This window comes from Heteronotia binoei, chromosome 10 (assembly GCF_032191835.1).
Source record: "Heteronotia binoei isolate CCM8104 ecotype False Entrance Well chromosome 10, APGP_CSIRO_Hbin_v1, whole genome shotgun sequence".
In the NCBI taxonomy this organism is placed as follows: domain Eukaryota; kingdom Metazoa; phylum Chordata; class Lepidosauria; order Squamata; family Gekkonidae; genus Heteronotia; species Heteronotia binoei.
Genome location: NC_083232.1, coordinates 4,557,444 through 4,691,008, shown reverse-complemented (window position 1 = coordinate 4,691,008; position 133,565 = coordinate 4,557,444). Strand labels below are relative to the sequence as shown.

The following is a 133,565-nucleotide window of genomic DNA, read 5'->3' as shown; positions in this document are numbered from 1 at the left end:
CTGGAGGGGAATTTGTGGAGAAGCTGGAGCCTGAGATCTTCTCGGAAGGGAGGACAAGAAGGGGAACACAAACCCTTTTGTATCAGAAGAGAAAAGAACTGGAAAGGCCAAGCCAAAAGCTGCTGCAGAAGAGACCATCTGGAATCAATTCCATCTTCATTAAGGGACAGAGCAGCAATTGAGGGTCTCGTAAACTCAACCGACTCCACCCATGCAGGGCGTGATGTCATGGGGGAGGGCTCAGCTCGCCCGTAAAACTCCGGTGGCCTGTCCACAATCCCTCCTGGTCCAACGCCAAACAAAGACCTCTTCTGGAGCTCTTCCCTTGACAAATAGGAACAAATGTTATGAGCAGATGCCAGCCTCCAGGTAGCAACTGGAGATCTCCTGCTATTACCTTTGACCTCCAGCCAATCAAGATCAGTTCACCTGGAGAAAATGGCAGCTTTGGAGAGGGGGGGGACAGTGTGACATTATACCCTGCTGAGGCCCAAACACTGGTCTTCACAGGCTTCACCCCCATAATCACTAGGTATTTTTTCAACCCAGAGCTGGCCACAACCCTATATGAGCCAGTCCATTAGAGAACGGGGGTCAGCTGATATTGCAGAGGGACAGTAATAAGATTGTTCCAAGAGAGGAGATTTGAGGAAGACAGGAAATGAAAGTAGCCTGAGAACAAGAGGGACTGGCTGTTGAAGTACTAGCAAAGGCCCATCAGTGGCTATAAGTTACAGGATATAGATGGAATTCTCTGTCTGAGGCAAGTGATGATCTGTATTCTTGGTGCTTGAGGGTGCAACTGTGGGAGGGCTTCTGGAGTTCTGGCCCCACTGGTGGACCTCCTGATGGCACTTGGGGTTTTTTTGGCCACTGTGTGACACAGAGTGTTGGACTGGATGGGCCATTGGCCTGATCCAACATGGCTTTTCTTATGTTCTTAAATATTTATGTTCTTATGGATGCTGCGGACAGTAGGAATATGCATGCTGAGAGGCCGTGCATATGTTCCAGCTAATGGAACTGCAAGTAAATGACAGCTAATGGCTGACTGGTGAACTGCTCCTAACTGTCAAAAGAGGGTGGTATTTAGGCAGCTGGAGAAAGTAGTTATAGAGCTGAAGGAATTGGAGAGTGACTGCAAAAGAGAGTGCTAGTCTTTGTGATGCTCTCTAGTGTGTGTACAGGGACACAAAACAGAATCTGATTCAGAACCCATGTAGGGAGGCTTTGAACAGTAGAGACTCTGAGGGAAGGCTGTTCCCAGGAGTTAAGAACAGTCTCTGTATTTGTAAAACCAAGAAGTACTTCATGAGAAGGAAAACAATTTCCTGTATTAAGCTTAGTGTCTGGAGTGCTGTGGGTGGGGGGGGAGTCTGGAAGATCAGGCTTTGGCAAAGGGTTTTAAGGTGGCAAAGGGTTTTACAAAAATCTGTAATCTTTCATTGAAATCTGCCTCCGTTCCTGAGGACTGGAAGGTAGCAAATGTCACTCCCATCTTAAAAACGGTTCCAGAGGAGATCCGGGAAATTACAAGACAGTCAGTCTGACTTCAATACCTGGAAAGTTGGTAGAAAGCATTATCAAGGACAGAATGAGTAGGCACATTGATGGACATGGGTTATTGAGGAAGACTCAGCATGGGTTCTGTAAGGGAAGATCTTGCCTCACTAACCTGTTACATTTCTTTGAGGGGGTGAACAAACATGTGGACAAAGGAGACCCGATAGATGTTGTTTACCTTGACTTCCAGAAAGCTTTTGATAAAGTTCCTCATCAAAGGCTCCTTAGAAAGCTTGAGAGTCATGGAGTAAAAGGACAGGTCCTCTTGTGGATCAAAAACTGGCTGAGTAATAGGAAGCAGAGAGTGAGTATAAATGGGCAGTCTTCGCAGTGGAGGACGGTAAGCAGTGGGGTGCCGCAAGGCTCGGTACTGGGTCCCATGCTCTTTAACTTGTTCATAAATGATTTAGAGTTGGGAGTGAGCAGTGAAGTGGCCAAGTTTGCAGACGACACTAAATTGTTCAGGGTGGTGAGAACCAGAGAGGATTGTGAGGAACTCCAAAGGGATCTGTTGAGGCTGGGCGAATGGGCATCAATGTGGCAGATGAGGTTCAATGTGGCCAAGTGCAAAGTAATGCACATTGGGGCCAAGAATCCCAGCTATTGCTTTTAGCGGAAATGTATGCACTTCTGCTAGTTTAGCTTCGATTGGACTATTCTTTGGCTTTTAGCTTTTGCAGGCGACCGTGGGAATTCTTTTTTTGTTAAGTGAGAGAATGGAAGAAACCCCTTTGAAATAATACCTTTCAGGCAGTAGCACCAATTGACCTGGAAATCACTGACGCGAAGTCACAGGAAAAGAGGCCCAAAGACAGGCTGAGCAGCTGGATTTGCCCAAAGGAGCAGAGATATTTTCAAGATTTTAATTTGAATCAGTGGGAGGGGGGTACATTTTGTAGCATCCCCAAAAAAGAAATTAGTATCTGGAAGGGATGATTTGGAAAAGAGAAGCAGCCCAGTTAAAAGGTAGAACCGTCAACCTGTTCCCCACCTGCAGCATTTTTGGCGAAAACCACATGCACTCCGTGGGGGCCAGCTTTGAAACCGGTCCCCCTTGCTTTCCCTTTAATTAGATCCGTAAGCAGCGACATTATTTAACTTCAAGCCGTGAAAACTCGAACTGCCTGTTTCTATTCACTAAACCCCCTATTCAGAGAATGGGCCGTTTAAATTCCCAGAGGGTTTTTTTTTTTTGTAGAAAAAGCCCAGCAGGCACTCATTTGCATGTTAGGCCACACCCTCCGACATCACCATTGTTTTGGACAGGGCTTTTTTTTGTAGAAAAAGCCCAGCGGGAACTCATCTGCATGTTAGGCCACAACCTCTGATGGCATCATTGTTTTGCACAGGGCTTTTTTATTTTTTAAAAAACCAACCCTGCAGGAACTCGTCTGCATTTTAGGCCACACACCCTGATGCCAAGCCAGCCAGACCTGCGTTCCTGTGCATTCTTGCTCAAAAAAAGCCCTCTTCATTCCTATCCTGTTAGCGGGGGGGGGGGAGGCAGGGAGGGTGTAGAAAAAGCCTAGCAAGAACTCATCTGCATATTAGGGCACACACCCCTGATGCCAATCCAGCTGTGTGTTCCTGCTCAAAAATAGTCCTGCTGTTAGCAACTTTAATGTGCATTCCAGTTAAGGTTGCCAACGCCCAGGTGGGGCCTGGAGATCTCCCAGGATTGCAGCAGACTTCCAGTTGTAATTTGTTCACCTGGATGAAATGGCTGCTTTGGAGGGAAGACTCTGCGGCATTATACCTTGCAGAGGTCCCCCCAAACCCTGCCCTCATTAGACTCCGCCCCCATCCCCAAACCTTTAGGAATTTCCCAACCAGGAGTTGGCTGTTCTAATACCGATGTATGCACACATTATAACTCTGGCATGCACAGCTCTGGAGAGCCAGTTTGGTGTAGTGGTTAAGTGTGCAGACTCTTATCTGGAAGAACCGGGTTTGATTCCCCACTCCTCCACTTGCAGCAGCTGGAATGGCCTTGGGTCAGCCATAGCTCTAATAGAGAGCCAGTTTGGTGTAGTGGTTAAGTGTGCGGACTCTTATCTGGGAGAACCGGTTTTGATTCCCCACTCCTCCGCTTGCAGCTGCTGGAATGGCCTTGGGTCAGCCATAGCTCTAATAGAGAGCCAATTGGGTGTAGTGGTTAAGTGCATGGACTCTTATCTGGGAGAACCAGGTTTGATTCCCCACTCCGCCACTTGCACCTGCTGGAATGGCCTTGGGTCAGCCATAGCTCTGGCAGAGGTTGCCCTTGAAAGGGCAGCTGCTGTGAGAGCCCTCTTCAGCCCCACCCACCTCACAGGGTGTCCGTTGCGTGGGAGAGAGGTAAAGGAGATTGTGAGCTGCTCTGAGACTCTTTGGAGTGGAGGGCGGGATATAAATCCAATATCTTCATCTACTTCACAGGGTGTCTGTTGTGGGGGAGGAAGGGACAGGAGATTGTGAGCCACTCTGAGACTCTTTGGAGTGGAGGGAGGGATATAAATCCAGTATCTTCATCTACCTCTGTCGTGGGGGGAGAAGGTAAAGGAGATTGTGAGCCCCTCTGAGAGTCTTCGGAGTGGAGGGCAGGATATAAATCCAATATCTTCATCTACCTCACAGGGTGTCTGTTGTGGGGGAGGAAGGGAAAGGAGATTGTGAGCTGCTCTGAGACTCTTTGGAGTGGAGGGCAGGATATAAATCCAATATCTTCATCTACCTCACAGGGTGTCTGTTGTGGAGGAGGAAGGGAAAGGAGATTGTGAGCCGCTCTGAGACTCTTCGGCGTTGAGGGCGGGATATAAATCCAATATCTTCATCTACCTCACAGGGTGTTTGTTGTGGGGGAGGAAGGGAAAGGAGATTGTGAGCCGCTCTGAGACTCTTCGGAGTGAAGGGCGGAATATAAATCCAATATCATCATCATCTTCTCTTCTCTGGAACTTTGGGGGGAGACAGTTGTTTGGGGGAGATGCTTGTCAGTTTTTTAAAAATGCAACAGGCGAGGAGAGTGTTAAATACTCCACCCTTTGTGGTTGCCAATTCTGGGTTGAGAAATTCCAGGAGATTGCGGGCGGGGGCTTGGGTGGGCAGGGCTTGGAGAAGAGGAATTTTGAGATCTGCCGCTTCCCACCTGCATCCAGAACTCCTTCTTTTTCAGCTTTCAGCAATTGCATTCTGGAGGAGTCAACAAATTCCTTTTCCGGCAAACTTTTCTTTTCCTTCCACAAAAGCGGCAGGGGATGATGGCTGGCAGTTGGGTTGCCAGCCTCCAGGTAGGGCCTGGAGATGTCCCAGAATTGCAACCGATCTCCAGACGGGATTATAGCCCACGGATGTCCCTCCCCACCCCAAACCTTACTCTGTCTAGGCTCTGCCTCCAGAATCTCCAGGAGTTCCCCAAACCAGAGTCGGTAACCCTACAATAATTCAGTGAGAAAAATAGGCAGGAGTCTTTTGTAAGAAAATTGGCGGCAGAGCCTATTAGCATAAGTCATTAGCTTCAGCCACCCCCCACCAGCCGAAAGCAATCTGATGCAAGAAAGGAGAGCCCCGGGCGAGCGAGGCCTGCTTGGGCTGGCTAGAGATCCAGCCAGCCCAAGCAGGCCTTGCTCACCTGGGGCTCTCCTGCCTCACCCCCACCCCCGTCAAGAGGCCAGCAAGTCACCTGCTGCCCAAAATCACATAAGTAGTGGAGAAAGGGCGGTGTGGGCTTCCCCAGGGGTTAATGAGGGCTGCTGGGGGTGTGGGAGAGCCCCTGGTGGCTGGCTGGCTGCCCGCTCTCCTAATCCAGGGATTGTTATGCAGCTGCACCTACTATTCAAGGGACAAGGTAGGTGGGGAGGAAGAGGGGGAACCCTCAGAAAGGTTCAGGAGCTGTGTTCCTGTGAGCTCCTGCGTAGGCTTCCCAATCCCCAGGTCCCAGAGGGGGATCCCCCGGTTTTACAGGTCCATCAATGGCTATTAGCCACAGTGTGTGTGTATATATAAAATTTTTTGCCACTGTGTGACACAGAGTGTTGGACTGGATGGGCCGTTGGCCTGATCCAACATGGCTTCTCTTATGTTCTTATGTGACACAGAGTGTTGGACTGGATGGGCCATTGGCCTGATCCAACAGGGCTTCTCTTATGTTCTTATGTGACACAGAGTTGGACTGGAGGGGCCACTGGCCTGATCCAACATGGCTTCTCTTATGTTCTTATGTGTCACAGAGTGTTGGACTGGATGGGCCATTGGCCTGATCCAACAGGGCTTCTCTTATGTTCTTATGTGACACAGAGTGTTGGACTGGATGGGCCATTGGCCTGATCCAACAGGACTTCTCTTATGTTCTTATGTGACACAGTGTTGGACTGGATGGGCCACTGGCCTGATCCAACATGGCTTCTCTTATGTTCTTATGTGACACAGAGTGTTGGACTGGATGGGCCACTGGCCTGATCCAACATGGCTTCTCTTATGTTCTTATGTGACACAGAGTGTTGGACTGGAGGGGCCACTGGCCTGATCCAACATGGCTTCTCTTATGTACTTATGTGTCACAGAGTGTTGGACTGGATGGGCCATTGGCCTGATCCAACAGGGCTTCTCTTATGTTCTTATGTGACACAGAGTGTTGGACTGGGTGGGCCAATGGCCTGATCCAACATGGCTTCTCTTATGTTCTTATGTGACACAGAGTGTTGGACTGGAGGGGCCACTGGCCTGATCCAACATGGCTTCTCTTATGTTCTTATGTGTCACAGAGTGTTGGACTGGATGGGCCATTGGCCTGATCCAACAGGGCTTCTCTTATGTTCTTATGTGACACAGAGTGTTGGACTGGAGGGGCCACTGGCCTGATCTAACAGGGCTTCTCTTATGTTCTTATGTGACCAGAGTGGTGGAGTGGATGAGCCATTGGTCTGATGCAACAGGGCTTCTCTTATGTTCTTATGTACAGGCTTCCCCCCTCCCCCAGCCAGCTGGCCGGCGGGGGAAGCCCCGCCCCCAGAGCCATCATGCACCTCTATGAACAATTCCCATAGGGAATGATGGGGAATTGATCCGCGGGTATCGGGGGCTCTGGGGCTCTGGAAGGGCTGTTTTTTGAGATAGAGGCACCAAATTTTCAGTATAGCATCTAGTGCCTCCCCCCAAAATACCTCCCAAGTTTCAAAAAGATTGGACCAGGGGGTCAAATTCTATGAGCCCCAAAAGAAGGTGCCCCTATCCTTCATGATTTGCTATGGAAGGAAGGCATTTAAAAATTTGTGCAGTCCCTTTAAATGTGATGGCCAGAACTCTCTTAAAGTTCAATTATGCTTGTCACACCCTTGCTCTCAGCTCCACCCCCGATGTCTCCTGGCTCCACCCCCAAAGACTCCTGGCTCCACCCCCAAAGTCCCCAGATATTTCTTAAATTGGACTTGGCAATCCTACTCCTGCGGCATCTGAGGCCTGAAAACAGGAGAGCCAAGAGCTCACGGGGAAGGCTGTGAGTTTCTAAAGGGCAGTCCCCAGTCTTTACCTCTCTGTATGTTTCCTATCCGCAGTCTTTGGCCCTGGTTCACGGAGAGGGAGGGAGGGAAAACCCAGGGTGTGTGGGGGGGTGGGTGGGGACTGCTGTCCCCAGAAGCCTGCGGCTGGCTTCCTTTGCTTGCTTTTTAAATTTAACTTCCAGATGAAAGGCCTCCAGAAGGAACAGGAAACCCCCAAACGTTTTCTTTTGAGACGCAGGCAAACATGACGTTTGGACAAGGGTAGCTGAGCAATGGCTCTCCATCTCACCCCCCCCCACCACCTCCCCAAAACCAGGCCTGGAACGGGATGAAGAGAAACCGGGCAGCCGTCAGCAGCCTCCGTCTTGTTTGTCCTCCCCCCCCCCCTTTATGAATCAGAGGCCTGTGTGGACTGGTTTGGACAAGAAGAGGGGACATTTTGCGGAGAAGGGCGCGCGCGGGAGAAAAGGCCACCGAAGCCGGTTATTAGCTGCGAACATTTGGCCTGGCCGCCCTTGCTATTCCTGGCCTTGTTAGCTCGTCTTTATATGACTCGGTCCTCTCTCTTTTTTTTTCGGTAATAAATAAACTTCTTGTTTGCGAAGGCGAGGCGGGGGGACCCAGCCAACCTTCCTCTTCGAAACGCGGGCGTGTATCGGCCTCATCGTCCGAGCAAAAAGCCCTGCCAGGAGGCTCCCTGTTAAGGTTGCCAGCCTCCAGGGGAGGCCCAGAGATCTCCCGGAATTCCAACTGATATCCAGGTGACAGATCCGTTCCTATGAAGGAAATGGCCACTGTGGAGCGTGGACTCTACAGCAACGGTAGCTCTCCAGATGTTATTTTTTTTGCCTACAACTCCCATCAGCCCCAGCCATCGGCCATGCTGGCTGGGGTTGATGGGAGTTGTAGGCAAAAAAACATCTGGAGAGCTACTGTTGGACACCCCTGCTCTATATCATTATACCTTGCTGGGGCCCCTCCCCTCCCCAAAGTCCACAATCCTCAAGTTCCACCCCCAAAATCTCCAGGAATTTCCCAGCCCAGAGCTGGCAGCCTTACGAAAGAGAGAAAATAGAATGGTGGATTAGATGCGGGGGGGGGGGGGGGGGTTTGAGCAGGAACGCAGTTTGGGCTGGCTTGGTGTCAGGAGGTGTGGCCTAATATGCACATAAGTTCCTGCTGGGCGTTTTCTACAAAAAAGCCAGGTATGAAACAATGGTGACGTCAGGAGGTGTGGCCTAATATGCAAATTAGTTCATGTTGGGCTTTTTCTACAAAAAAAGCCCCGTGTGCAACAACGGTGATGTCAGAGGGTGTGACCTAATATGCAAATGAGTACCTGCTGGGCCTTTTTTTTTAAAAAAGGCCCTGTGCGAAACAACTGTGCTGTCAGGGGTGTGGCCTAATATGCAAATGAGTACCTGCTGGGCCTTTTCTTTTTAAAAAAGCCAGGTGTGAAGCAATGGTGATGTCAGGGGTGTGTGGCCTGATATGCAAATGAGATCCGGGTGGGCTTTTTCTACCAAAAAACCCTGTGTGAAACAGTGATGGCATCGGGGGGGTGACCTAATATGCAAATGAGTACTTGCTGGGCTTTTCCTTCAAAAAAGCCCTGTATTAAACAATGGTGCCATCAGGGGGTGTGGCCTAATAGGCAAATTAATTCCTGCTGGGTTTTTTCTACAGAAAAGGCCCTGGAAAAATCTATTCGTTTTGGAGGCCCACCGGAGAAGGTTCTTTTGAAGTGGCGTTCTTGTTCTGCGCACCGATCTGATGGGCATCGGCAACTTTTCCTGTCACCTCTCTTTCCATGCAAAATTGCTACCGAGTTTTACTCAAGGCCAAATTCAAGGAGAAAACCCCTGCTGGAGCAGAACGCTCCTGGATTTTAAAGGAAGCCGGCAGCGTTCTGATAAGGCTAGTGACTGTTCCCAGGGGCATTTCATGCCCCCGCCCAAAGTCTTGGTTCATCTCCTACCTCCCAGGAAAAAAAACAAATCCTTTGCCTTGTTTCTTTCCAAACCACTGGCTGCCCTTCCCATAATGGAATGACCACAGTGCCCCACCGTAGCCTAGCTGCGGTCTCTGCTGCCTCGCTTTCCCATGCCAGAGGAACCTAGGATGATTTATATTTTTGTGCTCCTAGACAAATATCTCGGGACTGTGTTTGCATTTCCCTTCCCTGCCAAAGACTGTGCAGATGGTTTTAATGTGTGTTCTTCACATGTAGGCCAAACTTGGGCAAAGGACAGATGCTGGGTGGGCAGGAGGGAATGGCAGAGGACAAAGCAAATCAAGACAGAGCCATCCTTGCCCCTGGATTCGCGTAGAATCGTAGAGTTGGAAGGGACCTCTAGGGTCATCTAGTCCAACCCCCCGCACAACGCTGGAAACTCAAGAAGAAGATGATATTGGATTTATATCCCGCCCTCCACTCCGAAGAGTCTCAGAGCAGCTCACAATCTCCTTTACCTTCCTCCCCCACAACAGACACCCTGTGAGGTAGAAGAAGATACTGGATTTATATCCCGTCCTCCACTCCAAAGAGTCTCAGAGCGGCTCACAATCTCCTTTCCCTTCCTCCCCCACAACAGACACCCTGTGAGGTAGATGAAGATATTGGATTTATATCCTGCCCTCCACTCTGAAGAGTCTCAGAGCGGCTCAAAATCTCCTTTCCCTTCCTCCCCCACAACAGACACCCTGTGAGGTAGATGAAGATATTGGATTTATATCCCGCCCTCCACTCCAAAGAGTCTCAGAGCGGCTCACAATCTCCTTGACCTTCCTCCCCATCCCCCACAACAGACACCCTGTAAGGTAGATGGAGATATTGGATTTATATCCCGCCCTCCACTCCAAAGAGTCTCAGAGCGGCTCACAATCTCCTTCCCCACAACAGACACCCTGTGAGGTGGGTGGGGCTGAGAGGGCTCTCACAGCAGCTGCCCTTTCAAGGACAACCTCTGCCAGAGCTCTGGCTGACGCAAGGCCATTCCAGCAGGTGCAAGTGGAGGAGTGGGGAATCAAACCCGGTTCTCCCAGATAAGAGTCCACATACTTAACCACTACACCAAACTGGCTCTCTGCATACTTAACCACTGTACTTAACCACTACACCAAACTGGATTCACAAATCTCTCCCCCTCCTCCCCCAATACCTCTCCTCAGGTAGACTTCTGTCTCTTTTCATTCAAACTTCTGTCAAAGGGCTGCTTATCTCCTGGTGGTCGAAAGATGATAACCCTGTGACAACATTTACTAAGAATTAATACTATAACTTTCTACCATAAATTCACTTCCAGCAAAGTACATGTAAAGTATACATGAGCCAGCAAAAAGCCTGGGGAAAAGATTATGGTATATCACTGACTTTAGAGCAATGGAAGACTATATGGAAGTCCTCTCTTTATAATACCTACTCCTTAAATCTAAAACTTCAAAACTATAAACTCTTCCCAAGGTGGTATCTAACACCTAAAAAGCTCTTATTGTAGAGGGCGATATTCCTTTTACCCCAGAATCAATCCAGTAAGAAAAGAATTGGCAACTCTATGACTCATGGCAGCTAAACTTCTGATAGCTCAGCACTGGAAGCGAGATGTGTCTCCTACAAAACAACAATGGATGTCTAAAGTATGGGAAATAGCGGCATTAGATAAACTAACCATACAGATAAGGGTAAATGACTTAGCGCAGAAAGAAAACAATTTTATTGAGAAATGGTTCCCATTTTTTAATTACATCAACTTAGAGGTAGAATTTGAAAAATGTGTTCCAAAAAAGTACAAAAACTTCTCGTATTGCTGAAGCTTTTTATATATCTAATATAGTATCGTGAAAGATAATATATCTGAAATATGAATTGTAAATGCAAAACTATGAATTAATAGAAGACTGTAAGAGTGCTCTTATTAATACTGGTTTATGTAGATTACATGTATTTATTTTTTGTGCACATTGGGGCCAAGAATCCCAGCTACAAATACAAATTGATGGGTTGTAAACTGGCAGAGACTGACCAAGAGAGATCTTGGGGTCGTGGTAGATAACTCACTGAAAATGTCAAGACAGTGTGCGATTGCAATAAAAAAGGCCAACGCCATGCTGGGAATTATTAGGAAGGGAATTGAAAACCAATCAGCCAGTATCATAATGCCCCTGTATGAATCGATGGTGCGGTCTCATTTGGAGTACTGTGTACAATTCTGGTCGCCGCACCTCAAAAAGGATATTATAGCATTGGAAAAAGTCCAGAAAAGGGCAACTAGAATGATTAAAGGTTTGGAACACTTTCCCTATGAAGAAAGGTTAAAATTCTTGGGCCTCTTCACCTTGGAGAAACGTCGACTGTGGGGTGACGTGATAGAGGTTTACAAGATGATGCATGGGATGGAGAAAGTAGTCCTTTTCTCCTTTTCTCACAATACAAGAACTCGTGGGCATTCAATGAAATTGCTGAGCAGTCAGGTTAGAACGGATAAAAGGAAGTCCTTCTTCACCCAAAGGGTGATTAACATGTGGAATTCACTGCCGAAGGAGGTGGTGGCGGCTACAAGCATAGCCAGCTTCAAGAGGGGATTGGATAAAAATATGGAGCAGAGGTCCATCAGTGGCTATTAGCCACTGTGAGTGTGTGTGTGTATGTGTGTATTTTGGCCACTGTGTGATACAGAGCATTGGACTGGATGGGCCATTGACCTGATCCAACATGGCTTCTCTTCTGTTCTTATGTGACACAGAGTGTTGGACTGGATGGGCCATTGACCTGATCCAACATGGCCTCGCTTATGTTCTTAGGTGACACAGAGTGTTGAACTGGATGGGCCATTGACCTGATCCAACATGGCCTCTCTTATGTTCTTAGGTGACACAGAGTGTTGAACTGGATGGGCCATTGGCCTGATCCAACAGGGCTTCTCTCATGTTCTTACGTGACACAGAATGTTGGACTGGATGGGCCGTTGGCCTGATCCAACATTCCTTCTCTTATGTTCTTATGTGACACAGAGTGTTGGACTGGATGGGCCATTGGCCGGATCCAACATGGCTTCTCTTATGTTCTTATGTGACATAGAGTGTTGGACTGGATGGGCCATTGGCCTGATCCAACAGGGCTTCTCTTATGTGACACAGAGTGTTGGACTGGATGGGCCATTGGCCTGATCCAACATGGCTTCTCTTATGTTCTTATGTGACACAGAGTGCTGGACTGGATGGGCCATTGGCCTGATCCAACATGGCTTCTCTTATGTTCTTAAGTGACACAGAGTGTTGGACTGGAAAGGCCATTGGCCTGATCCAACATGGCTTCTCTTTTGTTCTTATGTTCTTGCGTAAAATTAAACTGGGATCGAAGATCTATGAATATACTTCACAAAAGGGAACTTGCTCAAGTGCCTCAAGGTCTGACCCGATGTGGGCAGTTATCTTCCCTACAGTCCATCCCTGAATTTCCATGACACCCCCTTAACTTTCTGTATTTCTCTTCTAGATGGCTTTTGTGCAACTGAGTGGGATAACCTCATCTGCTGGCCGGAAAGCATCCCGGGGAAGTTGGTGGCGATGCCCTGCCCAGAGTATATCTATGACTTCAACCATCAAGGTAAGTCTCTTGTTGTCGGGGCCCAAAGTTGGTGCAGTTCGATCACCTGATCTTGGGGGATTGAGGACAAGAACAAAGTAGGAGTCAAGTTGCGCCTTTAAGACCAACAAAGTTGTATTCGGAATGTAAGCTTTCGTGTGCACGCAGACTTCTTCAGACAAGGGGAGGGGGAGTACGGTGAGCTGAAATGCATACAGTTAGTGGGTTAAGAGTGTAAACCGATACGAAAGTGAGGATCAGACGGCGACACAATGTAATAAATTGAGAGGCCATTCGGTCTGGAGAGCATTTGAACGAGAAACCGATAAAAGGTAATAAGAGTTGCTTGTTAATTGCTCTTGCTACAAGTCTAGGTAAAATAAAAGGACGCGTGTTTCCTAGCGATGTTCTTGTCCACCTAATTTACTTTTTAACATGCAGTACGAGTGAGAGGCCAGGGAGGAGAAAGAAATCCTGAAGGTAACGTGGCAAGTCGGGGCTGCGTTCTTTGATCGTAACACTCAGCTCAGACTAAAATGCCCACTGCAAACTTCCTAAAGTGCTCATTCTAGCATTACAAACTTCAGTACCATCACTTACGACTAATATCCTTGTGGTTTTTGATGGGGTTGTTCCTGATAACTTGTCCAGTAGTATCTTAAAGAGCAACTAGATTTCAAGGGTAGAAGCTTTTGGAAGTCCAAGCTCACCTTGCCAGATACCAAGATTAGCTTATTGAAAGCTTCTCCTGTGGAAATCTCATTGGTCATTAAGGGGCAACTGGATTCGAATCCGGCTCTTCTACTGCAAATTATCCTTGTTGTGCCCCTGAAACTATTGTCCTGAAACTTGTTTTCTTAGTCTTCATCTTACCTTAGTCTTCATCTTACCTTCACTTTCCTTTTCTATCACCTTGACCATCTTTTGGACAACATGTTTGTTCTCGATCCCCCCAATGAATGTAATTGGCTACGGCGACTCATGTGATTTCCTCAGGGGTGCTTCCACGCTGTCTTTGGAATCCTGACAGAAGCAGAAAGGCTCTTAGCAAGTGGCGGGATGGCATCACTTTGTTCCCCTTAGCCTCTCCTATCTCTGAAGACCTCTTTCTCTCTTTGCCAGGTCACGCCTATCGGCGGTGTGACGTGAACGGGAGCTGGGCATTGGTGCCCAGCCGCAACCTCACTTGGGCCAACTACAGCGAGTGTGCCAAATTCCTCAACACCAACAGGACAGAGAGGGTAAGCCAAAGTCAGATGTGCCTTGTGACCCGTGTCTTCTTCGATAACTGGTAGGGATGGTGGCTCTTCCACTGAGCTACGGGCCTTCCTCCTTATGGTGGTGAATCTCAGCCTTGGGATCCATATTCGTTCCCAAAACGTCTCCTAAAGCGAATTTGGAAAGTGGGAAAATGGAAGGATGCTGGGAAAGAAGAAAAATAATTCTTACGGCCTGTTAAACATCTGCTTGTCATTACAAGGAGAACTGAACTGAGATAGATTCTTATCCTTCTGGGATGGAGAAAGAGAAAGAAGTCCTTTTCTCCCTTTCTCACAACACAAGAACTCGTGGGCATTCAATGAAATTGCTGAGCAGTCAGGTTAAAACGGATAAAAGGAAGTCCTTCTTCACCCAAAGGGTGATTAACATGTGGAATTCACTGCCACAGGAGGTGGTGGCGGCTGCAAGCATAGCCAGCTTTAAGAAGGGATTGGATAAAAATATGGAGCAGAGGTCCATCAGTGGCTATTAGCCACAGTGTGTACGTGTGTGTGTATATATATATGTGTGTGTGTGTGTGTGTGTGTATACACACACACATATATTGGCCACTGTGTGATACAGAGTGTTGGACTGGGTGGGCCATTGGCCTGATCCAACATGGCTTCTCTTATGTTCTTATATGGAGCAGAGGTCCATCAGTGGCTATTAGCCATGGGGTTTAGATGGGCCATGGGGTATAGACTATGTCTGGGGCAGTGATGCTCTGTGTTCTTGGTACTGTGGGGAGGCAAAAGTGGGAGCACTTTTGGTGTCCTGGCCCCACTGATGGACCTCCTGATGGCACCTGGGTTTTTTTGACCACTGTGTGACACAGAGTGTTGGACTGGAGGGGCCATTGGCCTCATCCCACATGGCTTTTGTTATGTGACACAAAGTGTTGGACTGGATGGTCCACTGGCCTGATCCAACATGGCTTTTCTTATGTGACTCAGAGTGTTGGACTGGAGGGGCCACTGGCCTGATCCAACATGGCTTCTCTTATGTTCTTATGTGACACAGAGTGTTGGACTGGAGGGGCCACTGGCCTGATCCAACAGGGCTTCTTATGTTCTTATGTGACTCAGAGTGTTGGACTGGAGGGGCCACTGGCCTGATCCAACATGGCTTCTCTTATGTTCTTATGTGATGCAGAGTGTTGGACTGGATGGGCCACTGGCCTGATCCAAAAGGGCTTCTCTTATGTTCTTATTAGAAGCCTGTTTTATTTTTCACTTTTTAATTCGTTTAGGAATTTACTCTCAAGCTTCTCCTTCTCAAACTCTAGTTAGGGGTTGTGGCCCAGTGGAAGAGTGTAAACTGATACAAACTTTTGAAACTTGGAGGGTGTTTTTAGGAGAGGCCCTGAGTATAATGGAGTTGATCCATGAGTATCTGGGACTCTGAGTGAGCTGCTTTTTGAGGTAGAGGCACCTAATTTGCAGCATAGTATCTGATGCCTCTCCGCAAAACACCCTCCAAGTTTCAAAAGGATTGGACAAGGGGGTCCGATTCTGTAAGCCTCCAAAGAAGGTGCCCCTATCCTTCATTATTTCCAATGGAGGAAACACATTTAAAAGGTGTGCGGCCCCTTTAAATGCGATGGCCAGAACTCCCTTTGGATTTCAATCCGTTCTTGTCACACCTTTGGTCCTGGCTCCGCCCCCAATGTCTCCTGACTTCACCCCCAAATTCCGCAGACATTTCTTGAATCGGACCTGGTAGAAGGTGGCCTTACGTGTATTTGCGTGTCCCTTCTCTTTCCCCTTCTCCTTCTTTGCTTCTTTGCTTGCCAGATTAGCAGTTTGTGTTGCTAGATCCCGGGCTCATGTGAAAGTTTCCATATCTGTCCCCAGTAGGGTTGCCAATCCCCAGGTGGGGGCAGGGGATCTCCCGGTTTGGAGGCCCTCCCCCCGCTTCAGGGTCGTCAGAAAGCAGGGGGAGGGGGGGGAAATGTCTGCTGGGTACTCTTTTATTCCCTAGGGAGATTTATTCCCATAGAAAATCATGGAGAATTGATCCACGGGTATCTGGGGCTCTGGAAGGGCTGTTTTTTGGGGTAGAGGCACCAAATTTTCAGTATAGCATCTAGTGCATCTCCCCAAAATATCCCCCAAGTTTCAAAAAGATTGAACCCGGGGGTCCAATGCTATGAGCCCCAAAAGAAGGTACCCCTATCCTTCATTATTTCCTATGGAAGGAAGGCATTGAAAAGGTGTGCCGTCCCTTTCAATTTGATGGCCAGAACTCCCTTTGGAGTTCAATGATGCTTGTCACAGCCTTGATCTTGGCTCCGCCCCTAATGTCTCCTGGTTCCACTCCCAAAGTCTCCTGGCTCCACCCCCAAAGTCCCCAGATATTTCTTGAATTGGATTTGGCAACCCTAGTCCCCAGCAACCCCCCCCCCCCAAAAAAAAACACCTCCTCCTTCTTCTCTCCTCCCTCGCTTCAGTATTGGCATCGAAGGTTTAAGCTGTACAGACTTCACGCTGTGGTGATGAGATGAGTCAGATCTTTGAGGTGCTAAACCCGCTCCGAAAAGAAGGCTTTTCGTGCAGCTGGTTCGGATACCTGCCTTCCCTGCAGGAAAATGCACGGCCTCCCTCCCTCCCTGCTCATGAGCTGCTCCAACCCAACCGCGGCTGTTACAGTGCTGTTTATTTAGTTTCGGAATAGATTAAGGTTGGCCGGCGTAGGATTCCAGCGGTGGATGCAGCCAGGAAAACATTCTCAGGAATTGGGGATTCTGATGTAATACGCCTGAGGTTAGCATTCCAGAAAAGCATGCCTCTCCTGCCCAGATTGAAGACCAGAGATGTCCTGGGCATTGCTGAAATTTTGCAAGAGGAAGGGGAGGCGGGAGGAGGAGTTTGAAGGCATTGCTGAAAGGGTGGAAGGAAGGGGAGGGGCCGTGGCTCAGTGGTAGAGCATCTGCTTGGCAAGCAGAAGGTCCCAGGTTCAATCCCCGGCATCTCCAACTCAAAAGGGTCCAGGCAAATAGGCATGAAAAACCTTAGCTTGAGACCCTGGAGAGCCGCTGCCAATCAGGGGAGGGACGGTGGCTCAGTGGTAAAGCATCTGCTTGGTAAGCAGAAAGGTCCCAGGTACAATCCCTGACATCTCCAACTAAAAAGGATCCAGGCAAGTAGGCGTGAAAAACCTCAGCTTGAGACCCTGGAGAGCCATGAATGGGGCTGTGGCTCAGTGGTAGAGCATCTGCTTGGTAAGCAGAAAGTCCCAGGTTCAATCCCCGGCATCTCCAACTAAAAAGGGTCCAGGCAAGTAAGCGTGAAAAACCTCAGCTTGAGACCCTGGAGAGCCATGAATGGGGCTGTGGCTCAGTGGTCGAGCATCTGCTTGGTAAGCAGGAGGTCCCAGGTTCAATCCCTGGCATCTCCAACTAAAAAGGGGCCAGGCAGATAGGCGTGAAAAACCTCAGGAGACCCTGGAGAGCTATGAATGGGGCTGTGGCTCAGTGGTAGAGCATCTGCTTGGGAAGCAGAAGGTCCCAGGTTCAATCCCCGGCATCTCCAACTAAAAAGGGGCCAGGCAAATAGGCGTGAAAAACCTCAGCTTGAGACCCTGGAGAGCCATGAATGGGGCTGTGGCTCAGTGGCAGAGCATCTGCTTGGCAAGCAGAAGGTCCCAGGTTCAATCCCCGGCATCTCCAACTAAAAAGGGTCCAGGCAAGTAAGCGTGAAAAACCTCAGCTTGAGACCCTGGAGAGCCATGAATGGGGCTGTGGCTCAGTGGTCGAGCATCTGCTTGGTAAGCAGGAGGTCCCAGGTTCAATCCCTGGCATCTCCAACTAAAAAGGGGCCAGGCAAATAGGCGTGAAAAACCTCAGGAGACCCTGGAGAGCTATGAATGGGGCTGTGGCTCAGTGGTAGAGCATCTGCTTGGGAAGCAGAAGGTCCCAGGTTCAATCCCCGGCATCTCCAACTAAAAAGGGGCCAGGCAAATAGGCGTGAAAAACCTCAGCTTGAGACCCTGGAGAGCCATGAATGGGGCTGTGGCTCAGTGGCAGAGCATCTGCTTGGCAAGCAGAAGGTCCCAGGTTCAATCCCCGGCATGTCCACTGGATAAAAAAGAAAAAAAACCATGTAGGAGGTGGTGGGATAAGTTCCAATGGGAATGCTGAAGAGGTAGTATAATATAATGAGTTCGATGCATGGAAGACGCGTGAGGTGGTAGTGAACGTCAGCTCTTTATTGGGTACAGCATAAGGTAGACTCCACTTAAAGACTGAGGAACTGGGCCAACTATATGCAACTCAGGGTTTCCATGCAAGCATGCTATTGAGGCATTCAAACCACCAGGGAGACCGTGATTGGTGCATGGATCCTGCTGCCCATTGTTCCCAAGTCCCCAAGCTCCGTTCATATGGCTCCTTTGAGCCTGGCAGGAACATAAGAACATGATGTGGCTAATAGCCACTGATGGACCTCTGCTCCATATTTTTATCCAATCCCCTCTTGAAGCTGGCTATGCTTGTAGCCACCACCACCTCCTGTGGCAGTGAATTCCATGTGTTAATCACCCTTTGGGTGAAGAAGGACTTCCTTTTATCCGTTTTAACCCGACTGCTCAGCAATTTCATCGAATGCCCACGAGTTCTTATACTGTGAGAAAGGGAGCAAAGGACTTCTTTCTCTACTTTCTCCATCGCATGCATAATCTTGCCAACCTCTATATATACACAGTGGTGTGACACAAAGTGTTGGACTGGAAGGGCCATTGGCCTGATCCAACATGGCTTCTCTTATGTTCTTATGTGACACAGAGTGTTGGACTGGATGGGCCATTGGCCTGATCCAACAGGGCTTCTCTTATGTTCTTATGTGACACAGAGTGTTGGACTGGATGGTCCATTGGCCTGATCCAACATGGCTTCTCTTATGTTCTTATGTGACACAGAGTGTTGGACTGGATGGGCCTTTGGCCTGATCCAACATGGCTTTTCTTATGTTCTTATGTGACACAGAGTGTTGAACTGGTTGGACCACTGGCCTGATCCAACGTGGCTTCTCTTATGTTCTTATGTGACACAGAGTGTTGGACTGGATGGACCACTGGCCTGATCCAACAGGGCTTCTCTTATGTTCTTATGTGACACAGTGTTGCACTGGATGGGCCACTGGCCTGATCCAACATGGCTTCTCTTATGTTCTTATGTGACACAGAGTGTTGGACTGGATGGACCACTGGCCTGATCCAACAGGGCTTCTCTTATGTTCTTATGTGACACAGTGTTGCACTGGATGGGCCATTGGCCTGATCCAACATGGCTTCTCTTATGTTCTTATGAGTTACCCAGCTTGTTGGGGGGAAAACGTAGATGACTGGGGAAGGCAATGGCAGACCACCCCATAAAAAAGTCTGTCGTGAAAACGTGAAAGCAACGTCACCCCAGAGTCGGAACCGACTGGTGCTAGCACAGGGGACTTTTCCTTTATTTTCCGTTCCTGCCCTGAGCCCTACTGTACAGGGTGGGACAGCTCAAAAATTGAACGTATAAACCGAAAACAGATCCTACTGAAGAGCCCCCTGCTAATCTGAGTAGACAATACTGACACTGATGGACCAAAGGGTCTGATTCCTATAGGCACCATGTTGAGGAGTCCTAAGTACTCTTTGGTGAAAGTTCAGGACATGGTTTCCCAGAATTCCACCATGTTTGCCTGAATTCTTTCCTTGGCCGCTTTGCTTCTGCACTCCTGTCATGATCCTTGGCCTAGTGAGGCCTGCAGGCCCCAGGGGAACCTGCTGAGGAGTTACTGGAAAAAGCCTACTTCTCCCAGGATCCCCTCTGTCCCTCTGATTGGGCAGCAAGGGGTTTGGAGGGAAACAGACCCAGAGAGGGGTGGGGCCTGGGAAGAGAATATATAAAGACGAAGCCCAGGAAGTGGGTGTTCTTTCCCTGGAAGGCTTAGCTGGAGACAGGCTGTAGCCTGGAGAGCTGGAAGCAGGGAAAAGGCCCTTACCCAAGAGGGTAAGTGTTAGTATTAGTTTAGGGACTGTACCGATAGATGCGTTAAGGCATTTGATTATTTTTCCCTTCACCCTTTTTCCTGTTTTATGCACCTTGTTTGTTATATTGCGCTGACCTTTTAAATAAACCTTTTTTCCCCTTGTTGTTAACTCTGCCTGGTCCTCACTCCCATTATTTGGCCTAAGCTAAGAGAGGCCTGGAAGGGCTTGGGAAGGTAGTCTGGGCCTTCTCAAGGGAGACCCTTAACCCAGAGTGAGGGCAGCAGTTGGTAAGACCCTCCCCCCGAGTCATGACAACTCCTGTGAAATGAGTTCTAGTTTCCTGACTCTTCCCAACATGGTCTCACCCTCCACCCCCCCCCCCCAATGTTTCCCACAGGAAGTCTTCGACCGACTCTATATAATTTACACCGTTGGATATTCCATTTCGTTGGGTTCCTTGACAATTGCAGTCCTTATCCTTGGCTACTTCAGGTAAGCAGTTTCCTTTCAGAATCTAGAAGGGGACTTGTCCGTGTACTTGATTATATTCAACTTTTTGTTGGCTTAGCTATTTTGGTCGGGTGGTTTGCTTAGCTTGCAAAAAAAAATACAAATTCTGTTTAAATAAAATCCCGACCGCTATTGGAAAAGACGCGACCAATCGGCTAACTGACAACGGTGGTGTCAGTGCCATCAAGTCACAAGGGGCTTAGGGTTATCCTGTAGGGTTTTCAAGTCAAAAGATTAACAGAGGTGGTTTGCCATCACCTACCTCTGTGTGGTGACCCTGGGTGGTCTCCCATCCAAGTACTAACCAGGGCTGAAACTGCTAAGCTTCTGAGGTCTGAGGAGACTCAGCTAGCCTGGCTCATCCATGTGAAGGCAAAAGACGTACAGAGATGGTTTGCCATCACCTACCTCTTCAGAGGAACCCTGGATTTCTTTGATGGTCTCCCATCCAAGCACTGACCAGGGCTGAAGCTGCTAAGCTTCTGAGGTCTGAGGAGACTCAGCTAGCCAGCCTCATCCAGGTCAAGGCAAAAGACATACAGAGATGGTTTGCCATCACCTACCTCTGTGTGGTGACCCTCGGTGGTCTCCCATCCAAGTACTGACCAGGGCTGCAGCTGCTAAGCTTCTGAGGTCTGAGGAGACTCAGCCAGCCTCATCCAGGTCAAGGCTAAAGACATACAAAGATGGTTTGCCATCACCTGCCTCTTCAGAGGAACCCTGGATTTCTTTGATGGTCTCCCATTCAAGGACTGACCAGGGCTGAAGCTGCTAAGCTTCTGAGGTCTGAGGAGACTCAGCTAACCTGGCTCATCCAGGTGAAGGCAAAAGACGTACAGAGATGGTTTGCCATCACCTACCTCTTCAGAGGAACCCTGGATTTCTTTGATGGTCTCCCATTCAAGGACTGACCATGGCCAATCCTTCTAAATTTCTGAGATCTGATGAGACTGGCTTTACCTGAGCCATCAGAGTCAAGGCAAAAGACCTACAGAGGTGATTTGCCATTTCCTGCCTCTCCCTAGCAACCCTGGACTTCCTTGGTGGTCTCCCATCCAACTACTATCCAGGGCTGACTCTGCTTGGCTTCCAAGATCTCATGAGATCGGGTTAGCCTGGGCCATCCAGGTCAAGACAAGATGTCCAGAGGTGGTTGGCCATTGCCTGCCTCTGCATAGCAACACTTGACTTCCTTGGTGGTCTCCCATCCAAGTCCTAACCAGGGCTGTCTGGCCCTGCATAGCTTCTGAGATCTGATGAGACGAGGTTAGCCTGGGCCATCCAAGTCAAGTCAGATCATGTTTTCCATGATCTTTTTCTGGAAGCCTCTTTTAAGTTGCCTTTTTCCTCGTGCATGTTTCTTTCATCCACTCCCACTCACCTCCACCTCAGTTTTCTATTATTAGACTGTCATCATTTTCAAGCCATTCCCTCTTCTCCACCCTGAAGAGCAGTGGGTTTTGGGGGGGGGGAGGGAGGGGGGGTTACCTGTTTTAAAAAGCATTAAAATATTGATATATGAATATGCCATTGTAATGCTAGGTTTAGCAGGCTCTCCAGATTCCCAGCTCTCTTTCTTAAAAAGGAAAGGAAGTCTCTACTTCTTTTCCTTGTGGAGATATAAGGGAAAAGGCCTATCTCTGCAAGGGAGTGGAGGGGATAGAGACTGGCTTTGTAAAAATGAAACCTGAAGACAAATAACTGGGTTCTTGATGATATCAAGCCGGAGCTCTCCCTAGAAGTAAAAATGATTAAACTGAGATGATGGTACTTCTGTCGCATTATGAGAAGACACGAGACACTGGAAGAGGCAAGAACGGTAAGGAACGTGGAAGGCAGTAGGAAAATGAGGAAAACCCAACATGAGAGGATCAAGTCAATTGAGGAAGCCGCAGCCCTCAGCTTCCAAGACCCAAGCAAGGCTGTCAACGATGGCTCACCAGAAGCAACAACAGCACTACATGCACACACACACACACACAAGTAAAGTGCGCAGAAAAACCCCTAGTCCCACACACAGGTCTGCAAAACTCTGCACTGTTTTTCTGCCGCATCATACATAGATCAAGATGGCTTGTGATCAGTGGTCCCTCTAAGCTGAGTTTGCGTGAGCTAGCCCACAGTTTTTTTAGCCTCTGGCTCACACAATTTTGTCTTAGCTCAAGAAAAATGGCCCCAGAGCAAACTCGTTAATGCCGCGGCTCACAACTGTACGATTTTCAAAAAGTTTTATTATTTTCAAAAGGAGTAAGGGGAAGGGATAGGGGAGATAGAAAGCACAATACATTTGGGCCTTCTTCTGCACAAAAATACTTTCAAAAAAAAATACAAGCTTGCTTCTACAGTGTTTTCTTTACCTGAATTGTTCCGTATTATTATGTCTATACTAAAGCTCATCCACATTTTAAAAATTTATAGTTTAAATCCTTTGTTAAAGTTATCAATTGATTTGACAATTCCGGTGAAGGCAACTTAATAACATAAAATACAGGAAAGAAAGACGAAGAAGAAGAAGAAAGGGAGAAATAAGTTCACACCGGAGCTCACTTAAGAGTCTTGAATATCCAACCAGGCATAAAATTTCATCCAGTATTTTTTTGCTTCTTCTTTTGATCTCCCAGCCAACAGCTGGGATAAAAAGTCCAGCTCTGCTGTTTCCAGAATTTTTCCCACCAAGTCCATTTTCATTGGAATTTGATGAAATTTCCATCTCTGCGCCACAACTTTAATGCCAGTAGCTCATGAACTAGATTTTGCACACAGGACTCCATAGCTTATAGCAGGGGTGGCCAACGGTAGCTCCCCAGATGTTTTTTGCCTACAACTCCCATCATCAGCCCCAGCCATTGGCCACGCTGGCTGGGGCTGATGGGAGTTGTAGGCAAAACACATCTGGAGAGCTACCATTGGCCACCCCTGGCCTACAACTCCCATTAGCCCCAGCCAGCGTGGCCAATGGCTGGGGCTGATGATGGGAGTTGTAGGCAAAACACAACTGGAGAGCTACCGTTGGCCACCTGTGGCCTACAACTCCCATTAGCCCCAGCCAGCATGGCCAATGGCTGGGGCTGATGGGAGTTGTAGGCAAAAGACATCTGGAGAGCAACCCTTGGCCACCCCTGGCCTACAACTCCCATTAGCCCCAGCCAGCATGGCCAATGGCTGGGGCTGATGGGAGTTGTAGTCAAAAGACATCTGGAGAGCAACCTTGGCCACCCCTGGCCTACAACTCCCATTAGCCCCAGCCAGCATGGCCAATGGCTGGGGCTGATGGGAGTTGTAGGCAAAAGACATCTGGAGAGCAACCCTTGGCCACCCCTGGCCTACAACTCCCATTAGCCCCAGCCAGCATGGCCAATGGCTGGGGCTGATGGAAGTTGTAGGCCAAAGACAACTGGAGAGCTACCCCTGGCTTAGAGGGAGCATCGGTTGCCGCGTTAGTCTGCCTACAGCAACAGAAAAGAGCCAGAATCCAGGAACACCCTCAAGACTAACAGAATTTGTGGCGGGAGATGAGCCGTCGCGAGTCACTGCTCCCTTCGGCAGAGCCATCTCCGGAAGTGAGCAGTGACTCAGGAAAGGGCCTCCCCTGCCACAGGTTTTGTTAGTCTTGAAGGTGCTCTCGGACTGTGGCTCTTTTCTGCCACACCATACTGAAGATAGGGAATTTACTGGCTGAAGGGGTGGGTGGATGACTCCGGCTGGAATGGTCTGCTCTGGAGTGATCCGCGCAGAGCAAAGGGGGAAGCGTGCTGACTCTTGAAGTCCTCCTCGATTTCCACGCTCAGGTATCTCCCCTGACCTGTGTCCTTTCTTTTTCCTCTCGCAGGCGTTTGCACTGCACACGGAATTACATCCACATCCACCTCTTTGTCTCCTTCATGCTCCGAGCCATCAGCATCTTCGTGAAGGACGCCGTCCTGTACTCCGGTTCAGCCCTGGAGGAGATGGAGCGCATCTCAGAAGAAGACCTCAAGTTCATCACCGAGGCCCCCTTGGCAGAAAAGTCTCCATTTGTGAGTAGTCGTCAGACCTCAGGAACGATAGTGCGCGCTAGGAGAAAGAAGGGAATGAGAAGATGTCATTTGTGAGCCTGTTGAAGTGGGGGGGAGGGGAGTGAATGGCTGGAGCTCGGTTGTTTCTTTCATCAACCAAAGGTGAAATTCGTGAATGTTTGCATCTAAGCCAAAGGTGGCCAAACTGTGACTCGGGAACCACTTGTGGCTCTTTCCAGCATATTGAGTGGCTCTCAAAAACCCTACCCCATCAGCCAGCTTGGAGAAGGTATTTGTCTCTTTAAATCACTTCTCCCAGCCAAGCCGGCTGGTGGTTTGGAGGATGCATTTAAAGTTAAAGTTTGGTGAGCCAGTCTGGAGAGCCAGTTTGGTGTAGTGGTTAAGTGCGTGGACTCTTATCTGGGAGAACCGGGTTTCATTCCCCACTCCTCCCCTTGCAGCTGCTGGAATGGCCTTGGGTCAGCCAGAGCTCTAATAGAGAGCCAGTTGGGTGTAGTGGTTAAGTGTGTGGACTCTTATCTGGGAGAACCGGGTTTGATTCCCCACTCCTCCACTTGCACCTGCTAGCATGGCCTTGGGTCAGCCATAGCTCTGGCAGAGGTTGTCCTTGAAAGGGCAGCGGCTGTGAGAGCCCTCTCAGCCCCACCCACCTCACAGGGTATCTGTTGTGGGTGGGGGAGAAGATTGTGAGGTGCTCTGAGACTCTTGAGTGGAGGGCAGAATATAAATCCAATATCTTCATCTACCCCACAAGGTGTCTGTTGGGGGTGGGGAGGTAAAGGAGATTGTGAGCCGCTCTGAGACTCTTCGGAGTGGAGGGCGGGATATAAATCCAATATCTTTATCTACCTCACAGGGTGTCTGTTGTGGGGGAGGAAGGTAAAGGAGATTGTGAGGCATTCTGAGACTCTTTGGAGTGGAGGGCGGGATATAAATCCAATATCATCTTCTTCTTCTTCTTCTTCTTTCTTTTCACCTCTCCTTCCCCCCCTCTATTTGCCTTCCTTCCTTCCCTCCTCTCTCCCTCCCTCCCTCCCTTCTGTCCGTCCGTCCGTCCGTCTTTGTGGCTCTCAAGCATCTGATGCTTATTCTGTGTGGCTCTTACATTAAGCAAGTTTGGCATCCCTGATCTACGCCATCACACAACAAAAAAGGTGGGGGGATTGTTCTGAATTGTCTATTCAGGCAAACCCCAGGATTGTGCCAAAGAACAGTAGAAATGAGCTGGGATGCGGTTATTGAAATCAGTCTAACAAGCAATAGACTTGAAAGGAGAGTTTGATAAATGCCATTCATTGGTTGCTTACAGACACCTTAGAAACCAACTAGAAAAACATGTCCAAACACACACATCTCCAACTAAAAAGAGTCCAATCAAATAGGCGTAAAAAACCTCCGCTTGAGACCCTGGAGAGCCACTGCCAGTCTGAGAAGACAATACTGACTTTGATGAACCGAGGGTCTGATCCAGTAGAAGGCAGCTTCATAGGTTCATATATGTTGGGGAGGGACGGTGGCTCAGTGGTAGAGCATCTGCTTGGTTAGCAGAAGGTCCCAGGTTCAATCCCAGGCACCTCCAACTAAAAAGGGTCCAGGCAGGTAGGTGTGAAAAACCTCAGCTTGAGACCCTGGAGAGCCCCTGCCAGTCTGAGAAGACAATACTGACTTTGATGGACCAAGGGTCTGATTCAGTATAAGGCAGCTTCATAGGTTCATATGTTCATTTGCCTGCCCTTATCTCGTACTCACCCCACCCTCTGGCATCCTTAGAACGGCTCAGAAAGCTACCACTTTTGAAGCGGTAGCGATTTCTGAGCCGCACGCCAGTTGCCTCTTTGGCATCTGGATGCGGAAGCACGCCGGCGAGGTGGATTGGCGGTGTAAACCCACCATTCTGCTCGAGGTGCTCACCAATATTCTTTAAAAAAAAAAACCTGCCCAGAGCCCATGTGCACATATGAGCATGACCACTACAAATGTATAGAAACCCAAACCGTGCCAAGGGAATGGTGAGCTACAGCTGTCGGACTGCACCAAGGTGCCCCATGGGCAGAATGGGGGCGCCTTGCACTGGAGGTTGTGGATGGTTTAGGATGCTTCTTTTTGAGCCTGCTCAGTTTAGGATGCCTCCCATTTGCCCCAAACTGCCCATCTGTAAGCAGCCATTCTGTCCCCTGATTTTGCTTCTTTCAAGGTTCTGTTTTGGAGAGCCAGTTTGGTGTAGTGGTTAAGCGTGCGGACTCTTATCTGGGAGAACCGGGTTTGATTCCCCACTCCTCCACTTGCAGCTGCTGGAATGGCCTTAGGTCAGCCATAGCTCTGGCAGAGGTTGTCCTTGAAAGGGCAGCTGCTGTGAGAGCTCTCTCCAGCCCCAACCACTTCACAGGGTGTCAGTTGTGTGGGGGGGGGGGAGGAAGGTAAAGGAGATTGTGAGCCCCCCTGAGACTCTTCGGAGTGGAGGGTGGGATATAAATCCAATATCTTTATCTACCTCACAGGGTATCTATTGTGGGGGGGGGGAGGTCAAGGAGATTGTGAACCGCTCTGAGACTCTTCGGAGTGGAGGGCGGGATATAAATCCAATATCTTCATCTACCTCACAGGGTGTCTATTGTGGGGGGGGGGAAGGTAAAGGAGATTGTGAACCGCTCTGAGACTCTTCAGAGTGGAGGGCGGGATATAAATCCAATATCTTCATCTACCTCACAGGTTGTCTGTTGTGGGGGGGTGGGAGGTAAAGGAGATTGTGAACTGCTCTGAGACTCTTCGGAGTGGAGGGCGGGATATAAATCCAATATCTTCATCTACCTCACAGGGTGTCTGTTGTGGGGGAGGAAGATAATGGAAATTGTGAGCCCCTCTGAGACTCTTCGGAGTGGAGGGCGGGATATAAATCCAATATACCGTATTTTTCGGTCCATAAGGCGCTCCGGACCATAGGACGCACCTTCCTCCTGGGGGGCAATCCGCTGCCTCCGCCTCCAATCCCGGCGCTTCCCCCGCGCCTGCCTGCCTGGCTCCAGCTCTGCTTCCAGCAAGCGCTGGGATCGCTCCACGCTGCCCCCACCGCAAACCCAGCGCTTCGCAAGCGATGGCTGCGGAGGGGGCAGCGTGCTTCCTCCGTGCCTGTCTGCCTGGCTCCAGCTCTGACGCTTACAGCAAGCACCAGGATTGCTCCCTCCGCCCTCCGATCCCGGCGCTTGCTTTAAGCATCAGAGCTGGAGCCAGGCAGACAGGCACGGAGGAAGCATGCTGCCCCCTCCGCAGCTGGAGCTCGCGAAGCGCTGGGTTTGCGGTGGGGGCAGCGTGGAGCAATCCCAGCACTTGCTGGAAGCAGAGCTGGAGCCAGGCAGGCAGGCGCGGGGGAAGTGCCGGGATCGGAGGTGGAGGCAGTGGATTGCCCCCCCCCCCGGAGGAATGTATGTCCTATCGTCCCTTCGCTCCATAAGACGCACACACTTTCCCCCACACTTTTTTGGGGGGAAAAAGTGAGTCTTATGGTCCAAAAAATACGGTAATCTTCTTCTTCTTGCTCACTTCTAATAGTCCATTTGGAATATTTATGCATTTTGCATTTGAGGAGACAAGCAAACAGCATGCGTTTGGACCCATCTTGACTTGTTTATTGGCTGCACTGATGGATTTCATTTATTATTGATTTATTTTAGAACATCTTCGCCCAATCTCATCAGCAGAGTTGACCCTCATTAGTACTTAAAGAGCGCCCCCCCCCCCAAGATTGACCAAGGTGGCTACACAGAGTCAGGCAAGGGCCAACCCCCTGTGTTCTGTTGCCTTGAATATCCTACAGCAGGGGTGACCAACGGTAGCTCTCCAGTTGTTTTTTTGCCTACAACTTCCATCAGCCCCAGCCACTGGCCATGCTGGCTGGGGCTGATGGGAGTTGTAGGCAAAAAACATGTCAATCACTCTATTTCAGGGGTGGCCAACGGTAGCTCTCCAGATCTGGAGATGGCTGGGGCTGATGGGAGTTGTAGGCAAAAAACATCTGGAGAGCTACCGTTGGCCACCTCTGTCCTACAGAGTTGCCATCAGTCAGCTGTTATTGCATGGCAAAAAAAGGAAAAAAATGCACAGTGGCAATTTGGTCTGAACCACTAGATGGCACTGTGCCCCACTGTCACCCCCCCCCCCCTTCTCCTCCGCATCCACAGCAAGCTTTCCAACTGAGATAGATATTCCCTTGGTTGTCAGTCATTTTGGACTGTCCAGCTCAGTCACTTGGATATTAGTTTTGATTCCTTTTCAATACTCAAAGGGCTGCTGAGCAGAATCCCGGGCAGGAGAGGTGCTGTGAAAATGGCAGCCCTCTGCCTCGTCTGACAGGTTGCTAATGGAGGTCTCTGAACCCAAGAGCTGCCTTTGAAGAACCGTGTCGGTGCTTTCAGTAGGTTCATCCAAATGGCCCCTGGGAATTGGGCCCCGTGGATTTGAGCCTACGTTTGCTGCTCTGCCTCGCGCCTTCCTCGAATGCACAAAATAGCCGAACAAAAATGTAAAATGGAATCCTGTCGTTCTAGTTGGATCGATGACGGGTTATACCGAGAAAAAGCGGCCCCGTGGTGCAGAGTGGTAAAGCAGCAGTATTGCGGGACTGTGATCTGAACTCTCCTCTCACGACCTGAGTTCGATCCTGGCTTCACCCGGTTCGGGTAGCCGGCTCGAGGTTGACTCCGCCTTCCAGCCTTCCAAGGTCGGTCAAATGAGTCCCCAGCTTCCTGGGGAGGAAGTGTAAAAGACTGGGGAAGGCAATGGCAAACCACCCCGTAAAAAGTCTGCCGTGAAAACGTTGTGAAAGGAACATCACCCCTGAGTCAGAAACGACTGGTTCTTGCACAGGGCACCTCTTCTTTCCATACTGCAAAAAACCCTGACAAGGAGGGCTCTGGCTAGCTAAGTCTCTTCAGAACTCAGAAGCTAAGTAGGATCAGCCCTGGTTAGTATTTAGGTGGGAGACCACCTAGGAAATCCAGGGTTGCTGACCCAGAAGTAGGCAATAGCAAGCCCTGTTTCTCTCAGCTGACCTGGCTGGCCCAGACTAGCCCAGTCTCATCAGATCTCACAAGCGAAGCAGTTTTGGCTGTGGATAGTACTTGGATAGGTGGCCTGTTGAAGAAATCTAGCAACCGTTAAAGTTACCTCAGAGCAAGAGTCATTTAAAAGTTTGTGGACTTTGCCTGAATCAGCAAAGCCCAACATATCTGCTAAAATATCTTTCATATATATACAACAAATATCATCATAAAGAGGACAGTTCAATGATATGTGGGAAATAGTTTCGATACACTTGGGAGTACAAAGACAATGTCTATTGGAGTACTTAATCCTGTTAAATCTACCAAATAAGATAGCAGATGGTAATGCATTACATCTCGTTAACGAGAACGCACGCCATTGCTGAGGAGCTTGCAGAGAGGAGAAATATGACGCTAATTTCCCTAGGTTGCTACATGTCTTCAACAGGCCATGGAAATCCGACAGAGAATGGTTCTGGAATGACCATATTTTATTTGTTTTAATCATTTAATTTGGCTAAACTTGACTCATATATATTTTACTTATTTTATGTATACTAGCTTCCCTACGTCCTCTGTTATCTAGGATTTTTATATTATTTAGATTGCTATATTAACTGCTAAATCTGTTTTATGCCAATAAGGGCTGCTGTACTGTGCTGTACTGTACTTGGATAGGTGATCACCTAGGACAGGGGTGGCCAACGGTTGCTCTCCAGATGGTTTTTTTGCCTACAACTCCCATCAGCTCCAGCCAGCATGGCCAATGGCTGGGGCTGATGGGAGTTGTAGGCAAAAAAAATCTGGAGAGCTACCGGATTCGTTACAAAGTGCTGGTTATCTCCTTTAAAGCCCTATATGCCCGAGGACCTGCCTACCTTAGGGACCGTCTCTTCCCGTACGAACCCCAGAGAGCACTGAGGTCAGCAGGGAAGAACCTGCTGACTATTCCCGGGCCAAAAGAGGTAAAACTCCAGAGAACCCGCACTCGGGCCTTCTCTGTTATGGCTCCACGCCTATGGAACCAGCTTCCGGAAGAAATGCGGGCCCTGCGGGACTTTGAACAGTTCCGCAGGGCCTGCGAGACGATCCTTTTCCAAATGGCCTTCACTGACTAAAGAGAGAGACTGCTGAGTAAGCCCACCATCTGTATAATAGCACCAACATATTAATATTAATTTTATCGCTTTAGAATTTTAATAGAATTTTAATTAAACTGTTAAATTAGTATTGTTAAACACTGTACAATGGAAGTATTGATTTGTGTTGTTAGCCACCCTGAGCCTGCTTTGGTGGGGAGGGCGGGATATAAATAAAATTGATGATGATGATGATACCGTTGGCCACCCCTGACCTAGAAAGTCCAGATGGTCTAGGCAGAGGCAGGCAATGGGAGACCCTCTCTGAATGTCTCTTGCTTCAAAAACCCTACAAGGTCACCATAATTAGGCTGCAACTCAATGGCACTTTCCACTACTATACTACATCCCAGCCCTATTTGAAGTCTCCATTCCCTTTCCTCCCTTTGACAACTTTTAAGAGTTCATGGCGTGGCGCAGAGTGGTAAAGCTGCAGTACTGCAGTCGGAGCCCTCTGCTCATGACCTGAGTTCGATCCCAGCGGAAGCTGGTTCAGGTAGGCGGCTCCAGGTTGACTCAGCCTTCCATCCTTCCGAGGTCGGTCAAATGAGGACCCAGCTTGCTGGGGGGAAAGTGTAGACTCTTCCTCTGAGACTCTTCGGAGTGGAGGGCGGGATATAAATCCAATATCTTCATCTACCTCACAGGGTGTCTGTTGTGGGGGAGGAAGGGAAAGGAGATTGTGAGCCGCTCTGAGACTCTTCGGAGTGGAGGGCGGGATATAAATCCAGTATTTTCATCTACCTCACAGGGTGTCTGTTGTGGAGGGGGGGAAGGTAAAGGAGATTGTGAGTTCCTCTGAGACTCTTCGGAGTGGAGGGCGGGATATAAATCCAATATCTTCATCTACCTCACAGGGTGTCTGTTGTGGGGGAGGAAGGGAAAGGAGATTGTGAGCCGCTCTGAGACTCTTAAGTGGAGGGCGGAATATAAATCCAATTTTCGTTGTCTTCTTTTCACATGAGACTAGCCACAACTGGAAGTGTTTGTTTGAACTGATGGAGTGGGATATAAAAAGGATGGGTCCTGCCAGCTTTCCTGGTGGCACAAGAAGGTGGAAAAGACTTCATTGGCGACTGAAAAGGCAATATTTCAGGGATCTATGAGGATGAAAGTCATACTAGGAAGGAGGGGAGTCTGGAGAGAGCAAGTGGCAAGACAGGAAGGATCAAACCCAAATCCTGTAAATAATAAGTGAAGATGTCTCCTGTCATATTGTGCTTTTAACTTCTCCTTTTCTGACCTTTCTCAGGTGGGCTGCAAGGTGGTCGTCACCTTGTTCCTTTACTTCCTGGCCACCAACTACTACTGGATCCTGGTGGAAGGCCTCTACCTCCACAGCCTGATCTTCATGGCGTTCTTCTCCGAGAAGAAGTACCTTTGGGGGTTCACCTTATTTGGCTGGGGTGAGTCTTCCCTTCTGTATCTCCTTGCCTTTTCCTTTCTTTGTCCCATAAAAGCTCTCTAACTCGATGCCTTGAGAGGTAGAAGAATCTAAAGTTTCATTTCTAAACTCGATTTCTTTCCAGAAGACAAAAGGAATAAAAAACCAAATGGCAACATCCAAGGTTGTATTAGGATTTTGATCTGAGAGAAGGAAGGGGCCCACGCTGCTTGGATTCAAATCATTGGAATTCACCAGACTCCGCAGAATAAAAAGGCATTTCAAATTAAAATGTAGAGGGCATGCCAATAAAATATGAAAGACCGAATCTACTTCACCAAAGAGCAAAAGCAAATTCTATCCGAGTAGGGAAGATACAAAAAGCATTTGTCTCCTTTTCTGTCTGATAGTCTTTTTTTTTTTTTGGGGGGGGGGGGGACACAGGCTGGGGTTGATTTTAATGGTGATGCAGAAATAAGGGAATACATGAGAAGAAGTAGAGAGACTTTCATATATATATATATATATATATATATATATATATATATATATATACCTGCACACACACACACATACTGGCCACTGTGTGACACAGAATTGGACTGGATGGGCCATTGGCCTGATCCAACATGGCCTCTCTTATGTTCTTATGTGACACAGAGTGTTGGACTGGATGGGCCACTGGCCTGATCCAACATGGCCTCTTTTATGTTCTTATGTGACACAGAGTGTTGGACTGGATGGGCCACTGGCCTGATCCAACATGGCTTCTCTTATGTTCTTATGTGACACAGAGTGTTGGACTGGATGGGCCATTGGGCTGATCCAACATGGCTTCTCTTATGTGACACAGAGAGTTGGACTGGATGGGCCATTGGCCTGATCCATCATGGCTTCTCTTATGTTCTTATGTGATGCAGAGTGTTGGACTGGATGGGCCATTGGCCTGATCCAACATGGCTTCTCTTATGTGACACAGAGGGTTGAACTGGATGGGCCATTGGCCTGATCCAACATGGTTTCTCTTATGTTCTTATGTGACACAGAGTGTTGGACTGGATGGGCCATTGGCCTGATCCATCAGGGCTTCTCTTATGTTCTTATGTGACACAGAGTGTTGGACTGGATGGGCCACTGGCCTGATCCAACATGGCCTCTCTTATGTTCTTATGTGACACAGAGTGTTGGACTGGATGGGCCACTGGCCTGATCCAACATGGCTTCTCTTATGTTCTTATGTGACACAGAGTGTTGGACTGGATGGGCCATTGGCCTGATCCAACATGGCTTCTCTTATGTTCTTATGTGACACAGAGTGTTGGACTGGATGGGCCATTGGCCTGATCCATCATGGCTTCTCTTATGTTCTTATGTGATGCAGAGTGTTGGACTGGATGGGCCATTGGCCTGATCCAACATGGCTTCTCTTATGTGACACAGAGGGTTGAACTGGATGGGCCATTGGCCTGATCCAACATGGTTTCTCTTATGTTCTTATGTGACACAGAGTGTTGGACTGGATGGGCCATTGGCCTGATCCATCATGGCTTCTCTTATGTTCTTATGTGACACAGAGTGTTGGACTGGATGGGCCATTGGCCTGATCCAACAGGGCTTCTCTTATGTTCTTATGTGACACAGAGTGTTGGACTGGATGGGCCACTGGCCTGATCCAACATGACCTCTCTTATGTTCTTATGTGACACAGAGCGTTGGACTGGAAGTGGGCATTGTGAGCAGAGTGGACATGATTTGGAAGGATCATGCCTCTGGTTGCCCATCTGCCAGTAGGACTGGAGATCTCCTGGGATTACATCTGATAAGAGAGATCAGTTCCCCTGGAGAAAATGGCTGAGCAGTCGGGTTAGAATGGATAAAAAGAAGTCCTTTTCACCCAAAGGGTGATTAACACATGGAATTCACTGACACAGGAGGTGGTGAGGGCTGCCAGCATAGACAGCTTCAAGAAGGGATTGGATAATCATATGGAGCAGAGATCCATCAGTGGCTGTTAGCCACAGCATATTTTTGGAATTCTCTGTCTGGGGCAGTGATGCTCTGTATTCTTGGTGCTTGTGGGGGGGCAACAGTGGGAGGGCTTCTAGTGTCCTGGCCCCACTGATGGACCTCTTGATGGCATCTGTTTTTTTTTGTCCCCTGTATGACACAGAGTGTTGGACTGGATGGACCATTGGCCTGATCCAACAGGGCTTCTCTTACATTCTCACGGCAGTTTGGGAGGGCGGACTCTGTGGCCTCAGATCCCATTCTGAACTCCTTCCCCTCCCCACATTCCATTTTTCCCAGGCAGCCCCCCCCCATATCCCCAGGAATGTCCCACATTGGAGTTGGCAGCCCTAAATAAAACTCCCAGTGCTGTAGGCATTGGACTTGTTGACGCTGTGTGACAGATTGGTCTCGATCGCATTGTGCCTTCATCCCTTTCCTGTCCCCTGTTCCTCCTCTGGCCCCAGATGCCCTGAAGGGCTATTTCAAGTGGACCAGGGTTACCTTGAGTGTCTGGAGGCACGCAATAATGGAAACCTGCAATTTACTGTGGCACTTGGGTATGCTGGAAAACAGGATGTGGCCGTGGTGGGCAGGTCATTAGCGAGAGTCTGTTTACATGCAAAAGAAGGAGAGGGAGAGCGCTGGAAATAGCCCTGACTTTTCAAAAATGGAGGATGTATACAATGGCTTTCATTGTGTTGTTTTATATATGTAACATCCTTCGCCATATGTATAGGACCAAGTCCTATGAAGAAAGGTTGAAGGAGCCGGGCATGTTTAGCCTGGAGAGAAGGCAGCTGAGAGGTGATAGGATCACCATCTTCAAGGACTCGAAGGGCTGTCCTCGAGGATGGGGTGGAATTGTTTTCTGTGGCCCCAGAAGGCAGGCCCAGAACCAGTGGGTTGAAATTGAATCAAAAGAGTTTCCGGCTCAACATTAGGAAGAATTTCTTGACCGTTAGAAGGATTCCTCAGTGGAACAGGCTTCCTCGGGAGGTGGTGGGCTCTCCTTCCTTGGAGGTTTTGAAACGGAGGCTAGATGGCCATCTGACAGCAATGAGGATCCTGTGAATTTAGGGGGAGGTTTTTGTGAATTTCCTGCATTGTGCAGGGGGTTGAACTAGATGATTCTGGAGGTCCCTTCCAAATCTATGATTCTGCTATTAGAATTAGGCAATAATGTGTCCTAGATAGACAATTTGGCGTAGTGGTTAAGTGTGCGGACTCTTATGTGGGAAAACCGGGTTTGATTCCCCACTCTTCCACATGTGCCTTGTGATGGGACCTTGAGACAGTCATAAGTTCTCACAGAGCTGTTCTCTCAAACAAGAAGTTCTCAGTCCGAGCTCTCTCAGCCCACCTACAGGGTGCCTGTTGTGGGGAGGGGAAGGGGGTAAGCCGCTCTGAGACTCCTTTGGGTAGTGAAGGGCAGGGCAGGGGATAAATCCAATCTCTAATTCTTCTACATTTGGGAGGTCATTAATCCATAGGGTCACCAAAAGTCAGAAGAAACTTGATGACATTTGACCCCGCACATGTGCAGCGATGTCAAAGGAGTTAACCGTTGCAGGTCTGGCAGAGAAAAGGGTTGGGTTATTGAAGGGCAATCAAAGTCCACATGAGGGAAACTGAGTCAAGAATCCAGACCTAGAGTTTAGAGCCAAGGGAGTCATTGCCAAGGGGTTGTCCGAGAGGCATAGTCAAGCAATCCAAGGGTTGCTCATGAGCAGAAGTCAAGCAGAGCCAAAAAGCATAGTCAGAAGCTGGTTCAAGGGTCACACAGGCAATGCAAGATACAAGGCTGTGGTCCCACAGTCAGTAGTAGATTGACTTGTTGCTTCCACACCTAACAGCTTTCCTTGGCTGGTTTTTATAGACTTGTGGCTAAGGGTCCAATTTGCAGCCCGCTGCTTGGGAGCAAGTCCACATCTATTTAAGCAGCTGGCATTGGGGCCAGTAGGTGAGCACTCTGCCCTCTCTCCTGTCGTTCTTCTTGCAGCCTTCATCTGCAGCACTCAAAGGATATGGGGGATGCTGGTGGGCTGGGAATGATCCATGTAGTTTCACCTGGGCTGGAGACATTGGTGGCTCTGCACCAGCTGTTGGTGGTGAATCCTGGTCAGCCTGCAATTCATCCTCCTGCTTGCTGGCTTCTGCTGACCCAGAGCCGGCTACACTTGGCTCCTCTTCTTTTGAGGAGCCCTCACCAAGACCCATGGCTATAACATTGACCAAGATTTGAGATGGGAGAAGAGAGCTCCATCAAGAGCCGTCCCTAGAACAGAACAAAGGAACAAAATGAGGAGATCTGAGGCACAGCCAAGAGGCTCTGGACATGAGCTACCAGCAGCCTTTTCCTATGACCAGAGTATCTGGGAACCTGGAACTAACCAAAGAACAGGCTTCCCTGGGAGGTGGTGGGCTCTCCTTCCTTGGAGGTTTTGAAACAGAGGCTAGATGGCCATCTGACAGCAATGAAGATCCTGTGAATTTAGGGGGGGAGGTATTTGTGAGTTTCCTGCATTGTGCAGGGGGTTGGGACTAGATGACTTTGAAGGTCCCCTCCAACTCTAGGATTCTAGGATTAGGAAGAACTTCCTGACCGTTAGAGCTGTTCCTCAATAGAACAGACTTTCTCCTTGGGAGGTAGTGGGCTCTCCTTCCTTGGAGGTTTTTAAGCAGAGGCTAGATGGTCATCTGACAGCTATGAGGATCCTGTGAATTTAGGGGGGAGGTGTTTGTGAGTTTCCTGCATTGTGCAGGGGGTTGGACTAGGTGACCCTAGAGGACCCTTCCAACTCTATGATTCTAGGATTAGGAAGAACTTCCGGACCATTAGAGCGGTTCCTCAGTAGAACAGGCTTCCTACTTGGGAGGTGGTGGGCTCTCCTTCCTTGGAGGTTTTTAAGCAGAGGCTAGATGGTCATCTGACAGCTATGAGGATCCTGTGAATTTAGGGGGGAGGTGTTTGTGAGTTTCCTGCATTGTGCAGGGGGTTGGACTAGGTGACCCTAGAGGACCCTTCCAACTCTATGATTCTAGGATTAGGAAGAACTTCCTGACCATTAGAGCGGTTCCTCAGTAGAACAGGCTTCCTACTTGGGAGGTGGTGGGCTCTCCTTCCTTGGAGGTTTTTAAACAAAGGCTAGATGGTGATCTGACAGCAATGAGGATCCTGTGAATTTCAGGGGAGGTCTTTGTGAGTTTCCTGCATTGTTCAGACTAGTTGACCCTGAAGGTCCCTTTCAGCTCTAGGATTCTAATCTCAATGGGTTTCTGATGAGTTTGGCTTCCATGGCAGGGCATGTGAGGTCAGATTCCAGACCGACTCAGAGGAATGGCTGAAGTGCATCTTTAGAGCTGTAAAACCTGTGTGCACAAAGAGCCAACAGAGAAATGTGGCTTCCATGGCTCATTCCAGGTGGCAGTGAGAGGGAGGGAGCAGAGCTTTGCAAGACCTCAGTCGACGGCAAGCCCTGCGCCAGCTGCTGCTGAGATGACCTGGCCTTATAGGACCTGCATTGTACACACTGTGTGTAAGAATTGGAGATGCACAGCGCATACAATGTGGATACTATAAAAGTCAATGCCGGCGTGGCCACCCATGCGTGTCTGTGAGCGTAACTGCTGAATATAATAATTACAGAATTATCCTGGAAAACATTTGCTTGTCCTGACATGGATGGCCCAAGCTAGCCTGAGCTCATCAGATCTCTGAAGCTGAGCAGGGTCGGCCCTGGTTAGAACTTGGATGGGTGACCACCAAGGAAGTTCAGGGTTCCCATGCGGAGGCAGGCAATTGCAAACTGCTTCTCTTCTTCTCTTCACCTGGATGGCTCAGGCTAGCCCAGACTCATTGGATCTCTGAAGCTAAGCAGGGTTGGTCCTGGTTGGAACTTGGATGGGTGACCACCAAGGAGGTTCAGGGTTCCCATGCGGAGGCAGGCAATTGCACACTGCTTCTCTTCTTCTCTTCACCTGGATGGCTCAGGCTAGCCCCGTCTCATTGGATCTCTGAAGCTAAGCAGGGTTGGTCCTGGTTGGAACTTGGATGGGTGACCACCAAGGAGGTTCAGGGTTCCCATGCAAAGGCAGGCAATTGCACACTGCTTCTCTTCTTCTCTTCACCTGGATGGCTCAGGCTAGCCCCGTCTCATTGGATCTCTGATGCTAAGCAGGGTCGGCCCTGGTTGGAACTTGGATGGGTGACCACCAAGGAGGTTCAGGGTTCCCATGCAGAGGCAGGCAATTGCAAACTGCTTCTCTTCTTCTCTTCACCTGGATGGGTCAGGCTAGCCCCGTCTCATTGGATCTCTGATGCTAAGCAGGGTCGGCCCTGGTTGGAACTTGGATGGGTGACCACCAAGGAGGTTCAGGGTTCCCATGCGGAGGCAAGCAATTGCAAACTGCTTCTGTTCTTCTCTTCACCTGGATGGCTCAGGCTAGCCCAGTCTCATTGGATCTCTGAAGCTAAGCAGGTTCGGCCCTGGTTGGAACTTAGATGGGTGACCACCAAGGAGGTCCAGGGTTGCTATGCGGAAGCAGACAATGGCAAACCACCTCTGAACATCTCTTGCCTTGAGAGCCCTACAGCAGGGGTGGCCAACGGTAGCTCTCCAGATGGTTTTTTTTGCCTACAACTCCCATCAGCCCCAGCCATTGGCCATGCTGGCTGGGGCTGATGGGAGTTGTAGGCAAAAAACATGTCAATCACTCTGTTTCAGGGGTGGCCAACGGTAGCTCTCCAGATCTGCAGCTGGTTGGGGCTGATGGGGGTTGTAGGAAAAAACATCTGGAGAGCTACCGTTGGCCACCCCTGCCCTATGGGGTCACATAAGTCAGCTGAAACGTGGTTTGCACTTTCCAGAACCACCAACTTTCTCAAGGCTGGAATACCATTTGGATAATGCCATAACGCGGGTATTTCCCGTGCTCCGCACTGCTTTTCCCAGTGGAGAGCCACATCTGTTTCTGCCACGAGCGTGATCAGCCACACGACAGGGTCACTCAGTTCTGTCGATCTCTCTAGTGCTTCTCATACCGCTGTTGCCTTAGGCAGAAACTAAAATTAAAAATAAAAGGCCTTGAACATATGAACATATGAAGCTGCCTTATACTGAATCAGACCCTTGGTCCATCAAAGTCAGTATTGTCTTCTCAGACTGGCAGCGGCTCTCCAGGGTCTCAAGCTGAGGTTTTTCACACCTATTTGCCTGGACCCTTTTTTGGAGATGCCGGGGATTGAACCTGGGACCTTCTGCTTCCCAAGCAGATGCTCTACCACTGAGCCACCGTCCCTTGCTTCGTATGATCTCCCTGGTATTTAATTATTGCTGCTATAAATTTTGCCACCCCGGAGGGTGACGAGGTCATTTGTATCCGATGGTAGCCGTGTCACCTCTGCTCTTGTATTAAGCAATTCTGTATTTTTTGAAGTATTTTAAAGCAGCTTGTTGAATATAGCACATTCCATAATCTTATGCTCAACGGTTTCCGCTTTGTCGTGTGAACATCTGCATAAGAACATAAGAACATAAGAGAAGCCATGTTGGATCAGGCCAGCGGCCCATCAAGTCCAACACTCTGTGTCACACAGTGGCAAAAAATGTTATATACACACATACACTGTGGCTAATAGCCACTGATGGACCCGTGCTCCATATTTTTATCTAAACCTATCTTGAAGGTGGCTATACTTGTGGCCACCACCACCTCCTGTGGCAGTGAATTCCACATGTTAATCACCCTTTGGGTGAAGAAGTACTTCCTTTTATCCGTCTTAACCTGTCTGCTCAGCAATTTCATCGAATGCCCACGAGTTCTTGTATTGTGAGAAAGGGAGAAAAGTACTTCTTTCTCTACTTTCTCTACTTTCTCCATTCCATGCATTATCTTGTAAACCTCTATCATGTCACCCCGCAGTCGACGTTTCTCCAAGCTAAAGAGTCCCAAGCGTTTCAACCTTTCTTCATAGGGAAAGTGCTCCAGCCCTTTAATCATTCTAGTTGCCCTTCTCTGCACCTTCTCTAAAGCTATAATATAATATGCATGTTCTATTTGCATAGGGTGCTTTATTATATCCACCCTCCATGACCGTCAAGAGAAGGGCGTTCATTTTTTTGCCAAAGTAAGAGCTCTTCTGAGCCTTGGTGCTGTCAAATGAAGAGGAAAATAAACTTCCGTCAGTCGCTTCAGGAGGGCAAGCTCTCGATAAAGTGTTGAACGTTGAACTACGTGCCCCGATAGGTGTACTAGTAGCAGCCAGCTTCCTGACGCACATTTTAATTTAAGAACATAAGAGAAGCCATGTGGGATCAGGCCAATGGCCCATCTAGTCCAACACTCTGTGTCACATAAGAACATAAGAGAAGCCCTGTTGGATCAGGCCAGTGGCCCCACCAGTCCAACACTCTGTGTCACATAAGAACATAAGAGAAGCCATGTTGGATCAGGCCAATGGCCCCTCCAGTCCAACACTCTGTGTCACATAAGAACATAAGAGAAGCCATGTTGGATCAGGCCAATGGCCCATCTAGTCCAACACTCTGTGTCACATAAGAGAAGCCATGTTGGATCAGGCCAATGGCCCATCCAGTCCAACACTCTGTGTCACATAAGAACATAAGAGAAGCCATGTTGGATCAGGCCAATGGTCCATCTAGTCCAACACTCTGTGTCACATAAGAACATAAGAGAAGCCATGTTGGATCAGGCCAATGGCCCATCTAGTCCAACACTCTGTGTCACACAATGGCAAAAAAAATTATATATACACACACACTGTGGCTAATAGCCACTGATGGACCTGTGCTCCATATTTTTATCTAACCCCCTCTTGAAGCTGTCTATGCTTGTGGCCGCCACCACCTCCTGTGGCAGTGAATTCCACATGTTAATCACCCTTTGGGTGAAGAAGTACTTCCTTTTATCCATTTTAAGCTGTCTGCTCAGCAATTTCATCGAATGCCCATGAGTTCTTGTATTGTAAGAAAGGGAGAAAAGTACTTCTTTCTCTACTTTCTCCATCCCATGCATAATCTTGTAAAGCTCTATCATGTCACCCCGCAGTCGACGTTTCTCCAAGCTAAAGAGTCCCAAGCGTTTCAACCTTTCTTCATAGGGAAAGTGTTCCAGCCCTTTAATCAATCTAGTTGCCCTTTTCTGGACTTTCTCCTATGCTATAATATCCTTTTTGAGGTGCGGCGACCAGAACTGCACAGAACTAATTTGGCTGATTATAACTTTGGTCTCTGTCTCCTCAACCACACCATTTGTTATTCCTAGATATTTTCATTTTCTTTTCTTTATTTACTTATTACTTTAAATTTCTATCCCGCCCTCTCCGCAAGCGGACTCAGGGCGGCTAACAACAGACATTTTAACAATTTGACCGATAAAAACTACAATTTAAAATTATTTCAAACACTTAAACATTAAAACATTCCATTGCAATTTTGGTGCTGTATCACTATGATATAATTTAACATAAATATAAATGTCAATGGTGATCACGGTACTCTGTAATGGCGGAGAGTGGCAGCGCTCTCCCAAATTAGGTTAGAGCTCAAAGGCCTGTCGAAACAGTTCGGTCTTACAGGCCCTGCAGAAAGCGGAAAGATCCCACAGGGCCCTTGTGGCCTCTGGGAGAGTATTCCACAATTCTGGCGCTGCCACCGAGAAGGCCCTAGCTCGCGTCTGCCGCAACCTAGCCTCCCTTGGTCCCTTGATAACAGATTTTTTCCAAAAGTAGATCCCATTGGCTGTTGTGTTTGTCTGTCTGGATAAGTCCAAGTAGAATAAGTCCTCCGTCAGGGTCACTCAGTTTGCTTCTTGATTCCATATGAGGCACAGTCCTTGACTTTTGGGGTTACCTAGGATTTTGAGTTAATTTTCTAATGTTGTTCAGAGGTAGCTGGTATAGATACCTGCAGTGTATCATATTTCATGGTTCTGGCACTCGCCCCATACGGGTGGAATCAGCTCCCTGTGGAGATATGGGCCCTAGCGGATTTGTTACCTTTCCATCGGGCCTGTAAAACGGAGCTGTTCCGCCAGGCGTTTGGTTGAGGCAAGTGGGCGTCCTTGTTGCCTATACCAGGGGGGGCCAACCGTAGCTCTCCAGATGTTTTTTGCCTACAACTCCCATCAGCCCCAGCCGGCATGGCCAATGGCTGGGGCTGATAGGAGTTGTAGGCAAAAAACATCTGGAGAGCTACCGTTGGCCACCCCTGGCCTATACCATCGGCTATAACATCAGCTATCCTTTGTTATATAGTACCGTGTCGTATTGCTGTTGTAATTGATTGGTTTTATTGTACGTGGCTGGTTTTATCTGGACGCAATCCGCCCAGAGCCCATCAGGGAAAGGGCAGAATATAAATGTACCAAAATAAATTTTTTAAAAAAATACATGTGATCGCAGCAGTCTGTGACCAAATGGTTGAAGGGCAGCTCTTAAATCTTTTTGAAATAAATAGGTACAGCTACTCCGATGCCACTAGAGGGAAGGCAATAATTCAGGGGCTTTGGACCCAAATCGTTTAAAACTTTAGAGATCTGGTATCGAACAGCAAAACCGCTGCATTTCATCTTACGGGAAATGGGGAAGAGGAATCAAGATGTCTGCCCTAAAAAAAAGCAGGATGGGGTAAAGTTCCATTTGGGAGCCATTTTAATATGTAACCGATGTATATTTAATATGCAACAGATGCGTATGCGGTTTTTTTCTTGCGGGATTTGAATTCAGACGATCCGTCGACCATAGAGGGTGCTGTCCAGGGTCCTGAATTGGGTGGGTGGGTGGAAGATGGAGTCGATGCCAAAACACAACTTCTCAGGCCAAAGCATCGACTTGTGGAGATTGTTGAGGACATCCCCTTGAAAAAAATTATAAATTACATTTCTGTTTTGGCTGTAAAATTATAGGTCATTTGCTGATTTTGGCCATTCAGGGGAAGGTGGAAAAGTAGGGGGGGGGGGATGAGGTAAACATGAAACCAGAAAAAAAAAGCCCGACGGTCTTCAATAAAATGGAGATTTCCTGCCCTTCTTCCTTTCCGGGACTTCTACCTCCTCCCCCCAATGTAACTATAACACGATGCTGCTAAAATACAGATTTTCATTCTCACATCTGCTTTTTTGTTTCTTGCAGGACTCCCAGTGGTCTTTGTCACAATCTGGGCCACGCTAAGAGCCACGTTAGCAGACACAGAGTAAGTCTGAGAGAGTCATTTACTTTCTTCTTTTTTAAAAAAAAAAAGACCCTCCATTTTGGTTATGGTATTGCCTTTTTATCCCTAATCATTTCTTTAAAAAAAATCTTACCACAGTATAAAAATCTGCCTCCTTTGTGAGGAGAAACCCTCCCATTTGGGGGCGGTGGCTTATCATATCATATCATCAATTTTATTTATATCCTGCCCTCCCCGCCAAAGCAGGCTCAGGGCGGCTAACAACACAATCAATACATCAGTTTTACAAGGTATTTAAACAAAACTAACTAAAGGGAGGGACGGTGGCTCAGTGGCAGAGCATCTGCTTGGAAAGCAGAAGGTCCCAGGTTCAATCCCCGGCATCTCCAGAAAAGGGTCCTGGCAAATAGGTGTGAAAAACCTCAGCTTGAGACCCTGGAGAGCCATGAATGGGGCTGTGGCTCAATGGTAGAGCATCTGCTTGGTAAGCAGAAGGTCCCAGGTTCAATCCCTGGCATCTCCAACTAAAAAGGGTCCAGACAAGTAGACGTGAAAAACCTCCGCTTGAGACCCTGGAGAGCCATGAATGGGGCTGTGGCTCAGTGGCAGAGCATCTGCTTGGTAAGCAGGAGGTCCCAGGTTCAATCCCCGGCATCTCCAACTAAAAAGGGTCCAGGCAAGTAGGCGTGAAAAACCTCCGCTTGAGACCCTGGAGAGCCATGAATGGGGCTGTGGCTCAGTGGCAGAGCATCTGCTTGGGAAGCAGAAGGTCCCAGGTTCAATCCCCGGCATCTCCAACTAAAAAGGGTCCAGGCAAATAGGTGTGAAAAACCTCCGCTTGAGACCCTGGAGAGCCGCTGCCAGTCTGAGAAGACAAGACTGACTTTGATGGACCAAGGGTCTGATTGAGTATAAGGCAGCTTCATATGTTCATATATGTTCAACTAACGCATTAATTAAAATTCCACTAAACTCTAAAATCAATAAAATTAATATACTGGTGCTATTATACAATTTCATTAGCAGTTTCCCCTTAGTTGGTGAAGGCCAATCGAAAAAGGGTGGTTTTGTAGGCCCTGCGGAACTGTTCAAATTCCCGCAGGGCCCGCATTTCCTCCAGAACTGGTTCCATAGGCGTGGAGCCATAACAGAGAAAGCCCGATCACGGGTGCTCTGAAGCTTTACCTCTCTCGGCCCGGGGATAGTCAGCAAGTTTTTCCCAGCTGACCCCAGCGCTCTCTGGGGTTCATATGGGGAAAGACGGTCCCTCAGGTAGGCAGGTCCTCGGCCATATAGGGCTTTAAAGGTGATAACCAGCACTTTGTAATGAATCTGGTATATAACTGGCAGCCAGTGCAGTTCACGCAGCCCCGGCTGGATGTGCTCCCACTTTGGGAGCCCCAACAGCAGTCTAGCAGCCGCGTTCTGCACCAGCTGCAGCTTCCGGGTTCGGCACAGAGGCAGCCCCATGTAGAGGGCATTACAGTAATCCAGTCTCGAGGTGACCGTCGCATGAATCACTGTTGCTTATAATCCTGGCCTTTTGCAATGATGCTATTTAAAAGTATGTCCTTTGTATACTGTGATTTTAAGACCTGCTATAATTAATAATTTGGAACAGAATCCTGGCCTGCATTACCAGGTTGTGGTGAGGATAAAATGGAGGACAGGAGAACTATACCTGCCAGCCGGGCGTGGGGGAAAGTGCTTATGGAATCAGACTGGGGGGGGTCCCAAATTTCAGTCCTTACCCGGCCATTGGGTGATCTGGGGGAGGGTTGCCAATCCCCAGGTGGGGGCAGGGGATCCCCTGGTTTGGAGGCCCTATCCCCTCTTCAGGGTTATCAGAAAGCAGGAAGAAGGTTGGAAGTCCTCTGGGCACTCCATTATATCCTGTGGAGGAAAAGGAAAGGGCCCCTGTGCAAGCACCAGTCGTTTCCGACTCTGGGGTGACGTTGCTTTCACATCGTTTTCACGGCAGACTTTTTACGGGGTGGTTTGCCATTGCCTTCCCCAGTCATCTACGCTTTCCCCCCAGCAAGCTGGGTACTCATTTGACTGACCTTGGAAGGATGGAAGGCTGAGTCAACCTGGAGCCGGCTACTTGAACGCAGCTTCTGCCGGGATCGAACTCAGGTCGTGAGCAGAGGGCTCCGACTGCAGTACTGCAGCTTTATCACTCTGCGCCACAGGGCTCTTAAGGTAAAGGTAGTCTTCTGTGTAAGCACCAGTCGTTTCCAACTCTGGGGTGACGTCGCTTTCACGGTGTTTTCACGGCAGACTTTTTACGGGGTGGTTTGCCATTGCCTTCCCCAGTCATCTTTGCTATCCTCCCAGCAAGCTGGGGACTCATTTGACCGACCGCGGAAGGATGGAAGGCTGAGTCGACCTGGAGCTGGCTACCTGAAAACCCAGCTTCCGCTGGGGATCAAACTCAGGTCGTGAGCAGGGCTTAGGACTGCATTACTGCAGCTTTCACACTCTGCCCCGCTGGTATAATGGAAGATTGATTCAGGGTATCTGGTGCTCCAGAGGAGGCTGTTTTTTGAGGTAGAGGCACCAAATTTTCAGCTTAGCATCTGTTGCCTCTCAAAGTTTCAAAAAGATTGGAGCAGGGGGTCCAATTCTATAAGCCCCCCCCAAAAAAGTGCCCCCATATTCCCAATAAAGGAGCATGATCCCTTTAATTGTGATAGCCAGCACTCCCTTTGGAGTTCAGCTGTGCTTGTCACAACCTTTCTCCTGGCTCCACCCCCAAAGTCCCCAGATATCTCCTGAGTTGGACCTGGCAACCCTGATCCTGGGCCAGATGATCCCACCTCGTAGGGTTGTTGTGAGCAGAAGATGATGTCGAGGAGAACCACAGGTGCCTCCCTCAGCTCCTGGAAGAAAGGGCAGGTTAAAAATCCAATGGGAGCAGGTTAAAAATCCAATGCGCAGAGTGGTAAAGCTGCAGTCCTGCAGTCCCAAGCTCTGCTCATGACCTGAGTTCGATCCTGGCGGAAGCTGGGTTCAGGTAGCCGGCTCCAGGTTGACTCAGCCTTCCATCCTTCTGAGGTCAGGAAAAGGAGTATCCAGTTGCTGAGGGGAAAGCGTAGATGACTGGGGAAGGCAATGGCAAACCACCCCGTAAAAAAGTCTGCCGTGAAAACATTGTGAAAGCAACGTCACCCCAGAGTCGGAAACGACTGGTGCTTGCACAGGGGACCTTTCTTTTCCTTTCCATGCTAGGTGCGAAGAGCCCCGTGGCGCAGAGTGGTAAAGCTGCAGTACTGCAGTCCCAAGCTCTGCTTATGACCTGAGTTCGATCCTGGCGGAAGCTGGGTTCAGGTAGCCAGCTCCAAAAAGAAGGCATTACTTTCTCAGACATTTTCCCCATCTTAAAGATGCACTTAACCCATTGCTTTGTGCAGCTGCTTCAGACCAACACGCCTGCCCACTTGGATCTATCTAAATCAGAGATCTAACTATAAAACAGAAAATAATTTTACTTTATGGATGCTCTCTCTGCAGATGCTGGGATTTAAGTGCCGGCTATTTCAAGTGGTTCGTTCAAGTGCCAATCCTAATAACTGTGATGGTGAGTAGAAGATTTGAATTGGCGGGGGGGGGAGGGAGGCTGGGGTAGAACAAGGAGGGAGATGAGAACTTTCACTCTCAGAAAAATTAAAGACAAACTGAGGGGCATATAAGTGTGTGGGAAGATATCCGGATCCTCCCCAAACACCAAAATGTATGTGCAACAGGAATGGAACAGGCTTCCTCGGGAGGTGGTGGGCTCTCCTTCCTTGGATGCTAGATGGCCATCTGACAGCAATGAAGATTCTGTGAATTTAGGGGGAGGTGTTTGTGAGTTTCCTACATTGTGCAGGGGGTTGGACTAGATGACCCTGGAGGTCCCTTCCAACTCTTTGATTCTAGGATTAGGAAGAACTTCCTGACCATTAGAGCGGTTCCTCAGTGGGACAGGCTTCCTCAGGAGGTGGTGGGCTCTCCTTCCTTGGAGGCTTTGAAACAGGAGCTAGATGGCCATCTGACAGCAAGGCTGATTCTGTGAACTTGGGCAGACCATGAGAGGGAGGGGAGGGAGGGCTGCATCAGTGCTCAGTGCTCAAAGCCCCGGGGTGGCCAAACTTGCTTAACATAAGAGCCACGTAGAATAAAGAGGGCCGTGGCGCAGAGTGGTAAAGCTGCAGTACTGCATTCGGAGCCCTCTGCTCATGACCTGAGTTCGATCCTGGCGGAAGCTGGGTTCAGGTAGCTGGCTCCAGGTTGACTCAGCCTTCCATCCTTCCGAGGTCAGTCAAAGGAGTCCCCAGCTTGCTGGGGGGAAAGCGTAGAGGACTGGGGAAGGCAATGGCAAACCACCCCGTCAAAAGTCTGCTGTGAAAACGTTGTGAAAGCAATGTCATTCCAGAATCGAAAACGACTGGTGCTTGCACAGGGGACGACCTTGACCTTGACCTTTTTACATAGAATAAACATCAGATGTTTGAGAGCCACAAGACCTAAATGTTAGATGTTTGAGAGCTGCAAATAGATGGGAGAGGGAGAGGCGGAAAGAAAGCAACTTTAACTTTAAATGCATTCTCTAAGCTACTGGCTGCTTGGCTTGGAGAAGTGATTTAAAGAGACAAGTGCCTCTTTGGTGGTGGGGGCCTCAAGAGCCACAGTCTGACCACCCCTGTCATAGCCCTTTCAGACACGCCCAGTGAAATGAGGTCAGGCAGCAATCTTTATCCAAGCCAGTTTGGCCAGGGATCCTGGAGCAGTTTTTATTTTTGCCATCTTCTGGGCCTGGAGCAGGGGTCATTGAGCATGTGGGTAGGGCGGTGGTATTTCCTGCATCGTGTAGGGTTTCCTGCATTGTGTAGGGATGCATGGGATGGAGAAAGTAGACAAAGAAGTCCTTTTCTCCCTTTCTCACAATACAAGAACTCGTGGGCATTCGATGAAATTGCTGAGCAGTCGGGTTAGAACGGATAAAAGGAAGTCCTTCTTCACCCAAAGGGTGATTAACAGGTGGAATTCACTGCCACAGGAGGTGGTGGCGGCCACAAGCATAGCCACCTTCAAGAGGGGTTTAGATAAAAATATGGAGCAGAGGTCCATCAGTGGCTATTAGCCAGAGTGTGTGTATATATATATATATAAAAAAAAATTTGGCCACTGTGTGACACAGAGTGTTCGACTGGATGGGCCACTGGCCTGATCCAACATGGCTTCTCTTATGTTCTTATGTGACACAGAGTGTTGGACTGGATGGGCCATTGGCCTGATCCAACATGGCTTCTCTTATGTTCTTATGTGACACAGAGTGTTGGACTGGAGGGGCCACTGGCCTGATCCAACATGGCTTCTCTTATGTTCTTATGAGATACAGAGTGTTGGACTGGAGGGGCCATTGGCCTGATCCAACATGGCTTCTCTTATGTTCTTATGAGATACAGAGTGTTGGACTGGAGGGGCCATTGGCCTGATCCAACATGGCTTCTCTTATGTTCTTATGTGACACAGAGTGTTGGACTGGAGGGGCCATTGGCCTGATCCAACATGGCTTCTCTTATGTTCTTATGAGATACAGAGTGTTGGACTGGAGGGGCCATTGGCCTGATCCAACAGGGCTTCTCTTATGTTCTTAGGGGGTTGGGCTAGATGACCCTTGGGGGGCCCCTTCCAACTCTATGATTTTATGCTGAGTGCCATACAATTGAAACAACTCTCTGGTAGTGGCAAGCCCTTCAATGATTTCTTTTTTTACAGAAAAATCTGGATGTGAATGCCTGTCGGGGCTTTTTTCATGGAAAAAGCCCAGCAGGGACTTATTTGCATATCAGACCAAAACTGGGCCTCTAAAATGGATAGATCTTTCCAGGTTTTTTCTATAGAAAAAAACCCATCAGGAACTTATTTGTATATTATACCACGCCCCCTGGTATCACTATTGTTTCATACAAGGCTTTTTTGTAGAAAAAAAGAGAGCCAGGTGGAGAGCCAGTTTAGTGGAGTGGTTAAGTGTGCAGACTCTTATCTGGGAGAACCGGGTTTGATTCCCCACTCCTCCACTTGCAGTTGCTGGAATGGTCTTGGGTCAGTCATAGCTCTAATAGAGAGCCAGTTTGGTATAGTGGTTAAGTGTGCGGACTCTTATCTGGGAGAACCAGGTTTGATTCCCCACTCCTCCACTCGTACCTGCTAACATGGCCTTGGGTCAGCCATAGCTATCACAGAGGTTGTCCTTGAAAGGGCAGCTGCTGTGAGAGCCCTCTCAGCCCCACCCACCTCACAGGGTGTCTGTTGTGGGGGGAGAAGACATAGGAGATTGTAAGCCGCTCTGAGTCTCTGATTCAGAGAGAAGGGCGGGGTATAAATCTGCAATCCTCCTCCTTCTAAATATCGTCTATGCGTACTATGCAGGTTATTACAAAAATTACTATTAGGTAATTACTATGAGGCGTGATCCACGACAAGCACCAGAAAAGGTTAATTGACCAGATCCGGTCCCATTGATCATCGCCAAGAGCTATCCCGCAATCACGTTGCCATTTCGATTGACATGGTAAACGTTGAACGCTATCCCGGGAAATCAATATGACATAGGATTTAGAAATTATGCCTTTGAGAACTTCTCAAGCTAGAGTTGGCAACCCTATCGAGCTTTGCAGATTTGTCCGTCAAACAGTGGCAGTTGTTTAGGTCCTGCTGGGTTATTTTTCTTTTCTTTCTGCCACTAAATTAAAGCACTTAAACAAACAGCTGCTTCTTAATATTCTTAGGGTTTGTAGAATCTTTCGGGCTCAAGTGCCGTGTTCTACTGGAGAAAGTTTTCCTTCCAGACGTTTCGTTCTCGGCTGCGGAGAACATCCTCAGTGGCGTTGCAGCCGGAGCAGGCGCTCTGACCTTCTTGGCTGCTGTGCATTGAGTGGGGCCAGGGCTGCTGGAGAGCTGCTATTTCTAGGCTGGAGGGGGTGTGATGAAAGGGCAATTGGTTTGTGGATGTGCCCATTGCCCTTTCATCACACCCCCTCCAGCCTATAAATAGCAGCTCTCCAGCAGCCCTGGCCCCACTCAATGCACAGCAGCCAAGAAGGTCAGAGCGACTGCTCCGGCTGCAACGCCACTGAGGATGTTCTCCGCAGCCGAGAATGAAACGTCTGGAAGGAAAACTTTCTCCAGTAGAACACGGCACTTGAGCCCGAAAGGTTCTACAACCCCTAATGATGTTACCAGCCGTAAAAACCTGAAATCTTAATATTCTGTTTCAAAAGCTGCCGTCGTGATCGGGCGGACTGCTTTTTATTGGCCGCGATCTTTCCTCGGATGCTCTCGGTTCCCTCCACCGCCTCGAGATCCTTGTGGTTACGAGGTGCGGCGTAAAGAATTTCAGTCCATTAAGTCAAAAGACAAAAAAAAAAAACCCAGTGCCCGTTTTGGCTAGTCTCGGAGAGCCAGACGTGGACGGTCTTTCGTAACGTTGAGTCCCGAGTCCTGTAAATTCTTTTGCTGGTAGCTCAGGATATGTTTAAAAAAAAAAAAGATCAAGAAGTAAAGACCACACAATGACAATTGGAAATGAGAGAGAGAGAGAGAAATTACGATTGGAAAGCATGGCAGGGTCAGCGCAATTGAACTGCCAACGGGCCTTGAGATTTACACTCCAATTAACAGCAAGACAATGACTTGGATGGAGATCCTGCTGTTCGGCAGAGAAAATTCCCATGCGGTGGCTGGCAAGGAAGTTTGTCCTCCTGGAACTGCTTACGGGCCAACAGCATCGAGGCGCGTTCCCTGTTTAGTCTCGGGGGCCGGTTCGGAATTGCACGCCACTCGCTTAATTCCCCAACCAGCCTGTTTGTCTTTTTCAATCGTTCCTTGTTGATTTTGCTCTGGCTGAGATGCACCAAAACTCTCCCGACAGGCTGGTGGCTTTGAATTTGCCTTCTGGTGTGTTCCGGGATTTGGCTGGTGCTAGGGTTGCCAATCCCCAGGTGGGGGCAGAAAGCGGGGGGGGGGGGGGAGAGAAATGTCTGCTGGGAACTCTATTATTCCCTATGGAGATTTATTCCCATAGAAAATCATGGAGAATTGATCCGCTGGTATCTGGGGCTCTGGGGGGGGCTGTTTTTGGGGGTAGAGGCACCAAATTTTCAGTATAGCATCTAGTGCCTCTCCCTAAAATACCCCCCAAGTTTCAAAAAGTTTGGACCAGGGGGTCCAATTCTATGAGCCCCAAAAGAAGGTGCCCCTATCCTTCATTATTTCCTATGGAAGGAAGGAATTGAACTCCCTTTGGAGTTCAATGATGCTTGTCACAGCCTTGATCTAGGCTCCACCCCTAATGTCTCCTGGCTGCACCCCCAAAGTCTCCTGGCTCCACCCCCAAAGTCCCCAGATATTTCTTGAATTGGACTTGGCAACCCTAGCTGGTGCTACGGAGGCAAAAGGGGGGGGGGGGAGAGGGGTTCTTTTGCATTTTAACTGGGAAAATTGGGATCGAAATTTCTCGGAGAGAACACTGGGGTGATGTTTGGAATCAACTGTGCAAGACTGCAAACTGATGTAAGATGTGGCCATTGAAGAATTTAGGGCAGGGGTGTCAAACTCATTTTGTTATGAGGGCCACATCTGACATAAATGAGACCTCGCCGGGCGGGCCATGCGTGTACCTATTTAAGATTAGGTAGCAGAGATACAAATTTTCACAAAGGACACAGACAAACGCAACTAAAGATAACTTAAAACAGGCTTAAAACTTGACCACTTATTGGTCTCGCGGGTGCTTTCCTTGTATTTCTCCCATGGGATCCAGAAAATCGGGCAAAGGAAGCTCTGGGGCTCTTTCCTTCCTTCCCCAGGGGACCGGAGAGGGAAGAGCCTCAGCCAATAGAAGGAAAAGAGGCTTGGCTCAATAGCTCTGCTGTGTGATTGAGAGAGCCTGGCAAAGCGAGCTCTGCCTCCTCCCTTCCTCCCCAAGGGAGGAGCCTCAGCCAATGGAGAAAAATAGAGGTTTTGCTCTGTAGCTCCTGTGCGATTGAGCAAGCCTTGCAAAGCAAGCTGTGATGCAGAAGGAAGCAAAAGAAAGGGAGGAGGAAGCAGATGACAGCCAGTTGCTCAGGGGCCTGATAGGAGCCCTCCGGGGGCCTGATTCAGCCCTTTGGCCGTAATGTGAGACCTCTGATTGTAGAATACCAAAGCGGGATTTGCACCTGTGGTAGGGGGTGGTGAAAATCAAGTGGTTTCCTTAGTAGCGTTGGTGCTGAGTTGTCAAAGAGGGACATAAAGACATCTCTTTCCCTAACCCCCTTTCCACCTCTCTTCCAGGCAAACTTTATTCTTTTTATCAATATTATCAGAGTCCTAGCCACAAAACTCCGGGAAACAAACGCCGGGAGATGTGATACGAGACAACAATACAGGTAAGACAGCCGGGCCTCTTCTCCATTCCCCAAGGGGGTGGTGCTAGGAGAAGGGGGGGGTATGAAGGTTCTGAACGAGGAAAAGGGGCTGTCGGTTTTTCCACAAAGTGCAGACGTTCCATACCAAACACCGGCAGCATCTAGTCCTCTGCCTCACAGTATTTGTTCAGCATCTGCAACCTATCTTTGGGGGTGTGGTGGGGCGAGAAGAAGCCCCAAGAGTATAGTAAGCAATGATGGCGAAGATTCCAACCGTGATTGGCCACTGCAGCCACCCAGGAGAAAGTAATTTAAGTGTTTTAACAATTTATTAATAACATATGGTTACAATATTTAATTGTCTTTTTCTATACTAACCCATATGATATTTCCACCCCCCCTCCCTCCAATATTTGACTTCCCCGAAGTTATTAATTTAAGTTCAGTTATAAAGGTACCACTAATCTACCAAAGTTCAATATTTTTATTTTCTCATTAAAACTAAAAAAAATTGTCCAATATCTTTTTACGTTCCACTCTTTCTCCATATATCCTTTAAATTTCTTTCCACTCCTTTTTGAATATATCTAAGTCATAGTCTCTTAAAGTTTTAGTTAATTGGTCCATCTCACTCCACGATAAAACTTGCACAATCCCATCCCATTTCTCTGGTATTTTTCCTTGTTTCCCCAGCTGCGCATGCAATGTCCTAGCAGCTGAGAGCAAGTACCAAATTAAAGTCCTATCTTCCTTTGGAAATTTTTCTAATTGTAATCCAAGCAAAAAAGTCTCATTGAGAAAGTAATTTTCAAACTGTGACGGGAGTCAGGGTTTTATGAGGACCATTATACTTAAAGAAGTATCTTAAGGTCGATGCTGAGCCGATCTAATTTAGTACGCCTTCCAGCGATGTCAGGGGCGTGTGGCATATGCAAGTTGTGCTAATGAGCTCCGGCATCTCTTTTTCTGCAAAACCACCCCCCTCCCCCCGCTGTACTACAACCATTAAAACGAAGCAGTTTGAAGTTCTTCCAAAAAACCCCCAAAGCCATTTCTGTTGAGGGTGAGATCCCAAGCACTAAGATGTGATGCACCAGCGCTGGCCATCCCTTCCTTTAGGGTTGCTTGAAAAAAAACCCACTAGGGACATGGCATTTTTGGAATCCCAACACCTCGGCCTTCGCTGCTCTGATGCGGTCGTGTTGGCAAGTGGTGTTTGCATTTGTCAAATTGGCCTCGTTTGTTTAGAAGGGGGGGGGGAGAGATGGAGGGAAGTGACTTGAAAACCTTGGAAGGAAAATGTTTAATTTAAAGCAGTGGGAATGAGGCAGGACTTGGCCTCAGGGAATGCCAAGGTTTGTTTTCCGACCTCATCCAGGCCTATCATTTACCTATTGATTTATTTCACGCCGTCGGATTCTTGTCATTAATTATGGCTTGGAGGCCCCCTCCGTTCCTGGGGAGATGGTTTTTCCGAGCCCCGACCCCGAGGAAGCGGCCCTTGCCGGCGAAGGGAAAGCTGGAAGGCCCACGGGTTGGCGGGTGCCCCCTCGGTAATTGCCTCCCCGTCGTACCACCAGAACCCTTGGCAGAGAACGGCCTCCCCTCCCTTTCCCCTCCTCTCTGTCAGCCTCATTTCCAGTCAGCGCTTGTACCCTCAGGGAACACCATTTTCTTAGTAGAACCAGATGTTCCCATGTGCTCAGCTCCATTCCCTTTCGGCGAGCCTGTGGTGTTCGGAGGCATCTCTTTCATCCCCTCAAGAGCTCAGAGTGGCAAACTCGGGGAGGGGGGGGGGGCTCCCACATACTTTGTCCTGGGCAGAGGTTAGACCGTTGTCAATCCCCAGTTGGGGACAGGGGATCCCCTGGTTTTGAGGCCCTCCTCCTGCCTGAGGGTCATCAGAAAGCGGGGTGGGGTGGGGAAATGTCTGCTGGGCACTCCATTATTCCCTGTGGAGACCGATTCCCATAGAGTATGATGGAGAATTGACCTGCAGGTATCTGGGGCTCTGAGGGGGGGCTGTTTTTTAGGTAGAGGCACCAAATTTGCCACACAGCATCCAGTGCCTCTCCTCAAAACACCCTCCGAGGTTTAAAAAGATTGGACAAGGGGGGGTCCAGTTCTGTGATTCCAAAAAAAGAAGGTAGCTCTATCTTTCGTTATTTCCAACAGGGAAGAAATTTAAAAGGTATGCGGTCCCCTTAAATGTGATAGCCAGAACCCATGTTCCCACTAAGCTGCAGAGTCTTGTGAGCAAAAATTCTACTGGTATTGAAGTTACGAGGTGCTGCCAATAAAGTTGTGAGCTCCTGCATAAATTATTGTGCTCTGAGGTTATCCTTCCTGAGCTAAGACAAAAATGTCTGGGCTGGAGGCTAAAAATCTGTGAGCTAGCTCACGCTCGCTCAGCTTAGAGGGGACACTGGTCCCATCCAGTGTTCCCTCTAAGCTGCAGAGTCTTGTGAATTCGTGTGCTCTGGGGTCATCCTTCCTGAGCTAAGACAAAAATGTGTGAGCTGGAGGCTAAAAATCTGTGAGCTAGCTCACGCTCGCTCAGCTTAGAGGGGACACTGGCCAGAACTCTCTTTGGAGTTCAATTATACTTGGCACAACTGGCTCTACCCCCCCTGGCTTCACCCCCAAAGTCCCCAGATATTTCTTAAATTGGCAACCCTAGCAGAGGTATTTATTTCCATTCATCATTAGCACAGTTCACATGAATCCCCAAAGGCTCGGAACCAGGCATTGAAGCAGGATTTATCCTTTTCCCCCTTCCCAAGCTGGTGAAAAAGAAATGAGATAATGTTTTCCAAAATTAGGGAGCCAGGATGGTGCTACGCTCTTGGCCTAACCTACCTCACAAGGTTGTTGTGAAGAAGCCGTGCTGTTGAGGAGTTGAGATGAATTCAGAACCCCCTAACTTTTTCTGCTTTCCTTTTTACTCTCTCCCGTAGGAAGCTCCTGAAATCCACCCTGGTCCTCATGCCTTTGTTCGGAGTTCACTATATAGTTTTCATGGCCGTGCCATACACAGAAGTGACAGGGATCCTCTGGCAAATCCAGATGCACTATGAAATACTCTTCAATTCTTTCCAGGTACGGGAACCCCTCTGTACCTCTGTTGGGAGGATCGTTGCCCTGGTTCAAAACCAGAGAACCAACATAAGTACATAAGAGAAGCCCTGTTGGATCAGGCCAATGGCCTATCCAGTCCAACACTCTGTGTCACATAAGAACATAAGAGAAGCCATGTTGGATCAGGCCAATGGCCCATCCAGTCCAACACTCTGTGTCACATAAGAACACAAGAGAAGTCATGTTGGATCAGGCCAATGGCCCATCCAGTCCAACACTCTGTGTCACATAAGAACACAAGAGAAGCCATGTTGGATCAGGCCAATGGCCCATCCAGTCCAACATTCTGTGTCACATAAGGACATAAGAGAAGCCATGTTGGATCAGTCCAGTGGCCCATCCAGTCCAACATTCTGTGTCACATAAGAACACAAGAGACGCCACATTGGATCAGGCCAGTGGCCCATCCAGTCCAACACTCTGTGTCACATAAGAACACAAGAGACGCCATGTTGGATCAGGCCAATGGCCCATCCAGTCCAACACTCTGTGTCACATAAGAGAAGCCCTGTTGGATCAGGAAAATGGCCCATCCAGTCCAACACTCTGCGTCACATAAGAGCATAAGAGAAGCCATGTTGGATCTTGCCAGTGGCCCATCCAGTCCAACACTCTGGATCACACAGTGGCCAAAAGACCCAGGTACCATCAGGAGGTCCAACAGTGTGGCCAGGACACTAGAAGGCCACTGTCCACCCCCCCCCCCCAAGCACCAAGAATACAGAACATCACTGCCCCAGACAGAGAGCTCCAACAATATGCTGTGGCTAATAGCCACTGATAGACTTCTACTCCATATAAGACCATAAGAGAAGCCGTGTTGGATCAGGCCAATGGCCCATCCAGTTCAACACTCTTTGTCACACAGTGGCCATAAAACCCAAGTGTCATCAAGAGGTCCACCAGTGGGGCCAGGACACTAGAAGTCCTTCCACTATTGTCCCACCCCCACCCCTCAAGCACCAAGAATACAGAACATCACTACCCCAGACAGAGAGTTCCATCTATACCCTGTGGCTAATAGCCACTCATGGACCTCTGCTCCATGTATTTATCCAATCCCCTCTTGAAGCTGGCTATGCTTGCAGCCGCCACCACCTCTTGTGGCAGTGAATTCCATGCAGTAATCACCCTTTTGGGTGAAGAAGAACTTCCTTTTAATGAAGAGACGGTCTTCCTTGCTACCAAAGCCTTGACCCCGCTCCCTTGTTTCTGTGCCTTTTATTTTTATTTATTTGTTTTAGATTTATATCCCACCCTCTCTGCAAGCGGACGCAGGGCAGCTAACAGTCAACCCAAACTGTTACGATGCTAAGATCACTCAAACAAAGCAATAATGAAATCATTAAAATATAAATAGTGTGGTGCTATGCATTACGACATTCTTTGCTTTTTGTAACGAGCTCTCACTGATTTATTTGAAGGAAAGCTTGATTTTAGTCACCTTCCTCCCACCTTCGGAGCCCCATCACTTTTTTTCTGCTCTCAGGGGTGATTGTTCCACAATCGTGGGGCTGCCACTGAAAAGACCCCGTCTCGTGTACATACCAGATGTGTCTTTTTCATTGGTGGCTTAGTCAAGAGGGCCTCTCCCCATGATCTTAATTCCTGGGCCAGAACAGATGAGAGAAGACTGTCCTTCGGATCCTCCAGTCCCGAGCTCTCTGGAGCAGGGATGTCAAACTCAATTTTTATGAGGGCCGGATCTGACATAAATGAAACCTTGTTGAGCCAGACCATAATAGTAATAATAATACTTTTTATTTATATCCCGCCCTCCCCGCCAAAGCAGGCTCGGGGCGGCTCACAACATATTAATTCGATATAATACAATAAAATCATATAATTCGATAAATGCTACATTATAAAGCCATCGTTTAAATCAACATTCCAATTAAAATTAACATTTACGGTGCTAAATTTCAGGTTTTTAATAAATTGATGGCGGAATACAACAGCAGCGAATCTATCGTTAACTCAGCATTCAGCGAAGGCCCTCTTAAAAAGAGTAGTCTTGCAGGCCCTGTGGAATTGCTCAAGACTCCGCAGGGCCCGCACTTCGTCCGGAAGTTGATTCCACAGGTGTGGAGCTGCGATAGAGAAGGCCCGTTCCCTTGTGTTCTTCAATTTGGCCTCCCTCAGCCCAGGGATGTTCAGCTGGTTCTTTCCCACTGACCTCAGTGCCCTTTGTGGTTCATATACGGAGAGACGGTCCCTCAGGTAGGCAGGCCCTCGACCATATAGGGCTTTAAAGGTGATAACCAGCACTTTGTACCGAACCCGGTATGCAACCAGCAGCCAGTGCAACTTGCACAGCCCCAGCTGTATGTGCTCCCTTTTCGGGAGCCCTAACAACAGCCTAGCCGCTGCGTTCTGCACCAGCTGTAGCTTCCGGGTTCGGCACAAAGGCAGCCCCATGTAGAGGGCATTACAGTAATCCAGTCTTGAGGTGACCGTTGCATGGATCACTTTTGCTAGGTCCTGGCGCTCGAGGAAGGGGGCCAACTGCCTCGCCCGTCTAAGATGAAAAACGCAGACTTGGCAGTGGCCGCTATCTGGGCCTCCATTAATGAAGGCTCAAGTAGGACCCCCAAGCTCTTGACCCGGTGTGCTGCTTTCAGTGACACACCATCAAAAACTGGGAGAGGAATTTCTCCTCCCAGAGCGCCACAACCCAAGCAAAGGACCTCCATCTTCGTTGGATTCAGCTTCAACCCACTCAGCCTGAGCCAACCTGCCACGGCTTGCAGCGCCAGCTCCAGGTTTTTTGGGACGCAGTCAGGCTGGCCGTCCATTAGTAGATAGAGCTGGGTCATCCACATATTGATGACACCCCAGCCCATACCTCCAGGCAATCTGGGCAAGGGGGCGCATGTAGATGTTAAATAACATTGGAGAGAGAACTTCTCCCTGCAGCACCCCACAATCTAGCGAGTGCCTCTGGGACAGCTCTCCCCCAATTGCCACCCTTTATCCCCGTCTATCAAGGAAGAAGGAAAGCCACTGTAAGGCCAACCCCCTGATCCCTGCGTTGGCGAGCCGACAGGTCAGTAACCCATGATCGCGGCCGACAGGTCTAACATCAGCATTGCCACGCCGCCTCGGTCCAGATGCCGCTGGAGATCATCCACCAAGGCGACTAGCACTGTCTCCGTCCCATGGCCTGGGCGGAAGCCAGACTGATAAGGATCTAAGATGAAAGCGTCATCCAGAAAACCTTGCAACTGTAGCGCTACTGCCCTCTCGATAATTTTACCTAAAAATGGTAAATTTGAGACCGGTCGGTAGTTTGCCAATTCGGCCGGGTCTGCTGTACTCTTTTTCAAGAGAGGGCAGACCACAGCCTCTTTCAGAGGTGTTGGAAATCTCCCCTCTGAGAGGGATCTATTTAGAATGTCCCGTAAAGGACATGTAAGCTCCCTCTGGCAAGATTTAATCCGCCAAGAGGGGCATGGGTCCAGATCACAAGTTGTTGGACGTACAGTAGAGAGGATTCCGTCAACTTCCCCCAGGCTAAGTGTGTCAAAGTGATCCAGAACTGAACCAGAAGACGGGCGTGGAGTCTCGAGATCTTGTACTGTATCCAATGTGGTGGGAAAGTCCTGGCGGAGCGACGAGATTTTATCTGCAAAAAAATGTCGCTAAAGCCTCACAGCCTATCTCTAATTCTCCCACATTTAGTCTGCCTTGAGGCAGTGTTAGGTTCCTAATTATACTAAATAATTGTGCCGGGCGCGAATTTGCAGACGCAATCCTAGCCGCAAAGTAGTCCTTCTTTGCGGCTTTGACTGCCATCTCATAAGACCTCATAAATGTTCTGTAGGATATTCTCGTCACTTCGTCGCGAGTAGGCCACCACTGCCTCTCTAGCCGTCTGAGCCCTTGTTTCAGCTGTCGTAGCTCCGAGGTGTACCACGGAGCCAGCTTGACGCGAGGATGCAGAGGACGTCAGGGTACGATCTCATTGAGGAGGCCCGTCTGAAAACAACTAGGGACAGGGCCTTTTCGATTGCAGCCCCCTGTTGGTGGAACCAGCTCCCGGAGGAGGTGAGGGCCCTGCGGAATCTCGGACAATTCCGCAGGGCCTGTAAGACAACCCTCTTCTGACTGGCATACAACTGACCGATATCTGAATATCCAAATTCATGAACATCTGAACATTGGAATACTTGAAGAACCGACTTTTAGGGAAGATGTAGCATGGTATATTGATAAATGTTTTTATGTATTTTATTGTATTAATTATTAATGTATTTTAAGCTGATTTGAACATATATATGAACATATGAAGCTGCCTTATACTGAATAAGACCCTCAGTCCATCAAAGTCAGTATTGTCTACTCAGACTGGCAGCAGCTCTCCAGGCTCTCCAGCTGAGGTTTTTCATGCCTATTTGCCTGGACCCTTTTTTAGTGGAGATGCCGGGGATTGAACCTGGGACCTTCTGCTTCCCAAGCAGATGCTCTGCCACTGAGCCACTGTCCCTCCCATTTATTGTTAGAGTTTTATTTTGTAAGCCGCCCTGCTTCGGTGGGGTAGGGCGGGATATAAATGAATGAATGAAATAAATTTATGGCCCTGGATAGTCGGCCACGCCAAGCCTCAAGCAGGTCATCAAGGGAATCGCCAGGGGACCAAGGATCCCGCAGGGCCGTTTGGAACCGCTCAGGGTCCATCAGACTCCGTGGGCGAGCCAAAAGAGGCTCTCCGCCCATACAGGGTTGGGGCGGTGCCCTTCACACGGGCCTTGAGGGCAGGGTGATCCGACCATGGCACCGCTTCTGCGGCAATATCGTCCACCGTGTCGGGTTGGGCCGAGCAATGCTGAGCTGGGCCACGTGTCTACCTATTTAAGATTAGGTGGCAGAGATATGAATTTGATAAAGAACACGGACAAACACAAATATATGTTTTTAAAAAGCCTAAAACATGGTTTAAACGTTAGCACTCAATTGGTCTTAAAAATGCTTTCTTTGTATTTCTCCTACGGGATCCAGGGAACTGGGCAAAGGAAGCTCTGGCTCTTTCCTTCCTTCCCCAGGGGATTGGAAGGGAGGAGCCTCAGCCAATAGAAGGAAGAGAGGCTTGGCTCAGTAGCTCTGTTGTGCAACTGAGAGAGCCTGGCAAAGCAAGCTCTCCATCCCCCCCCCTTCCTCCCCAAAGGAGGAGCCTCAGCCAATGGAGAAAATAGAGGTTTTGCTCTGTAGCTCCTGTGCAATTGAGTGAGCCTTGCAAAGCAAGCTGTTATGCAGAAGGAAGCGAGATATAGGAAGAAGGAAGCAGATGATAGCTAGTTGCTCGGCGGCCTGATAGGAGCCCTCCGAGGGCCTGATTCGGCCCCTGAACTGCATGTTTGACACCCATGCTCTAGAGCTTTGAAGGAAAAAACCAATACCTTGAATTGGGTTTGGAAGCGGATCGTTAGTCAGTGTAATTTCTGTGGCACTGGGGACATATGCTCCTGATAGCTGGCCTCAGACAGTATTCGAGATGCAGCATTCTGCACTAGTTGCAGCTTCCAAACACTCTTCAAGGGTAGGCCCAATTACAGTGCATTGCAGTAATCCAGTCCAGGTATAGAGTAGTGCTAACTGGAATGGGAAGAATCTCCATTTTGGCAATGGTTTCTCCACCATGCCCCAGCAAACTGCCCTCCCCAACATTCATCATTGGTACACACCCCTTCTGAAAAGGTACAGATATAACACTGGGGTGGTCAAATTTACTTAACTGTAAGAGCCCCGTGGCGCAGAGTGGTAAAGCTGCAGTACTACAGTCGGAGCCCTCTGCTCACAATCTGAGTTCGATCCCAGCGGAAGCTGATTCAGGTAGCTGGCTCCAGGTTGACTCAGCCTTCCATCCTTCCAAGGTCGGTCAAATGAGTACTCAGCTTGCTTGGGGGGGGGGGAGTGTAGAGGACTGGGGAAAGCAATGGCAAACCACCCCATAAAAAGTCTGCTGTGAAAACGTTGTGAAAGCAACATCACCCCAGAGTCAAAAACCACTGGTGCTTGCACAGGGGACTACCTTTACCTTTTTTTACCTTTAAGAGCCACATAGAATAAACATCAGATGGTTGAGAGCTGCAAGACGTGAAGAGCTGGGAGGGAGGGGGGAAGGAAGGAAGGAAGGAAGGAAGGAAGGAAGGAAGGAAGGAAGGAAGGAAGGAAGGAAGGAAGGAAGGAAGGAAGGATAGATGGGGAGGGTGGAGGGAGGCAGAGGGGGAGAGAAAGCAACTTTAAATGCATTCTTTAATCTGTCTGCTGGCTTGGCCTGGGGAAGTGATTTAAAGTGATGGACCTTCTCACCATCCCCGGGCCCAAGGAAGTCCGTCTCAAGACAACCAGAGACAGGGCCTTTTCTACAATGGCCCCCACATGGTGGAACCAGCTGCCGGAAGAGGTGAGGGCCCTGCGGGATCTTACTCAGTTCCGCAGGGCCTATAAGACAACCCTCTTCCGGTTAGCCTATGCCGACTAGATAAATGTAGCTTATCAGATTTTAGTGAAATATACTGGATAGTTTTAATGTTAAGATTTTAAGGTTTTTAGGTTTTTTAAATGTTTTGACTTTTAAATGTATTAACTTTGTACCTTGTTTATTGTTTTGTGGTTTGCTGTGAGCCGCCCTGAGCCACTTTGTGGGAAGGGCGGGATATAAGTTATAGAATAAATAAATAAATAAAGAGACAAATGCCTTCTCCGAGTCGATGGGGTGGGCGGGGGCTTTGAGAGCTACACGATATGTTTGAAAGGGCTACAAGTAGCTCCCGAGCTACAGTTTGACCACCCGATACAACATTAAAGGAAGAGGAGAAGTCATTGCCATGGTTTCCATGGCTATCAGATCAATGCTCTGTGCACATCTTCATACAGCTGTGGTCCTTGGGCTTTGCATTGTGTTCAGTGGAGGTGTGCATCGTCTCAATTCCCTTGGCAACGGCGGTGACTCTCCGCGTCCAATTTCACTTTCTGTACTGGGAAAAAAAAATGTCTTTTCTGTTATGACTGCCGGGTTCTTTTAATAGATGCGCTCAACTGCATTTAATAGCAAACACTGGAAAGTTTCCTGTTTTAGGCCTTGCGTTGCCTATTAATTATTTGCAGGTGTTACGTTGAACCCTGCAGAGAGAAAGGCAGGATTCAAAGGGGGGGGGCACAGCCTGTTCCCGGCTCCGTGTGACAGATGTGGACCCCCCCCCCCGCCCCAAACCCTAAAATAAATCCCTAGTTCTGAAGAGGTCCTCCTTTGCATATGGTCTCCTTAATGGAAGAGCAAAGAATGCACGGTCAACGCCAATTTCTCCGGAGCCTGACAACTACAGTTGCCAACCTCCAGGTGATGTGTAAATAAAAAAACCCGCTAAGAGACAACATAATTTTTAAACAACAAAACAGTGTAATGTAAAGATCAGTGATGCCCTGACAGAGCTTGCACGTAGAACTTCAAAGAGACAAGAGCACGTAGCAAGAAGACGTTAATGGAAGACAGTTCAAAAGCAGTCTTTCCAATCACCAAAAAGCGACAATTTTCCAGTATTTAGTTCATGGAACTAAAGGAAGCCCTTCCAAAGACGTCTGTTCTAGATATCAAGATGCTTCATCCGTCTTTCTTCAGTTTGGAGGCTTATTTATCACTGGAACCCAATCTGTACCATACATTCACAGGAAGAAGAAGATATTGAATTTATCTCCCGCCCTCCACTCCGAAGAGTCTCAGAGCGGCTCACAATCTCCTTTACCTTCCTCCCCCACAACAGACACCCTGTGAGGTAGTTGAAGAGATTGGATTTATATCCCGCCCTCCACTCCGAAGAGTCTCAGAGCGGCTCACAATCTCCTTTTCCTTCCTCCCCCACAACAGACACCCTGTGAGGTGGGTAGGGCTGGAGAGGGCTCTCACAGCAGCTGCCCTTTCAAGGACAACCTCTGCCAGAGCTATGGCTGACCCAAGGCCATGCTAGCAGGTGCAAGTGGAGGAGTGGGGAATCAAACCTGGTTCTCCCAGATAAGATTCCACGCATTTAGCCGCTACACCAAATTGGCTCTCTATAAAAGCTATGGCTGACCCAAGGCCATTCCAGCAGCTGCAAGCGGAGGAGTGGGGAATCAAACCCGGTTCTCCCAGATAAGAGTCCACACACTTAACCACTACACCAAACAGAGTTGCCCACATTGGGTTGGGAGATTGCTGGCTATTTTGGATTTATATCCTGCCCTCCACTCTGAGCCTCAGAGCAGTCTACAATCTCCTTTGCCTTCCTGCCCCACAACAGACAGCCTGTGAGGTGGGTGGGGCTGAGAGCAGCAGCTGCGCTTTCAAGGACAACCTCTGCCAGGGGTATGGCTGACCCAAGGCCAGGCTAGCAGGTGCAAGGGGAGGAGTGGGCAATCAAACCCGGTTCTCCCAGATAAGAGTCCACACACTTAACCACTACACCAAACTGACATGGAAATCTTACAGACACGTTCTGAACCTTGTTGATATACTGTGAATGTATGGTAAAGACTGGGTTCCAGTGATAAATAAGCCTCCGACTGAAGAATGACCGATGAAACGTCTTGATAGCTAGAACAGACGTCTTTGGAAGGGCTTCCTTTAGTTCCTTTACTTGAAAACTGTCACACCTTGGTGATTGGAAAGACTGCTTTTGAACTGTCTTCCATTAATGTCGTCTTGCAACGTGCTCTTGTCGATTTGAAGTTCTACGTGCAAGCTCTGTCAGGACACCACTGACCTTTACATTACACTGTTTTGTTGTTTAAAATTTATGGTGTCTCTTAGCGGTTTTTTGATTCACACAACTGTACGCTAAGATCCTACAGTTTCGCTAACCTCCGGGTGATGGCTGAGGAATCCCCTAGAACGAGTGGCCGATGGTAGCTCCCCAGATGTTTTTTTGCCTGCAACTCCCATCAGCCCCAGCCATTGGCCATGCTGGCTGGGGCTGATGAGAGTTGTAGGCAAAAAAACATCTGGAGAGCTACCATTGGCCACCACTGCTTTAGAATTATAACCGATCTCCAGGCAGCAGAGATCAATTCCCCTGGAGAAAGTGGCTGCTTTGGAGGTTGGACTCAAGGTCGTTATACCCCACTGGAGTTCCTTCCCTCCCCTAGCCCCGCCCTTCACAAGCTCCACCCCCAAAATCTCCAGGAATTTCCCAACCTGGAGCTGGCAACCCCGTTCCCCCTTATTGCACATGAATACCCCTGGATCAACACTAATGTAGTGTCGTTTTCTCTCTTGTTCCTAGGGATTTTTTGTGTCCATCATCTATTGCTTTTGCAATGGGGAGGTAAGTCTCTTAGCATCGCTCTCTGCTTCAGGATGGTACTGCTTCCGACCATAGCCAGGGAAGGGTCCGGAGGTTATGTCGTATTGTTTTAAACGCTCAATGTGTCAAGCATGCTATTTCTAAGTATTGGTTTCATCCATACCTTTCTTCTCTTCCCCCCCCCTTCCCCCCTGTGGATGCATAATAAATCCCTCTGAATCCAGGATGTTTAGTGTAACCTTGTATTAACGGTGTAAAGTGCCTCTCCCCCAGATTCACACAGCCATGTCTTATCAGCTAGCAGAGAATGTGTGAGAAACAGAGATGTTAACGTTCCTTAGTCATAAAAGAGATACTAGCGAGTAGCCTTTGAACCTTCAACGCAATTTGCATCCTTACGTACTTCTTTTGAAGTTATCTGTAACCCTGCCTTTTGAAGTAGTCTATAAGACGCTATTCAATATTATGTCAGCCATTACTTCCAAGGAACCTGTCCTTGGAGCAAGTCATGGAGTTTCAATAAAACAAGTCTTTGACTAAAGAACAAAAACTTGATTATTTCGAAATATCGATGCTTGACACAGTGCACCCCACATTAGCACAGGAAAGAGAGGATTCCAGTCAGTCATTGGGGGGGGGGAGGTTCTCCCAGATAAGAGTCCACGTATTTAACCACTACATCAAACAGGCTCTTTTGGATTTATATCCTGCCCTCCACTCTGAGTCTCGGAGCAGCCTACAATCTCCTTTGCCTTCCTGCCCCACAACAGACAGCCTGTGAGGTGGGTGGGGCTGAGGGCAGCAGCTGCGCTTTCAAGGACAACCTCTGCCAGAGCTCTGGCTGACCCAAGGCCATGCTAGCAGATGCAAGTGGAGGAATGGGGAATCAAACCCGGTTCTCCCAGATAAGAGTCCACGCATTTAACCACTACACCAAACTGGCTCTTTTGGATTTATATCCTGCCCTCCACTCTGAGTCTCAGAGCAGCCTACAAACTCCTTTGCCTTCCTGCCCCACAACAGACAGCCTGTGAGGTGGGTGGGGCTGAGAGCAGCAGCTGCGCTTTCCAGGATGACTTTTGCCAGAGCTCTGGCTGACCCAAGGCCATGCCAGCAGGTGTGAGTGGAGGAGAGACCACCCTGTCTGTTGTGGGGCAGGAAGGCAAAGGAGATTGTAGGCTGCTCTGAGACTCAGAGTGGAGGGCAGGATATAAATCCAAAAGAGCCTGTTCAAACATCCATCTGCGGCTAGCGGTGGAAAGTGCTACCAAGTCTCAGATGACTTCTGGCGACCCCAGAGGCATTCCCAGGCGAGAGACAAACAGAGGTGGTTTTCCATTGCCTACGTCTGCGCAGCAACCCTGAACTTCCTTGGTGGTCTCCCATCCAAGTACGAAGTCTGCTTAGTTCTCAAGATCTGATAAGATCCAGTTAGCCTGAGTCAGCCAAGTTAGGGCAAGAGGTGAACAGAGGTGGCTTGCCATTGCCTGCCTCTGCGTAGCAACCCTGAACTTCCTTGGTGGTCTCCCATCCAAGTACGAAGTCTGCTTAGTTCTCAAGATCTGATAAGATCCAGTTAGCCTGAGTCAGCCAAGTTAGGGCAAGAGGTGAACAGAGGTGGCTTGCCATTGCCTGCCTCTGCGCAGCAACCCTGAACTTCCTTGGTGCTTAGCTTCTGAGATCTGATGAGATTGGGCTAGCCTGGGTCAGCCAGGTTAGGGCAAATCAAATAGTGGTGGGAAGTGATGTCAAGTTATAGCTGACTTACATCAACCTATAAGGCAGGAGTGGCCAACGGTAGCTCTCCAGATGGTTTTTTTGCCTACAACTCCCATCAGCCCCAGCCAGCATGGCCAATGGCTGGGGCTGATGGGAGTTGTGGGCAAAACACATCTGGAGAGCTACCGTTGGCCACCCCTGCTATAGGGTGTCCAAGGCAAGAGACAGACAAAGGTAGTTGGCCATTACCTGTCTCTGTGAAACAACCCCAGACTTGGTCTCCCATCCAAGTACTAACCACAGCCGACCCTGCTAAGCTTCTGAGATCTGATGAGACTGGGCTAGTCTTGGCCATCCTGGTCAAGGCAAGAGACAAACAGAGGTGGTTGGCCATTGCCTGCCTCTGCCTAGCAACACTGGACTTCCTTGGTAGTCTCAAGTTCTCAAGATCTGATAAGATCCAGTTAGCCTGAGCCAGCCAAGTCAGAGCAAGAGATGAACAGAGGTGGTTTGTCATTGCCTGGCTCTGCAGAGCAACCTTGGGCTTTCTTGGTGGTCTCCCATCCAAGTACTAACTGGGACCAACCCTACTAAGCTTCCAAGGTCTGATGAAACAGGGCTAGCCCAGGCCATCCAGGTGAAGGCAAAGGTGAACAGAGGTGGTTTGCCATTGCCTGCCTCTGCGTAGCAGCCCTGGACTTCTTTGGTGGTCTCCCAAGGTGGTCTTCCTTGGTGGTCTCCCATCCAAGTACTATGTCTGCTTAGTTCTCAAGATCTGATAAGATCCAGATAGCCTGAGCCAGGCAAGTCAGGGCAAGAGATGAACAGAGGTGGTTTGTCATTGCCTGCCTCTGTGTAGCAGCCCTGGACTTCCTTGGTGGTCTCCCAAGGTGGTCTTCCTTGGTGGTCTCCCATCCAAGTACTAACTGGGGCCAACCCTGCTAAGCTTCCAAGACCCAATGATATTAGGCTATCTTGGGCCATCTGCTGCTACCATCCCTTGATAAATCCCCATCTTGTTTCTCAACCTCCTCAGGTTCAAGCAGAAATCAAGAAGTCCTGGAGCAGATGGACATTAGCGCTTGACTTCAAAAGGAAAGCCCGCAGCGGCAGCACCACCTACAGCTACGGGCCCATGGTTTCCCACACCAGCGTCACGAACGTCACCACGAGAGGGGGGATCGCCCTTCATCTCAACACAAGACTCTTTCTGGGGAACCTCAACGGACACCGGAATTTGCCCGGATACGTCAAGAATGGCTCCATTTCCGAAAACTCCATGCCTTCTTCCGTGCCGGAACAGTATAACAAAGAAGAGGAGTACCTTAACGGTTCGGGACTCTTCAACGGAGACAGGCCGACGGCGCTTGTCGAGGAGGAAAAAGAGACAGTGATGTAAATTTCCCCCCCCCCCCGAAAAAACGGAAACGGTTAGCGATTCGGATGAGTTTCCAGAAAGCCCTGAGTATTCGGAAAGATATTCGGTTCACCATCAACCAACAAGGGACTTTGGACAGTTTTATTTTTCTGGAACAAGATGTCAAACGTTCTATGGGGAAAGTAGGCCATCCGTCTGTCTGATTGCAGACTCCTTGCTTTGCGGCCTGCTCGCTCACAATGTTAATGAAGGCTAGGGCTCTCTAGACCCAGCAGGGCTCGTCAGACCATTGGAAAATGAATGAAGGAGACAACTTTGAGTTTACAAGGACTTACCCACGGCTCTGTAGAGTTTAAGCGCAACTCCGCAGCAGTGGGAACTGGCTGGGTGTCAGGGCTTGGTGCAAAGTGAGGGAAGGGTTAGGTGGTACGAGCTCTCCCAGCTAGGCACTCGTGGGCCTTGGTGGGCTGGGGTCTTCCCGTTATTGAAAACAAACTGATTTTTGTCATATGGTGTATCCACACAGAACGGGGCGGGGACCACTGGATCCCAGTGGCTGGTTGTAGCTTACTGGTATAGGCTTCTGTGGCGAGGCTGAATTTTCATTCCTTCCTTTGATTCCGATCCAGTTCTCGCAAGACGCGGCTGCATGTCCCTAGAGGAATCTGAAAACTTTCTTCCGTCTAAACAGCATGTGCTTTTTGTGGTAACCCGCTCTTAACAACTACCAAATGGGAATTCTTAATCCTAGTGGAGTCTCGGTGCTGTGAGAAAGAAGCGAGTGCAATTCTGGAGAAATCGCTGAGGAGGTTGGCCCGAACTTCACAACCGTATGGTTCTTCCGCCTTCTCGGGGTATGCCTGCATAGCGGGGTGAGGAGGGGAGCTGGAAAGTGCCATTCGATCACAGCTGGTTTATATGGACCTGGTAGGGTTTTCATGGCAAGAGTCCAGCAGAGGTGGTATGCCATTGACTGCCTCTGCAGAGTGACCCTGGACTTCCATGGTGGTCTTCCATCCAAGTTGTGTCCAGGGCTGACTCTGCTTAGCTTCTGAGATCTAATGCGAACATAAGAACATCAGAGAAGCCCTGTTGGATCAGGCCAATGGCCATCCAGTCCAACACTCTGTGTCACATAAGAGAGGCCATGTTTGCTCAGGCCAATGGCCCATCCAGTCCAACACTCTGTGTCACATAAGAGAGGCCATGTTTGATCAGGCCAATGGCCCATCCAGTCCAACACTCTGTGTCACATAAGAACATAAGAGAAGCCATGCTGGATCAGGCCAATGGCCCATCCAGTCCAATACTCTGTGTCACATAAGAACATAAGAGAGGCCATGTTGGATCAGGCCAATGGCCCATCCAGTCCAACACTCTGTGTCACATAAGAGAGGCCATGTTGGATCAGGCCAATGGCCCATCCAGTCCAAAACTCTGTGTCACATAAGAACATAAGAGAGGCCATGTTGGATCGGGCCAATGGCCCATCCAGTCCAGCACTCTGCGTCACATAAGAACATAAGAGAAGCCATGTTGGATCGGGCCAATGGCCCATCCAGTCCAACACTCTGTGTCACATAAGAACATAAGAGAGGCCATGTTGGATCAGGCCACTGGCCCATCCAGTCCAACACTCTCTTGCACAGTGGCCAAAAAAAAACCAGGTGCCATCAGGAAGTCCATCAGTGGGGCCAGGACACTAGTAGTCGTCACACTGTTGCCCCTCCCAAGCACCAAGGATACAGAGCATCACGGCCCCAGACAGAGAGTTCCATCAATACCCTGTGGCTAATAGCCACTGATGGACCTCTGCTCCATATGTTTCTCCAATCCCCGCTTGAAGCCGTCTATCTGGTAGCCGCCGCCACCTCCTGTGGCAATGAATTCCATGTGTTAATTGGTCTTTGAGTGAAGAAGTGCTTTCTTTTATCCGTTCTAACCTGACCGCTCAGCAAATGTGCTGAGATCAGCGTGGGCCATCCAAAAGAGGACAATAACTGCCCTACAAATTATATTAGTTTCATATACCACACTTTCATTGCTTCCACACACACACACACACACACACACACACAAAGAATCCTAGGAATAGTCATTTGGTGACTTTGTGGGGCATTCTCCACTGGAGACCCTTTGCCCTCTGCAGCTTCCAGGATTCTTTGGAGAGAAGGAATCCCCATTCCAGTTTCAGTCTTCAGTGTAGACTAAGATTGAGGAGGAAGGAGTACAGTTAGATGGGTTCACTGGCTGTTTGGTGTATTTAATATGGATGCTATTGAACTGAGACCCCCAACCTTTTTGAGCCTATGGGCACCTTTGGAATTGTGACAGAGGACGGCAGGCACGACCACAGCATGGCTGCCGCAGGAGGCGGAGCTAATGCAAAAATGGCTGTTGCAATAAACAGAAGAAGCCCAGTGCAGGGGGGAAGAGGGGTAATTAAAAATACATTGAGAAAGCAGGGTGAGAGACCATACAACCAACACCGGGTTGGCAGCTGCCACTGAAACAATGTTATTTCAATCTGCGTAGCCCAACAGATCTTCAGGGGCCAATCAGAAGCGAAGCTGGGTAGACCCTCCACCTGGCCTCACCTGCTTTCTAAAAACACCTGGTGGGCATTAAAAGAAGATGCTATTGGATTTATATCCCGCCCTCCACTCCAAATTTCAGAGTCTCAGAGCGGCTCACAATCTCCTTTCCCTTCCTCCCCCACAACAGACACCTTGTGAGGTAGATGAAGACATTGGATTTATATCCCGCCGTCCACTCCAAAGAGTCTCAGAGCGGCTCACAATCTCCTTTCCCTTCCTCCCCCACAACAGACACCCTGTGAGCTAGATGAAGATATTGGATTTATATCTCGCCCTCCACTCCGAAGAGTCTCACAGCAGCTCACAATCTCCTTCCCCTTCCTCCCCCACAACAGACACCCTGTGAGGTGGGTGGGGCTGAGAGGGCTCTCACAGCAGCTGCCCTTTCGAGGACAACCTCTGCCAGAGCTATGGCTGACCCAAGACCCTTCCAGGAGGTGCAAGTGGTGGAGTGGGCAATCAAACATGGTTCCCCCAGATAAGAGTCCGAACACTTAACCACTACACCAAACTGGCTCTCAAACTAGCTTTATATGTTTTGGTTATTTTCTCATTTTGGGGGGGGGCAGGTAGATAGTGTCTGATAGAACCTATGGGGATCCCTGCTAAAGAGAAGTTCAAGCCATTTGTAATGCTTGCAAGGTTTGCCTACGTAGTAGGTGCTGAGAGATTCTTTGAGTGTTCTTGTGTCTGCAAGGGCTACTGTTCTGAGTTTCCAAAGGTGCCATTTTGTGGCGGGCTCCCCATTTTGCGGCTGTGCCCACCACACTGCGTTAGAATTCCCAAGGCGCCCACAGGCTCCAAAAAGGCTGGTGAGACCCCTGCTCTAACGTCTACTAAAAAAAAATGGACTGAAATCAAATTTAAACCAAAGCTGTTTAAGCTCATCTATTCAAATGTCTATTCAAATGGTCCAGATCCAGGGGGGACTGAGCATCATAGCTGCTGTCGACCAGACCCCAGTCTCCAGAGAGTCAGGGTCTACAAAGCAAAATTTCAGGTGGGTAGCCACATTAGTCTGCAGTAGAAGAGCCGGATTCGAGTCCGGCAACACCTTCGAGACGCACAAGATTTTCGTGGTAGAAACTGTCAAGAGTCAAAGTTTCCTTCCTCAAATAGCAGCAGGGATATCTAACAGCAACAAAAAAAAAAAAATCACCATCATAATTCCGGCGATTCTCTTGGGAAGAGCCATGGAAGGTGAAGCTAGTTTCAAAATGGCTCTAACTGGACACACCCTTCCTGTATCCCAGGACACCTGGATCTGCTCACAGCTTCCTTCCTGAAACACTAGCTTTTTAAGCTGCTGGGAAAGTGTTTTTCAACATCGGAAAGCGTATAAAGATGGTATTTCCCCACTACCACCCCACATGAGACTAGAGTGTTTTTGGTCTCCCTTGCAGCAGGTTTCGGGGGGGAAAGGGTTGCCAACTCCTGGAATGGAAATTCCTGGAGATGTAGGGAGCAGAGCATGGGGGTGAGCAAGGTATGGGGAGGGGAGGAGCCACCTGAGTGGGGTATAAGACAATGGAGTCCACCTTCCCGAGCAGCCATTTTCTCCAGGGGAACTGATCTCTGTTGTTTAGAGATCTCCAGGCCCGCCCCTTGGAGGCTGGCAACCCATAAGGAAAACATTTGAGCCCTGAAGAGCCATGGCCAGTCAGAGCAGGCAGGACTGAGTCAAGGGACCACGGATGTGATTCTTTATAAGGCAGCTTTGCGTGTTGCTCTGTGTTCCAATCACCCCCCCCCCCCCCAAAGAATCCCATCTCTCTGCTTCAGAGGCCGAAGGCAGTAAAGAAATGGTCTTTCTCCAGCTCCCTTTTCGTCCTAAGAGTGAGTTGTGGGTGTATCCCCATAAGTTAAAATGTGTCAGCAGTGGCCCTCAAGGAAAGGAATCGCCCCGCAAATGTTTTGTTATAAATGCAAAGCGGGAAAGAAAGGCGTGCGACTTAATTATTTGTGTGGTTTTTTTTTTTTTCACCAGAAATGACTTGCAATGAATAACATATGTCTGGAGATGATTTGAGCAAAAAAAAAAAAAATGTACAAGAATTGTTTACAAAACGAAAGACATCCATCCGTGATAAATAAATTTCTAAAAAGACTGCAAACCGATTCTTTGTTGATTTTTTTGCGATGGGAAATCGGCCGTCGTTTGGAGATTGGAGGTTAGACAAGAGGGAGGGAAGGCAACAAGACAGTTTGGGGTTTTCTTTGGCCGAGGGTTACAGAATAGGACACCGTTGTTCCTTCGCTCAGATGGTTAAAGGGCAGGGAGGCTAAAGGGCCACGTGGCTAAAGGACAGGGAGTCTGCTTGACGTGCAGAAGGCCCTAGGTTCAGTTCTCCCCAGCTGCATTTCTGATTCAAAGGATCTGGTTTAAGATGGATCATGTCAAAGATCTGAGGACATGGAGAGCTGCTGCCCTTCAAAGTAGACAATGGTGTTGTTAGAAGAAGAAGAATTGCAGATTTCTACCCTGCCCTTCTCTCTGAATCAGAGACTCAGAGCAGCTTACAATCGCCTATATCTTCTCCCCGCACAACAGACACCCTGTGAGGTGGGTGGGGATGAGAGAGCTCTGACAGAAGCTGCCCTTTCAAGGACTACCTCTGCTAGAGCTATGGCTAACCCAAGGCCATTCCAGCAGCTGTAAGTGGAGGAGTGGGGAATCAAACCTAGTTCTCCCAGATAAGTGTCCGCACACTTAACCACTACACCAAACTGGCTCTTTTTAGAGTTGCTTGATCTATCACTATCAGAGCGCCTAGAGCAGGGGTGGGGAACCTCTGTCCCAAGGGCCATATGCGGCCCTCGAGGTCACTTGGTGTGGCCCTTGGGGATTATTGGGCTGAATCGAACCATGTGGCAGCCTCCCTAGGGCCCGGCTGGCGAGCAAGGATCGTGGGGCCCAGCCGCGCTGTGCAGCAGCCTCCCCAGGGCCAGGCAGGGATTGCAGGGCCCAGATGTACTGTGTAGCAGCCTCCCTGGGGCCTGGCTGGCCAGCCAGAATTGCTGCAGGGCCTGAAAAAGTTACTGTCACCGTTCAGTTTGCACTTGATTATCCCAGAGGGTGTAACCTAATATGCTAATGACCTAATATGCTAATATTAGGGGATGTGGTCTAATATGAAGAAATCCCTTGGTACCTGTTGCATTAACCATCACCAGTGGTCTGACCTAGCCTCAGATCGCAAAGCATGGAGGCACACCATCCACCAGGCTGTCTCTTCCTTTGAGAACGCACGCATACCTGGTCTTGAGGACAAAAGGAGATCGAGGAAGAATCGCACTGCTACAGCACCAACCCCAAATCAGACTTTTCCCTGCAGCCACTGTGGCCGGACCTGCCTGTCCCGCATTGGTCTTGTCAGCCACCAGCGAGCCTGCAGCAGACGTGGACTACTGCACCTTTCTTAAATCTTCGTTCGTGAAGTCAAGCCGAGAGAGAGAGAGAGGTCTAATATGCTACTGAGTTCCTGCTGGGCTTTTTCTACAAAAAAGCCTGGACCTATGCATTTGCCTAGGGCGGCGGGCCGTGTGTGTGCACGCCAGATTAGGCTCTCCCCACCTGTCTTCAAATAGAAAAACAATTATTTGCATTAATTTTGCTGGCCCAAATCATTCTCCCTCGGCGAAGCGCTGTTTTTTAAGCTGATAATTTGTGATGGCCCGCGAATTATGTTATAAATATCCAAATGGCCCTTGGCAGAAAAAGGGTTCCTCATAGGCTTCCCAACCCTCCCGCTCTGGCGGGAGACTCCTGGGTTCGCAGCCTCATCTCCCGCTCTTCAAAAATCGGGAAGCGGGGGGTGGGGGGGAGTGGGGGGAGAACATACCTGTAGGCTTCATGTTGTTATAGAGCTCCTGAGCCGTTTGTAAAATGTATGCCCCTTTAAGGCTGGGCAGGAAGCAGGAAGGGCTTGGGAGAACGGCCCCTCCCTTTCTTTTGCTTTCGTTTTCACAGCAAGAGTTCTTCGGAAGAAGATCTGGTAAGTATTTGGGTGTGAGAGAGAGGGAGGGGGCAGGGGATTCCCTGGTTTGGAGGCCCTCCCCCCCCCTTTAGAAAGTGTGGGGTGGGGAGGGAAATGTCTACCTGGCACTCTATTATTCCCTATGGAGAACGATTCCCATAGGGAATAATAGGAAATTCATCCGTGGGTATTGGGGGCTCTGGGGGGGGGTCTATTTTTTGAGGTAGAGGCACCAAATTTTTAGTACAGCATCTAGTTTCAAAACGATTGGACCAGAGGCTCCAATTCTATGAGCCCCAAAAGATGGTGCCCCTATCCTTCATTATTTCCTATGGAAGAAAGGCATTTTAAAAGGTGTGCTGTCCCATTAAACGTGATGGCCAGAACTCCCTTGGAGTTCAATTATGCTTGTCACATCCTTGTTCTTGGCTCCACCCCCAATGTCTCCTGGCTCCACCCCCAAAGTCTCCTGGCTCCGCCCCCAAAGTCCTCAGATTTTTCTTTAATTGGACTTGGCAACCCTAGTTCCTCACCCCCCTGGCCTAGAGTATCACAGTAAGGACCAAAGACGAAAGAACTAACTGTGAAAAAAATAACGGAAAAAAAAATCAAAGGATTTAGTAACGATTTAACGAAGTCAGTCGGTCACATTTTATTTGTATCCCGCCCTCCCCGACCAAAGCGGCTCAGGGCGGCTAACAGCAAAAACTCAACACATACATTGTACAATAAATACCATTTAACTACAATTAATTAAAATCCATTAAAATTCTAAAAACATTAATGCATTAATGCAGAAAGACTTCAAGCAACACAATACTAGTATTCTAAAGACTGTAAATTAATTACAAGCACCCTGCAATTACAGTTTCAATAATAAATATCCCAAACGACAATTTTATTCATTCAAGTCCATTTAGAAGCGTCGGTTTCCGACTTTTAAAACTCACGACAATTCACCCACTCCGACGGGCCGGTGCTCCCAATATGGCCATGTGAAAAGAGGTTCTTATACTTTCCACATTTTTCTTAATCATCCAGAGTTATGGCTTCCGGTGTTCATAAATGAATGAATGAGCTTTTTGCACACAAAGCTGAAGTGGATATGATATGAGCCTCTAACAGGAACTTGCCTTTACTTCCGTTTCTGGGGGAAACCCTTCTTCAGAAAGGCGTATCCCACTGCAAAAATTCTTTTGCCAGTCACTTGTGCACAGCACCCAAGCATGAAGAAAATCCGTAAATGAAACCTTGTCGGGCCGAGCCATCTTGGGTTGAGCCAGGCCATTTGTGTACCTATTTATGATTAGGTTAAAAGGTAAAGGTAGTCCCCTGTGCAAGCACCAGTCGTTTTCGACTCTGGGGTAACGCTGCTTCCACAACGTTTTCACGGCAGACTTTTGACAGGGTGGCTTGCCATTGCCTTCCCCAGTCATCTACACTTTCCCCCCAGCAAGCCGGGGACTCACTTTACCAACCTCGGAAGGATGGAAGGCTGAGTCAACCTGGAGCCGGCTACCTGAACCAGCTTCCGCTGGGATCGAACTCAGGTCGTGAGCAGAGGGCTCCGACTGCAGTACGGCAGCTTTACCACTCTGCGCCACGGGGTTCAGAGCAGAGATATAAACTTTATAAAGGACACAAATGCAAAGATTTTTTTAAAAAAAAACCTTAAAACCATCTTTAAAACATTAGCACTCGGTCTTAAAGGCACTTTATTTGTATTTCTCCCATGGGATCCAGGGAACTGGGCAAAGGAAGTTCTGGCTCCTTCCCTCCTTCCCCAGGGTACCAGGATGGGGAGGTCCTCAGACAATAGAAGGAAGAGAGACTTGGCTTAGTAGTTCTGCTGTGTGATTGAGAGAATCTGGCAAAACATGCTGTTACGCAGAAGGAAGCAAGAGAGAGGGAGAAGGAAGCGGTGAAGGCCAGTTGTTCGGGGGCCTGATTTGGCCCCCAGGCCACACGTTCAACACCCCTACACTATAGCATTAGACATCCCTGCAGCAACTCTCCAACTCAAGTTGCCAACTTCAACTTAGGAAACTCTTGAATATTTGGGCATGGAGCCCGGGGAGAAAAGTGGAGGGATCTCAGCGAGGAATAATGCTATAGAGTCCTTCCTCCAAAGCTGCCATTTCCTAAGCTTTCAAGAGCCCAAGCTTCTTGATTCACACTTCTATCCTTTTATATATTGGTTGGATGGTTAGAATCATAGAGTTGGAAGGGACCTCCAGGGTCATCTAGTCCAACCTCCTGCACAATGAGTGAGTATAAATGGGCAGTCTTCGCAGTGGAGGACGGTAAGCAGTGGGGTGCTGCAGGGCTCAGTACTGGGTCCCATGCTCTTTAGCTTGTCCATGCTCTTTAGCTTGTTCACTGCAACCACCTCCTGTGGCAGTGAATTCCACATGTTAATCACCCTTTGGGTCAAGAAGTACCTCCTTTTATCTGTTCTAACCTGACGGCTCAGCAATTTCATTGAACGCCCACAAGTTCTTGTATTGTGAGAAAGGGAGAAAAGGACTTCTTTCTCTACCTTCTCCATCGCATGCATAATCTTATAATCCTCTATCATGTCACCCCGCAGTCGACGTTTCTCCAAGCTAAAGAGCCCCAAGTGTTTTAACCTTTCTTCATAGGGAAAGTGTTCCAAACCTGTAATCATTCGAGTTGCCCTTTTCTGGACTTTTTCCAATGCTATAATATCCTTTTTGAGGTGCGGTGACCAGAATTGCACACAGTATTCCAAATGAGACCGCACCATCGATTTATACAGGGGCATTATGATACTGGCTGATTTGTTTTCAGTTCCCTTCCTAATAATACCCAGCATGGCGTTGGCCTTTTTTATTGCAATCGCACACTGTCTTGACATTTTCAGTGAGTTATCTACCATGACCCCAAGATCTCTCTCTTGGTCAGTCTCTGCCAGTTCACACCCCATCAACTTGTATTTGTAGCTGGGATTCTTGGCCCCAATGTTTATTACTTTGCACTTGGTACATTGAACCTCATCTGCCACGTTGATGCCCACTCACCCAGCCTCAACAGATCCCTTTGGAGTGCCTCACAATCCTCTCTGGTTCTCACCACCCTGAACAATTTAGTGTCATCCGCAAACTTGGCCACTTCACTGCTTACTCTCAACTCCAAATCATTAATGAACAAGTTAGAGAGCATGGGACCCAGTACTGAGCCCTGCGGCACTCCACTGCTTACCGTCCTCCACTGCGAAGACTGCCCATTTATATGCACTCTCTGCTTCCTATTAATTAGCCAGTTTTTGATCCACAAGAGGACCTGTCCTTTTACTTGGAGATAAATATTTTAAACAGAGGAACGGTGCAGATGTCCAAGCAGAGGGCCATCCCACGCATTCGGCGGGGGGATCAGCAGCCGCGGATGAGGGTGTCCTGACAAGCTTACCTGCCTGATGAATGTCTTTGCCGTGTCCCTAATTTGCAGCTTTAATGTTTCTTGTAAGAACAGCATCACCGCAGACAGCAGGGAGCTTGTTATAAAATATAACAGGAAAAGCTATTGACAAGATACAGCCTGCGCATGGAGAGCATAAAGAGGAGACGACTGAGGGGTGATATGAACCCCATCTCCAAGTACTTGAAGAGGTGTCCTAGAGAGGATGGTGCAAAAGAAGACAGAACTTTAATATGGTACCTGCTCTCAGCTGCTAGGACAGGGGTCCTCAAACTATGGCCTGCGGGCCAGATGCGGCCCGCTGAGGACATTTATGCGGCCCGCCGGGTTATGGCAAAATCAGACCGGAAGTGACGTTCGACCTAAACTCGCGTTAGCAACGCACACTTCCGGCACTGGGCTGAGGCGGCGGAGACAGAGTGTGAGGTGATACCGAGGTGAGGTGAGTTCCCAGGCTGGGGTGTGTGGTGTGGGGAAGGGAGAGAGATGCAGAAGACGGAGAACTGACGGCCCGCGGCCTTGTACAGTAATGGCAGTCTGGCCCTCCAACAGTCTGAGGGACAGTGAACTGGCCCCCTATTTAAAAAGTTTGAGGACCCCTGTGCTAGGACATTGTATGCGCAGCTGGGGAAGCAAGAAAAAATACCAGAGAAATGGGATTGGATTACAAAAGTTATGTCATGGAGTGAAATGGACAAATTGACAAGAAAACTAAGAGACTATGGTTTGGAACTTTTTAAGTTGGAGTGGAAGAAATTCAGAAGATACGTAGAAAAAGAGTGGAAAATAAAAGGACATTGGACAATCTTTGATAATGATTAAGGTTTTTTAAATAAGAATATAACTTTTGGGGGGGGTTGTTTTTTTATTAACAGTTAAGGGTACCTTTAATATTTGTTTTCCTTAAGTAAATAACACTGGCGGGGGTCAAGTAACGGGGGGAGGGGAGGGGGAAAAGTAAGCTATGGGGTAGAAAGTTTTTTCTTTTACTTTAAGCTTTTATAAGTTGTAGATATAGCTTTGCTACCATATATTACTAATAAAATTGTTTATCTTAAGATACAGCCTGCGCATGGAGAGCATAAAGAGGAGACGACTGAGGGGTGATATGAACCCCATCTCCAAGTACTTGAAGAGGTGTCCTAGAGAGGATGGTGCAGAATTGGTTTCTGTGGCCCCAGAAGGTCAGACCAGGACCAACAGGTTGAAAGTAAATGGAAAGGAAAAGGAAAGGTCCCATGCGCAAGCCCCAGTCGTTGCCAACTCTGGGGTGACGTTGCTTTCACAACATTTTCACGGCAGACTTTTTACAGGGTGGTTTGCCATTGCCTTCCCCAGTCCTCTACACTTTCCCCCCAGCATGCTGGGGACTCATTTTACTGACCTCGGAAGGATGGAAGGCTGAGTCAACCTTGGGTTGGCTACCTGAACCAGCTTTCACTGGGATAGAACTCAGGTCGTGAGCAGAGAGTTCAGATCACAGTACTGTAGTACTGCTGCTTTACCACTCTGCGCCACGGGGCCGCTAGAAGCTGAGACCTTCCGCTATAAGAAGATAAGAAGAGCCATGCTGGATCAGACCAGTGAGGGTCCAGCATCCCATCTCACACAGTGGCCGACCAGTTGCTCTGGGAGGGCCAAAGAAAGACGGCATAGAAGCAAAGGCCTTCCCCAATAAGAAGCGAAGAGCCCTACTGGATCCATGCAGTGGTCCATCTAGCGGTCATCTGGCTCAGCATCTTGACTCACACTGTGACCAGCCAGCTGCTATGGAGGTCCAACAACAGGTCATAGAAGCTGAGGAAAGGAAAGGTCCCCTGTGCAAGCACCAGTCATTTCCCACTCTGGGGTGACGTTGCTTTCACAACGTTTTCACGGCAGGCTTTTTACAGGGCGGTTTGCCATTGCCTTCCCCAGTCTACACTTTCCCACCAGCAAGCTGGGGACTCATTTGACCGACCTCAGAAGGATGGAAGGCGGAGTCAACCTTGGGCCGGCTACCTGAACCAGCTTTCGCTGGGATAGAACTCAGGTCGTGAGCAGAGAGTTCAGATCACAGTACTGCAGTACTGCTGCTTCCAGCTAAACATTTACCACTCTGCTTCCAGCTAAACATTAGGAAAAAGACATCCTGACAGAGCAGTTCCTCAGTGGAACAGGCTTCCTCTGAAGACGATGGGCTCTCCTATCCTTGGGAGGTTTTGAAACAGTGGTCAGATGGCCATCCGATAGCAAGGCTTGTTCTGTGGACTTAGATCATGAGACGGAGGGGAGGACGGGTCGCGTCAGCGCTTAGCTCTTGCCACCCTCTCTTACACATCCAGGGAAATGCTGATCACCGCTTTGGGGTCAGACAGCAATTGTTCTCCATGTCAGTTTGGCCAAGGATCGTAGAGGTTTTTTTGCCATCTTCTGGGCATGAAGCAGGGGGCACTGGGGACGTGGGGGGGGACCTATTTGGGCAGGGGGTTGGACTAGATGACCCTGGAGGTCCCTTCCAACTCTATGAATCTATGAAAAATGATTTAACCCACCCCCCGTATGTTCAGCTTCTTGGGAGCTCAGCCAGAGTCTGAACTCTGCTGAGGGTTACAGCTAAGTGGCTTAAAACAGAAAGCCATCTCTCTCTGGAGAGCCAGTTTGGTGTAGTGGTTAAGTGTGCAGACTCTTATCTGAGAGAACCGGGTTTGATTCCCCACTCCTCCACTTGCAGCTGCTGGAATGGCCTTGGGTCAGCCATAGCTCTGGCAGAGGTTGTCCTTGAAAGGGCAGCTGCTGTGAGAGCCCTCTCCAGCCCCACCCACCTCACAGGGTGTTTGTTGTGGGGGAGGAAGGTAAAGGAGATTGTGAGCCGCTCTGAGACTCTTCGGAGTGGAGAGCGGGATATAAATCCAATATCTTCTTCTTCTTCTTCTTCTTCTTCTTCTTCTTCTTCTTCTTCTTCTTCTTCTCTCTCTCTCTCTTCCCCCCCCCCACCCCTCTCTCATTGCCAGCTCAAGAGGACACAAACTCTTGCAAAACTACAATTGCCAGCCTCCAGTGGGATAACCCGAGAACTCCACAGAACATAGTCCATAACGTGCAAAACCATATTGCGTTGCTGACTCATCTGGTTACGTGAACCGGTTAATCTTGAAGAGTCCACACGACGTGAGTTTGCACTTCATGGACTATGTATTGCGTTATGAATTATGATTACAATGTATTAACTGCGTACATGGGTACAATGCATTAATTTTGTACATAAATTTTGCAAGCATAGACCGCTTCAAGAGAGGATTGGATAAACATCTGGAGCAGAGGTCCATCAGTGGCTATAAGCCACAGGGTATTGATGAAACTCTCTGGGACAGTGATGCTCTGCATTCTTGGTGCTTGGGGGAGCAGCCTTGGGAGGGCTTCCAGTGTCCTGGCCCCACTAGTGGGCTTCCTGATGGTGCCTGGGTTTTTTTGGATCACTGTATGACACAGAGTGTTGGACTGGATGGGCCATTGGCCTGATCCAACATGGCTTCTCTTGTGTTCTTATGTCTGAGGCAGTGATGCTCTGTATTCTTGGTGGTGGCAGGGGGGGGGCACAGTGGGAGGGCTTCTAGTGTCCTAGCTCCATTGGTGGACCTCCTGATGGTGCCTTGTTTTTTTTGGACCACTGTGTGACACAGAGTGTTGGACTGAATGGGCCATTGGCCTGATCCAACATGGTTTCTCTTATGTTCTTACATGGTTTCCACAGTGCCTGTAGTGTTTTTTCCCCCCTGATTGACTTGTATTTTACATCATGCCACCAGTATTCCCACCGGGAGGCTGGCAAGCCAGGAGACCATAGTGTCTCACACTCTTCAGCCAGTTCTGTGGGTCTGGGGGAGAAATCTAGGGGTTTTATCCTCAGAGCCGAGAAAGCAATATAAAAGATCTTGCTTTCATTTGCCATCAGGGGCCATTGCAAGGGAGGGGAAAAAGCTGTCTAAATTCCCAGCTGCTGCCCTTTTGCTCCCCTCCCCAAGTTCCCAGGATGTCAGGACCCGTCAGCATTGGGAGGCCTGAATCCCATTACCATCATCCCATTACACACAACTATAGGTTAGTAGCTGGCCTAATGATCCCTGATGGGCAAACTCCAGTTCCAATACATAACAGATATCCAGGTTCAAATTCCTACCGGGAGTGTCTATTTTACTTTATTTTATTGAGGCAGTGGGTGTCCTATTCCAGGGGTGGCGAGCAGTAGCTCTCCAGATGTTTTTTGCCTACATCTCCCATCAGCCACAGCCATTGGCGATGGGAGTTGTAGGCAAAAAACATCTGGGGAGCTGCCGTTGGCCACCCCTGCTCTAAACGGCTTTCCGTGATGCCACCCCGTAATCTAAATATGCCCAGCGAATAGAATGGATCGTAAATTCCCTGCATAAAAATTAAAGTTCACACTGCTGTCTTGAGGCGGTCATACGGAACTCTGTCAGGGCTCACTGCACACATTTTTAAACTCTGGAACTAGGAACGAGACAGCTGATGTCTCCCAATACAAATGGGAGAATGATTCAAGGGCTGGAACACTTTCCCTATGAAGAAAGGCTAAAACGCTTTGGGCTCTTTATCTTGAAGAAACGTCGACTGCCGGGTGACATGAGAGAGGTTGACAAGATTATGCATGAGATGGAGAAAGCAGAGAAAGAAGGATTTTTCTCCCTTTCTCACAATACGAGAACTCGTGGGCACTCAATGAAATTGCTGAGCAGTCGGGTTAGAATGGATAAAAGGAAGTCCTTCTTCACCCAAAGGGTGATTAACACATGGAATTCACTGCCACAGGAGATGGTGGCGGCTACAAGCATAGACAGCTTCAAGAGGGGATTGGATAAGCATATGAAGCAGAGGTCCATCAGTGGCTATTAGCCACAAGATATTGTTGGAACTCTCTGTCTGGGGCAGTGATGCTCTTGGTGCTTGTGGGGGGCAACAGTGGGAGGGCTTCTAGTCTCCTGGCCCTACTGGTGGGACACTTGGTTTTTTGGGGCCACTGTGTGATACAGAGTGTTGGACTGGATGGGTCATTGGCCTGATCCAACATGGCTTCTCTTATGTTCTTATGTGACACAGAGTGTTGGACTGGATGGGTCATGGGCCTGATCCAGCATGGTTTCTCTTATGTGACACAGAGTGTTGGACTGGATGGGCCATTGGCCTGATCCAAAATGGCTTCTCTTATGTTCTTATGTGACACAGAGTGTTGGACTGGATGGGTCATGGACCTGATCCAACAGGGCTTCTCTTATGTTCTTATGTGACACAGAGTGTTGGACTGGATGGGCCACTGGCCTGATCCAACATGGCTTCTCTTATGTTCTTATGTGACACAGAGTGTTGGACTGGATGGGCCCTTGCCTTGATCCAACAGGGCTTCTCTTATGTTCTTATGTGACACAGAGTGCTGGACTGGATGGGCCTTTGGCCTGATCCAACATGGCTTCTCTTATGTTCTTCTGTGACACAGAGTGTTGGACTGGATGGGCCATTGGCCTGATCCAACAGGGCTTCTCTTATGTTCTTATGTGACACAGAATGTTGGACTGGATGGGCCATTGGCCTGATCCAACAGGGCTTCTCTTATGTTCTTATGTGACACAGAATGTTGGACTGGATGGGCCATTGGCCTGATCCAACATGGCTTCTCTTATGTTCTTATGTGACACAGAATGTTGGACTGGATGGGCCACTGGCCTGATCCAACATGGCTTCTCTTATGTTCCTATGTGACACAGAATGTTGGACTGGATTGGCCTTTGGCCTGATCCAACATGGCTTCTCTTATGTTCTTCTGTGACACAGAGTGTTGGACTGGATGGGCCATTGGCCTGATCCAACATGGCTTCTCTTATGTGACACAGTGTTGGACTGGATGGGTCATGGGCCTGATCCAATATGGTTTCTCTTATGTTCTTATGAGTCAGGGAAACACCCAGAGGCAGAGTGTGAATGGTGCATGGCCCTTCTACTGCCAACATTACAGCATGTACCTAGGGTTGCCAACCTCCAGGTGAGGCCTGAAGATCTCCTGGAACTACAATTCATCCGCAAACTAAACACATTGGTTCCCCTGGTGAAAAATGGCTGCTTTGGAGGGCGGACTCTAGTGCACTATATCCCACATGTCCTGCCCACAAGTCTTGCCCTCTCCACCAGCCTCCATGCCCGAATATCCAGGAATTTCCCAAACCCAGGTTAGCAGTCATACTCTTTACCTATAGGATTGCCAGGTGCAATTTGAGAAATATCTGGGGACTTTGGGGGTGCAGCCAGAAGCCAGGTTGTTACAAGCATCATTGAACTCCAAAGGGATTTCTGGCCATCACATTTAAAGGGACCGCACACCTTTCATAATGCCTTCCCTCTAATGGAAATAATGAAGGATAGGGGAACCTTCTATTGGGGCTCATAGAATTGGACCTCCTGGTCCAATCCTTTTGAAATTTGGAGGGTCTTTTAGGAAGAGGCACCAAATGCTATGCTGAATGGGGGACCAGGAGAGGGAGGAGCCTCAGCCAATGGAAAAAACCGAGGTTCTGCTCTGTAGCTCCTGTGCGATTGAGCAAGCCTTGCAAAGCAAGTTGAGATGCAGAAGGAAGCAAGAGAGAGAGGGAAGGAAGCAGAGAAGAGACAGTTGCTCGGGGGCCTGATAGGAACCCTCTGGGGGCCTGATTCAGTCCTCGGGATGCATGTTTGACACCCCTGGATTAGTGTCAAATCAAACTCAGACTGGCAGCTCCTCTCGGGGTAAGGTCTTTCCCACCTCCTGCCTCCTGGTCCTTTCAACTGCAGATGCTGAGGACTGAACCTGGGACAAAGACATGCCAAGCTCATGCTCTGCCTCTGAGTCGCAGCCTCTTCCTGGGTCAAAGCCTTTGTGTGTGCATGTGTGCGTGCATTTCCGTGCACACAAATCATTACACACTCTTTGGGAAGTCTTCCATTCCAGCAAGGGGGGGTCGCTCGCCTGGATCTCATAAAGACGAACACTTCCAAGCGTCTTCATCTGCCCCACGGAAAGTCAAACAAGCAAAAGTCTATAAACCAAAACGACTTCCCCTTTGGCAGCCTGTTCTGCCAGCACACTGGTTATTGGGTTTTTCAAGAAAAGCTGACATATAAATTCTTTGTCGGAGAAGTTCTGGACATAAGGCCCGCTGGGTTATTTGCTCAGTGGGGGTTACTTTATTGGATCCACTCCTGGCTGTCTCTGGGGCAGAACATAATCCACGGTGCCAACAGCTCTAAGTCCATCTTGCAGAAGGCAAAGAGTCTTGGCCAGTCCTTTCTTGCCCTAGGATTCATCATTCACATCTTTAGGAGCTGCAAAATAGGGCAGGCCAGAGAACGAATGTCTCAACCAATGTGCTATAGTGGTTAAGAGCAGTGGATGCAAATCTGGAGAGCTGGGTTTGATTCCCCACTCCTCCTCCACCTGCAGCCTCCTGGGCGACCTCGGGCCAATCACAGTTCTCTCAGCGCTCTCTCATCCCCACCTACCCCATAAAGTTTCACAAGAGAGCCAGTTTGGTGCAGTGGTTAAGTGTGTGGACTCCTATCTGGGAGAACTGGGTTTGATTTCCCCCCTCCGCCACGTGCAGTTGTTGGAATGGCCTTGAGTCAGCTATAGCTCTCGCAGAGTTGTCCTTGAAAAGGCAGCTGACGGGAGAGCTCTCTCAGCCTCACCTACCTCACAGGGTGTCTGTTGTGGGGGAAGAAGGTAGAGGCGATTGTGAGCTGCTCTGAGACTCTGAAATTCACAGTGGAGGGCAGGATATAAATCCAATGTCGTCTTCTTGTGGGGAGAAGAAGGGATTAGAAGCTGCTTTGAGACTCTTTTTGGGTAGAGAAAAGCAGGGTATAAATCCTACTCTTTTTGTTGTCTTCTTGAGGGACCAAATAAAATGCATTCCAGATATATTTTTGCAAGCACTCAGCCCCTCCCTCGTGGGCAGCCTGCAGAACTATTCTCAAAAGTAATGAATATTCATTTCCTTGAGCTCTGTGCATTAGAATTTCATCCTTTTCACTTCAGAAGAGACCAACCAGCAGTTTTGCAAAGTGCGGTAGGATTAAGAGGGTCCCTTTGATGGAGAATTTATACAGAAACATTACCTGGTTTTGACTTTCTTATCATGATGGCCATCTCCTTGCAACCACCTTTCTATGGTCTGTCTCTCTTGGGACCTGCACTGCCTCTGCTAAAAAAGAGAACCATATGCCCACAGGCTTGCCAACCTCCAGGTGGTGGTTGGAGACAGGGCCTGCAAGACCGTCCTCTTCCGGCTGGCCTATAACTAATTGACACTGAGAATTTTTGGATGGAGCTGGAGTGCATTCTGACAGACCGCTGGTTTTATGTTCTATGTTTTATTAATTTATTGTTTTAGCTGTTGCCATGTAATTGCTTTTAAGCCAAACTTATGTAAGTTTTATATGTTGTAAACCGCCCTGAGCCACTTCGGTGGGAAGGACGGGATATAAATCAATCAATCAATCAATAAATAAATAAGGGAAGCGCAGGGGGACCAAGCTGCTCTATGTAAACACTTCTTCCCTCTGTAGGGCCCCTCTATTCCCAGGCTATTTCTCCCAACCCCCCACGTGAGAGAGTACAAGAGGGAGCAACAGCGAGAGAGAGAGAGAGAGAGAGAGAGAGAGGAAGAAGAAGAAGAAGAAGATATTGGATTTATATCCCACCCTCCACTCTGAAGAGTCTCAGAGCGGAATACAATCTCCTTCACCTTCCTCCCCCACAACAGACACCCTGTGAGGTAGATGAAGATATTGGATTTATATCCCGCCCTCCACTCCAAAGAGTCTCAGAGCGGCTCACAATCTCCTTTACCTTCCTCCCCCACAACAGACACCCTGTGAGGTGGGTGGGGCTGGAGAGGGCTCTCACAGCAGCTGCCCTTTCAAGGACAACCTCTGCCAGAGCTATGGCTGACCCAAGGCCTTTCCAGCTGCTGCAAGTGGGGAAGTGGGGAATCAAACCCGGTTCTCCCAGATAAGAGTCCATGCACTTAACCACTACACCAAACTGGCTCTCTATTAGAGCTGTGGCTGACCCAAGGCCATTCCAGCAGCTGCAAGCGGAGGAGTGGGGAATCAAACCCGGTTCTCCCAGATATGAGTCTGCGCACTTAACCACTACACCCAACTGGCTCTCTATTAGAGCTATGGCTGACCCAAGGCCATTCCAGCAGGTGCAAGTTGAGGAGTGGGGAATCAAACCTGGTTCTCCCAGGTAAGAGTCCATGCACTTAACCACTACACCCAACTGACTCTCTATTAGAGCTATGGCTGACCCAAGGCCATTCCAGCTGCTGCAAGTGGAGGAGTGGGGAATAAAACCCTATGGCATTATAACTCTCTGAAGACCCTGTTGGGTCTGGTTTAGGATGGCTGGACTGGTCAGACAGCCATCCTTCCCTTCCCTTAGTAGAATGATCCTTCTGAGCTTCAGCGCAACAGTGTGACCTAGTCTAATGGTCACCACAGTCTCTCACAAACTGCACAGAGAGCCTTTCCTTTAAGTTAAGAAACCAATGCTGATGGATTTATTTAAAGAAACATAACGTATAAGTGTAGTCAAGACAAAAGAGTGACTAAACTATTCTAGCTAACCAGATGGCTATGGATTACAGTAGGCCATCTGGTTAGTTCAGAGCAGGAGGAGAGACACCATGCTGTTCCTCCTGATGAATGCAGGGAAAAGAAGGAAGAGGAGGAGAACAAAGAGGAAGGAAGTTCTCTGAGATTACATTTTATTGGTTAGAGAGGGTGAGTGAAAGCCAAGCAGGCAAGAAGGAGACTGATACTGTCCTATCTGTCTTACTCTATGGTGTTTGTAGTCTTGGAGGACTGAGCGAAAGACATCATTAGTCTGTTCTTCCAACAGCTCCTTCCCGGGATCCACCCCAAAATCTCCAAGAATCTCCCAACCCAATGTGGGCAACTCTGTTTGGTGTAGTGGTTAAGTGCACGGACTCTTATCTGGGAGAACCAGGGTTGATTCCCCACTCCTCCACTTGCAGCTGCTGGAATGGCCTTGGGTCAGCCATAGCTCTAATAGAGAGCCAGTTGGGTGTAGTGGTTAAGTGCATGTAGTGGTTAAGTGCATGCAGAAGAAGAGGAGGAGGAGGAGGAAATTGCATTTATACCCTGCCCTTCACTACCCGAAGGACTATCAGAGGGGCATACAATCTCCATTACCTTTCCCTCCCCACAACAGACACCCTGTGAGATAGATGGGGCTGAGAGAGCTCTGACAGAAGCTATTCCTGAGAGAACAGCTCTGTGAGAACTTGTGTCTTACCTGGTCTGCACTTTCTGGGCAAGGTAACTGAGGAAGAAGAAGAATGAAGCAATGAAGATCCTGTGAATTTAGGGGGAGGTGTTTGTGAGTTTCCTGCATAGTGCAGGGGGTTGGACTAGATGACCCTAGAGGTCCCTTTCAACTCTATGATTCTAAGAAGGAGGAGGAAGAGGAAATTGCATTTATACCCTGCCCTTCACTACCCGAAGGACTTTCAGGGGGGCATACAATCTCCATTACCTTCCCCTCCCCACAACAGACACCCTGTGAGGTAGATGGGGCTGAGAGAGCTCTGACAGAAACTGTTCTTTAGAGAACAGCTGTATGAGAACTTGTGTCTGACTCAGTCTACACTTCCTGGGCAAAGTAACTGAGAAAGAAGGAGGAGGAGGAAAAGGTGAGATTGGATTTATACCCTGCTCTTCACTATCCAAAGGAGTCTCAGAGCAGCTTACAACCTCAATTCCCTCTCCCTCCCCACAACAGACACCCTGTGAGGTCGGTGGGGCTGAGAGAGCTCTGACAGAAGCAGCTCTTGTAAGGAACGGCTCTGTGAGAACTTGCGACTGACTCAAGGTTATATCAGCAGGTGTATGTGGAGGAGGGAGAAATCAAACCCAGTTGTAGAAGTCCACGCACTTAACCACTGCATCAGATGTTGCCAGTTTAGGATTGGGAAATTCCCAGAGATTTGGGGGTGGAGCCTAGGGAGGGTGGAGCCTAGGGGGTGGAGCCTAGGGAGGGGGGGTCTTTCAAAGAACCAATTTTCTCCAGGCAAACTGATCTGTGTTCCCTGGAGGTTAGTTGTAATCCAGATCTCCAGACCCGACCTTGAGGTTGGAAACCCTACTCAAGGGTCTTGGGGAGGAAAGGGTCTTCCCCGATACCTGAGATATCCCGGCTGCCTGGAGATGCCCAGGATTTAACAGCGGATCTTTTGCATGTAAGGAACGCGCTTTCCCTTAGAGCTGAGCTCTCTCGTCTGCAATAGGGTTGCCAAGTCCAATTCAAGAAATATCTGGGGACTTTGGGGGTGGAGCCAGGAGACTTTGGGGTGGAGCCAGGAGACATTAGGGGTGGAGCCAAGATCAAGGCTGTGACAAGCATCCTTGAACTCCAAAGGGAGTTCTGGCCATCACATTTAAAGGGACGGCGCACCTTTTCAATTCCTTCCTTCCATAGGAAATCATAAAGGATAGGGGCACCTTCCTTTAAGGCTCATAGAATTGGACCCACTGGTCCAAACTTTTTGAAACTTGGAGGGTATTTTGGGGAGAGGCACTAGATGCTATACTGAAAATGTGGTGCCTCTATCCCAAAAAAAAGCCCTCCCCCCAGAGCCTCAGATATCCGCGGATCAATTCTCCATGATTTTCTATGGGAATAAATCCCCACAGGGAATAAGAGAGTTCCCAGCAGATATTTCCCTCCCCTCCCCTCGCTTTCTGACGACCCTGAAGTGGGGGGAGGGCCTCCAAACCGGGGATCCCCTGCCCCCACCTGGGGATTGGCAACCCTAGTCTGCAAACAGAAAGCTGAGCCAGGAGGCCTGCTGGAACGAAGGCGGTTCTGTTGTGCCCGCAGCAGATCTCCTGCCAACCAGCCTGTGGTCAGCTGGGCACAGGAGCTCTTTGTGCCAAGCTAAGGGAATAACTGATGGGTACGACACGCCATCAGGAGAGAGGGAGGGAGAGAGGAGATGGCAAGCCGTCCACCACAGCTAAACAAACTCCGGCTGGCCTCTGAAGCGCCTCTTTTTCCTTCATCTCCGTCATCTGCTGAAGGAAGCAGCTAAGGATAAGCTTGAGGCTTTGGGAAGCAAAAAAAGAATTCAAATTGGACGTCGTAAAGGGAATGGAGGGGGGGGGAGGCCCGGGAGGGATAGCTGAAACTCCTGTTAGCAATAATATTCAGTAGCAACGGCATGCCCTCGTTGCTTTGAGTTTTCCAAGGCTGCAGAAATGAAAAGATGCACGGCTGAAACGGTGGCTGATGAAGAATGGGATGCCCTCCCTGAAGAAAAGAAGAAGAAGATATTGGATTTATATCCCGCCCTCCACTCCGAAGAGTCTCAGAGCGACTCACAATCTCCTATCCCTTCCTCCCCCACAACAGACACCCAGTGAGGTAGAAGAAGATATTGGATTTATATCCTGCCCTCCACTCCGAAGAATCTCAGAGCGGCTCACAATCTCCTATCCCTTCCTCCCCCACAACGGACACCCAGTGAGGTAGAAGAAGATATTGGATTTATATCCCGTCCTCCACTCGGAAGAGTCTCAGTGGGGCTCACAATCTCCTTTACCTTCCTCCCCCACAACAGACACCCTGTGAGGTAGATGGAGATATTGGATTTATATCCCGCCCTCCACTCCGAAGAGTCTCAGAGCAGCTCACAATCTCCTTTCCCTTCCCCCCCCCCCACAACAGACACCCTGTGAGGTAGAAGAAGATATTGGATATATATCCCGCCCTCCACTCCGAAGAGTCTCAGAGCGGCTCACAATCTCCTATGTCTTCTTCACCCGCAACAGACACCCTGTGAGGTGGGTGGGGCTGAGAGAGCTCTCCCAGAAGCTGCCCTTTCAAGGACAGGCCTGTGAGAGCTATGGCTGACCCAAGGCCATTCCAGCAGCTGCAAGTGCAAGAGTGGGGGAAAAAACCCAGTTCTCCCAAGTAAGAGTCCACGCACTTAACCACTATCCCAAACTGGTAGAAGAAGAAGACTGCAGATTTATACCCCACCCTTCTCTCTGAATCAGAGACTCAGAGTGGCTTACAATCTCCTATATCTTCTCCCCCCACAACAGACACCCTGTGAGGTGGGTGGGGCTGAGAAGGCTCTCCCAGCAGCTGCCTTTCAAGGACAACCTCTGCAAGAGCTATGTCTGACCCAAGGCCATTCCAGCAGGTGCAAGTGGAGGAGTGGGGAATCAAACCCGGTTCTCCCAGATAAGAATCCGCGCACTTCACCACTACACCCAACTGGCTCTCTATTAGAGCTATGGCTGACCCAAGGCCATTCCAGCTGGTGCAAGTAGAGGAGTGAGGAAACAAACCCAGGGGTGGCCAACAGTAGCTCTCCAGATGTTTTTTTTGCCTGCGACTCCCATCAGCCCCAGCCACCATGGCCAATGGCTGGGGCTGATGGGAGTTGTAGGCAAAAAACATCTGGAGAGCTACCGTTGGCCACCTTTTTGAAACTTCAAGGGTGTTTTAAGAACTATCAGATGCTATGCTAAATCTTCGGTGCCTCTACCTTAAAAAACAGCCCCCCAGGGCCCCAGATACCTGCGGATCAATTCTCTATTATACACTATGGGAACAGGTCTCCATAGGAAATTAAGGAGTGCCCAGCGGACATTTCCCCCACACACATACAAACACTTTCTGATGACTCTCGGTAAACAGTGGGGTGCCGCAGAGCTCAGTACTGGGTCCCATGCTCTTTAACTTGTTCATAAATGATTTGGAGTTGGGAGTGAGCAGTGAAGTGGCCAAGTTTGTGGATGACACTCAATTGTTCAGAGTGGTGAGAACCAGAGAGGATTGTGAGGAACTCCAAAGGGATCCGTTGAGGCTGGGTGAGTGGGCGTCAACGTGGCAGATGAGGTTCAGTGTGGCCAAGTGCAAAGTAATGCACATTGGGGCCAAGAATCCCAGCTACAAATACAAGTTGATGGGGTGTGAACTGGTGTTGGTATTCCAAACCATTAATCATTCTAGTTGCCCTTTTCTGAACTTTTTCCAATACTATCATATCTTTTTTGAGGTGCGGTGACCAGAATTGTACACAGTATTCCAAATGAGACCACACCATCGATTTATACAGGGGCTTTATGATACTGGCTGATTTGTTTTCAATTCCTTTCCTTATAATTCCCGGCATGGAGTTGGCCTTTTTTATTGCAATCGCACACTGACTTGACATTTTCATTGAGTTATCTACCATGTCCCCAAGATCTCTCTCTTGGTCAGACTCTGCCAGTTCACAACCCATCAACTTGTATTTGTAGCTGGGATTCTTGGCCCCACTGTGCATTACTTTGCACTTGGCCACATTGAACCTCATCTGCCATGCTGATGCCCACTCACCTTTGGAGTGCCTCACAAACCTCTCTGGTTCTCACCATCCTGAACAATTTAGTGTCATCCACAAACTTAGCCACTTCATTGCTTACTCACAACTCCAAAATCATTAATGAACAAGTTAAAAAGCATGGGACCCAGTACTGAGCCCTCTCCAGAGCTTTGGGCAGAGAAAGGTCTTTTCTTTTACCTCCTGCCTGGGCCTTTAAACTGCAGCCGATGTGGATCAAACCTGGGACCTTCTGCAGGCCGAGCTCTATTTGATATATTTGATATATCTATTTGACATGATAGAGGTTGACAAGATTATGCATGGGATGGAGAAAGTAGAGAAAGAAGTCCTTTTCTCGCTTTCTCACAATACAAGAATTCGTGGGCATTCAATGAAATTGCTGAGCAGTCAGGTTATAATGGATAAAAGGAAGTCCTTCCTCACCCAAAGGGTGATTAACTTATGGAATTCACTGCCACAGGAGGTGCTGGCGGCTACAAGCATAGCCAGCTTCAAGAGGGGGTTAGATAAAAATATGGAGCAGAGGTCCATCAGTGGCTATTAGCCACAGTGTGTGTGTGTGTGTGTGTATATATATATATATATATATTTGGCTACTGTGTGACATGGAGTGTTGGACTGGATGGGCCATTGGCCTGATCCAGCATGGCTTCTCTTATGTTCTTATGTGACCCAGAGTGTTGGACTGGATGGGCCATTGGCCTGATCCAGCATGGCTTCTCTTATGTTCTTATCTGACACAGAGTGTTGGACTGGATGGGCCATTGGCCTGATCCAACAGGGCTTCTCTTATGTTCTTACGTGACACAGAGTGTTGGACTGGATGGGCCATTGGCCTGATCCAACAGGGCTTCTCTCATGTTCTTACGTGACACAGAATGTTGGACTGGATGGGCCATTGGCCTGATCCAACAGGGCTTCTCTTATGTTCTTATGTGACACAGAGTGTTGGACTGGATGGGCCATTGGCCTGATCCAACAGGGCTTCTCTTATGTTCTTATGTGACACAGAGTGTTGGACTGGATGGGCCATTGGCCTGATCCAGCATGGCTTCTCTTATGTTCTTATGTGACACAGAATGTTGAACTGGATGGGCCATTGGCCTGATCTAACAGGGCTTCTCTTATGTTCTTATGAGCAGATGCTCTACTGCTGCACCGTGGCCCTTCCCCATGTTGTACTTTCTCTGTCTTCTCAGAGAGGATCATGAAGTGACACAGAGAGCTTCCAATGACAACAACACACGGACACCCCCGCCAGCAAACATTAAGGATTTTGCGAAGACAGACAAACATTGTAAAGCGTAGTGGGAGTGATTTGGATGCCATTCTCTCGTCTTCAAAGAAATGCTCTGGCATTCTGGCATGGAGGCGTTGGAACCGCTGCCACCACACTGGAGGACGTACATCTGTCTCCGCCCTTAGCTGGGTTTTTGTCTCAAGCACAGCCTGAACAAATTAGCTCCCATTCGTTTCAGCTGCTGTGACTGCCTGGTGCCTCATTATGTGGAACACGGGTGTCAAACTCATTTGTTATCAAAGCCAGATCTGACATAAAGGAGATCTTGTTGGGCTGGGCCGTGTGTGTTGCTATGTAAGATTAGGTAGAGAGCCAGTTTGGTGTAGTGGTTAAGTGTGCAGACTCTTATCTGGGAGAACCGGGTTTGATTCCCCACTCCTCCACTTGCAGCTGCTGGAATGGCCTTGGGTCAGCCATAGCTCTGGCAGAGGTTGTCCTTGAAAGTCAGCTGCTGGGAGTGCCCTCTCAGCCCCACCCACCTCACAGGGTGTCTGTTGTGGGGGAGGAAGGGAAAGGAGATTGTGAGTCGCTCTGAGACTCTTTGGAGTGGAGGGCAGGATATAAATCCAATGTCTTCATCTACCTCACAGGGAGTCTGTTGTGGGGGAGGAAGGTAGAGATTGTGAGCCACTCTGAGACTCTTCGGAGTGGAGGGCGGGATATAAATCCGATATCTTCATCTACCTCACAGGGTGTCTGTTGTGGGGGAGGAAGGGAAAGGAGATTGTGAGCCGCTCTGAGACTCTTCGGAGTGGAGGGCAGGATATAAATCCAATATCTTCATCTACCTCACAGGGTGTCTGTTGTGGGGGAGGAAGGGAAAGGAGATTGTGAGCCGCTCTGAGACTCTTTGGAGTGGAGGGTGGGATATAAATCCAATATCTTCATCTACCTCACAGGGGGTCTGTTGTGGAGGAGGAAGGGACAGGAGATTGTGAGCCGCTCTGAGACTCTTCAGAGTGGAGGGCGGGATATAAATTCAATATCTTCTTCATCTTCTTCGTCTTATAAAGGACACAAACGTAAATATATATATATATAAACTTAAAATAAAATGTGCTTAAAATATTAGCGGTCATTGGCCTTCAAGGTGCTTTCTTTCTATTTCTCCCATGGGGTCCAGGGAACTTGGCAAAGGAAGCTCTGGCTCTTTCCTTCCTTCCCCAGGGGCCCAGGAGGGGGAGGAGCCTCAGCCAATAGAAGGGAGACAGGCTTGGCTCAGTAGCTCTGCTTTGTGATTGAGACAGCCTGGCAAAGAAAGCTCTCCCTGTCCCCCTTCCTCCCCAAGGGAGGAGCCTCAGCCAATGGAGAAAACAGAGGTTTTGCTCTGTAGCTCCTGTGCCATTGAGCAAGTCTGGCAAAGCAGGCCGTGATGCAGAAGGAAGCGAGAGAGAGAGAGAGAAGGAAGCAGATGACAGCCAGTTACTCAGGGACCTGATAGGAGCCCTCTGTGGTCCTGATTCAGCCCTTGGGCTGCATGTTTGACACCCCTGGATGTAGAATGCCAAGGTGGGATTTGTTTCCCATTTAACTCCTATGTTTTTTGGTTGTGGGTCTGAGGTGCCAGAGAAAGGAGGCCACAGTCCAAGCCGACTGAGGCCTCTGAGGCAAGCGGGGTCTTCCCATAATAAGAACATCAGAAGAGCAGCAGGCCTGCCAGATCTAGTGGGGATCTGGGGGTGTTTCACGGGTGGGTGGGGTGTATGACGTTAGCAATGGCACCAACACCACTATGTCACTTTCAGGTACAACCTGGAAGCGACAATGGGTAGCTCTAGGAATCACAGGAACCTCTCTGGTAAAGCCCTCGAGTTTCAGTCAATTCCTAGAGCTCCCCACTCTCCTTTCCAGGTTGTAACTGGAAGTGACGTACCAACAGAGAGGCCAGCAGCGTTTTTATTTTTCTCCCAACCAGCAGCGGGCAACAGCAGTGTTCAGCAGGAGGTTTCCCAAGTCCAGGTTTGGAAATTTTCGGAGATTTGGGGGCGGAGCTTGTGGGGCAGGGTGTGGAGAGGAGCTCAGAGCTCAGCACTGCACAAAGCCATCGAGCCCGCCCTCCCGAGCAACCATTTTCTGTGTCACCTGGAGGTTATTTGAACTTCTGGGAGATTCCTGAGCACCATGTGGAAGGTGTTAAGCCTATTTATTTTTAGGGTTTGTAGAATCTTTCGGGCTCAAGTGCCGTGTTCTACTGGAGAAAGTTTTCCTTCCAGACGTTTCGTTCTCAGCTGCGGAGAACATCCTCAGTGGCGTTGCAGCCGGAGCAGGCGCTCAGACCTTCTTGGCTGCTGCGCTGATTAACCCCTATATTTTAACATCCATATATTTATTAACACCCATATATTTATTTTTTATTACGTTTATATCCTCAGGGCAGCTAACAACGGTTAAAACAACAGGGAATTAAGTTGTTACAATGATATCACAATAAAATCATTAAAACATCTCAAACCTCTACAATCCTAATCCCTAGATGGCACTAGGATTCGTTCTTAATTAGCGCTATTTGCCATGATGCTATCGGATGCGGTTACATGATGGCGCAGAGTGGTAAAGCAGCAGTACTGCAGTACTGTGATCTGAACTCTCTGTTCATGGCCTGAGTTTGATCCCGGCGGAAGCTGGGTTCAGGTAGCCTGCCCAAGGTTGACTCAGCCTTCCATCCTTCCGAGGTCGGTCAAATGAGTACCCAGCTTATTATGCCATTAAAGGTTTGGTATGGTCTGGTATGGTATGGAGTCCCCAGCTTGCTGCGGGGGAAGTGTAAAAGACTGGGGAAGGCAATGGCAAACCACCCTGTAAAAAACTCTGCCGTGAAAACGTTGTGAAAGCAATGTCACCCCAGAGTCGGAAACGACTGGTGCTTGCACAGGGGACTACCTTTACCTTAAGAGCCCCGTGGCGCAGAGTGGTAAAGCTGCAGTACTGCAGCTGGAGCCCTCTGCTCACAACCTGAGTTTGATCCTGGCAGAAGCTGGGTTCAGGTAGCCGGCTCGAGGTTGACTAGCCTTCCATCCTTCCGAGGTCGGTCAAAGGAGTCCCCAGCTTGCTGCGGGGAAAGTGTAGAAGACTGGGGAAGCCAATGGCAAACCACCCCATAAAATAATCTCCCGTGAAAACGTTGTGAAAACAACGTCACCCCAGAGTCGGAAACGACTGGTGCTTGCACAGGGGACCTTTCCTTTCCTATTGGATGTTGTTTAGTGCACTACATTTCTGTTTGGGTTGGGTTAGGATATCAGTGCTGTGGGGTGATGAAGTATTGGTCACCTCCAATAGATGTTAAAAGCCTGTTTAAACAGTTCCATCTTACGGGCCCTCCGGATTGTGGCAAGCCCCGCAGGGCCCTGATGTTTTCTGGCAGAGCATTCCGGAGGGTAGGAACTGCCACCAAAAAGGCTCTCGCTCTGGTGGCAGGCAGCCCAGCATCCTTTGACCCAATGATCGTTAGGAATGTAGTGCTCTCTAAGGCTCGTATGAGGAAAGGCGGTCCCAGAGGTAGACAGGTTCCAGGTCATATAGGGCTTTTGAGGTCATAACCAGCACCTTGCTGGGACTACCTCGGTGGGAACACGTGTGGCCTGGGCTGCAGGACCTGCACTGGCTGCCGGTTGTGTACCGTGTTCACTATAAGGTGCTGGTTATTACCTTTAAAGCCCTATATGGCCGAGGACCTGCCTACCTTAGGGACCGCCTCCCCCCCATATGTTCCCCAGAGAGCACTGAGATCCAGCTCTCAAAACCTCTTAAAAATCCCTGGGCCAAGAGAGGCTAGACTGAAGACAACCAGGGAGCAAGCCTTTTCAGCAATGGCCCCTCGATGGTGGAATCAACTTCCAGAGATGGTGCGAGCCCTGCGGGACCTGAGCCAGTTCCACAGGGCTTGCAAAACCTCTCTGTTTCAGCTTGCTTTTGGGACAGAACCTGGCTAAACGGATCGGTAGCCATCCAGCCATCTAGTGCATGATTGTGATCTATAGCACTTTATAGCACCTGTTTTATCCATTTAATTAATTATGTAATTGAATTGTAACTGAATTGTATTTTAAAATTGTTGTTTTATATTGTATTTTATCTACATCATGGTGTTCCATGTCTGTGAGCCGCCCTGAGCCCGCCTTTGGCGCGGGAGGGCGGGATATAAAAATAAATTTATTATTATTATTATTACTACTACTACTACTACTACTACTACTATTACTATTATTATTATTGAAAGAGCCCGGAACGACACAGGTAACCAGTGCAAAATCGCTTGACTCTGCGCTGGTAAGTCCACACCTGGAGTCTTGTGTTCAGCTTTGGGCACCACATTTTAAGAAGAATATAGACAAGCTGGAACGGGGCCAGAGGAGGGCGACGAAGATGGTGAGTCCTATGAGGAAAGGTTGAAGGAGCTGGGGATGTTTAGCCTGAAGAGGAGGTGGCTGAGAGGTGATAGGATCACCATCTTCAAGGACTTGAAGGGCTGTCCTATAGAGGATGAGGGGTCTAGAGACCAAGTCCTATGAGGAAAGGTTGAAGGAACTGGGGATGTTTAGCCAGCAGAGGAGATGGCTGAGAGGTGATAGGATCACCATCTTCAAGGACTTGAAGGGCTGTCCTATAGAGGATGAGGGATCTGGAGACCAAGTCCTATGAGGAAAGGTTGAAGGAACTGGGAATGTTTAGCCTGGAGAGGAGGCGGCTGAGAGGTGATAGGATCACCATCTTCAAGGACTTGAAGGGCTGTCCTATAAAGGATGAGGGGTCTGGAGACCAAGTCCTATGAGGAAAGGTTGAAGGAACTGGGGATATTTAGCCAGGAGAGGAGATGGCTGAGAGGTGATAGGATCACCATCTTCAAGGACTTGAAGGGCTGTCCTATAGAGGATGAGGGATCTGGAGACCAAGTCCTATGAACAAAGGTTGAAGGAACTGGGGATGTTTAGCCTGGAGAGGAGGTGGCTGAGAGGTGATAGGATCACCATCTTCAAGGAGTTGAAGGGCTGTCCTATAGAGGATGAGGGGTCTGGAGACCAAGTCCTATGAGGAAAGGATGAAGGAGCTGGGCATGTTTAGCCTGGAGAGGTGGCGGCTGAGAGGTAATAGGATTACCATCTTCAAGGACTTGAAGGGCTGTCATATAGAGCAGGAGTGGCCAATGGTAGCTCTCCAGATGTTTTTTGCCTACAACACCCATCAGCCCCAGCCATTGGCCATGCTGGCTGGGTCTGATGTGAATTGTAGGCAAAAAAAATCTGGAGAGCTACCGTTGGCCACCCCTGATATAGAGGATGGTGTGGAAATGTTTTCTGTGGCCCCAGAAGGTAGGACCAGAACCAGTGGGCTGAAATTAAATCAAAGAGTTTCCAGCTCAACATGAGGAAGAACTTCCTAACCATTAGAGCGATTCCTCAGTGGAACAGGCTTCCTCCTTGGGAGGTGGTGGGCTCTCCTTCCTTGGAGGTTTTGAGACAGAGGCTAGATGGCCCTCTGACAGCGATGAAGATCCTGTGAATTTCAGGGGAGGTTTTTGTGAATTTCCTGCATTGTGCAGGGGGTTGGACTAGATGACCCTAGAGGTCCCTTCCAGCTCAATGATTCTATGAAATTAAATCAGAAGAGTTTCCAGCTCAACATTAGGAAGAACTTCCTGACCATTAGAGTGGTTCCTCAGTGGAACAGGCTTCCTCGGGAGGTGCTGAGCTCTCCTTCCTTGGAGGTTTTTAAACAGAGGCTAGATGTCCATCTGACAGCAATGAGGATCCGGTGAATTTAGGGGGAGGTGTTTGTGAATTTCCCGCATTGTGCAGGGGATTGGACTCGATGACCCTGGAGGTTCATTCCAACTCTAGGATTCTAGGATTCTCCTTCCTTGGAGGTTTTTAAACAGAGGCTAGATGTTCATCTGACAGCAATGAGGATCCTGTGAATTTAGGGGGAAGTGTTTGTGAGTTTCCTGCATTATGCAGGGGGTCGGACTCGATGACCCTAGAGGTCCCTTCCATCTCTAGGATTCTAGGATTCCTGACCCTTAGAGCGGTTCCTCAGTGGAACAGGCTTCCTCCTCAGGAGGTGGTGGACTCTCCTTCCTTGGAGGTTTTTAAACAGTGCAACGTCTCTATGCATTGCTTATGTCCAATGTGCTGTCTATTGCTTTCCAAAACCTTCTTGGAACGTAACTTTCTTGCCCCGCCTCTTTCTTCAAAGTTGTTGTTAGGAGTCTTTCTGAACTGAGGCAGGGGGCCGTGGCTGATATTACTTCTCTGCAGGGCCTCAAACAATTTAGGCACAGTTTGAAACAATCAACTACGACGGCTCTGGAATCGGCCCTTTGGAAGAGGTTGCCTCCAGACACAAATCAAACGGAATGTTTAATAGTGTAATTGTATTGCTGTCCTTTTGCCTTCCCAGCTCCATTTCTGAGCCACATTCCTAGTCTGAGACGGAGTCAGGTGCATTTAGAGCATTTGCAGAGAGCTTATTTTATTATTCATTAAAAGTTTGATACCCACCGGCATCTTGCGCTTCACGGTCGCTTGGGTGTCTTTAGTGTAGGGTTGCCAATCCCCAGGTGGGGGCAGGGGATCCCCCAGTTTGGAGGCCCTCCCCCCACTTCAGGGTCCTCAGAAAGCGGGGGGAGGGGAGGGAAATGGCTGCTGGGGACGCTGTTATTCCCTATGGAGATTTATTCCCATAGAAAATCATGGAGAATTGATCCGCGGGTATCTGGGGCTCTGGGGGGGCTGTTTTGGGGGGTAGAGGCACAAAATTTTCAGTATAGCATCTAGTGCCTCTCCCCAAAATACCCCCCAAGTTTCAAAAAGATTGGACCAGGGGGTCCAATTCTATGAGTTCCAAAAGAAGATGCCCCTATCCTTCATTATTTCCTATGGAAGGAAGGCATTGAAAAGGTGTGCCGTCCCTTTCAATGTGATGGCCAGAACTCCCTTTGGAGTTCAAGGATGCTTGTCACAGCCTTGATCTTGGCTCCACCCCTAATGTCTCCTGGCTCCACCCCAAAGTCTCCTGGCTCCACCCCAAAGTCTCCTGGCTCCTCCCCTAATGTCTCCTGGCTCCACCCCAAAGTCTCCTGGCTCCACCCCTAATGTCTCCTGGCTCCACCTCAAAGTCTCCTGGCTCCACCCCAAAGTCTCCTGGTTCCGCCCCCAAAGTCCCCAGATATTTCTTGAATTGGACTTGGCAACCCTAGTTTAGTGCCATGAAGTCACTCCTGACTTCTGGTGAACCCATGAATCAATTCGCCTCCAAAATGTCCTTTTATTAACGGCCTTGCAAATGGAGGGCCTTTGTGGCTTCCTTGGCTGAATCCGTCCATCTCAGGTTGGGTCTTCCTGTTTTTCTTTGCGCTTCAGCTTTCCAAAACAGTATTGCCTTTTCCAGTGAGTCTTGTCTTCTCGTCATGGGAAGAAAAAGAAGAAGACTGCAGATTTATACCCCGCCCTTCTCTCTGAATCAGAGACTCAGAGAGGCTAAGGAGAGCCAGTTTGGTGTAGTGGTTAAGTGTGCAGACTCTTATCTGGGAGAACCGGGTTTGATTCCCCACTCCTCCACTTGCACCTGCTGGAGTGGCCTGGGGTCAGCCATAGCTCTGGCAGAGGTTGTCATTGAAAGGGCAGCTGCTGTGAGAGCCCTCCCCAGCCCCACCCACCTCACAGGGTGTCTGTTGTGGGGGAGGAAGGTAAAGGAGCTTGTGAGCCACTCTGAGACTCTTCGGAGTGGAGGGCGGGATATAAATCCAATATCTTCTTCTTCTTCTTCTTCTTCTTCTTCTTCCAATCTCCTATATCTTCTCCCCCCCACAGCAGACACCCTGTGAGGTGGGTGGGGCTGAGAGGGCTCTCACAGAAGCTGCCCTTTCGAAGACAACTTCTGTCAGAGCTCTGGCTGACCCAAGGCCATTCCAGAAGGTTCAATTGGAGAAGTGGGGATTCAAACCTGGTTCTCCCAGATAAGAGTCTGCGCACTTAACCACTACACCAAACTGGCTCTCTGTTAGAGCTCTGGCTGACCCAAGGCCATTCCAGCAGGTGCAAGTGGAGGAGTGGGGAATCAAACCCGGTTCTCCCAGATAAGCGTCCACGCACTTAACCACTACACCAAACTGGCTCTCCTGGGACCAAAATAAGATAGCCTCCGTTTAGTCCTTTTAGCTTCTAGTGCGAGTTCAGCCTTGATTTCATTTGTAACCTGCTTATGTGTCTTGTGTGGCAGTCCACAGCATCTATCATTTGTCAGATTCATGGAGGTAGGATCCGTCAATGGCTGGGAACCATGAAGAAGCCTTCTTGCGGCAGCCATGACAACGGCAAAAATAAATCATTTTCCTCTGCAACAGGTGGCCAGCTCAGTAGTTTGAGATATTTCATAGGACCTCCTGACTTCAAACCCAGAGCTCTCAAAGCTGTCAGAAACTGGCAATTAAAGAAGAGCAAGTGTCTAATAGCATCTTAAATCCTAGAATCCTAGAGTTGGAAGGGACCCCCCAGGGTCATCTAGTCCAACCCCCTGCACAATGCAGGAAACTCACAAACACCTCCCCCTAAATTCACAGGATCTTCATCGCTGCCATATGGCCATCTAGCCTCTGTTGAAAAACCTCCAAGGAAGGAGAGCCCACCACCTCCCAAGGAAGTCTGTGGGAACTTGGAATCCTAGAATCCTAGAGTTGGAAGGGACCTCCAGGGTCATCTTTTCCAACCCCCTGCCCAATGCAGGAAACTCACAAACACCTCCCCCTAAATTCACAGGATCTTCATCGCTGTCAGATGGCCATCTAGCCTCTGTTTCAAAACCTCCCAAGGAAGGAGAGCCCACCACCTCCCAAGGAAGCCTGTGGGAATGTAGAATCCTAGAGTTGGAAGGGACCTCCAAGGTCATCTATTCCAACTCCCTGCACAATGCAGGAAACTCACAAACACCTCCCCCTAAATTCACAGGATCTTCATCGCTGTCAGATGGCCATCTAGCCTCTGTTTCAAAACCTCCCAAGGAAGGAGAGCCCACCACCTCCCAAGGAAGCCTGTGGGAATGTAGAATCCTAGAGTTGGAAGGGACATCCGAGGTCATCTATTCCAACTCCCTGACCAATGCAGGAAACTCACAAACACCTCCCCCTAAATTCACAGGATCTTCATATCTGTCAGATGGCCATCTAGCCTCTGTTTCAAAACCTCCCAAGGAAGGAGAGCCCACCACCTCCCAAGGAAGTCTGTGGGAACTTGGAATCCTAGAATCCTAGAGTTGGAAGGGACCTCCAGGGTCATCTTTTCCAACCCCCTGCCCAATGCAGGAAACTCACAAACACCTCCCCCTAAATTCACAGGATCTTCATCGCTGTCAGATGGCCATCTAGCCTCTGTTTCAAAACCTCCCAAGGAAGGAGAGCCCACCACCTCCCAAGGAAGCCTGTGGGAATGTAGAATCCTAGAGTTGGAAGGGACCTCCAAGGTCATCTATTCCAACTCCCTGCACAATGCAGGAAACTCACAAACACCTCCCCCTAAATTCACAGGATCTTCATCGCTGTCAGATGGCCATCTAGCCTCTGTTTCAAAACCTCCCAAGGAAGGAGAGCCCACCACCTCCCAAGGAAGCCTGTGGGAATGTAGAATCCTAGAGTTGGAAGGGACATCCGAGGTCATCTATTCCAACTCCCTGACCAATGCAGGAAACTCACAAACACCTCCCCCTAAATTCACAGGATCTTCATATCTGTCAGATGGCCATCTAGCCTCTGTTTCAAAACCTCCCAAGGAAGGAGAGCCCACCACCTCCCAAGGAAGTCTGTGGGAACTTGGAATCCTAGAATCCTAGAGTTGGAAGGGACCTCCAGGGTCATCTTTTCCAACCCCCTGCCCAATGCAGGAAACTCACAAACACCTCCCCCTAAATTCACAGGATCTTCATCGCTGTCAGATGGCCATCTAGCCTCTGTTTCAAAACCTCCCAAGGAAGGAGAGCCCACCACCTCCCAAGGAAGCCTGTGGGAATGTAGAATCCTAGAGTTGGAAGGGACCTCCAAGGTCATCTATTCCAACTCCCTGCACAATGCAGGAAACTCACAAACACCTCCCCCTAAATTCACAGGATCTTCATCTCTGTCAGATGGCCATCTAGCCTGTGTTTAAAAACCTCCCAAGGAAGGAGAGCCCACCACCTCCCAAGGAAGCCTGTGGGAACTTGGAATCCTAGATTCCTAGAGTTGAAAGGGATGTCCAGGCTCATCTTTTCCAACCCCCTGCCCAATGAAGGAAGCTCACAAACACCTCCCCCTAAATGCACAGGATCTTCATCGCTGTCAGATGGCCATCTAGCCTCTGTTTCAAAACCTCCCAAGAAAGGAGAGCCCACCACCTCCCAAGGAAGCCTGTTCCACTGAGGAACCGCTCTAACGGTCAGGAAGTTCTTCCTAATCCTAGAATCCTAGAGTTGGAAGGGACCCCCCAGGGTCATCTAGTCCAACCCCCTGCACAATGCAGGAAACTCACAAACGCCTCCCCCTATATTCACAGGATCTTCATCGCTGTCAGAGGGCCATCTAGCCTCTGTTGAAAAAGATGCTTTGTAGCTCACAAAAACTCCCCCTCTGCCACAAATGGTGCTAATTTTTAATGTGCTACTTGGACTTTTGCTCTTCTCTGCGACTACAGACTAACACGGCGACCCGTCTTGACGATTAGCTGAAATGCTTTCCCAAAATATTTTGCAGACCAGCAGCGCATTCTCAAGCAGTTATACCCTTCTGTGCCTGTTAACGCCTGTTAGAATAGCACTGGAAAGGTCTTGAATGCACTCCAATTTGGACACCAGTTATAATGTAGTGCAGGCAGGAGAAATGTCTATTGCAGCTTCTGTTCATTTATGGGCTATTTTGACTCGGTTTCTGCTACAGATGCTGGCAGCTTCCTGCAAACTGTTCACACGATCCCAGGCTTCCGTGGCTACTTGAAGCCTTGCGAGGATCAGCTTAGTGAATCCCTGGTGTCCATCAGAAGTCCATCGGTGACTTGTGGTGTTTTTCTACTCAGCCACCGAGAAGGTGGTTATCTGCCTATGACTTTAACAGCAGTCAGTGTAGACGAATGTCTTGGTGCTGCAATTATTGTCTAGTCTCCAGTCTGCACTTTCTGGGTAAAGCAACTGAGGAAGAAGAAGAGGAGGAGGAGGAGCGGCTTTCAATCTCATTTCCCTTCCCCTCTCCTTGAGGCAGGCAGGGGCTGAGAGAGCGCTGACAGAAACTGCTCTTGAGAGAACTTGTGACTGACTCAAGATCATACCACCAGCTGCATATGGAGGAGGCGTGGGGAATCAAACCCGGTTCTCCCAGATATGAGTTCACACACTTCACCACTACACCAAACAGGTTCCCACATCAGGAAGTCTCCCACGGTTGTAGCATTCCACTGAATGTATAAAACAGAACTGTTCAGAAGGGTGTTTTCAGAAAGGGAAGAGGAAAACGCAGAAATTAGGTTCCAGGGCGGGGAGAGGGGGGGTGGGGCTGTGTTATTCTGAAGTTTTAAAGGTCTGAAGAATAAAACAAAGTTTTATTCAGGGTATGAGCATTTGTGCAAATTTGTATCTGAAGAAGTGTGCATGCACCCAAAAGCTTCTATCTGGAATTAAACTTTGCTTGTCTTAAAGGTGCCCTTGGGCTCAGACTTCGTTTTAATACAGAACTATTTGCGCGGGGCGGGGGGGGGGGCTTTTATACAGGGAATCGGGTGACAATTTCAATTGCGTATACTGTTTTCTTTTTCCCCCTCCTCCTCACACTCCATGGCTTCCTGGATGGGTTGTGCATCTGTTGACTGGACATGTTGTACCACCATCCTCTAATGGCGTGATGCGGTTTTAGCAGATTGTTTATCGTTCCTATTTTACTGGTCTTTATTGCATTGCTCTTTATAATTCCGTGACATTTGTTGTTTCTATCGTTCTGCCGTCTGCCTGGAATCTCTGTAAGCCAGGCAGTCGATAAAAAGGACCACAAAACAGTATTTATTTCATTTTATTTTTATTCCGTTCATATCCCGCTCCTTTCCCCACCAAGCAGGGCTCAGGTATAATAAATGGAACCTCCGTGTGCAGAGGCAGTAACACCACCCCTCCAAATACCAGTTGCTAGGGATGGCAACATCAGAAGGAGATTTTGACTTCTATACCCTTGTAATCGGCCTCTTGTTGATGCTGGACTAGATGGATCAGCTCTGTGTGGAGAAATACCTGGAGATTAGAGGGGGTGGAGGCTGAGGAAAGTGGGGTTTGGGAAAGGGAGGGATTTCAGTGGGGCTGTGATGCCACAAAATCCACCCTCCATAGCAGCCATCTTGAGAACCAGTTTGGTGTAGTGACTAAGGGCATGGACTCTTCTCTGGGAGAACTCGGTTTGATTCCCCACTCCTCCCCTTGCAGCTGCTGGAATGGCCTTGGGGCAGCCATAGCTCTAATAGAGAGCCAGTTTGGTGTAGTGATTAAGTGCGCGGACTCTTATCTGGGAGAACCGGGTTTGATTCCCCCACTTCTCCCCTTGCAGCTGCTGGAATAGCCTTGGGGCAGCCATAGTGGTTAAGTGTGCGGACTCGTCTCTGGGAGAACCGGGTTTGATTCCCCCACTCCTCTCCTTGCAGCTGCTGGAATGGCCTTGGGGCAGCCATAGCTCTTGCAGAGTTGTCCTTGAAAGGGCAGCTTCTGGGAGAGAGCTCTCTCAGCCCACCTGCCTCACATGCTGTCTGTTGTGGGGGGGTGGGGTAAAGGAGATTGTAAGTGGTCTGAGTTATAGAGTATATTGTGAGATATAAATCCAATTTTTTCTTCTGTCTTCTCCAGGGGAACTGATCATTATCACTTGGAGATCAATTGTAATAGTAGGTGGTCTGCACTGCAGGAAGTTAATAAATATACAATGAGAGAAGTCACACAATGTCACAGTCAATTAACCGACGCAATTACTGTGACCAAAAATGACTATGGGTAATTGCTAATAATTAAACATTAACTTTATTCCAGTGAGCGCCAACCAATAACCCAAGTCCAATTCATACCACCGTCGTTTTCCAAATGAATGCAAAGTTGTACAAGTTCAAAAATCTATGGCAAGCAACCCTTGTGTTGAAAGCTCCAACGCCGATATCCAGTCTGAGTGGAAGATGTGAGCTATATACTCCTTGAAAGCCTTATATGGCTGAGGACCTGCCTATCTTAGGGACCGTCTCTCCCCATATGTTCCCCAGAGAGTACTGAGATCTAGCTCACAAAATCTGTTGAAAATCCCTGGGCCAAAGGAGGCCAAATTAAAAGCGACAAGGGAGCGGCCTTCTCGATAACAGCACCCCAATGGTGGAACCAGCTACCAGAGGAAGTGTGGGCCATACGGGACCTTAATCAGTTCCGTCGGGCTTGAAAAACTGTCCTCTGTCAGCTGGCCTTTTAAGGTGGAACCATTCTCTCTCGGCTTGACTTCGCGAACGAAGATTTAAGAAGGGTGCAGTAGTCCACGTCTGCTGCAGGCTCGCTGGTGGCTGACAAGACCAATGCCATTACATCAACATAAAAACTATGTCTATACGCACATCAAGACTGCAGCAGCATCTTATGTTACATTGTGGTTTTATATTATTAACTTAAATGTCATTTATATCTAATTGTATTTTAATTGTCAGTTGTTTGAATTTTATTGTATCATTGTACGATGTACTATGTCTTGTAAGCCACCCTGAGCCAGCCTTGGCGGGGAGGGTGGGATATAAATTAAAATTTATTATTACTATTATTAATCCCAAGAATATGCGACAGGATCGCCAGCTTTCTTCGCCTGTTTCAAAAGTTATTTTCTTAGGCGTGGGATTATTAAAAACTTTCTCTGACCAATATTGCCTATGACAATTCGTAGCCTTTCCTGGGACACAAGTCTCCGCAAGTTTCTCAGTCAGGCGAACGCTCAGACGGCTCAAGGTTTAACTATCTCCGCTGCTCGCCCAACAACATGCGATTTGGATCCTTGCCCCCCTTCGCTGATTAAATCTTGCCAGAGGGAGCTTAGATGTCCTTTACGGAACATCATAAATAGATCCCTCACAGAGGGGCATTTCCCAACACCTCTGAAAGAGGCGTTGGTCCGCCCGCTCTTAAAAAAATGTACAGCAGAACTGGCCGAATTGGCGAATTACCGTCCGGTGTCTAATTTACCATTTTTAGGTAAAATCATTGAGAGGGCAGTGGCGCTGCAGCTACAGAGGTTTCTAGATGATGCTTCTGTTCTTGACCCGTGCCAGTCTGGGTTCCGACCGGGCCATGGGACGGAGACGGTGCTGGTCGCCTTGGTAGATGACCTTCAGTGGTAACTGGATCGAGGCGGCGCTGCGGTACTGATGCTATTAGACCTGTCGGCGGCATTTGATACAGTCGACCATCAGATGCTAAAGCGCCGCCTCGCCGACATTGGGGTTGGGGGGTTGGCCTTGCAATGGCTTTCCTCCTTCCTCTCAGGTCGGGGACAAAGGGTGGCTATTGGGGGTGAGCGATCCCAGAGACACACACTAAATTGTGGGGTGCCTCAGGGAGCAGTTCTCTCCCCAATGCTGTTTAACATTTATATGTGCCCCCTTGCCCAGATTGTCCGGAGGTTTGGGCTGGGTTGCCATCAATATGCAGATGACACCCAGCTCTATCTGCTAATGGATGACCAGCCCGGCTCCGCCCCGGGGAATCTGGATCGGGCTTTACAGGCTGTTGCGACGTGGCTCAGATTGAGTGGGCTGAAGCTGAATCCAGCGAAGACAGAGGTCCTCTGTGTGGGTCGCGGCACCCCGGGAGGGGAAATAGCTCTCCCAACCTTCGACGGTGTACCATTGAAACCAGCGCGCCAGGTAAAGAGTTTGGGTGTTTTACTGGAGCCTTCACTATCAATGGAGGCCCAGATAGCAGCCACTGCCAAGTCAGCATTCTTCCATCTGAAGCGGGCAAGGCAGTTGGCCCCCTTCCTGGAGCGTCGTGACCTCGCAACGGTCACCTCAAGATTGGACTACTGTAATGCCCTCTATTTGGGGCTACCTTTGTGCCGGACCGGGAGGTTGCAGCTGGTGCAGAACGCGTCGGCCAGGCTACTGTTGGGGTTCCCAAAATGGGAGCACATACGGCCAGGGCTGCGCGGACTGCACTGGTTGCCAATTACATACCGAGTCCAGTACAAAGTGTTGGTCATTACCTTTAAAGCCCTATATGGCCGAGGACCAGTCTACCTAAGGGACCGTCTCTCCCCATATGAACCCCAGAGGGCACTGAGATCAGTTGGAAAAAATAAAATGACCATCCCTGGGCCGAGAGAGATCAGGCTCCAGAACACCAGAGCACAGGCCTTTTCAGCTGCGGCCCCTGCACTATGGAATCAGCTTCCGGAGGAAGTGCGGGCCCTGCGGAACCTTGACCAGTTCCGCAGGGCCTGCAAGACCGTCCTTTTTAAACAAGCATACACCGACGTTGACTGCTGAATTGCTGTGAATGAGGGATCCGCCATCTACATCATTATGAGTTTTAAACAATTTATTGGTAGCATATGGTTACAAAGCTTATCTATTTCTTAATTTTTTCTTTTTTTTTCACATTAACCCATATGACATTTCCATCCCCCCTCCCTCCAATGTTGACTTCCCCGAGGTTATAAGTTCAAATCCATACTAAAGGCACTTCTGATTGCTCAAAGTTCCGTATATATATTCTTACAACTAAAAAAATGTCCAATATTTCTTTACTTTCCAAGTTTTCTCCATATATCCTTTAAATTTTCTCCACTCCCTTTTGAATATCTCTAAATCATAGTCTCTTAGTGTTCTGGTTAATTTGTCCATTTCACACCACGATAAAACTTTCATGGTCCATTCCCATTTCTCTGGTATTTTTTCTTGCTTCCAAAGCTGCGCGTACAAAGTCCTAGCAGCTGATAACAGGTACCAAATTAAAGTCCTGTCTTCTTTTGGGTATTTTTCTAATTGTAATCCAAGTAAAAACGTCTCTGCAATTTTCTTAAAATCATAGCCCAAAATTTTGGTGTTGGTCATTACCTTTAAAGCCCTATATGGCCGAGGACCAGTCTACCTAAGGGACCGTCTCTCCCCATATGAACCCCAGAGGGCACTGAGATCAGTTGGAAAAAATAAAATGACCATCCCTGGGCCGAGAGAGATCAGGCTCCAGAACACCAGAGCACAGGCCTTTTCAGCTGCGGCCCCTGCACTATGGAATCAGCTTCCGGAGGAAGTGCGGGCCCTGCGGAACCTTGACCAGTTCCGCAGGGCCTGCAAGACCGTCCTTTTTAAACAAGCATACACCGACGTTGACTGCTGAATTGCTGTGAATGAGGGATCCGCCATCTACATCATTATGGAACCACTTAAACTGGCAGAACCAGCGTCAGAATATCACTATCGCTGCCAGATAAAGTTAAATTTAAATTAATTTAAATTATGTATTTTAAATACACTAACTGGTTTTTATATGTTTAATCTTTTAACTGTTAAATTTAAAGTTTTTATCCATTAATGTAAATGTATAGAATGCTGTTAGCCACCCTGAGCCGCTTGTGCGGAGAGGGTGGGATACAAATAAAATCTATTATTATTATTATTATTATTATTATTATTATTATTATTATTATTATTATTATTATTATTATTATTATTATTATTATTATTATTATTAGCAATTACCTATAGTAAATTTTGGTCACAATGATATTTTTTATTTATTCCTTTATTAGATTTATAGCCTGTGTTCCCTCCAAGTTGAGTTAGTGTGAGCTAGCTTATGGTTTTTTCAACTCCAGCTCACGGGTTTTTGTCTTGGCTCAGGAGAAATGGCCCCAGAACAAGCTAATTTGTGCAGTAGCTCACAACTTGAATGCCAGTAGCTCACAAAATAGAATTTTTGCTCACAAGACTCTGCAGCTTACAGGGAACATTGATTCCACCCTCCCCTTAACGGGCTCAGGGTGGCTAAAAAGTGCAGAAAAGGGCAACTAGAATGATTAAAGGTTTGGAACACTTTCCCTATGAAGAAAGGTTAAAACGCTTGGGGCTCCTTAGCCTGGAGAAACGTCGACTGCAGGGTGACGTGATAGAGGTTGACAAGATTATGCATGGGATGGAGAAAGTAGAGAAAGAAGTCCTTTTCTCCCTTTCTCACAATACAAGAACTCGTGGGCATTCAATGAAATTGCTGAGCAGTCAGGTTAAAACGGATAAAAGGAAGTCCTTCTTCACCCAAAGGGTGATTAACATGTGGAATTCACTGCCACAGGAGATGGTGGCGGCTGCAAGCATAGCCAGCTTTAAGAGGGGATTGGATAAAAATATGGAGCAGAGGTCCATCAGTGGCTATTAGCCACAGTGTATGTGTGTGTGTGTATGTGTGTGTGTGTACACACACACATATATTGGCCACTGTGTGACACAGAGTGTTGGACTGGAGGGGCCATTGGCCTGATCCAAGTGGAGGAGAGAGAGAGAGCGACAGCAAGAGAGAAAGAGAGAAACAGTGCGAAAGAGAGTGGGCAAGAGAACTGGTGTGGGCAGGCTGGCCACTAGAGGGAAAAGCCACCAAGCCCCACAGCCCCCTCCCCAACACATTTTTTTTATCTCCTGGGCCCCTCCACCCAAAATTTTCTGGCTATGAGCCTGATCCAGCCCCTGCTGCTTTTCTATCCCTGTAAAAGAAAATGCTGCCCCTTTCCTTTCCAGTTTGGTGTAGTGGTTAAGTGCGTGGACTCTTATCTGGGAGAACCAGGTTTGATTCCCCACTCCTCCACTTGCAGCTGCTGGAATGGCCTCGGGTCAGCCATAGCTCTAATAGAGAGCCAGTTGGATGTAGTGATTAAGTGCATGGACTCTTATCTGGGAGAACCAGGTTTGATTCCCCACTCCTCTACCTGCAGCTGCTGGATTGGCCTTGGGTCAGCCATAGCTCTGGCAGAGGTTGTCCTTGAAAGGGCAGCTTCTGGGAGAGCCCTCTCAGCCCCACCCACTTCACAGGGTGTCTGTTGTGGGAGAAGGAGATATAGGAGACGGTCAGCTGCTCTGAGTCTCTGATTCAGAGAGAAGGGCGGGGTATAAATCTGCAGTTTTCTTCTCCTTCTCCTCTCACTCTTGCTCTCTTGCTCTCCCTCTCTCACTGTTGTAGGGGGAGAAGATATAGGCGATTGTAAGCCGCTCTGAGTCTCTGATTCAGAGAGAAGGGCGAGGAATAAATCTGCAATTCTTCTTCTTCTTCTCCATCCAATGGCAGATCCATGGCACAGAGCTTTCAGTGCTGTGCAGGTGAACCGGTCACTTCTCTGGGACTTCTTCTGCGGAGTCCAATCAGAGGGAGACTTGAGAAAGCACCTTTGCCTTCCCGTGCAATTAACGAAGCCTTCTTGAAATGACTCAGCTGCAGTGTCACAGCATGGAGCATCGCGCACACTTTCAGCCTGACCTCGCTTCGACTTGCCGGCAAGCAGCATCAACGATGATTGCCGAAGGGGAAGACATAATAATAAGGGAAGTTAAAAAAGAAATGAAGCTTGGTGGCTAACTGCTAGCAGAAGACCTTCAGCATCCGTTCTTTCTGCAGTGAGAGAACTGGATGCTGTTTCATGCATCTCGCCGCTTGCCAGGGGACGTGGGGGGTGAGACACCTGGTCCCCCAGCTGCGTCTGCATCATTAAACAACCCACTTCTGAGTCTCCCTGCTAGTCTGCCGCGCACGGCTTCATCTGGGCCTGACAATTATTGGAATTTTTGCTCCAGAGTTGGGGGCATGAGCCACAGCTTTCAAACATGGCTCATGGCGGCGGTTTGCAGACAGCTGCTGGAGCCCACGCAGAAGCTCATTATATTTCTCTCTGTTCTGCGGAGTGACAGCTGGCTGTCTTCTCCCCAGAGGCACAAACTCTCAGAGAGCCGGTTTGGTGTAGTGGTTAAGTGCATGGACTCTTATCTGGGAGAACTGGGTTTGATTCCCCACTCCTCCCCTTGCAGCTGCTGGAATGGCCTTGGGTCAGCCATAGCTCTAATAGGGAGCCAGTTGGGTGTAGTGGTTGTGCGTGGACTCTTATCTGGGAGAACCGGGTTTGATTCCCCACTCCTCCACTTGCACCTGCTGGAATGGCCTTGGGTCAGCCAGAGCTCTAATAGAGAGCCAGTTTGGTGTAGTGGTTAAGTGAACAGACTCTTATCTGGGAGAACCGGGTTTGATTCCCCACTCCTCCACTTGCACCTGCTGGAATGGCCTTGGGTCAGCCATAGCTCTAATAGGGAGCCAGTTGGGTGTAGTGGTTAAGTGTGTGGACTCTTATCTGGGAGTACCGGGTTTGATTCCCCACTCCTCCACTTGCAGTTGCTGGAATGGCCTTGGGTCAGCCATAGCTCTAATAGGGACCAGTTGGGTGTAGTGGTTAAGTGTGTGGACTCTTATCTGGGAGAACCGGGTTTGATTCCCCACTCTTCCACTTGCACCTGCTGGAATGGCCTTGGGTCAGCCATAGCTCTCAGAGTTGTCCTTGAAAGGACAGCTTCTGGGAGAGCTCTCTCAACCCCACTCACCTCACAGGGTGTCTGTTGTAGGCGGGGGGGGGGGGGGAGAAGATATAGGAGATTGTAAGCAGCTCTGAGTCTATGATTCAGAGAGAAGGACGGGGTATAAATCTGCAGTCGTCATCTTCTTCCAGTTTGGTGTAGTGGTTAAGTGTGCAGACTCTTATCTGGGAGAACCGGGTTTGATTCCCCACTCCTCCACTTGCACCTGCTGGAATGGCCTTGGGTCAGCCATAGCTCTGGCAGAGGTTGTCCTTGAAAGGGCAGCTGCTGTGAGAGCCCTCTCCAGCCCCACTCACCTCACAGGGTGTCTGTTGTGCGGGGAGAAGATATAGGAGATTGTCAGCCGCTCTGAGTCTCTGATTCAGAGAGAAGGGCGGGGTACAAATCTGCAGTTGTCTTTTTCTAGTGGTTAAGTGCACAGACTCTTATCTGGGAGGACGGGGTTTAATTACCCACTCCTCCACTTGAAGCTTCTGGAATGGCCTTGGGTCAGCCATAGCTCTCAGAGTTGTCCTTGAAAGGGCAACTGCTGTGAGAGCCCTCTCAGCCCCACCCACCTCACAGGGTGTCTGTTGTGGGGGAGGAAGGTAAAGGAGATGGTGAGCCACTCTGAGTCTCTGATTCAGAGAGAAAGGTGGGGTATAGATCTGCAATTCTTCTTCTTCTTCTTGTTGTTCTTCTTCTTCTTCTCCCTGCTAGGCCCAGCTTCATCTGGGCCTGATAATTATTGGCATCTTTTCTCCGGCGTTGTGGGCATGAGCCACAACTTTCATATATAGCTCATGGCAGCGCTGTGCAGACAGCTGCTGGAGCCCACGCAAAAGCTCGTTATATTTCTCTCTGTTATGCGGAGTGACAGCCTGCTGTTTTCTCCCTGGAGGCACAAACTCTCAGAGAGCCAGTTTGGTGTAGTGGTAAAGTGTGCAGACTCTTATCTGGGAGAACCGGGTTTGATTCCCCACTCCTTCACATGCACCTGCTGGAATGGCCTTGGGTTAGCCATAGCTCTCAGAGTTGTCCTTGAAAGGGCATAAGAACATAAGAACATAAGAGAAGCCATGTTGGATCAGGCCAACGGCCCATCAAGTCCAACCCTCTGTGTCACACAGTGGCAAAAAATGTTATATACACACATACACTGTGGCTAATAGCCACTGATGGACCTGTGCTCCATATTTTTATCTAAACCCCTCTTGAAGGTGGCTATACTTGTAGCCGCCACCACCTCCTGTGGCAGTGAATTCCACATGTTAATCACCCTTTGGGTGAAGAAGTACTTCCTTTTATCCGTTTTAACCTGTCTGCTCAGCAATTTCATCGAATGCCCACGAGTTCTTGTATTGTGAGAAAGGGAGAAAAGTACTTCTTTCTCTACTTTCTCCATTCCATGCATTATCTTGTAAACCTCTATCATGTCACCCCGCAGTCGACGTTTCTCCAAGCTAAAGAGTCCCAAGCGTTTCAACCTTTCTTCATAGGGAAAGTGCTCCAGCCCTTTAATCATTCTAGTTGCCCTTCTCTGCACCTTCTCTAATGCTATAATATCCTTTTTGAGGTGCGGCGACCAGAACTGCACACAGTACTCCAAATGAGACCGCACCATCGATTTATACAGGGGCATTATGATACTGGCTGATTTGTTTTCAATTCCCTTCCTAATAATTCCCAGCATGGCGTTGGCCTTTTTTATTGCAAACGCACACTGTCTTGACACTTTCAGTGAGTTATTTATCATGACCCCAAGATCTCTCTCTTGGTCAGTCTCTGCCAGTTCACACCCCATCAACTTGTATTTGTAGCTGGGATTCTTAGCCCCAATGTGCATTACTTTGCACTTGGCAGCTTCTGGGAGAGCTCTCTCAGCCCCACCCCACCTCACAGGGTGTCTGTTGTGGGGGGAGAAGATATAAGAAATTGTAAGCAGCTCTGAGTCTATGATTCAGAGAGAAAGGCGGGGTATAACTCTGCAGTCGTCTTCTTCTTCTTGCAAAGCCATCTGCCTATCTTCTGACATTGGACAGCAGAGGAAAAATGTCCGGGGGTGGCATGGAGCCCACGGGCACCAAGTTGAAGACCCCTGTTCCACAATGTGGTATCTGTAGAAGTAGGTGTGCATACACACAGGAACCCATATCCTGAATAAACTTTCTTGGTCTTAAAGGTGCCACGGGACTCTAACTTTGTTCTACAATAGAACAAAGCAGGAGTACAGTGGCACCTTTAAGACCAACCAAGTTTTATTCAGAATGTAAGCTTTTTCTAAGCACACTTCATCAGACAAGGGGATCAGGTATTTGCATGCATGCAGGGGACAGGGGACAGAGGGCTGAAATACATGTAGTTGGCGGGTTAAGAGTGTAGACTGATACACGGGATCAAATGGCGAAATAGTGTAATAAATTGGAAGGCCATTTGGTTTCAATAGCAATAAAAGGTAATAAAAGTTGCATGTTAATTGCTGTTGCCGGAAGTCTAGGTAAAGCAAAAGGACATGTATTTTCTGGTGATTTTCTTGTCCACCTAATTTTTTTTACCTAATCTATGATATTGTATTACTTTTGGAACTATCCCTGGTGGGATAGATTTTTCCTGGGCTTTTTCTTTAGCTTCTGGGCTGTATCAACAGAAGCATAGTGTCCCGATCACGTGATGTGATGGTATCGCTTTACTCTGCTCTGGGAAGACCTCACCTGGAGTCTTGTGTTCAGTTTTGGGCACCACATTTTGAGAAGGATCTAGACAAGCTGGAACGGGTCCAGAGGAGGGCGACGAAGATGGTGAGGGGTCTGGAGACCAAGTCCTATGAGGAAAGGTTGAAGGAGCTGGGCATGTTTAGCCTGGAGAGGAGGTGGCTGAGAGGTGATAGGATCACCATCTTCAAATTCTTGAAGGGCTGTCATCTAGAGGCTGGTGTGGAATTGTTTTTTTGGGGACCCAGAAGGTAGGACCAGAACCAACAGATTGAAATTAAATCAAAAGAGGTTCCGGCTCAACATTAGGAAGAACTTTGTGACAGAGTGATTCCTCAGTGGAACAGGCTTCCTCCTTGGGAGGTGGTGGGCTCTCCTTCCTTGGAGGTTTTTAAACAGGGGCTAGATGGCCATCTGACAGCAATGAAGATCCTGTGAATTTAGGGGGAGGTGTTTGTGAATTTCCTGCATTGTGCAGGGGGTTGGACTAGATGACCCCGGAGGTCCCTTCCAACTCTCTATGATTCTATGATCTTTTCCCCTCTCGAACTCAGCAAATGCCCCCTCTAAGCTGTAGAGTCTTGTGAGCAAAAATTCCATTTCGTGAGCTACTGGCATTAGAGTTGCAAGCTGCCGCATGAACCAGTTTGCTCTGTCTTCATGAGCCGAGACAAAAATGTGTCAGCTGGAGGCTAAAAAGCTGAGCTAGCTCACACTAACTCAGCTTAGAGGGAACGCTGGTTCACCCCCCATTAGCCTATCCCTGGAGTAGGGATTTTTTGGTCCCAGTGCGTATCACCTTACTAGATTCAGGTGCGTCGCTGTGTTGGTCTGAAGCAGGAGAACAAAGCTTGAGTCCATTGGCACCATTAAGACTAGCGAAGTTTAATTCTGCTTCTTCAACAAGTCATGTTCAGTTTCCCATCAATTCGGCTCCTTTCCCGTTTGCTGAACACCACCGGGGAGTCGATCATTCAGAAAACTGCCGAGGGGCGTTGGAGCAAATTTAAGCACTTCCGTTGCGCTGCCTTAGGGTTGCCAAGTCCAATTCAAGAAATATCTGGGGACTTTGGGGGGGGGGGGGAGCCAGGAGACTTTGGGGGTGGAGCCGGGAGACATTAGGAGTGGAGCCAAGATCAAGGCTGTGACAAGCATCATTGAACTCCAAAGGGAGTTCTGGCCCTCACATTTAAAGGGACGGCACACCTTTTCAATGCTTTCCTTCCATAGGAAATAATGAAGGATAGGGGCACTTTCTTTGGGGGCTCATAGAATTGGACCCCCTTGTCCAATCTTTTTGAAACTTGGGGGGTATTTTGGGGAGAGGCACTAGATGCTATACTGAAAATTTGGCACCATTACCCCAACCCCCCCCCCCCCCGAGCCCCAGATACCCGTGGATCAATTCTCCATGACTTTCTATGGGAATAAATCTCCATAGGGAATAATAGAGTTCCCAGCAGACATTTCCCTCCCCTCCCCCTGCTTTCTGACAACCCTGAAGCGGGGGGAGGGTCTCCAAACCGGGGGATCCCCTGCCCCCACCTGGGGATTGGCAACCCTACGCTGCCTTCTTGCATGAATGAACTGAAGCCCCCACCTGCCTGCCTCCAGTTTTTTTTAAAGGTATCTTGGGAGCCGTGCCTCCCTCCTTGCCCTTTGTGTCTAGCAGAAGCGGAATAAATTATGCAAAACACATGCAAATGTCAACTTCTTCTTCCCCTGTCAGACTTTGATGCACAAAGCTCAGCTTGCCAACTGTGTAAACAAAAATACGCTTTTGATCTGCACGGGGGATTTCTTTTAAAGAAGCCGGAGAGCTCCCTGCATTGGCTCCTGATTGCATTAGCCCTTTGGATCAAACACAATTATGGGGCACTTGTCTTCCCTTCACAGACATATCCGATTGGGTTACATCTCCGGTAATTACCCATTTCCTTGTGGAGAGAGAACCTTCGGTCCAGGGTATCCGCTTGTAGCAATCATGCCCCCCCCACCCCCGTCCCCTAATCTTTTTACATCTCCGCACTCTGCTGTCATTAGCTTCGCAAAAACAAAAGCTGATTATTTGCCAGTTTTTCATCTGCTTCACGATGTTTTGGAGCCCCGCGGCGCAGAGTAGTAAAGCTGCAGTACTGCAGTCCGAGCTCTCTGCTCACGACCTGGGTTCGACTCTGGCGGAAGCTAGGTTGAGATAGCTGGCTCAAGGTTGACTCAGCCCAAGAGATAGTGAGTTCAGCTCTTTATTCAGTGATTCAGCATAGTGAGATAGGAACAGAACTCTCTGGTAGGACCAACGGCCCTGCTTATATGCATGCAAACCTCCCCACCCAAAAACCCATTACCATCATCCCATTACACACAACTATAGGTTAATAGCTGGCCTAACAATCCCTGATGGGCCTCCTTCCTGAATCGCATTACCATCATCCCATTACACACATCTATAGGTTAATAGCTGGCCTAACGATCCCTGATGGGCCTCCTTCCTGAATCGCATTACCATCATCCCATTACACACAGCTATAGGTTAATAGCTGGCCTAATGATCCCTGATGGGCCTCCTTCCTGAATCCCATTACCATCATCCCATTACACACAACTATAGGTTAGTAGCTGGCCTAACGATCCCTGATGGGCCTCCTTCCTGAATCCCATTTCCATCATCCCATTACACACAACTATAGGTTAATAGCCAGTTTGGTGTAGCCAGTTTGGTGTAGTGGTTAAGTGTGCGGACTCTTATCTGGGAGAACCGGGTTTGATTCCCCACTCCTCCACTTGCACCTGCTGAAATGGCCTTGGGTCAGCCATAGCTCTGGCAGAGGTTGTCCTTGAAAGGGCAGCTGCTGTGAGAGCCCTCTCCAGCCCCACCCACCTCACAGGGTGCCTGTTGTGGGGGAGGAAGATAAAGGAGATTGTGAGTCGCTCTGAGACTCTTCGGAGTGGAGGGTGGGATATAAATCCAATATCTTCTTCTTCTTCTTCTTCTAATAGCTGTCCTAACGATCCCTGATGGGCTTCCTTCCTGAATCCCATTCCCATCATCCCATTACACACAACTATAGGTTAGTAGCTGGCCTAACGATCCCTGATGGGCCTCCTTCCTGAATCCCATTACCATCATCCCATTACACACAACTATAGGTTAATAGCTGGCCTAATGATCCCTGATGGGCCTCCTTCCTGAATCCCATTACCATCATCCCATTACACACAACTATAGGTTAGTAGCTGGCCTAGCGATCCCTGATGGGCCTCCTTCCTGAATCCCATTACCATCATCCCATTACACACAACTATAGGTTAATAGCTGGCCTAATGCTCCCTGATGGGCCTCCTTCCTGAATCCCATTACCATCATCCCATTACACACAACTATAAGTTAGTAGCTGGCCTAGCGATCCCTGATGGGCCTCCTTCCTGAATCCCATTACCATCATCCCATTACACACAACTATAGGTTAATAGCTGGCCTAACGATCCCTGATGGGCCTCCTTCCTGAATCGCATTACCATCATCCCATTACACACAACTGTAGGTTAATAGCTGGCCTAACGATCCCTGATGGGCCTCCTTCCTGAATCCCATTCCCACCATCATCCCATTACACACAACTATAGGTTAATAGCTGGCCTAACGATCCCTGATGGGCCTCCTTCCTGATTCCAGGTGACTCTTGTTTTAGGGTCTCCAGCTCAGCCAAGTCTCTGTTGGCCCTAAGGCCAAACTCCAGTTCCAATACATAGCACAATGGCAAACCACCCCGTAAAAAAGTCTGCCTAGACGTCACCCCAGAGTCGAAAACGACTGGTACTCGCACAGGGGACCTTTCCTTTTCCATCTGCTTCAGCAAGAGCCTAGGGAGAAGGGCCTGGATCAGTGTATCTCACATGGGGGTATACAGGGATGGTTGTGGAGGAGGGGATGTGGCTCACTGTTAGAGTATCTGCTCGACATGCAGAAGGTCCCAAGTTCGATCCCTGCCACTTTCCGGCAACAAGCTGGAATCTTGTAGCAGATTATGTGAAAGATCTCAGTCTGAGCTTCTGCCTGAAAGGTTGCAGAGTTACTGTTAGAGTTACATATGACCTCACTCCCTGCCATTTTGTGGTTGACTTTGCCTCCCACGTCAGCCATTTTGTTTGTGCCCGTCGCCCTGCGCCAGAACTCCAAACGAGCCACAGAGTCAAAACGTTTGGAAAGTCCCGGAGCAGATAGCACCAAGCTAAACGGACAAATAGCTCGGCGTTCAGCTGTCCCAATGATACAGTTACAAGAGGGAAGGGGGAAAAATCCTCTTGATGTAACTTTTTAAAGGTAGGCGAAGTCATGATTGTAAACCACATCGGCCCGCTTCTACCCTCTGCATGGGGCCTTGCCTAATAATCTTGCTCTCACATTGCTTTCAAGAAGGTTGAATCTTCATTCAGGGGTTGTCGAGGAGCAAAATTAGCCACCTGGCGAAAACCCCTGAAAACTCCCTTTTTGTTTATACCATCCCACTCTTCAACATGGAGATTTCTCCACAGATAATTTAAAAAAAACACATTTCCATATGAGCTTTTGTTTCCTGAATTATCGTTATTATCATTACTAAGAACAAGGATAATGGCATACTTGGAGCGCTGAATAAAATGGAGCTTAAAGGATGCTACAAAATTGTCATCCTGATGGGGTGTTAATTGTCTTTCGCAAATCAGCAAGTAGAAAAGCGAAGAGCTCTGATTTGGGGGGAAGGCTGATTGAGCCTCTTTCCAAGCGCCTACCAAGAAAGTAACAACACAAATTGCACAAGGGATGAACAATTTGTGTCTTTTGCCAACAGGAGCTCTTCAAGGGCAAAGTTATGAGACCAGTGGCACCTTTAGAACCAACATTTTATTCAAGGTATAACCCAGAGCTGTCAAACATTAGGCCCAGCACTGGTTCAGGCCCTTGTAGGACTCCTATCAGGCCCCTGACCAACTGGCTGTCATCTGCTTCCTTCTCCCTCTCTCTCGCTTCCTTCTGTATTACGTAGGCTTCCCAACCCTCCCGCCCTGGCGGGGGACCCCCGAATTTTCAGCCTCCTTCCCCGCTCTCAAAAAATCTGGGAGTGGGGGGGGGGGGGAGAGAGAGAGAAAACATACCTTTTGGCATCGTATTGTAGAGCTTCTGATCCATTTTAAAATGTGTCCCTTTAAGGCTGCACAGGAAACAGGAAACAGGAAGGGCTTCATGGGAAAGTAACAGTTTCCATGGAGAACAGCCCTTCCCTTTCTTTTCCTGTGCTGCCTTGCTTTCGTTTTCCCAGGAAGCACATTCTGCTGGAAGAAGACCAAGTACAGTAAGTGTTTGTGTGTGTGTGTGTGTGAGAGAGAGGGAGGGGGGATTCCCTGGTATGGAGCCCCTTCCCCCCCCTTTAGAAAGTGTGTGGGGGGAGGGAAATGTCTACTGGGCACTCTATTATTCCCTATGGAGAACAATTCCCATAGGGAATTGATCTGTGGGTATCTGGGGCTCTGGGGGGGCTATTTTTTGAGGTAGAGGCACCAGATTTTTAGTATAGCAGCTAGTGCCTCTCCCCAAAATACCCCCCAAGTTTCAAAAATATTGGACCAGAGGGTCCAATTCTATGAGCCCCAAAAGATGGTGCCCCTATCCTTAATTATTTCCTATGGAAGAAAGGCATTTAAAAAGGCGTGCTGTCCCTTTAAATGTGATGGCCAGAACTCCCTTGGAGTTCAATTATGCTTGTCACATCCTTGTTCCTGGCTCCACCCCCAAAGTCCCCAGATTTTTCTTTAATTGGACTTGGCAACCCTAGTATTACGGCTTGCTTTGCCAGGCTTGTTCAATCACCCAGGAGCTACAGAGCAAAGCCTGTGTGATTGAGAGAACCAATTTGGTATAGTGGTTAAGTGTGCAGACTCTTATCTGGGAGAACCGGGTTTGATTCTCCACTCCTCCACTTGCACCAGCTGGGATGGCCTTGGGTCAGCCATAGCTCTGGCAGAGGTTGTCCTTGAAAGGGCAGCTTCTGTCAGAGCTCTCTCAGCCCCACGCACCTCACAGGGTGTCTGTTGTGGGGGGGGGGGAGATATAGGAGATTGTAAACCGTTCTGAGAGTCAGAGGATAGGGCGGGATAGAAATCCAATATCTTCTTCTTCTATTTTCTCCATTGGCTGAGACTCCTCCTTTGGGGAGGGAGAGCTTGCTTTGTTAGGCTATCTCAATCGCACCAAGATAAAGAACCACTGAAATGTCGGAGTGCAAATAAGCCTCTTTGTCAATTTTAAGCACACAAAAGTGTTTTAAATCTCAAGTATGTGTGAACTATATACTCCGACACCAAAATATTCAACAAGCATATCATATCGCATTTCTTGAAATGTCAAGACAGTGTGCGATTGCAATAAAAAAGGCCAACGCCATGCTGGGAATTATTAGGAAGGGAAATTGAAAACAAATCAGCCAGTATCATAATGCCCCTGTATAAATCGATGGTGCGGTCTCATTTGGAATACTGTGTGCAGTTCTGGTCACCGTACCTCAAAAAGGATATTATAGCGTTGGAAAAAGTCCAGAAAAGGGCAACTAGAATTATTAAAGGGTTGGAACACTTTCCATATGAAGAAAGGCTGAAACGCTTGGGGCTCTTTAGCTTGGAGAAACGTCGACTGCGGGGTGACATGATAGCGGTTTACAAGATTATGCCTGGGATGGAGAAAGTAGAGAAAGAAGTCCTTTTCTCCCTTTCTCACAATACAAGAACTCATGGGCATTCGATGAAATTGCTGAGCAGTCGAGTTCAAACGGATAAAAGGAAGTCCTTCTTCACCCAAAGGGTGATTAACCTAGGAATTCACTGCCACAGGAGGTGGTGGCGGCTACAAGCATCGCCAGCTTCGCGAGGGGGTTAGATAAAAATATGGAGCAGGGGACCATCAGTCCATGGAAAAATTGTCTTCCACAAAACTGGTCCCTGATGCCAAAAAGGTTGGGGGCCACTGGCATAGAGGGAACACTGGTCCCAAGAGTTACTAGTTTGCAGCAGGCTTCATAATTCACTTTCTGAGTTGTTGGTACGTGAGCTCACATTTCTGGGCTTCTGTCTGGCATTGACTAACAGACTAATAAGGGCCTACTAATAGTTTGTGGCCAGAGACCCATGCCCACCTTCAGCGAATATTGTTTAACATTTGAAGGCATCTTCCCAAGCAAGACTGAAAGTCACATCTCACCGGGTTTCCTGCCCTTTACGGAACACAGCAGCTATGAATGAACCTCTTGAAAATTCCGATGGTCTCTTCTCCAGCGTCGCAGGCAATAAGGGAACTCTTCCACTTGAACTGGGGAGACACTTGAACTGGGGAGGGGGGGGAAAGGAAAGGTCCCCTGTGCAAGCACCAGTCGTTTCCGACTCTGGGGTGACGTTGCTTTCACAGCGTTTTCACGGCAGACTTTTGACGGGGTGGTTTGCCATTGCCTTCCCCAGTCATCTGCGCTTTCCCCCCCAGCAAGCTGGGGACTCCATTGACCGACCTCGGAAGGATGGAACGCTGAGTCAACCTGGAGCTGGCTACCTGAACCCAGCTTCCACTGGGATCAAACTCAGGTCGTGAGCAGAGGTGTCCGATTGCAGTACTGCAGCTTTATCACTCTGCGCCATGGGGCTCTTAAGGTAAAGGTAGTCCCCTGTGCAAGCACCAGTCGTTTCCGACTTTGGGGTGACATCGTATCACAATGTTTCCCACGGCAGACTTTTTACGGGGTGGTTTGCCATTGCCTTCCCCAGTCATCTACGCTCCCCCCCCAGCAAGCTGGGGACTCATTCGACCAACCTCGGAAGGATGGAAGGCTGAGTCAACCTCGAGCCAGCTACCAGAAAACCCAGCTTCCACCGAGGATCGAACTCAGGTCGTGAGCAGAACTTAGGACTGCAGTACTGCAGCTTTAACACTCTGCGCCACGGGGAGTGAGAGGACCCGCTAAAAATGATATAAATATATGCCCTGCATTTCATGCACACTTTAAGCAAAAATGCCTATTTTGCAGGGAAAGAACAAACCACTTGGCAAAGGATGCTCTCATTCCAAAATGACATTTGTCTTCCATCAATAATGGCATCAAAAATATCAGCTACAGTGGAGCAGGGATTTGATATTGGATTTGTATCCCGCCCTATACTCTGAATCTCACATTCTCAGCGCAGTCACAATCTCCATTACCTTCCCCTCCCCCACAACAGACTCCCTGTGAGGTGGGTGGGGCTGAGAGAGCTCTTGCAGCTGCTGCCCTTTCAAGGACAACTCCTACGAGAGCTATGGCTGGCCCAAGGCCATTCCAGTAGCTGCAAGCGAAGGAGGGGGGAATCAAACCCAGTTCTCCCAGATAAAAGTCCATGCATTTAACCACTACCCCTAACTGGCTTTCAGGTTCGAATCTCCACTCAACCACAAAACTGAAAAGGTGATTTAGGGCCTCTTATAATCCCAGGAAGATTATCACCCTCCTTGTTTTACTGTGGGCGAATCAGTTTTGAAGACAGTCCAGCAGTTCAGCTACCTGGGGTGCATCATCTCCTCAGACGCCAAGATCGACAAGGAGATTGACAATAGGCTGGCAAAGGCAAACCGTGCATTTGGCCGACTGCTTAAAAGAGTGTGGAGCAACAAGCATCTGAAAAAAAGGCACAAAGATCAATGTTTACAAAGTGGTCATGATGACAACCCTCATCTACGGCTCCGAATCGTGGGTTTTATACCGTCATCACCTGCGACTCCTTGAGCGCTTTCATCAGCGCTGCCTTCGCACCATCCTCAACATTTACTGGAGTGACTTTGTGACCAACACTGAAATCCTCAAGTGGGCAGAGGTTACAAGCATCGAGGCATTGCTGTTGAAGACGCAGCTGCACTGGGCAGGGCATATCTCCAGGATGGAAAACCACCGCCTTCCCAAGATTGCCCTGTATGGAGAACTTTCCACCGGCCATCGAAATAGAGGGACACCAAAGAAGAGGTACAAGGACTCCTTGAAGAAATCCCTTGGTACCTGTTGCATTAACCATCACCAGTGGTCTGACCTAGCCTCAGATCGCAAAGCATGGAGGCACACCATCCACCAGGCTGTCTCTTCCTTTGAGAACGCACGCATAGCTGGTCTTGAGGACAAAAGGAGATCGAGGAAGAATCGTACTGCTACAGCACCAACCCCAAATCAGACTTTTCCCTGCAGCCACTGTGGCCGGACCTGCCTGTCCCGCATTGGTCTTGTCAGCCACCAGCGAGCCTGCAACAGACGTGGACTGCTGCACCCTTCTTAAATCTTCGTTCGCGAAGTCAAGCCGAGAGAAGAGAGAGAGAGATAATCCCAGCATGCTTTACAATGTGGTTGCCCGCTCCTGGTTGGAAATTCCTGGAGATTTCTCTGTGTGATCCCTGATTGGCTGGAATATTGCATTTGTAGATGATGGAGGAGGAGGAGAGTTACAATCACCTTCTCTTCCCCTTCCAAAATAGTGAGATAGTTCTGAGAGAACTGGGACTAGCACGTCACCTAGCCAGCTTCACGTGGAGAAGGAATAGGAAAAAAATCCACTTCTCCTGATTACAGTCTACCACTCTTAACCCCGACACCATGGAAGAAAGGACAGCAATTAGAAGGGAAAGAGCCTAAGGAAATGACACAAATAGTTTTGATGAACGGCATCTTTAAAAGGTGGACATTTGCCCTGTTAAGGGTTTCCCCTGGAAATTTTATGATTTTAAATTAGCCTACCCCACCACTGTGAGAATAAAACAGAGGGGGGGGGGAGAGAGAGAGATGTAAGACAGCTTGCATTCCCTCCCCCCACCTTGGGAGAAGGGTGGGATATAATGAAAGTAAGTGAATAAACTTTCGCCATGACAGTGCAGAAATTTTCGAAGCAAATTAAACAATAGGAAGGAATTTGTGGTACCGAGAGGGTTTTGAAATGGCAATTAAGAGCAAGCACTCTGTTCCTTTCCGGGAGACGTCTGCCTTTAATGGGAGTCCGGGCCTTCGCAGCTCGCCCTGTTCATGTAACTATGAATGATGTTCCATTAACAGCACCACAACAACAACAGCGCAAAAGCCCCTTTCAACCGAGGGTCATTTAGCAATTAATAATCCACAGGCCTGTTTATAGTTCGTGCATCTTGAGTCATGTTTTCTCCGTTTAAATGATTTAGCAAGCAGCAGAGGGGTCATAAACTCATCCTGCAGAGGGTTTTTTTTTTTTACTTCCTGGGGGTCTATTTGGCAAGCTTTCTCGTTCTTAAGGGGGCAAAGAAAGCAGATTTTGTTTGGAGAGACAACGAGGACAGACCTCAGAATCTGAGGCCCTTCTTGCTCTAAATCAGGGGTGGGGAACCTTTTTTTCTGCCAAGGGCCGTATGGATATTTATAACATCATTCGCGGGCCATCAAAAATGATCAATTTAAAAAACAGTGCTCCGCCGAGGGAGAATGATTCAGGCCAGCAAAATTATGCAAATAATTGCTTTTCTATTTGAAGTCATGTGGGGAGAGCCTAATCTGGCACATACACACACACACACACAGTCCACCGCCCTAGGGAAATGCATAGGTTCAGGGCTCATTTGGAATACTGCGTGCAATTCTGGTCACCGCGCCTCAAAAAGGATATTATAGCATTGGAAAAAGTCCAGAAAAGGGCAACTAGAATGATTAAAGGGTTGGAACCCATTCCCTGTGAAGAAAGGTTAAAACACTTGGGGCTCTTTAGCTTGGAAGAAGAAGATTAAGAAGATATTGGATTTATATCCGGCCCTCCACTCTGAAGAGTCTCAGAGTGGCTCACAATCTCTTTTACCTTCCTCCCCCACAACAGACACCCTGTGAGGTGGGTGGGGCTGGAGAGGGCTCTCACAGCAGCTGCCCTTTCAAGGACAACCTCTGCCAGGGGTATGGCTGACCCAAGGCCATTCCAGCAGCTGCAAGTGGAGGAGTGGGGAATCAAACCCCGGTTCTCCCAGATAAGAGTCCGCACACTTAACCACTACACCAAACTGGCTCTCTGGCCTGATCCAACATGCCTTCTCTTATGTTCTTATGTAGAAAAAGCCCAGCAGGAACTCAGTAGCATATTAGACCACATCCCCTAATATTAGCATATTAGGGACCGCGGGGTGACATGATAGAGGTTGACAAGATTATGCATGGGATGGAGAAAGTAGAGAAAGAAGTCCTTTTCTCCCTTTCTCACAATACAAGAACTCATGGGCATTCAATGAAATTGCTGAGCAGTTGGGTTAAAACAGATAAAAGGATGTACTTCTTCACCCAAAGGGTGATTAACGTGGAATTCAATGCTAATTTTTGGCTACTGTGTGACACAGAGTGTTGGACTGGATGGGCCATTGGCCTGATCCAATATGGCTTCTCATGTTCTTATGTGACACAAAGTGTTGGACTGGATGGGCCACTGGCCTGATCCAACATGGCTTCTCTTATGTTCTTATGTAGAAAAAGCCCAGCAGGAACTCAGTAGCATATTAGACCACATCCCCTAATATTAGCATATTAGGCCACACCCTCTGGGATAATCAAGTGCGAACTGAACGGTGACAGTAACTTTTCCGGGCCCTGCAGCAATTCAGGCCGGCCAGCCAGACCTCACGGAGGCTGATCGCCCTGCCATCCCTGCCTGGTGTCAAGAGTCACTCCATATGTATCCGATTTATACAATGCTGTGCTTGTGCTTTGCTATGCTGCCCTTGAAGCATCCCGTTGCTTGCGGCTTATCGGGAGGGAGGATGGTATGTCTGGGAATTAGCTAGTTACTATGCAACCAAGGTTGAGAACTGCAGGAGACACAACTAGGGTTGCCAATTCCCAGGTGGGGGCAGGAGATCCCCCGGTTTGGAGGCCCTCCCCCCGCTTCAGGGTCATCAGAAAGCAGGGGGGGGAGGGAAATGTCTGCTGGGAACTCAAGATTCCATAAGGAGGCTTATTCCCATAGAAAATAATGGAGAATTGATCTGTGGGTATTTGGGGCTCTGGGGGCCCTATTTTTTGAGGTAGAGGCACCAGATTTTCAGTATAGCATCCAGTGGCTCTCCCCAATATACTCCCTAAGTTTCAAAAAGATTGGACCAAGGGGTCCAATTCTATGAGCCCCAAAAGAAGGTGCCCCTATCCTTCCTTATTTCCTATGGAAGGAAGGTATTTAAAAGGTGTGCCGTCCCTTGAAATGTGAGGGCCAGAACTCCCTTGGAGTTCAATTATGCTTGTCACACCCTTGCTCCTGGCTCCACCCCAATGTCTCCTGGCTCCACCCCCAGAATTGGACCTGGCAACCCTAGCCCGGGCCCAGCATCCGCCCCACCTCAGAGTATGCCCGCAGGGAAGGATTCATGAAAGGAGCCAAAAAGGATTGAGGCCAGAAGGAGAATGAGACGAGAATCAACAGAAGTCTAGTGTCCCAATCACGTGATGTGATGGTATCGCTTTACTGTGCTCTGGTAAGTCCTCACCTGGAGTATTGTGTTCAGTTTTGGGCACCACATTTTAAGAAGAATATAGACAAGCTGGAACGGGGCCAGAGGAGGGCAACGAAGATGGTGAGTCCTATGAGGAAAGGTTGAAGGAGCTGGGGATGTTTAGCCTGGAGAGGAGGTAGCTGAGAGGTGATAGCAACACCATCTTCAAGGACTTGAAGGGCTGTCATTTAGAGGATGCTGTGGAATTGTTTTTTGTGGCCCCAGAAGGTAGGACCAGAACCAACAGGTTGAAATTAAATCAAAAGTGTTTCTGGCTCAACATTAGGAAGAACTTCCTGATCGTTAGAGCGGTTCCTCAGTGGTTCCTTGGAGGTTTTTAAACAGAGGCTAGAGGGCCATCTGACAGCGATGAAGATCCTGTGAATTTAGGGGGAGGTGTTTGTGAGTTTCCTGCATTGTGCAGGGGGTTGGACTCGATGACCCTAGAGGTCCCTTCCAACCCTGTGATTCTATGAGGAAGGGCCAGATGCCTTTGACTCAGGAAATCTGGTTTCAAACAGATATCGTCTTCCAAATCCCACTGAGATCAAAGGAAGATCTGCTTTTTGCTCCTGCAGTGCTTGGAGAAGACAGGGAACATAGTTTGGGCCATGAGGACAGCTTGAGATAAAGAGACTTGTGGCTTTGGGGAAGTTAAAAAAACACCCTTGCCTTAAGCTTTAACGTTGAATTTCTTACATTTTTATGGGAAATTTTCCACCCTGCCCTTCCTCCCATGATCCAACTGACAACTTAACAAGCATTAAAAACAATACATCATCATTATTAGCATACCAAAGGGTGGCTCGGGTCAATCTTGAAAGCCAAAAAACCAGCCCACACAAGGGTTTCCACATACCGATGGGGGTCTCCCTGCAGGGTGCAGGAAAATAGAAGTTTACGGGGAGGGAATAAGTTCAGAAAGACAAGATCTTTATGCATGAGGGTAAGTGGAAGCAAAAAGGGTGATGACCAAGTAGGATATCATTCCTGCCCTTTCACAAGAACATCAGAAGAGCCCAGCTACGTGAGACCAGGGAGGGTCTATCTAGTCCAGCATCTTGCCTCACACAGTGGCCCACCGGTTCCTCTGGAAGAACAACAGGGCATAAGGTCTGAGGCCTTCCCCTGGAAAGAACATCAGAAGAGCCCTGTTGGATCAGACCAGTGAGGATCCATCCAGTCCAGCCTCCTGTCTCACGCAGTGGCCAAACAGTTCCTCTGGAGGGCCAACAACAGGGCAGAGGTCTTCTCCTGAGAAGAACATCAGAAGAGCCCTGCTGGGTCAGACCAGTGAAGGTCCATCTAGTCCAGCCTCTTGTCTCACACAAAGGCCACCCAGTTCCTCTGGAGGGCCAGCAACAGGGCAGAGAGGCTGAGGCCTTTCCCTGAGAAGAACCTCAGAAGAGCCCTGCTGGGTCAGACCTGTGAAGGTCCATCTAGTCCAGTCTCCTGTCTCACACAAAGGCCACCCAGTTCCTCTGGAGGGCCAGCAACAGGGCAGAGAGGCCGAGGCCTTCCCCTGAGAAGAACATCAGAAGAGCCCTGCTGGGTCAGACCAGTGAGGGTCCATCTAGTCCAGCCTCCCGTCTCACACAGTGGCCAGCCAGGTCCTCCAGAAGGCCAGCAACAGGGCAGAGAGGCTGAGGCCTTCCGCTGATGAGAATATCAGAAGAGTCCTGCTGCATCAGACCAGTGATGGTCCATCTAGTCCAGCCTCCTGCCTCACACAGTGACCAACAGTTCCTCTGGAGGGCCAACAACAGGGCAGAGAGGCTGAGGCCTTCCACTGAGATGAACCTCAGAAGAGCTGGGTCAGACCAGGGAGGGTCGAGCAGACATTTCCCTCCACCCCTGCCACCTGGGGATTGGCAACCCTAGATCGACCACCTGTGTACATTCTTGAGCTTTGGTTTTATTGGTATTTGACTGAGTCATTGCTGTATTTTAACTGTTTTATCACAACTGTGATCCGTCCTGAGCCCCTACGGGAAAGGGCGGAATAGAAATCAACCCAAATAAATAAAATAAAATAACTGTGTAGATCATTTAGTACAGTGCAACTCTATTTAGGGTTGCCAATCCCCAGGTGGGGGCAGGGGATCCCCCCGTTTGGAGACCCTCCCCCCGCTTCAGGGTAATCAGAAAGGGGGGCAGGGGAGGGAAATGTCTGCTGGGTACTCATGATTCCCTATGGAGACTTATTCCCATAGAAAATAATGGAGAATTTATCCAGGGGTATCTGGGCTCTGGGGGCCCTGTTTTTTGAGGTAGAGGCACCAAAGTTTCTGTATAGTATCCAGTTGCTCTCTCCAAAATACTCCCTAAGTTTCAAAAAGATTGGACCAGGGGGTCCAATTCTTTGAGCCCCCAAAGAAGCCCCCTATCCTTCATTATTTCCTATGGAAGGAAGGCATTTAAAAGATGTGCGGTCCCTTGAAATGTGCTGGCCAGAACTCCCTTTGGAGTTCAATTATGCTTGTCACGATCTTGCTCCTGCTCCAACCCAATGTCTTCTGGCTCCACCCCCAAAGTCTCCTGCCTCCACCCCCAAAGTCCCCAGATATTTCTTGAATTGGACTTGGCAACTCTAACTTTATTATTGCCTGCATAGAGAAAAGCTCTCTTGAATAATTCTTTTTGCATAGTTGGTGGAAAGCCGGAAGAGTGGCGTAGGCTGAGGCAGGCTCTTCCATAAGGTGGGGGTCACAGCAGAGAAGACGCATGTATGGGACGCTGTTGGTTTTGCCCAGGGTTTTTGGGGGGTGTTTTGTAGCAGGAACTCCTTTGCATATTAGGCCACACCTCCCTGATGTAGCCAATCCTCCAAGAGCTTACAGGGCTCCTCTTACAGGCCCTCCTGTCAGCTCTTGGAGGATTGGCTCCATCAAGGGGTGTGCAAAGGCCTAAAATGCAAAGGAGTTGCTGAGACTTATTAGGAAGGGAATTGAAAACAAATCAGCCAGTATCATCATGCCCCTGTATAAATCGATGGTGCGGTCTCATTTGGAGTACTGTGTGCAGTTCTGGTCGCCGCACCTCAGAAAGGATATTATAGCATTGGAGAAAGTCCAGAGAAGGGCAACTAGAATGATTCAAGGGTTGGAACACTTTCCCTATGAAGAAAGGTTCAAACGCTTGGGGCTCTTTAGCATGGAGAAACGTCGACTGCGGGGTGACATGATAGAGGTCGACAAGATTATGCCTGGGATGGAGAAAGTAGAGGAAGAAGTCCTTTTCTCCCTTTCTCACGATACAAGAACTCATGGGCATTTGATGAAATTGCTGAGCAGTCAGGTTAGAACGGATAAAAGGAAGTCCTTCTTCGCCCAAAGGGTGATTAACATGTGGAATTCACTGCCACAGGACGTGGCGGCGGCTACAAGCATAGCCAGCTTCAAGAGGGAATTGGATTAAAATATGGAGCAGAGGTCCATCAGGGGCTATTAGCCACAGTGTGTGTTTGTGTGTGTGCATTTTGGCCACTGTGTGATACAGAGTGTTGGACTGGATGGGCCATTGGCCTGATCCAACATGGCTTCCCTTATGTTCTTATGAGTTCCTGCTACAACCCCCCCCCCCCGGTTTTGCCCATTTGCAGTCTGGGATCTGCAGGAGACCTTCCTCCAATGAGCAGAGCTGTTGTGGCAGAACCTAAGGGAGAGGAGGTGGTCTTGTAGAGATGAGGGACCAAGGCTCTGAAGGATTTGGGTAGGTAGGTAGGTAGGTAATTTTATTTATATCCCGCCCTCCCCGCCGAAGCAGGCTCAGGGCGGCTGACAACATCATTCAATTATACAAAAACAACAAAACAACAAAGTTACATTTAACGTTAAAATTCTAGTAAGTTTAAAATTGATTAATTAATTAGTAATAAAAGTGCTAGTGCTGTTTGTTCTTTATATGATGGCGGTAATCCTTAGCAGTCACTTCCTTCATCAGCAATCACTTCCTTCATCAGCGAAAGCCAGTCGAAAGAGGAAAGTTTTGCAGGCCCTGCGGAATTGTTCAAGGTTCCGCAGGGCCCGCATTTCCTCTGGAAGTTGGTTCCATAGGTTCGGGGCTACAGAGGAGAAGGCCCGATTACGGGTGCATTGCAGCTTCACCTCTCTTGGTCCGGGGGTGGTCAGCAAGTTTTTTCCAGCTGACCTCAGTGCTCTCTGGGGTTCGTATGGGGAAAGACGGTCCCTAAGGTAGACAGGTCCTCGACCATATAGGGCTTTAAAGGTGATGACCAGCACTTTGTAACGAACCCGGTATATAACTGGCAGCCAGTGCAGCTCGCGCAGCCCAGGCTGTATATGCTCCCATTTAGGGAGCCCCAGTAACAGTCTGGCCGCTGCGTTCTGCACCAGCTGCAGCTTCCGGGTTCGGTACAGAGGCAGCCCCATGTAGAGGGCATTACAGTAATCCAGTCTCGAGGTGACCGTTGCGTGAAGTACCGTTGCCAGATCTTGGCGCTCTAGGAAGGGAGCCAACTGCCTTGCCCGCCTCAAGTGGAAAAAGGCTGACTTGGCAGTGGCTACAATCTGGGCCTCCATTGATAATGAAGGCTCCAGTAAGACTCCCAGACTCCTAACCCGGTGCGCCGCTTTCAGCGGCGCCCCGTCGAAGACCGGAAGAGGTATTTCCCCTTCCCGGGCGCCCCGACCCAGACAAAGGACTTCTGTCTTCGCTGGATTCAGTTTCAGCCCACTCTCCCTCAACCATGTTGCCATATCCTGCAGGGCCCGGTCTAAATTCTCAGGGACGCAGTCAGGCCGGCCGTCCATCAGCAGATAGAGTTGGGTGTCATCTGCATATTGATGGCACCCAAGTCCATATCTCCTGGCAATCTGGGCAAGAGGGCGCATATAGATATTGAATAACATTGGTGAGAGAACTGCCCCCTGAGGCACTCCACAATCCAGTGTGCGCCTCCGGGACCGCTCACCACCAATTGCCACCCTTTGTCCCCGATCCTCGAGGAAGGAGGAG

The 133,565-nt window shown here is 48.8% G+C and overlaps 2 protein-coding genes across 2 annotated transcripts in view; one reads left to right on the top strand and one right to left on the bottom strand.

Moving 5' to 3' along the window:
• LOC132578259 (parathyroid hormone/parathyroid hormone-related peptide receptor-like) overlaps positions 1-8,821 on the bottom strand; it is a 34,530-nt gene extending 25,709 nt beyond the window's left edge. Inside the window, exon 1 of the mRNA XM_060248185.1 lies at positions 8,766-8,821. Within this exon, the coding sequence (XP_060104168.1) occupies positions 8,766-8,821 (56 nt within the window). The remainder of the gene's footprint in view (positions 1-8,765) is intronic.
• Positions 8,822-12,511: 3,690 nt separating this feature from the next.
• On the top strand, positions 12,512-68,083 carry PTH1R (parathyroid hormone 1 receptor). Its single transcript, XM_060248119.1, has 11 exons — positions 12,512-12,645; positions 13,747-13,865; positions 20,255-20,349; positions 24,197-24,383; positions 31,811-31,964; positions 43,104-43,164; positions 46,657-46,723; positions 52,465-52,559; positions 55,496-55,637; positions 64,934-64,975; positions 67,710-68,083. The coding sequence occupies exons 1-11, from the start codon at positions 12,606-12,608 to the stop codon at positions 68,070-68,072; spliced, it is 1,365 nt and encodes a 454-aa protein (XP_060104102.1). The 5' UTR covers positions 12,512-12,605; the 3' UTR covers positions 68,073-68,083.
• Positions 68,084-133,565: the final 65,482 nt, after the last annotated feature.

Coding starts and splice junctions, on each gene's coding strand:
- PTH1R (XM_060248119.1), top strand. CDS start 12,606: ATGCCCTGCCCAGAGTATATCTATGACTTCAACCATCAAG. Junction 20,350..24,196: donor CTTATCCTTGGCTACTTCAG/GTAAGCAGTTTC, acceptor TTCCTCTCGCAG/GCGTTTGCACTGCACACGGA. Junction 52,560..55,495: donor GATACGAGACAACAATACAG/GTAAGACAGCCG, acceptor TCTCTCCCGTAG/GAAGCTCCTGAAATCCACCC.